Below are 144179 nucleotides of genomic sequence, written 5' to 3'. Positions count from 1 at the left end.
ATATAGGCTAAAAGGTAAAAATTAAACATTATTAAGGTCTGGCAAGTAGTAAGAGCTCCAAATATATTGTAGGTGTAACAAATCATATTGACACTTTACACCACAGCTCTTCCTTTTTTGTTTGTAACAAAGATAAATAGATGGTACATGTTTGGGTAAATGGTGGATACCAGGGCCTGGGTGTTGACTGGGATCAGGGCTTTATGGGGAAAGGAACTGATCCTCTCTGGTGTGAAGGGAAAGGTGAGAAAAGGGGAGAGTGGAGGGGAGGGGAGGGAATGAGGCAGAGGGGAGAGTGAGAGAAGTGAAATGAAGGGAGGGGAGAAGAGGGAAGCAATAGGAGAAAGAAGCTGTTTGGAGGACTGGGGGAAGGGAGTCTGCAGAGGACCTCATAGAGATGTCCCAGTATACAGGCAGTAAGAGATATAACGGGCCCCAGCAATTCTGTGAAGTCTACGTGCTTTGGTTGGTTGAAAATCATCAAAAGCTAGATTTCACATGTATGTTAATCCTGCTTGGACAGAGATGGCAGGTGCAGATGCAGGATTCTTGAGGCATAGGGGATCATGAGACCATACATTTCTAGAAATTCGTAGAAATCTTGGACACCGCAGGCCATGAAACTTGGGCTCAAGGCCATCTAGATCTCAAGGGACAAAGCCAGGAGGGCCCCAGGTAGCAGCCTTCATGAAGGTTACATAAAGATGTGTGTGGTATGTGCATGGGGCTGAGACAGAGAGAGGGAGAGAGAAGAGAGAGATGAAGACAGAGAGGAAGACAGCGAGAGCGGAAGGGGGTAGAGAGAAGGGTCACACATGTAAAGAGGACCGAGGAATGGAGATAGAAATTGGCTGTGCTTATGAAAAATCCAACTGCGTTTATATCTTTAATCCTGTAATAGTCACATTTCATGCAAATTACTCTCTTCTGGTTTCCTCCCTGCTTTCAATTAGTAGTTGAATGTATTGCCCAATATCCCTGACAGGCAGATATCTCCAGTCACAGGAAACTCAGTTCCTTTTGGGGAATTCCTTCCATGTTTAAGCTTCTGTGTTTAGGAAGTTCTTCATCTTGAACTACATTCATTCACCTAACAAATATTTATTAAGTGTCTTCTATGTGCCAGGCATTGTTCTGTGCACTGGGGATGTAAAGTCCTTTCTCTAATCACACCCACTTGCAGCGGGTGCGAAGACTAAATGAATAAAAGATATAGACTACGCCAGGTGATATGGTGGCCTATGCTCAGCATACTATACTGGCAAATACTAGGAAGGAAAATGAATAAGCCTCAGGGGACAGTATGGACTGGAGATGTCAATTAGTGAGCTGTCAGCTCATAAATGCCTTGGGATGATGGGTGTCCATGGTGGAGAGCGGAGCCCTGAGGCACTCCAGTGTTAACATTTCGGGCCTTGTGCAGAGCGTGGCAAAGCAAACCGAAAGTTGCAGATAGAAAGTTGTCGTCACTTTCATTTCTGTCCGCTGGAGTAGAAACATTTCTCTTCCTCAGGAAAAAGACGTTTTTTATGTTTGAAGATCATTTTTCTGCACGGTACGGTGGACACAGTACTTATTAATTCTGGTAGGAGGAGATTTCTTCCCACAACCGGGATGCAGTAAGGTGGCGGTGCCACGGAGGAGCTGCTGGGACTGCCCAAGCAGGGGTGGCAGCAACGGCAGTGACAAGCAGGGGCAGAGGCCACAGGGCAGCGAGGCCAGATCAGGGCCAGCTGCTGAGGGAACCTGTGCCGGCCACTGGAAGACGGGAAAACCCCCCGGGGTGCTCCCCCGGAGAGGGATTTGCATGGGTCCAGAGTTCCAGTAATTAGAGTACCTGGAGACCGTGGTTATCACGATCCACTGTCCTGGAACTGGATGTACTCACACCCCAGCCCTCCCCACCTCACACTGGTATGGCCACACTGGTATGGTACAGCTTACACTGCAAAACACATTCCTGCAGTTCTATTCTTGAGCTATTTCGTGCCCTGTTGAGGTCAATTTAGACCACACATCTCACCCTTTGAGATTGAATTCTAAGACTATTATCTATTTTACCAGCTATCTATCCTAGATTTCCACCGCTTGCAAAAATGATGAGCAGCATCTTCATCTAATCTATTCTTTTTATTACTATTTTTTCAATTACAGTTGACATTTAATAATCCAATCTATTCTTAATTATATTCACTAAAATATTGCAAAGGACAAATTTGACATCAGACCCCTAGGCGTCATCTCTTTAGACACATACCAAACTCTGCAGGGGGAAAAGAATCTGTTTGACAAATATCGAGCTGGATTGAACATCAGATACAAATCAATGCCACTTATGCTATCCTCCAGCCAGTTTCTATCCATTTTGCCACAAAGATATCATGAGGATGGTTGCCAAGGGCTTTGAGGAAATTCAAACACCTGCAGCGGTTCTTTACTCTCAGTCTCTTGAGTTTATCAAAACAGGAAGTGCGTGGCAGACCCAGATTTTTCCTTGTGATTGCAAACTATCTCATAACGATCACTTCTTTGTTTTTTAAAAACTTACATACTACCCTTTGACTAATTCATAATAGAATCTTGGTTACGATGGTTATTAAATTTATTTATTCTAAAGTGTCTGCAGAAATTCCTTTCTTTTCTTTTTCTCATTTCCAGTTCTTCCACTATTTGTGTTATTTTCAAAAATAATTATGTCAGTAGTTAAATAAAATTTTTTGCATGTTTTTTTCTTTAAGTCATTTGTCCAGCCCAACTGGAGTGGCTCAGTTGGTTGAGCATCGTCTTGTGCACTGAAAGGTTGCGGGTTCGATTGCTAGTCAGGGCACATACCTGGGTTGCGGGTTTAATCCCCACTGGGGCACGTAGGGAAGGCAACTGGCAGATGTTTCTTTCTCCCTCAGCCCCTTCCTCTCTCTAAGCATGTCCTCGAGTGAAGATTTAAATAAACAAATAAATAAATATAAAAGTCATTTGTCCAAAATGAGAAATAACAATTATTTCACCTTGACCTCTGTTTCCTTCCTACTAATGTTTGCCCCACCCTTTCCCAGCCCCCTTGCAGGGAATCCAGGCTGGAGTGGGAGAAGCACTAACCAAGTAACTGCTGCCAGAGGATGGGACCGAAAAGCTGAAACTAAAGCAAGGATCGACTGATTTAGTAGAGCCGTGAGGGGCGGCAAGATGAATCTAAGCCAGTGTCCCTCAGGAAGGAGAGAGTCTAATGCACAGCAAACAGAAGGTCAGTGCTGGGGCTGAAAAGCAAGTCCGGGCCGAGCAGGCAGAGGACAAGGCTATCGTGTTAAACTCGGTGGCTGCCAGTCACACGGGCTCCTGGGCACTTGAGACATGGGTGGCACCACTGAGAAACTGGATTTTTAATTTCAGCTTAATTTTAACTACCTTCTATCGAAATTTAAAAAGTGAACCAATGTAAAGTGTTTCTCTGTGAAATACAACCCCATGAAAAAACATACAGATATAATTTTTTACTTATTTTATTGACACTTTAGTTTGAAAAAATTTAGGCTTACATAGGAGTTACTAACATGGTACAAAGATTTTTTTTCTACTCTCATTGAGCTTTCTCTACATGACCATGGCAGAACTATTAAAAATAAGTAATTAACATTTGTACAATACTATTAACTAAGCTACAGACTTTATTTAGATTCCAGCAGTTTTCCCACTAATGTCCCTTTTTGTTGTTATTTCAGCATCTAATCCAGGAAACCACACTATATTTAGTTGTTGGACTTCCTCTGTCTCCTCCTGTCTGTGATAGTTTCTCTGTCATTCCTTGTCTTCTTCAACCTTGACACTTTTGAGAAGTACTGATTAGGTATCTTGTAGAATGCCTCCCAATTTGGTTTTGTCTGATTTTTTTTTTCCTTTTTAAAAAAATATATTAAAAAAATTTTTCAATTATAGTTGACATTCAATATTGGTTTCAGGCTTATAGCATAGTGATTAGACATTTACATAACTTACAAAGTGATCACCTCAATAACTCTAGTACCCCACTGACACCATAGATAGTTATTACAGTATCCCTGACTATATTCCCTATGTCGTACTTTACATCCCTGTGACTGTTTTTAGGACTGGCAATTTGTATTCTTAATGCCTTCTCCTTTTCCACCCATCTCCCCAATGCCCCTCCCATCTGGCAATAATCAAAATTCTCTGTATCTATGAGTTTCTTTCTGTTTTGTTTATTTTGTTTTTTAGGTTCCTCATATAAGTGAAATAATATGGTATCTGTGTTTTTCTGACTTATTTCACTTAGCATAATACCCTCTAGGTCCATCCATTGTCTCAAATGGCAAGATTTCATTCTTTTTTATGGCTGAGTAATATTCTATTATATATATGTACTATATCTTCTTTATCCAATCATTTATTGTTGGATACTTGCATTGCTTCCATATCTTGGCTGTTGTAATAATGTTGCAGTGAACACAGGGATGAACATGTCTTTTTCAATTAGTGTTTTGAGTTTCTTCATGTAAATACCCAAAATAGAATTGCTGGGTCAGACGGGAGATCTATTTTAAATTTTTTGAGGCATCTCCATACTGTTTTCCACAGTGGCTGCATCAATTTACATTTTTGCCAATAGTGCATGAAGGTTCCCTTTTCTTCGCTTTCTCACCAGCACTTGTTCACTGATTTATTGATGATAGCCGTTCTGACAGGTGTGGAGTGATACCTCATTCTGGTTTTACGTTGCATTTCCCTGATGATTGGTAGTGTTGAGCACCTTCCCATAAGTCTATTGGCCATTTGTATGTCCTCTTTGGAGAAATGTCTATTTAGGTCCTCTGCCCATTTTTAAAAAAAGATTTTGTATTGATTTTTAGAGAGAGGAAGGGAGAGGGAGAGAGAGAGAAAAACATTGACATGAGCAAAACATCAATCGGCTGCCTCTTGCACACCCCCTACCAGGGATCGAGCCCGAAACCCCAGCATGTGCCCTGACCCAGAATCGAACCTGCAGCCCTTGGTGAATGGGACAATGCCCAACCAACTGAGCCACACTGGCCAGGGCCCCTTTTTTAATCAGATTTTTTTTTCGGTGTTAAGTCATTTGAGTTCCTTATATATTTTGGATACTAACCCCTTATTGGATGTATCATTGACAAATATCTTCTCCCATTCAGTAGGTACAACCCCATTTTAAAAAATATATATCTTGATTGATTTCAGAGAGAGGAAAGGAGAGGGAGAGAGAGATAGAAACATCAATGATAAGAGAGTCATTGATTGAGCCTGCAACCGGGGCATGTGCCCTGACCGGGAATCGAACCCCGATCGCCTGGATCCTAGGTCGACGCCCACTTGGGCCCATTTTTTGATGAGACTACATTTCACTTTAACTGTTGAATAATGTAAGATGTTATTGGATGTTGTAGTGTGCATTGTGGGCATGCATCATTTCTAGTTTTACACATAAGCACATCACCAACCTGGTTGATGTCAACAAAATGATTTAAAGTATTTTTCCTAAGCACTGATGAAACTTTTTAATGTGATTATTTGGATGTTTATGCAGGTAGCAGAGTGTTACCTATGTAAATTGTAGTTGGTAATTCAATGGAAAAATTTATTATCTTAATTATAACATATTATATAATTGTTCTAATTTAAATATGAAGTGTGGACAAAATTTTCAGTTTAAAACTAGGTCATACTTAATGTAGAATCAAATTGATTCACAGAAGCCAGTCCTATAACCAAAACATTTAAAAAAGAATAAAAAGATTGAAGAAGATATGTCTCAAATTTCACAATGAATGGCAATTGCAAAAGCAAAACAAAAGAGATGGTTGCTTGATGTTAAGATAAATAATAAAGTAGACAATATTAAAAAGTAAAGACATTTTCACCAAATCCATAGTGATTTTGATGTTTTTTCTCAATAGTCAAAAAAGATTTGAAAGGAATAAACTAAGTCACCTGAAATAAAAAATAAATATCCAACAAAATTATTGAAAATTATGTTTAACATTATCTGAGCTTGTAATTTTTGCTAGCTATTAAATGGTTTAGATAATTGCACACAAAAAATCAAATAAGTTTTAGATGGTGACATGATAATAGAAATTATTTCAGTTATGAAAATGTTATAAAATTATTAAGAAAAGAATCATATTTTACAAAAAGTAAAATATCTTTACTGAAATTACAAAGCAATTACCCATAGAAAACGTTCTTAAATAACAACTTGAGTTAAAAATTTTTCAAAAATTGTTTCTATCACAATGGAGGTGTTTCAGCTGTTAGGTCAAAAATCTGGATTTAATAGAACTTTTAAAACAAGAGACTGATGTTTCCCTTATTGACTTTTTTCACCAGATGACACATATTGAAAATATTTGTGCTCAGTTTTCTGAGTCAGGCTCAAGGAAAGTGATGGATACTGTTATTAAAATTATTCCATATATACGAGCCAATACTCTGAATTAGCACGTTTATGGAACTGTTGAAAGAAGTAGATGATGAATTTAACGATCTTGCGTAGTTTACCAACGCTCACTGGCTGAGTTTAAAACAACTTTACAAAGGATTTACTTTGTTGTTAACTGCAGTTCAAGATTTTCTTGAAACAAGCATGTTTGCCAAATTTTCAATAATTGAAGACAAAACCTGGAGGCATGACTTGTGTTTTCTCAGCCATATCACACTGCGTAAGGTCAAGCAAAACCTGAAGCTCCAAGGAACAGAAAAGCTTATTGGTAAGCCTAGCTCGATGGGTATGTGGATTAATGTTGATATTAAAATTTTGCATAAAACAAGTCAATAATAATTTTACACATTTTTCTAATATTAATTAATATGCAGGATATCTTAATTATAATCAATAGTACTATGTAAATGAGCTGGAAAAACTGAAGAACACTTGTTTCTAATGATAAATTTAGAGTTGCTTTGCTTCCCCCGGCTTTATTGAGATATAACTGACATAACATTGTGTAAGTTTAAAGTGTGCAACGTGCTGATTGTGCAGTGATAACCACAATAAGGTTAGTTAACACATTCATCACTTTACATAATTACTTCCTTTTTTTTTTTTTTTGCTGGGGCAAGGGGTGTTGAGAACATTTAAGATCTACTTTCTAAGTAACTTTCAAGTACACAATGCAGTCATTAACTATAGTCACCTCTCTGTAGATTAGATCCTCCGAAACTAATCATGTTATAACTCGAAGTTTGTACTCTGACCAGCATAGAGTTGCTTTTCAATTTATGCAACACCCCTTTGAATTTGAAATTAATGCTGAATTGTCATAAGTTAGTGAATTTATTATACTTTGACAGACATAGTTTTGAAATTGATATATATATTTTAAGACTGCCAAGCAGTGTTTGTTTTGCTGTGTGAAGTTTGCATAAGAAAAAATATTATTAAAAAACTGTAAAACATCATACAGTCATGAATAAGCTAATTATTAACTGTACACTGAAGCTAGGTGGACATATAATCTCAAATTTAAAAACTAGTTCCCAGCCCAGCCGAGTATGGCTCAATGGTTGAGCGTTGACCTAGGATCCAGGTGATTGGGGTTCGATTCCCGGTCAGGGCACATGCCCAGGTTGCGGGCTCGATCAATGACTCTCATCATTGATGTTTCTATCTCTCTCTCTCTTTCTCTCTCCTTTCCTCTCTCTGAAATCAATAAAGATATATTTAAAAAAAAAAAAACAAAAAAAACCCCAAACAAATAAAAAAAAACTGGTTCCCAAAAAGTACACAAAAAAATTAACATGATAAGCTTTGAAATATGGTTTATATTTGCAGTTTCATGTTGTTAAAAAGCACTTCAAATGTACTGCTGGAAACTTACTCTTTATAGTGGTACTGGCTGGAATAACATTATAAACTGAAAAACTAATTATTTTTATGAAATTAGAATGCTAATATTGTGAAATTCAAACTTATTTGACTCAATTTTCAATTCTCACTCAGATTAAGTTGATATAATATTATAATATAAAAAATCTGTTTTATAACCAACAAAAGTCTATTGAATTCGGGTTGTGATGTTGAGTAATCAAATCTCCGAGTAGGCCCGAATGGTGAGGCCCAGAGCCCATTGGGTGTTAATTAACGTCCCGGACTATGCAGGGGAAGCCTTCTCGGTAATGTTGTCTTTTGAGCACAGTGCACATGAAAACTGAAGGGTTGGTATTCAGTTTTTTCAGAGATACTCTGCCTTTTTCTGTTGTCTGACTATATAAACCAAACATCTCTTGTGGCCTCTCCTCACTGATGGCTTCAGGTGTGTGGATCTTACTCCCAAGCACTGGTAGAGGCACATTGGAAATGATTTCGTCTGCCATTAGTGAGTGAAGTTGTTTAGATTCTAACAGCCTTTCATAATCTGCACAATCCACCAGAAATGCAATGCTTTTGAAAGAAGAAAAGTAGTTTTACTACACTCTTCGAGCTTCAGTATGTTCATCCAGATCAAAGTTGTAAAAGGTTAGTTCTTCTGAAGTGGGATGCAATGTTGGGACATGTTCAAGTCTGTCATCTTTTAGCATGTGCAGCAATGTTAAACACGTTTGGAACAACTTGGGTATGTAAATCTCCTTTTTCAACTTTGAATTTTTAAAAATCTACTACAGTTCAGGCATTTTGATGTAAATGTAGCATCTGAATTGAGATGTGCTGTAAGGGTAAAATACACATGAATATTGAAAATGTAGTACAAACCCAGCAAAATGTTTTTATACTGATTACATTTTGAAATGTTAATATTCTGGATATATCGAGTTAAATAAATTCTGTGACAATTTCACTGCTTTTTACTTTTTAAATAATATGATTACTAGAAAATTTCAAGTTACATATATGGCTCACATTATATTTTCATTGTACAGCATGAATCTAAGGCTCTTGACATAAACAGTCCAGAACTCACCTTTTCATACATCCATGGGTATGTGCAGCTACTTCAAAGGACCAGAGCCAGAGTAGGCAACTTTAAACCTTCCCAGTTCTCCTGGATTGTCAGCTCAAAAGTGGGGTGCAGTACTGTGTTGGTACATGTTTAACAATGGCTCTGCGGTAAAAAGCTCTTTTTTTGTAGTATTATCCAATTTCCATGGTGTAAATACTCCTACCATGGACCATTTTAAGTTACCATCACCGGGAGCTGGGAGGAAATACTGATAACTGGCCCTCACCAGCAGGGAGCAGCCGGCTTCAGTGGGACACTAGTCAGGACTATTCTTCAACATTTCTGCAGGATGGTGCACAAAGGTCAACAAGGAATAAGTCCATTTAAGGATTTGTTCAGTGAATGAATGCTTCTGATACCTACAAATCTGTAGTGTCCGTTTTTTCCTGATCCTTTAACCTTTCAGAAATGTACATTCCTAAAGTTGAGGACAGACAGATGACTACAACAAGCGTTCTCTTCCTCAGCCATGGTGATGGATATGCTGTGCTGTCCAAAATCCGCTTTAGCTTTGAGTCGCTCATGACCCCAGCTGTTGGGGTCTTGTCTGCTGATGGCGCTCAGCTGAGAGCTGAGTCTCCCCCTAGGAACTGTACTGAGCTGAAAGGATCTGCCTCCCCCCGTGGTTCCCAAGGCAGCACCCTGCATCTAATGACTGGTTGATGTTGGAGTACAAGGGCTGGTCCCTTCAACTACAGACATTTTTGAAGTGCTGTCCTAGTTTCAGAGTTTCATGTGAAACCTTCCCAGACCTCTGTTGCAACTGCGTTACCATTCAGCTTACCCCTCTGCTCGGTCTGCCTCCTTTTACTCCTTTATGAGTTGGAGTTGTCTCTGAAAGCAGTACCCCATGACCCACCTGCACACAATCTCCATCTCAGGGTCTGTTTGCCAGAAAGTAAAATCTGCAATAGTTATTAAAAAAAAAAAAATCAAAGACCACATTTCTTATTTCTCTCGAGATCCTTGTTATTTTTTACTTCCTTTACCAGTTCTTCCATGTAGGTTACAATGAGGGTCAGATCTTACCACCTCTGTCTTATAAGAGAGAAATTTATCATCACTGTAAGTCAAGAAGTTATCGTTGAGAATATCCTAAGAATTTTCATTGTGGAGGCATTTAACAGCATGAGATGAAACTCTCATAGCTAATATGTCTTACTACTTTTTGGGTTTCCTAGGTGGAATGCTGTGATTTTTATTATGTCATTGTAGTAAGTACCTACTTAGCCACATTCAAAATTTTTTCACACATCAAAACAGGAATAATTGCCTGAAGTTGAAGCACTCCTAACCGTATACCAGATGAGGCGATTTTTAAAACTCCCTTCCTGACACCTCAAGTAATCTCAGTTTCTGAGTCAGTATGCTGTACTTTTAATTTGTAGAAACTAATGCTTTACATTTTAAGAGAAAATGTTTCTCAATCTCTCCAAAAGCATATTTGTTGATTTTTCCCTTTCCAAATTCCTGTATAAAAATGGGACAATATAAAGTCAGGTAGATCTATTCAATTACTGCATAAAATTCTACAGACCATTTTGGAGAAGTCCAGTGTGTGAGTCAGAATCATTATTTTCTTTAGCAATGCACTTTGCCACAGATTAGATCAAATTGTTGTTTTTTCCCTAATTTGATCTGCAGACTAAAATAAAGGGGAATGATATAGAATGAAATAGTAAGAATTTGTTGTCTTTTATATTTTCTGATCTTCATCAATTCAGAAGGTAAATTAATATTGCCTTCTAAACACTTACAAATAATTTTTTTCAATATATTTGCCAGGCATCCAGAAAAATAGCTTCTTATTTATTATAAGGGTTTGGTTTTTTTTCCATAGTACCTGATATGAGAATAAAATTGAGTAAAATATGTAAAAAAGTTCTCCATAAACTCATTTTATCAGCACCAAATCTGACATTTGCCTTCATTTTCATAATATGCTTCTAGAGAAATCAAAGTTCCTATTGGTAGCTGTAAATGACTTTTCAAATGAGTCTAAGAGATAATCTGTCCTTGAGTATTCACAGTCAACTCCTATTCATGTTGATGAAGCAGTTGCCATCTTAAATTACCAAGTCTGAGGCTTAGTAATTTCTGAGAAAGTCTCAGCCTCTTTATATTGGATTTTCCAGTCTATTATCTCTTCTGGATCTTGAATTAGGCAAATATAAGATTTGTCCTCCATGTTCACCAATATTTTCATTTTTTAGTTTCTTCATCTCTTTTTGCTAGTAGTTTCTACAGGTTGTCTATCAAGTTCACTATTTCTTCATTAGTAGTTTAATTATTTCATTAAGGCTTTAATTTCAAGGATTATTTTTTAGCTTTTGAATGTTCCGTTTTGTTTTTTTACAAATCTGCCTGCTCATTTTTAATAATCTCTTGCTCCTTACCCAGGTTTTCAATTCCCTCTTTTATTTCTGTGTAAACATATTAAATATACTTCTTTTCTGTTTGGTGATGCTAATGTGTTTTGTGAGTTTTATAGGTAAGCTCATATCTATTGAGGCTCTGTCAGTAGGTTTTGGAGACCCAGTTTGAGGATTCATTCTTCCAGAGAGAATTTGAATTTGCTTTGTCAGGGAAATGAATATAAATTTTTATAGCTGTATAGTATCATATGGTCTAAACATGTAATATATTCAATTACTTCACCAAGGACAGAGACATTGAGGGGGGCAGAAAAGTATTGTGTATTTCCTATTATTCTATGAATTGCATCTGAGTTTCTTTTTCTCAGCTCCAGTGATGGGTTGGTGCGGAACATTGACACAACTCAACATGTTCCTTGTGACTTATGGTGTAAGCAGGAACTTGGCCTGAGAAGCACCACTGCTAAAACAACTGTAATGATTAGCCATTCGAAAATGTATTATAAAGTACCCCACCAGTATCAACTCATTTAATTCTCACAACACTCTTTAAAGGCGTGTACTGTTATGATCTCCATGTTACAGCTGAAGCACAGATTGACACGCAATGGGTGACTTGCCCAAGGCACCACTGTGCTAGCCTCCCTAGAAGCAGAAGCTAGCACAGGGACTCAGAGACACATGATCTCCGAGGCAAGCCTGCAGCCAGCGAGGCCAGCCATGTGCAGCAGGGGAATGAGCCGGGCCAGGAGGGTGTCTGGCCTTCGCCCGACCCACAGGAGGCCAGGGCACTGCAAGGGCAACAGCCGTGGTCGTGGCCTCAGCCTCACGTCAAGCAAGGGTAATGCTCCAGAGTCGGTCCCGGGTGTAGTCGGTCAGGAGCCTGAACCATCTGAGGTTTGACTGTACAGGGAGTAAAGGGGTCTGGGCTGGGCACCGACAGTGCCCGCTGCAGTCTCCCGGCTAGGAAGGGAAAGGGGGCTCAAGGCCAGGCCACCTGGCTCCACCCGCGGCCTGCTGCGAACCCTTCCGGCTGCCCTCAGACGCCTTAAGCACCCTCCACCGGGAAGCCCCTGATTTGCCAAACCGAGCACTGCGGCTGGTTCCCTAGAGAGATTAGAGTTTTCGTTCTGGAGAAAATTCCACACCCATTTAATTCAGAGGCTGCAAGATCAATTCCACAAGAGCTCTCCTGTTTCCATTGCTCCCAGTTCTGAGAGGCCTGTTCACGGCACCTTTCGCACTTGCCCAGGGCCGGAACGAGGGCACAGAGCACTGAGGGTGAGCGCCTCCTTAAACCCTGTGTCCTCCGTGCCTGGCTTGCCTTGCCCCTGTGCCACCGGGAGGGGGGCTAGGATCCCACACCCTCCTCAGACAGCGGGGAGTCTGCTTGGCCAGAAGTATTCCTGCTATTTCTGTTTCTCTGCCTATGCCTATCAGTGGGGGAAATGGTAGAATGAGCCGGGTCGGCATCTGGAATGAATCACTTCAGCTTTTAAAGCTTCTGGTCTTAGGGATGTACTCAAACCTACACAGGCGTGCCCTGGAAGGCTGGAAAGCTTTGAGCTCGGGGACACACGTCATCAGTAGAGTCCTATATGCCAATGGCTCTGTGGATGTCTCTCTCCTGTAGCCACTTCCAGTTCTTTTTTCCCTTTTGGGGTGATACTGGTTAACAAAATTTTTCAGGTTCCAGGTGCACAATTCTAAACATATCACTTGTACACTGTACTGTGTGTCCACTATCCAAAGTCAAGCCTCCGTCCATCACCATTGATCCCCCCTCTTCCCTCCTCCACCTTCCTCTCCCTCTCCCCCCAGCGATGGCCACACTGGTGTCTGTGTCCATGAGTTTTTTTCACTTTCTTTTCCTTTTTGCTCAATCCCCCCCGCCCCACCCAGTCCCTCCACGCCCCATACCCCCGAGGCTGGCAGTCTGCTCTCTATCTGTGAGCCTGTGACTATTTTGCTTTTTAGTTTATTTTGTTCACTAGGTTCCACACAGGAGTGAGGTCATGGGGTACTTGTCTTTCTCGGACTGGCTTATTTCACTCAGCATAATGCTCTCCAGCTTTCCAGGTCCATTCATGCCTTCACAAAGGTAAGATTTCCTTCCTTTTTTTTTTTTAAAAAAATATGCTTCTATTGATTTTTACAGAGAGAGGAAGGGAGAGGGAGAGAGAGAGAGAGAGAGACATGGATGTGACAGAGAAACATTGATCGGCTGCCTCCCGCACACACACCGACTGGGGATCAAGCCCGAAGCCTGGGCATGTGCCCTGACTGGGAATCGAACCTGAGAACCTGCAGTGCACAAGGACAATGCCCAACCAACTGAGCCACACTGGCCAGGGCAGAATTCCTTCTTTTTTTACAGCCAAGTAGTATTCCGTGGTGTAAATGTACTGCAGTTTTTCATCCACTCGTCTACTGATAGACATTTGGGTTGCTTCTAAATCTTGTCTATTGTACATAATGCTGCAATGAACATAGGGGTGCATATATTTTTTCCAATCAGTGTTTCAGGTTTCTTTGGATAAATTCCCAGAAGTGGAATTGCTGGGTCAAATGGCAGCTCCATTTTTAATTTTTGAGGAAACCCCACACTGCTTTCCACAGTGGCTGTGCCAGTCTGCATTCCCACCAGCAGGGCACTAGGGTTCCCTTTTCTCCACATCGTGCCAGCACTTGTTATTTTTTGATTTATTGATGCTAGTTATTCTGACAGGTGTGAGGTGCTATCTCATTGTGGTTTAAAATTGCACTTCTCTTATGATTAGTGACATGAGTATCTTTTCATATGTTTATTGGCCGTCTGTATGTCCACTTTGGAGAAGTGTCTATTCAGGTCCTTTGCCCATTTTAATTGGATTATTTGTTTTTTTGGTGTTGAGTTTTATAAGTTCTTTATAAATTTTTTATATTAACCCCTTATCAGATGTATTGGCAAATATGTTCTACTCAGTGGGTTGTCTTTTCATTTCATTGAACTAAAGGTCTTGACTTGTACAACAAAACAAGAAATAAAAATCAGAAAGAAAGAAATATATATTTTTATCTGTAGATGACATGACAGTTTGCTAAAGGAAATCCAGAAGAATCTAAGAAATGACTAGCAAGGTAGCAGGATTAAAGATTCTTATACTAAAATAAATTTTATTTCCACATATTAACAACAAATTTCTAAGCATGCAATTGAAAAATACTATTAACAAATGAAAATCTAAATTAAATTAGTATTTACAATAGGATCAAACATAAAACATGAAATAACAAAAGATGAGAAAGATCTTTGTACTGAAAACAAAGAAAGCCAATAAGTAGAGGGATATATCATATTCACAGGTTAGGAGACTAAATAACATTAAGATGTTAATACTTCCCAAGTTGACCTATAGTTTGAACATAAAGTAATCAAATTTCCCACAACTTAAAAAAAAAAGATATTCATTAAACAATTTTAAAAGTTGTATTAAAATTTAAAGGCCTTATATTAGCCAGGAAAATCCTGAAGAACAAAGTTAGAGGGCTTATGCTACCTGATATCAATGCTTACTGTAAAGATAAAGTGATCAATACAATATAGTATTTGGATAAAGGTAGAAAAATAGATTCATAGAACAGAAGAGAGTCCGGAAAGAAACTTCCAGATATAAGTTCAACTGATTTTTGACAAAGACACTAAAGCAATTCAATAGGGAATTGGGTCTTTCCAATAAACTGTGGTGGAATATAATATTTAGAGAAAAAAATGAAGCTTGGTCCTCAATTCACATGCTATGCAAAATTAATTTAGCTAAATCATAGTCTAAAGTGTAAAAGCTAATATCACAAAGCTTCTAAAAGAAAACATAGAAGAAAATCTTTATGATCTTGGAGTAGGTAAAGACTTCTTAAATAGTATATAAAATGCACTATACATAAAAGAAAAAAATTTTAAATTAGACTTCATTGGAATTAAAATATATTCTACTCATTAAAAGAAACTGTTAATAAAGGCAAAATCAAGCTACCCACTTGGAGAAAATATTCACAATTCACCTATCAAAGGTCACATATCTAGAATATATAAAGAGCTCCCATAAATCAATAATAAAAAATCAATCAATTCTGTTTAAAAATGGACAGAAGATTTGAACAGACACTTCACAAAAGAGATATATAAATAATCAAAAAGCATACAAAATATATTTAACATCATTAATCACTAGGGAAATAAAAATTAAAAGCATAATGCTACATCACTACATACTCAAAAGGAAAGCTCAAATTAGAAGAGTTGACACCGCTAAGTCTTAGGAAGACTGTGCAGAAACTAAAATTCTTTTTTTTAAAAAAAAAACGATGGTTAGATGCCACGAAGTAGGTGGCAATGCCTTAACCGTATGCGTGTTGTTAGGCCCGAGAGCCTCTTCCATCCTTGTCAAGGGGAGTGCTAACCTTCTCTCCTTTCATACAACATGAAACTAAAATTCTTATATATTGCTGGTGGGAGTGGGAAATGGCACAAACACTTTGTAAAAGTTTTTGGTAGTTTCTAATAAAAATAAATATACACCTATTCAATGGTAATTACGTGTCCAGGTATTTACATGACAGAAATGAATCAATAGATTCACAAAAGACTTGAACTGAAATGTTTATAGCTTCACTTTTCATAAGGGATCAAACCAGATAACCCAAATGTCCATCGGCAGAAGAGTGGATAAAGAAACTATGGTGTATTCATCCAGTGGAACACTACATGACAATACAAACAACAGGCTACTGCTCCATGCTACAGTGTGGATGAAACTAAAATAAGTGAGTGAAGGACGCCTTTATGAGCACACACCATATGATTCTAGTTATATGAAGTTCAAGAGCAGAAAAATCAAATTTTTGGTGATAGATATCACAATAGTGGTGGAGGTAGGGAGATGGAAGATTTGATAGGTATTGAATGGAAAAAGGCATAAAGGAGTTTTCTGCAGTGGTGGAAAATTTCCTTGATCTTGGTCTGGTTGATGATCACCCAAGTACATACATTTGTTAAAATTCATGAGCTGTACACTTAAGATGTGTGCATTTTTGACTATCTAAATTATGTTATCTAAATGATACGTTATTAAAGTTATATAAATCATATGTTATTAAAGTACTGTCAGGACAAAAATTAAAAGTAAGCCACCATTTATAAGGGCAAACTTCATTAGCTGAAAACAGATCTATTTAAAAATATTTATTTGTAAATTTCTTTTTCTAAAAAAAAATGTTTTTATTGATTTTAGAGAGAGGACGGGAGAGGGATAGAGAGAGAGAAACATTGATGAGAGAGCGACATCAATCAGCTGCCTCCTGCACGCCCTCTACCCCGGCCCACAACCCGGGCATGTGGCCTGACTGGGAATCAAATCATGACCTCCTGGTTCATAGGTCGATGCTCAACCACTGAGCCACACCAGCCAGGCCTTATTTGTAAATTTCTTCATTTGCACTTGTTCAAGGCTGATCTAGCTGTATTTTATTTGCAAGATAGAAAGTTATCAATACACTAGGAAATTCCCACTATTTATTCTCATATTTACTTCTGAATAAGGACAGCATGTTTCCATTGTTAGATTTCACTTTTACTTTCATTTTTAGATTCCTGGGTAGAGAGTCCTTCTGTATTTCTTTATTAAAAATGCTAAAAACTTGTAGTGCAATAGCATTAGGCTGGAATTAAAGTTGTTATTACACTATTACCAAGTGAAAGTCCTTCCATAGAAAGAATTTTTTAGCATGATCACCCTCAAGGGAAAAAAATACTTTAAAGCTGATTATTTAATACTAGGATATTGAGAACATACCACTGGTAATAGTTATCCAAATTCCAAACCAGGGAAGGAGTGAAAGCCCTCTTACACACTTATACCTTGCTTACCACTGACAGTAGAAGAAAACTGGAGAGCTAGAGATAGTAATGGTCTATGTGTCTACCTTTTCACTTTTCTCAAGCAGTTCCTTCCTTATTTCTGTCTCTAAAAGAGTATTTGGTGAAAAAATATATTTAGGTAAATTGGATTCTTGAAGGAAGAAGGGAGATTTTATATAACATGCTGGGGATATTCAAAGGGTTAGAGGGGGAATGTAAACAAGGTATATTACACTATTGAATATATGGGTGCAGTTTTAGAATAAAGTAGGCCCAAGTGGATAGATTGACTCCTTTTTTGTGAGTCAACAATATTTATTGAGCACCTGCGATTTGCAGGTGCCCTGTTCATAATGCTGTGAACAAAATATACACAGTCCTCGCTCATATGCAACTTAGAATTATTACAGGTAAGCAATTACTTTTAAAAAAATCAGCAATTAAAGTTGTGTAAAATATTGCAAAGGAGATATATTGATCCACTCCAGGACCTGACAGGTCTGATCACAACAATCATTATTAATTGGAAGAACTTTAGAAGTCCTAGTCAGTTCAGAATTTCCTGGGCCATGGTCTTTAAATTGGGTTTAAGTGTTTCCTTAGGCAAACTTACCAACTCTTTATAAAGATTTAGCAATGCATTGGTGGGAACTCAAATACATTTAAGGGAATTAACAATCTGATGTTATATTTGCATATGTAGTCTTTTCACATGAGATTTTTTTCCTAAAAAGAGACAGATCAGTTTTACTGTTGCCAAGTCTCTTCTGTCTTCTCACCAACCTTTTCACAAGGGTTCTCTCTTAAAAAATACTGGCTCACCTCTCACCCATGTTGGGTTTTAAAATGGTGTGTTGACCCTGGGGTAAAATTTTCCTGGACAATTAGAAATATTCATTGTTAGTGTTGAGAAAATGAATGACTCTCATATCTGGGTATAGAATTTTCCAGATAAAATATAGGACACCCGGTTACATTTGAATTTCAGATAATCAACGAATAATGTATTCAATGAATAATGTATTACATGATTTGTTGTTTATCTCAAAGTTAAATTTAACTAGGTGTCCTGTATTTTAATTTGCTAACTCTGGCAACCCAACCCAGGGAGCAAAAGTCTTTAGTTTCTACATCACTGATTTAAACAAAATTGCCTTGTCTACTGATAACTAATTACAATTTTTAATTAAAGATCAGTAAATGACTTTGGGCTAAAAAACAAAAGTTCAAAAAATTGTGAGAAGATAGATATAATAACATATCTCCAGGCTTATTGACTTACATATGTGAAAAAGATTTTTCAACACTTACAATCTTTAGGCATGAGAAAAAGGAACAGAATGTATGGTGGACTCTATCATATTCTAGTAATAGGTAATATTCGTGAACACACATCTGAATAAATTGTTAAAATATGACCTGCAATCTCATTAAGATGGCATTTGTAATAGAATTTTTTACCTTATCTTTAGTAATCATCATTTATAATATATTTATATTGTTTTGACCAATTGTGTAACAAGTACCAAAAGTAATATAAGTGATAATGTAATCAAGGAGAAATTTTTCTTTAACACTTGGAGGCTTAGATCACAGGAAAATATATTCAATTAGAACTTACACATACATTGTTTCAGTAATATGTGCCAGAGTGACCATCAAGATGTCCATTATGAATATATATTAATATTCTGTGGGGGAAAGTAGAATGCTCAGGTACAAAATTTCCAGTTGTTAAAGGTGAGCTGATATGTTCATTATTGAAGGGATGATGGCAGGAATCAAGTGGCTATGGTATTTATAGTCCATTGAATACCATTTAAAAGAGCTGGATCAATTTTATTCTAAAGTATCTATGCCTACATTTTGCAGTTCCTTTGCAATTATGACAACTTTTATAGTTTAATGTCAAGTTAAAATTGTGCGAGGGAATGTAGTTCTCCAAAACTACGTTTGGTGGGTACATGATCAAAAGTGCAGAAGGAACCACAAAATGCTTTTGATCATCTCAAAGCCGAACAGAAACGGCTTATAAAACTTTGAGCCAACAGGCCCAAGGTGGATTGGGATCCCTCTGTGACAGATAACTTCATCCTTCTGGTAAAATCCCAGCTGCCACTCGACCCGGAGCTCGGTCCCCGGCGCGCTGAGCGCCGCGGGGTCCTCCTGGCGGGGTTCAGGGAGCAGGTCACCGGCTCTTCTTTTGGCTCCCGGTCACCTCTGACCTGCCGGGCGGCGGGAAAAGCGAGGGAGCTTTCCCAGCGCCCCTGGCACCGGGCACACGCCGTCCCGGGTGCCGGCGCGGACGTTTCCTCCGGGACCGGGACTGTGGGGGAGACGCGGCCGCCATGAGAGTGGCCCCTTAACTTACAGACCTCCCCGGTGAGCAAACGACGAATTCTCTCATAGCCGGTCCCACCCCCGTTGTCAGAACAGCCGGCCAACCAAAAAAAAAAAAAGTTTCAGTGCAGGAAACTAATTAGGTAATTAGGTGACCTCAGTCTTTAAAAGAGTAAAAATAAACTGAAAAGGAGAATCATGTGATTTCTTTTGCACGCCGCTGCATTTCCACTCATGCCTTCCTTTCTCAATTACAACAAGTCGAAACCGACGGTGAGGGTTCGGGCGCTGCGGGGGACGGACGCCGGGCAGCCCGCCGACCTTCGCTCTCCTGCCCGCCGGGGTTATCGGTGTCCCCCCCGACCCGGCCGGGCGCCAGAGGCCTGCCCGTCAGTGAACGCCCGCGGGCGCGCCCCGGCGGAGAAACAACGCGGCCTTCAGGGCCCTGGAAATCCCCCGCGCCGGGGGAAGCGCCTGCGGTTATCGCCGCCGGAGTTCCCCTAGCGCGGGAGGAAAGCACCACGCGCCGCGGGGAGCGCCGGGCCGGGCGCGTCGGGGGCGGGGCGGGCGCGCGAAACGTTAAAAGGCTGCGGGAGACGCCCGCACGCGCGGAGCCGCAGGGACCGGGTCGCCGAGAGGAGCCGGCGGGCGGGTCTCGCGGGCGCGCAGCGGCCGGACCGCAGGTGGGTGACGCGCGGCGAGAGGCGGCGAGTGCGCGTGCGCGCGGCCCCTTCTCCCCCCCCCCGCCCCCCGCCGGGCAGGAGACGCTGGAGCTGCCCGGCTCCGAGGCGCGCGGGGCCTCCGGCGGAGGACGGGGGTACGGCAGGGGGGCGCGGGCACGAAACACAGCTGCGGGCAAAAGAGCGGGTGCCCGCGAGCCTGGGCATCTTTTCCCTTTTCTGTCAACCCGCCCGGAGGCGCTGGGCGCGGCCCGCAGGCTTCCGGGGCGCGAGGCGCCCGCAGCCCCGCTCCGCGCTCGGTTTCCCCTTTTACTTTGGGGGCGAACCGCTGGACAGGGGAGGCGTCGAAATTTGGCTTAATTTGCTCGCCAAGAGGTATCGCCAGGTCTTTGAGTGTGCCAGATAAGCTTCAGAACAGAGCGCGAGCAGAGCTTTGCATTGCAAGGACCCAGTAAAATATTTAATGAGTAAATGCTCCAAAGTGGTGGCAGAAAGCCGATTTTGAATAGTTTTCCTGCTGATCAGTGTGAAAATTCTGTAGTGCTCTTAATTTTGGTAAAGGCGGGAGGCATTTGCCTGATGCTAACGTAACTAACTATATTAACTTAGTTTGCCATTATTTATTACTAACATTAATAATACCTAATACCTAGTACATACTAGCGCTCCCTGCGAAAACTTTATAGGAGTTCTCACAATCTTAAGGAGCAGTTACCATAATTAGCTCTATTGACAAGGAGGAAACCCAGGCCCAGGGAGATTTACTTGTGCAAGGTTACACACCCTGGTGCGGAGACACTGAGTGGTATTGGAAACCCAAGATGTTTGCCTCCAAAGCCTGGTATTGAACCATCACTGTGCAGACTTTGAGGTCATTAATATAAAATTATCGTTAATACTATGCAAATGACTGTAGTGTGGTCATGGTGGCTCAGTCAAGCTTGCTAACATTCACTTCTTCAACAAAAAGTCTTAGCGTCTGCATTACATACCAGGCTGGGTGGGTATTGCGGTTGGGAGGGCTGGCACAGACTTGAAACATAGTATTGACCTGAAGGAGCTCACAGCCTAGGGGGAGGCAGAAAAGAGACGCAAACTTACCTTCCAGTGTCAGAGACAGGGATATGCTAAGTGCCGGAGAGGGTAGCGACCCCCCAACAGCCCTGGGCTCAGGGAGGTTGCCCACTGGAAATGAGAGAGTAAAAGGAGAAGAGGTTAGGGGCTTGCGCCAAACTGAGAAGGAACCACAAGAAAGGAAAGAGGAATTCCAACAGAGTGGTATCAGAAATCCGAGGGAGTAGATCTTTCTAAGAGGAAGCGGGCCCCAGTGTCAGACACAAAATTTCCATTGGTTTTGGCAAAGAAGCTATTGGTTTTTTACTAATTTTGAGATTAGTTTTAAGTGGGGATGGCTAAAGCCAATTGTAGTGGGAGACCTTAACCATAGACACTTGTTCAGTTCACTTGGCTGCGAAGAGGTGAGAGACAGGATAACTGCTAGAGTAGAAAGTGGGGTTCAAAGAGGATTTTTGGTTTGTTTTTATTTGAAAGCTGGGACAGACTTGAGCATGCTTGTTATATTGAAGGAAAAGAGCCAGTAGAGAGTGAGAGCTGAACAAATGAGGGAGATGAGGTTAAGAGCTGATTTCTGAGGCAGTGGGAGAGGATGGGACCTGTGAAGGTAGCAAGTAGGTTGTGAAAAAAAAAGCATGGACTTGAGAATGTCAGAGGACTGCTGTTCAGTGATGGCTCTTTTCTTTGAGAAATAGAAGTCAAAGCCATTTACTGAAAGCAAGATGGGGAGTAGTGGAGGAGAAATTTGAGGATGGTATCGAAGGTTTAGAAGAGCTGCCTAGGGCAGTGGGCTAAGGGGCAGAGCAGGGATAAGTAGAATTGTCAGGGATGGTGAGGGGCAGCTCATGTGGTGCCTGAAGTCTGCAAGGCTGCAGGTCTTCCCCAGCAGCATTTGGAAGTCTAGGTGTTGGGAATGGTTGAGACAGAGTTTGAATTGATCCAGGGTTGGTATCTTGGCATACTTTTGTATATTTATTGTATAATGGTTGCCTAAATTTCCACAAACACATGCCTTGTTTTCACACCGAAACTTCTTTAGGGTAAGGTCTGTGTAAGGGGTGTGCGATCTCAAATGTATAGGGGCCAGGCGGGTGATATAAATGAACAAAACTCTGGGTGTCTGTTTTAAACAAAAGCACACTTTATTCACATATGTAACTTGCAGGAATGTTCTTCCTTTCCATGGAGAAATATGGTACTCTCATTTTTCTCTAAACATGTGTTCCTCTTGTCTACCTTTCATTTTTGTTCCTTTTGATAGATACAGGCATTAGAACAGTTTCACTTCCCCCCACCTCCCGAAACAGTTTATTCTTGTAATATTATTTATTATTGTATGATTTTCCATATGAACAATTGTAAACCTACTTTTGCCCCACTCTGTATGGGGTCCATTCAAGGACGAAATAGATTATGTATGTGACTCCTTTAGCCTGGCACACTAGGATTCCACAATATGGACTTAATACTCAGACACTATGACATATTAAATCCTAGTCACATAAACTACAAATAATTTTACCAAATGAAAGTAGGACCATGTGCCAGGAACGAAGGATTTGTATCTCATTAAAACACATGAGTTATTCAACAGTTTTCTTGAATTTTTAAAAATTCATGTTCACTTAGCACTTGTGTGTTTTTTTATCTGCCAGCTGACAAGTAGGATCCGCTACCAGGTATATTTAAAACCTGTGCGAAGAGAAGCTGAACTTGAGTCCATTCTGTCCGCTGACTCATCCTTTCTTGTGACGCAGGCACAGCCACACTGCTTGGTCACTCCTGCGGGTTGCCCCATCGGTGTGCTGTCGAGTGTGAGAGCCGCTGGATTAGACAGAATATTTACAACCACTTTCCTGCTGCATGGAAAATCAGTTCCAACGGATAGACTTTCGAGTCCATTTGCAAAGGTGAGATGTTGGCACATTTCTTCATCATGGGAATGCCAATCACTGTTGGCCAGCTGCCTTGAATGTGGGGAAAGCATTTCACACCAATCCCCCCAGTTTCACTTTCTTCATAATTCTAGTGTAAGAAACCAGTAGTGCCAGGTGAGTGACAAATAGCAGCTGACAGCCTCCATGTCAGGGAGTGAAAGTACAGTGCCAAGCTGGAGAGCACGTGCCCCCTCTAAAAGGTATAGTCACTGCTCAGAGCTGGCTGGTTGTTGCCATGCAGGATAATAGACCCTATGTGGCCAGATCTTCTAACTTTTTAAGAGAAGCTAGAGTCTAGAATGTTATGGGAAATCTCTTACTTTTTAAAGATGTTGGTAATTAATTAAAACATTTAAAAATACTGTGGTCCCACCCTGGCCAGTGTGGCTCAGTTGGTTGAGGGTCGTCCTGTGAACGGAAAGATCTTAGTTCGATTCCCCATCAGGGCACATGCCCAGGTTGCAGGTTGGATCCCCAGTCAGGGTGAGTGTGGGAGGCAACCGATTGATGTTTCGCTCTCACATCAATGTTTCTCTCTCTCCCTTTCCCTTCCTCTCTCTCTAAAATCAATAAAAACATATACAAAAATAAAAAAATAAAAATACTGTGGTCCAAAAATGTACTTATTTGAAAAACTGGTGAAATTCAAACAAAGCATGCAGATTAACAGCATTGTATCAATGTTAATTTCCTGGTTCCTATAATTGTACTGTGGTTATGCAAGATGGGAACTTTGGGGAAGATGAGTACACAGTATGTGGGAATTGTTATTTTTGTAAGGTTTCTCTAAGTATAAATGAATTTCAAAATAAAAAAGTTTAGAAAATTAGTAAAATACTGTAGTTCAATTCTGTGCAAGCCAAACATAATACTTCTACTGGCTCCCAGTTTGAGCCCTCTGGTTTTTGTCTGGGATTTCTTGGCTTCTGCCATGCCTAGTACCGCACCTTGTACACAGTGGACGATCAGTAATACTAGTGTTCTATTTTGGAGAAAATGTTTTTTAAAAATATCATTGTGTTACTTCTATGAATTATTTGACTTTTAAAATTGTCTCCCTTTTTTTAAAACAGGTTTTACAAAAGAGAACTGTTCTACTTCTAGATTTTTTCCATTTTTTTTCTGTAAATCAAAACAGATCAACATGGAGGCCTAAAATCCTTAAAGGGACTTAGTCTAATCTCCGGGAGGTAGTTTTGTGCATGAATAAACAAATTAAGTAGTTAACTAGAGTTTGTGGCATCCAAAGAATGTTATAATTTTAAAAATATCTAATTATATGAGGTGTAACTATAAAGTAATACTGAGTTTGATTTTGAATTTGTGGAGAAGTGATTTTACTTGGGACATATTGTTGAAGTACCCTTCGAAATTGGCTGAGCAGTCTCCCACTGGCTGCTGTGTAGAACAGAAAAAAGGACCTGTGTTTGTTAAAGATTTTAAAATGAATGACAGTTACCTAGAACAACCCTCTGCTAAATTAGAGAAATATGCAAATGAGACCTTTGACATGTTAAAAAATTTCTACAATGACAAAGCAGTGTCAAGAACAAAACTTTTTGATATATACAACAAATTTAGAGAAAGTAGGAAAGATGAACTTGATTATTGATCAATAAATTATCTAACCATTGATAAGACTATTGGTATTTTAAAAGTCTAAAATTTAGTTTGCTCAAATGGGCTATTATCTGTGAGAATGATAGGAATAAGAATGATGGCTATATGGTCACATTTTGGTAAAGGAACTTATTCAGGAAGAAAATATACACAAAGACAATAATAAACACCAAGAAGGTTTTTCTAACAATGTTAAAATTTTTGACCAGTGAAAGGAAAACTGAAATTAGATACAATAACTCACCTTTGAGATATGCTTTTTTTGCCACCTGGAATAAAGCATTAAAGACTGCAGTAGAAAATCCCAGCATAAAAAAGGAAGGAAGGGAGGGAGGAAGGAAACTCCCAACATCTGTAGGACCAGGAAACAGTGCTTGCAAATCACTGCTAGAAAAACCACAATGACTTGTTTGTCATTGCTGATAGTATTGACGCAGAACCTATTCACTGCTAGTCATAATCAAGATATTCTGAATTTTTAGGTCTCTGCTGTTCAAAAGTAGTGGACTATGACAAAGTAAATTTATTATTAGTTTTTGTCTTGATAAATTCCAGTTCAGGGTATGCTGTTCTTGAAATATTTTCTGACCAAGCCATATTTGTATCATTTGCTTATCCATCGTAGCCTATAGACTCAGCACTCTTTTGACTGTCTTAAAAACAAATTCACTGTCAGAGTAGAAGATTTGATGTTGGCATGAGGCTGAGTTTAAAAGACCAGTTGAGCAAATACATTCATCTCTGATAATTTATTTAAAGTAAACTGTAATTTGCTAAGATCTGATAATTTATCTAAAGTAGACTGTAATTTGCTAAGATCTAATGGTATCAATATTGTGAAGCAACCAGGTTCCTGACTATTTATGGGAAATAATTATTATTTAATAAATTTTAAAGCCAGGCCTTAAGATTTATCAGTTAATTCTGTTACTACTTATGCTCTATCTGGAAGAAAATTTTACATTGCTTTGTTCTCCCTATTAAAATGACTGTCGGAAGAAAAATCACTTAATTTGAGCAGGGTTTGGGATATACTATATTTCACTGAATCTAAGATGTCATCAATTATAAGGTATACCATTATTTTATGTACTGTTAAGAAATAATAATGCTGCTAATTAAAATATGATATGGCATTAACTATACGATACCTCTCGATAACAGATATTAAAACATGCATCTTAGAATCAGTGAAATATAGCAATGCATTCCTTTCCTCATGCTTTTTTTCTCCCTGGCTATCAAATTTTGCAATTTAAATAAGGCAAAATAAACATACTCTGAATATTTTTTTCTGTAGAGTACTTACAGAGCATAACTTTCCACCACGAGAGCAAGCTAGCTGTGTGAGTCAGACATTTTACCTTTAGGCTGGCTGAACGTCACTGAAGCGTTCGAGTGGAGGTTGGCGCACCTGCGGAAATGCCTGACACTCAATGGCATCTTAGTGACCTAAAGCACTCTACACTTTTATGAAGGGTTTGGATTTTCATCACAAGCTACTATGTAGCATCATGTTTACATTGTATGATTGTACAAAGGTGCTGTTATGCAAAATTGTCCCTTAAGACCTATCAGTATAGGATTTTAATCTCGCTGTGCTGAAGGCATAGGAGAAAAAAGAAGAAAAGATTTCCGTTTTAGGTGTTCAGCCTAGTACTAAAACTAACAAAATCAAAAACCATGCACAAAACTACCTCCCTAGAGAAAGGCTAGTCCCTTTTCCTCCCCATCCATTTCTTCATGAACATAGTAGAAAAGAGCGAATTCTTATCAAATTTGATGAAAAGAGCCAACATGTCTGAAATGAAATACGACTTTTCATGTGAACTCTACAGAATATCTACGTATTCAGCTTTCCCCGCCGGTGTTCCTGTGTCAGAAAGGAGTCTTGCACGTGCTGGTTTTTATTACACTGGTGTGAATGACAAGGTCAAGTGCTTCTGCTGTGGCCTGATGCTGGATAACTGGAAACAAGGAGACAACCCTATTGAAAAGCACAAAAAGTTGTATCCTAGCTGTAGCTTTGTACAGAAACTGAATTCATATCACAATGTGCGAGCCCCTTCTCAGCTTAACCTGCCTTCTTCAGGAACACATTCCACACATTCATTACTTCCAAATTCGGAAAACAGTGGTTATTTCAGTGGCTCTTATTCAAGCTTTCCCTCAAATCCTGTAAACTCCCAACCAAATGAAGATATTTCTGCCTGGAGGAGAAGTCCCAACCATTGTATAATGAACACTGAAAACGCCAGGTTGCTTACTTTCCAGATGTGGCCACTGACTTTTCTGTCACCAATAGACCTGGCAAAAGCAGGTTTTTACTACATAGGACCTGGAGACAGGGTAGCTTGCTTTGCCTGTGGTGGAAAATTGAGCAATTGGGAACCAAAGGATGATGCTATGTCAGAACACCTGAGACATTTCCCCAAATGCCCGTTTTTAGAAAGTCGGCCTGAAGACACTTCAAAATACAGTGTTTCTAACCTGAGCATGCAGACGCAGGCAGCCCGTTTTAGAACATTCTGTAACTGGCCCTCTAGTGTCCCAGTTGATCCTCAGCAGCTTGCAAGTGCGGGTTTTTATTATATGGGTAAGAAACTTAATGTGATGATAATAATAATTCAAAACATTTTATACACTTTAGTGGACAAATTATAAGTATTCATGCGTTTTGGTTCAAAATTAATTTTAGGTCACAATGATGATGTGAAATGCTTTTGCTGTGATGGTGGACTGCGGTGTTGGGAATCTGGAGATGACCCGTGGGTAGAACATGCCAAGTGGTTTCCAAGGTAATTGTCTTGAAATTCTCACTGCAAATGTGTGTGATTATCATGAGATGGGTTATATGTGTTTACCTAATAGTCAGCTGTTACTTTATTCCTTGTTTCAAAACTACATTTGTGAATAATTTAGGATGGATTACTTGAAAAAGTAATTACTTAAAAGATTCTGATGGGAATTTAAGACAAAGAAGAAATAGGTATAGAATTTTTGTGTGAAATTAATATATATATATCTTAAAATAACATATGCTTATGTTGTAGACAAGTACAGAGACAAAAAATTTAAAATGCCCAGAACTCACAACCTAAAGGTGACTACAGCTACCATTTTAGTGAACATCCTTCCTGAATCTCTTTGTGCATATGTACATACATAGATAAATGTATTAGATATTGTATATACTATTTTAAAGTTTTTTTTCAATCAACATTTGTCTTGGACATATTTCCATTCATTCAATATTCAATAACATTGCCCTGGCCAGTGGTTAGAGCATCAGCCCTCGCACCAAAGGGTCTCAGGTTTGATTCCTGGCACATACCTGGGTTGCAGGTTCTTTAGCAGGCTCTCTCCCAGGTCTGGTTGGGGTGTGTGTGGGAGGCAACTAATCCATGTGTCTCCCTCACATCAGTGTTTCTGTCTGTCTGTCTGTCTGTCTCTCTTTCTGCACTCCCTCCCTCCCTTCCACTCTAAAAATCAATGGAAAAAATATCCTTGGGTGAGAATTAACAAAAATTTTTTTAAAATTGATAATATTAATTGATCACCTATTGCTAGGCATTGTTTCAGGTGCTTAAAATACTCAGTAGGACAAAACCAAGACATCTGGTTTCATATGCTGATATTACAGTAGGAGAGGGCAGACAATATAAACTTAATAAGCATGTTGGAAGATAATAAGTACTATGGATAAAAAGAAAAAAGAGAGAAGGGTAAGGGAGACCAGAAGCACCAGGCAGGCTGCAATATTAAATAGGGTGATCAAGGTAAATGTAGACCCAGCGCACCTGTTCTGAGCACTACATAGCATTTTACTATCATGTCTTATACTTTTATTCCATACTTGTTTCACTCTCCTTTTTTTTTATTGAAATCTGGTTGCCTATAATTATATTTTTCATGGTGAAAGCTTTTAGTATTTTTAATGTTGATTACTAAACTTGGTATCCTAACTTATTTTCATTACATATGTTTTTAAAGTATAATACTGTGTCTTCATTTACAGCAACTTTGTGCTCCCCAAATATTTCAGATTTCAAAAATTATGAAGGCTATAAAGAATAACTTGCACAGGTGTTTTAAAAAGTGCTGCTAACTTTCCATTGTGGTAATTTTGTGAATATGTAAAAAGAATGACAAATTTGCTTTGGTAGTGTCATGAATTAATTTTGTACTTAAATTTGACAATGGATGCATATTACCTAGGAAATGTCAAACTTGTGAATATCTGACTTATTAGAAAATGTGCTCAGCTTCCTCATTCTTTCTCTCATGCCCCCCTTTGTATATTTTCGTCTTTTGGACATACAAAGCTTATTTATGAACAGCGTTACCAGTTATAGCCTTCCTCTCGCTTATATCATCTTGCCTTTGACTTCAGTATCTCTTAACACTTCCCATATGCTAAATGGATAGTCAAATGGTTATATGATTATTTATGTTAATTTAAAATATTTAGCAGTCTACAAATGGCCAGATTTAAATAACTCCTCAAACTTAATTTTGCTTCCATTTCAGGTGTGAGTACTTGATACGAGTTAAAGGACGAGAGTTCATCAATCGAATTCAAGCCAATTACCCTCATCTACTTGAACAGGTATGGACTTTTTTTTTTTTTAATCGTTGTTTAACAACAGATAAATTATTTTCCGATAATTACAGAGTAGTATTTTACTGCAAAGGCAAGAGTTGCTTTAAAAATGTGTTTTCTTTTTCACAACCCCCAGCATGATCTTAAAGAATACTATTTTTAGGATAAAAACAGATCCAGAATTAGAAACCTATTGAAAAATAATATTTAAGTTATATTTCTAAGTATTTTTCTAAGAAAGTTGCAATAAAATTATTTGAGGAAAATATTGGATGGGATAGCAGAATTATAATGGTTTACTATATTAATTTTTCTTAGAAAGATACTTGTATTGCTCTTTCTAATCTTCCTGGAAAAGCAAATTAGAATTTATATAGAAGTTTGAGGACCAAACACTTTCTAGCCATAGTAAATGGAGCTGAGATAGGTTCCACCTTATCCCAAAGGGTGATCTAGGAAATGTAAGATCTTTGGGATGAAAGGCAAACAGTGACTATGTCATGGGTCACTGAAAAGGTCTAGCCCTCCTCCTGCCTTAATGAAAATAGAATTTATTTGTTAATATACACACACACACACAAAGAAACTCTATTAGTTTATGGCTTAGGGGATTACTGCTAAATGTAAATAAAATAGTGCTTTTGACATAAAAAATTATTTTGCCAATAAGCAAGTCAGTTTGCAATAAGTTGAATAAAATAGGTTTCTTGATTAAAAAAAATTTTTTTTGCAAAGGACAGGATAAGATTTATATTTAAATTTTTATACCTTTCTTTTCCACTGTAGCTGTTATCTACTTCAGAAAATCCAGAAGATGAAAATGCAGAGGCACCAAGTATGTACAATGATAATAATTACTACATTTAAATAGAACCAGTTACTGTTAAGACTAAACTTTGATAATAGTTATAATGTACATTTATGGTATGATTTATCATTTACAGTGAATTTTCAAATACATTAAGTTGGTAAGTTGGTATTTCTCAAACTTTAGGGCATATCATAATTGCCTAAGGAACTTTAAAAAACATTACAGATTTCCAGTCTCCACTTCAAACCTACTAAATTGAATCATAGTATCTAAGGATGGGACTTAAGCAGCTGTTGTTTTAACAAACTACATATATCCAGCCTAACCCTTGTTCTCAGGCCCGTGTGGGAACAGATATACTATAACATTAGATTACTCACATATTCTTTCTATGAAATAGAGAGGGTAGAAAATACTCATTTTTTAATAGGGACCTGAAGCTCAGAGAGGTTAACTGATCTGTCCATCACCTTAAACTGAAAAGGTGATAGAGTCCATATTTGAACAGACTCTTCTACTCTATTATCTAGTATTCACTTCAATTCAATAAACATTTATTGTGTATCTGTTATTCTGAGGAGAGACTAGAGAACAGTATAAATGTAACTCCTGTTCTCATGAGCTGATGGGTGAAGGGACACAGAAAATACACAGGAGAGAAGGATGTGGTGGGAGAGTTGTGTGCTCTGAGAGTGATGAGGGAAGATGAGAGAAGGCTTCAGATTAGAGGAAGTGCTGGTCTCATCACAGAACCAGAGGGAAGAGGAATTAACCAAGTGACAAATGGAGGAGAAGAGTATTCCAGGCAGAAAGAGCAGCACGTGAAAGACTTCAGGAACAAACGAGAGTGGGCAGTCGAAGAACTCTTGAGGGCCAGAAGCAGGATTTGCAGACATAAATGAATCAGGTTAGCAGTGAGAGTAGTCAGCACTGCAGGCAGAATTCGCGACTTTGGGGCTAAAGTGCAGACTACAGATGAATACATGGCGAGAGATCCATGTGCTTGTGACTTCGGGGCTAGAGTGCAGACTACAGATGAATACACGGCGAGAGATCCATGTGCTTGTGACTTTGGGGCTAGAGTGCAGACTACAGATGAATACACGGCGAGAGATCCATGTGCTTGTGACTTCGGGGCTAGAGTGCAGACTACAGATAAATACATGGCGAGAGATCCATGTGCTTGTGACTTCGGGGCTAGAGTGCAGACTACAGATGAATACATGGCGAGAGATCCATGTGCTTGTGACTTCGGGGCTAGAGTGCAGACTACAGATGAATACATGGCGAGAGATCCATGTGCGTGTGACTTTGGGGCTAAAGTACAGACTACAGATGAATACATGGCGAGAGATCCATGTACTCGTGACTTCGGGGCTAGAGTGCAGAGTGCGAATGAACAAGTGGCGGGAGATGGGGGTGAAGAAATTACGTGTCCAGATAAGGTATGAGGTCTTATGAGTCACCACTGAATTAACATCCCTAAGAACAGTGGAATTGTTGATGGAATTTAAGGAGTGTGACACAGTCAGATTTATGCTTTTGAAAAGTCACTTTGGCTCCAGCGTTGAGAATGAACTTGATGGGACCAATACTGAAAGAGGCCATTGCAGCAATAAAGGTGAGCAATGACAATGGCCTCTTTTGAAACTATGTGAAACATACTCGATTTAGAAAGCTCAGTTCATTCAACATAGGAAAAAAGAACTTCTGTTCTGTTGCGGGGGATGCCCGACATTCCATTTCCTTCTCCCACTTACAGTTATGCCAGATAATGCATATTTTGTATCTGACCACAATATTCCATATTCTCATTCTAGTGACTGAACATGTATATCATTATTTTAAGTTTAACAAAGTTAATACAAAATAGTGCCTTTATATTTTTTTGGCTGTACGCTTTTGATATTGAAATAACTTTCAATTTTAAAAATATACAGATGATCCCAGTATGTGTTAAATTCTTTATTCCACATAGTTGTTCATTTTGGACCTGGAGAAAACCATTCAGAAGATGCAATCATGATGAACACACCTGTGGTGAAAGCGGCCTTGGAAATGGGCTTCAGTAGAAGCTTGGTAAAGCAGACAGTTCAGAGTAAAATCCTAACGACTGGAGAGAACTATAAAGTCGTCAGTGATCTTGTATTAGATTTACTCTATGCTGAAGATGAAATAAGGGAAGAGGAGAAGGAGAGAGCAGCTGAGGAAGAAGAATCAGGTACACATACTGTCAGTAGTCTCTCTTTCCATATGAATCTGATGTCCCTGTATATAAGTTACTGAAAATATATTCATAGTCAATTCAGTCAAATTTGTCTAATGATCAGTATTCTGAAAAATTTCTTCACATTAAAATATATTTGAATTGCTTAGTAAATTGAAAATGTATATATTGAATGAAAGCATTTTTTCCTGCTTTTTCTTAATTTATATTTTTACTCTGGGTAGCTGATTGTGTCTGTAATTATTCCTGGTGTATTTTTGACCTCAGGGTAGTTGCTCACTTCCAGTTGCTGTATATGCGGGTGGAGTCAGGGACAATGATTAATTTTAATATTATCATGATAGTATATCTTAGCCTGGGACTATAAATTAATGTAAAAATTATGATTAAGTCTCCTACCTGCCCACACAAGAGCTGAGTTTCCCTTCCTAGTGTCCCTCTAGTATTCAGGGGAGTCCTAGGATACTGTTTCACATTCTCTCAAGACAGCTCACCCATGTCCTTTCATACTAGCTTTGTCTACTTCTCTGCTGCCTTTACTATACTGCCTTTCACAAAAACTCTCTTCCTCAGAGCATTTCCAGTCTCATCTGGTTGCTCTGGTTGCACTAATCACTGTGGCCTTCGCCACTCTTTCCCAGTCATGGACCAATCCTGAGAGTCCTTTCAACATAGCTAAAAACAGACTGCAACTTTTAACAAGCTCTTACTGGAGATTTAGGGATAACAGAAGGGCACACTATAGCAAAAATGGCAACTGACAACTGTAATTATATGTAGCCTCTCTTGGTGCCCCTAAACCTATCCTCAAGAATCTTTCTTCCTAGCTTCTGGTTTATCTCTGCATAGCTTTGGCTAGTTTACACAAATGACCAGGAAAGTCCCAAGCATGTTTTTCCTTATCAAAACTCAGGTCCCCAAATATCCACTAAGCCCAGAAAGAGAAAAGAGGTTGCTCCTTATTCTTGTCCGAGGCCATCTAGGATCTCTTTCTTCCCAGTGAGACTGTCCACTCCATTCCTGAATAAGCCTACCCCTGCCCGCAGAGGTGGCTTTGTACTCTAGCCAACCCAGGCATATCAGACTACAGTAATACAGAATTATTTATTTACCAAAATGTGAATTATTCAGTCCTGCACACCACCAATTCAGCAGCAAAATAGTCCAAGTTCATCTCTGCCCACCCTACTCAGGCTCTCTCTTTCACTGTGAAGATGAGGCTGTAAGTTCTTCCTGTAGTCTCAGTTTTGGCCATTGGTCATCAGTGAACAATTGCTCAAAGAAGAGAACGCCTATCTCCACAATTGTTTATAGACCTCATGAAGTCGAAAGCCATCCAGCTATAAAATACTTATATTTCCTCCAAAGAAAATAAACAGTCTCCAGATATAACCCCAAATCAACAATATACAATAACTTGCATTCTCAAAAGGATTCTTTCTCAGTTTAACATTATATCTGTACTACCTAGAACAGTGTCTGGACTCAAGAAATATTTTTTGAATGAGTTAATGAAAATGCTTCCATTTAGATTACTGATTATTTTAAAGTTTTCCAAGAGCAGTGGGTGAGTAATTTCTTTACAGTTTTAAAAAACAAACAAAACATGCCTCAAAGGTATTTTCACCTCTTATAGGCCAGAATATAGTCTGACTTCGCAGTGAGACTTTTTTCCACAGCTACTAGCAATCCAATTTTATAAACCTTAAGAATCTCAAAGAATTGATTACATTAGGTTAAATAAAATGTAATTAGAAAAATTAATCTTAGATTGAAAAACTAATATACTTCAACATCAAGTGTAAACTATATTTTAGTTTTCTAATGTGTCACTATTTCTCTCACGTAGATAATTTAACAGACTAGATTAAGTTCTAACTCTTCTCCCTCTCTATCTCTTCGTTCCCACTGCTCTTTAAATTGCTAAGGCTTGGTTGTTAATCTGTTCAACACATACTTATGGAATCCCTGACCTTGTCCCAGACACTGTTCTAGGTTGTGGTCCTTTGCTCATTTATTCTCAGAGCTTCAATTATCTTCAAAATGTGTATCTCTAACATTGACTTTTTGACTAAGCCTTATATTTATTCTCTATTAAGTGGTTCTATTTTTGTGTCCTTTTACTTGACAAAGGCCGTGCTCCTAAACTCTTTACAATCATCGCTCCCAAATAATTCTTCTTTAGACAACCCAATTTCTGTCATTCGTTATTTGATAGATACAGCTTTATGGATCATGGGAAAACTACATGACAATTAATAAACCGAGCGTCATAAGTCATTTTCCAAAGAGAGAACAAAATTTCAGAGTTTCAAAATAGGAAACATTTTACCAATAGATTAAAACATCTAGATCTTGAAGGAGAATACAATGATCCTGAATGACAGGAATGTCATTGACAAGTAGGGTTTAGTTTTCAAAATGTTCTTAGGGTCTTTGCCCTTTTACTACAAAATATTTGGGTAATGGCAATATGATGTCTAATTTGGGAAAATAATTAAAATTTCATCTTAAAATGGAATTTTAAAGGAATTTTATGCGTAAATGATAATTTAAGAAAAAATATATTCTATCATTTTAATTTTCTTGATTTTATTTTTCCCAAGTTTGACTAATTGAATAGAAATTTCAGTTTCATTAGGTTCTAAATTTTATTTGGTTAAAGGCTTAGCAGTGTTGCCAAATGGTTGAGAGCACAGATTATGATGCCAAACTACTTTGGTTTGACTTTTGCTAGTTGTGTGTCCTCTAGTAATTGCTCGCCACATTGTGCCTCTCTTTTCTCACTTGTTAAATTAAGGTACTAGTGTCCACCTCAAAGGGCTGTTGTGAAGATGAAATGATTAAATACACATACAGTGCTTACCACAGTGCTTAGTAAGTGTTCGCCCTTATTGTAAGTAGCATTGTTATCAGGCACAGGGGATCAGGTACCCCCAAACCTAGCAATCAACTTAATGCCTGATTATGAATTATGGCCATTTTTCACTCAGTTATGTGTGTAGGTGTGGAAGGAAGTTTGTGAACAGAGATTGAACATGTTTGTGTTTGCTTTTTTCTTTTTTATAAAGATGATCTATCATATATCCGGAAGAACAGAATGGCACTTTCTCAACATTTGACTTGTGTGCGTCCAATCCTGGATAGTCTACTAATTGCCGGAGTGATTCATGAACAAGAACATGATGTTATTAGACTGAAAACACAGATACCTTTGCAAGCAAGAGAACTGATTGATACTATTATAGTAAAAGGAAATTTTGCAGCCACTGTATTCAGAAACTCTCTACAAGAAACAGACCCTACGTTATACAAGCGCTTATTTGGTAAGTGCTGGCAAATTACTTTTGAGAACTTTCTAGGTCAACTGAAAATATGTTATTATTAATGTTTGTGATTAATGAAAAAAATCCAATCTAATTGATAAACTATTAATTGCACGGAAGACCAAAGACTTTTGTTGCCTTGACATTATGACAATTATTTATAGTATTTGGCTAGAGTCTAAACTGTTAGTTTAAAAATATATATTGTGACTAAATAGTAACCTTATTTGCCCTAGTAATGCTTTTTTCTTTCCCTCCCTTAGTACAACAAGACATAAAGTATGTTCCCACAGAAAATGTTTCAGGTAAAATAGTATTAATGATTTAAACCAGTAGAAAACATTTTTATTTTCTTGGCTTTTCATTGGGGGAGAAGCAGCAAATTGCCTTTTACTAAAAATGTGTTTCTCTTTCTTAGATTTACCAATGGAAGAACAATTGAGGAGGCTACAAGAAGAAAGAACATGTAAAGTGTGCATGGACAGAGAAGTGTCCATAGTGTTTATTCCTTGTGGTCATCTTGTAGTATGCAAAGACTGTGCCCCTTCTCTGAGAAAATGTCCTATTTGTAGAGGAACAATTAAGGGTACAGTTCGTACATTTCTTTCATGAAGATGATCTAGAACTTTAGAATTATGGATTAAATGTATTGTAATTTTGACTTTTATACTGATTTGGTTTCCTTAATTTTAAAAATTTATTTACAACTCAGAAAATTTTGTTTTATACAAGTATAAATATATTTATATTAATATATAGCTAAAACACATAAACACATTTCAGATAGCAAGAGAATGATAGGTTTTTGTTCTTGTAAACAAAAAATAGGGATAGCATTACAAGTACAATACTAAGTCACAATATCAGCACTATTGAAATTGTAAGTGGGGTAAAATTTCAGGTTTTTTAATTAACGTTTCAGAATTTTAAATATTTTGGAGTTGTATTAAGAACCAAGGACACGGATCCTCTGCCTTTTTTGATCAGTGTCCTGTACATAGAAGGTCTTGATATTTATTGAATGCCTTTTTATGGACATGGTATTTTTGTAAAGAATTCTGTGAGGAACATTTTAATAAAGCAATCAGAATTACTCTTGTTCTTAATATTTGTATTTCTATGATATCATATAATTTAGTAATTCCTAGGCTCCTTCCTTACCAACTTAAGTCCTCTGCAATACTGAACTACAGTTTAGATCCCTTTCTTTAAGATGTTTCATCATTAACACTTGTAGAGCACAGGGACCTTAATCTGTGAGCTTCAATGGGATGTCTGAGATGAAATCAAACAATCCTCTCAGTGTTTGTTTATCCATTTGTCTAAATCTTATGCCAACCCTATCCATTGGGAAGAGTTCCTACTTTTATTCTCACAACTTTGGTATTCTGGGACTTAGAAAGTACACTGGGTAGCAGCCCTTGGAATCAACAGCTCTTTCTGCTAAAAAAAAAAAAAAAGTTCTGTTCTGTCAGTGCAGCAAAATTTCCTCCTATGCATTACTTTTTGGTACCACATTAAAAAGATAATTCTCTATCTTTTGTTTCCTATAGAGGTATCAGGGTTTAAAACCAGAAGTAACACTATAATTAATGGGGAATACTTTGGGGGGAAAAGCAAAAGCCAATTATCTAAACCAGTTCTAGATGTTTGCTAGGGTTCTGCAGACAAAGATTAGGAACCAAGCAATGGGGAGAGAATTCATCTCCTCATGTTGGCACTGGAAGACCATTTCTTTGGGATGTCACTGATTTTGCCTCTCCTATCAAAAGGCTCAGTTGGTTAGCCACATGCTAAGCACATGGTCCTCCTGGGGTATTAGGCTGAATTGTAATATTGCTTAGGTGATCTGTAACTCAGCAACAGGATAAATATTTAGATAGTACACGCCCTTTTTGCAACATCTATTTTATCTGGTTCTTACTGCATACTATGCATAATACTTGAACTTTCCTATCTCCATTGTAAAACTCCTGCTCATTTCTCATTTTAGTAATCTATAGCTAACATAACCAACTTACTTATTCAAATACTTTGTTATTTCCTTAAGTATTAGAAATTTTGTTTTGGAAAAAATAAATCACCGTAGGTAACACTGGTAGCTCCATTTGCTGGTATGTCAGGCACTGTTTTTGGCTGCTTGATGTGAGGTAATTCATTTGATTCTCTCCAACTTCACTCCCCATCCAACCTGGCCTTCAGTTCCCATAATTGGGTAGATAATTTAAACCTCAATATACAATATATAAGTTATAATTCAGAACTTTGCAGCAGGCTTAATTTTATACTTAGGTCATGCTCATTATAACCTCTACCCACTTTTTTTATTCATTTTCTTATGTTACTTGATAATATTAGCTAAGTTCCTTTGTGGCTATAGTCAATGTCATTCAACCACGCTCATCTCCTGACATCTCGCACATCATAGCAGACAGTGTGGATGTTTATTATGTAAATTCCTGGCAAAACTATCAGATGTGATGTTAAAGTAATTCACTGTTTTAGAAGCGACACTAATATGCTTGAAACAGTACCATAGATCAGTATTGCTCATTCTTTTTTAAAAAAAATATGTTTTTATAGGTTTCAGAGAGAGGAAGGGAGAGGGAGAGAGAGAGAGAAACATCAATGATGAGAATCATCCATTGGCTGCCCCCTGCACGCCCTCTACTGGGGATCGACCCCAGCATGTGCCCTGACTGGAATTGAACTGTGACTTCCTGGTTCATAGGTTGATGCTGAACCACTGAGCCACACCGGCCAGGCTGCTTCAGGGTCTTTGACTAGAATGTTCTTTCAGCCACTCTTTCCCTGGCTAAGTCCTACGCATTCTACAGGTCTCACTTAGCCTGGATGTTACTTCCTCAGAGAGGCTTTTTCTGACCTCCCCCACCGAAATTTTATCCCGGACTGTCTTTCAAATGGCCTTTTTATTCTTTGTGACACTTATCACAATTTGTGTTTATACACTTGTTTAATGTCTATACACTTGTTTAATGTCATATTCTATCATCGAAATTTCCATAAGAAAGAAAATCATCTGTTTTGTTCACCAGTATATGTCTAACACCTGGCACAGAGCCTGGCCTAGAATAGGCCCTTAGTGAATAAACGAATGAATAAATGACTTTCTGTGAGTGGGGGTAGATGTGAGAGAGATTTCTTCTTCCTTAATTACCATTGTTGGTACATTGTTAAGGCATAATCATTGACAGAGAATCATGGGCAAAATTTAGATATCAAACATAATTTTTAGAGAGGAAAGATCAACCCAGTTAAAAAAAAAGATTTATGTAGGTGGTGGGCTTGGAGCTATTTTCTGAATGATGAAGGTATTTCAATTTATGAAAGAATATTTTAAAAAGGCAAAATATGGGCATTAGAATCTTAATAATAAACTGACATTAAACATGCATGTACTAGGTATCTATATACATTATCTTATTTTAGACTCAGTGCAATTTTAAAAAGGCAGTACAGCACAGGGATTAAAAGTGCAGGCTTTGGGTTCAGATGACAGCTGAGTGATCCTGGGCAAATTATTTAACATCTGTGCCTCAGTGTGCTGTGTGCATCTGTGCGAAGTGAGGATAACGTAGCAACATCGCAGAGGATTGCGGTGAGGATTTAAAGAGTTGATATATATTAGGTGCTAGAATGCTCAAATATTAAGTAGGTATTGTTCTTGTTTTTTAAAGATGAAAAAAATGGAGGCTTAGAGAGATTAAGTATGTTGCCTAAGGTCTCAGCTGGTAAATGAAAGCGTTGGGAGGAGAACCCACATTAACTATCACCATAAACTGAAAAAGACTTTAAGGCTAAGTTCTTTAGCTTGCAAGCATCCTGCCACCAGGATATTGGAATGACTTCTTTAAGGAATCTCTCAAAAATTGCTCTGTCAGCTTTATTATCTCAGTAATAGGGGTGAATACAACAGAACTTAAGTCATGCCTAAAAATAGTGATCCATCTATTTTGTCATGCCAAATTCCAATTCCAATTAGCTTAAGCATATTACATCATATCATACCATGATATGATATAATACCATATCCTATCGTGCCACTTTCCAAATATATGTAGACTCTGTTATTCAAAATAAATATACATGGAAAAGCATTGCTAAATTTACTGATAGAGCTTTTTCAATATATCAATCAAGAGGTATTAAGTGTCAATTATAATGTGGGTATCCTCAAAATATTTTTAAAAGTCTTCATACTTGAGCCCAGCCGGGCGTGGCTCAGTGTTTGAGGATCGACCTAGGATCCAGGAGATGGGGGTTCAATTCTCAGTCAGGGCACATGCCTGGATTGCGGGCTCCATCCCCAGTTGAGGCGTGCAGGAGGCAGCCGATCAATGACGACTGTCTCATCATTGATGTTTCTATCTCTCTCTCTCCCTCTCCCTTCCTCTGTCTGAAATCAATAAAGATATATTTTTAAAAAATGTCTTCACACTTGAAAATATTGGAAACCACTGGTCCAAAAGAGATCTGTGTTGTTTTAATATGGTAGTCCACAACCAGGCTATTGAGCATTTAAGATGTGGCTTGGTCTGAATAGAGATGTGTGGTAAGTATAAAATACATAATAAATTTCAAAGACCTAGTACAGAAGAATATAAAATACCTTAGTGCATGTTAAAATGATACTATTTTAGATATGCTGGGTTATAAATATATTATCAAAATTTCACATTTCTTTTTGGTTACTAGAAAATACAAAGTTACGTAGATCACATTACATTCCTATGGGACAGCACTGGTCTAGAAAAATATAATTGCTCTTAATTTATCACTTCAAGACATTAGAGATTCATCAGAATATATACAAAAGTAACATGTACTATAAAATATTATCCTCTCTAGGAAGCTACTCTGTCCCCCAAAGTCTGGGTTAAAAGTCTCCTTCATGGTCCTTTATTGTCCCTGTTTGACTTTATTATAGCATTTATCACATTGTATGAAATTAATTTCTTGGTCTCTTCTCCTAGTCTGTAAGCTTCTGACAGGGACTATTTTTATTCTCCCTGTCCTTAGAATTTACACACATGGTATGTTTCTTGAATGAAAGAGTTAAATAATTTGCTCAAGGGTATATAACTCAAGGAGGAACAGCAGATATTAAAGCACAACCTGTTTCGCTTTAATGCTCTAGCTTTATGTATTGTGAAATGTTGCATATTATTTCAAAGATTAGAATGATTTTGAGCAATCATTTTTTAAAAAGTATGTATTTTCAATATTTAATATAGTTTACATAAGGTGTGAGAACTCAATTTTCTAAGTCATCTAAAGTTTTACTTATTGCACTTATATAGGATTTTGAACAATTCTACTACAGATTCAACTGGTCAGTCTCTCCCACATGATTGCTTTCTGGAAAACCACAGGAAAAGCCTTCCTTGGACCTGCATCAGGTTTTTGGATCCAGAAGTCTTTTATCTTTTCTTCCCTTGACAGGAAACAGTATACAGAAAAAGAACAAGGTCCTCTATGCCTGTTTGCCAGCATTAATTCTTGTGATAATTTTTCTCCAATAAGGTTTTTCCTTTTGTTGAGTTTGAGGACTCGGGGGCCCATTAAAGAGCACAAAGTGGCAGTAGCACACAACCGAGCTTATTTTGATGATACTAGTCAGGTTGCATGCAAGGGTTAGTCCCTCACAGCAGGAAGCCTTCCGGAACAGAAGAGTGGAGTCTCCACCAGAAAGGTGGCTTACTGTCTAGGTGATGTTGCACAACAGTTAGATGGGGAGTCTCTGAGTCAGGGAGCTCCAAAGGGAAAGCACAGTTTCGGGTCTTCTGTAGCCTGAGAGTTTGTCTTAAGCTAGTGCATACTGGCTATGCAAAGCAGGCTGTCTTTAATTGCTTAAAACATGGCTATTTGGGATATATTTAAAGCAATTAGATGTGTAAAAATTTGAGTTTGGAGCAGGCAAGCTTTTGAGCTAATGTTTCCAGTTTGCTGTGAGAAGTAAACAATATGAGGCCAATACAGGGTGGGACAAAAGTAGGTTTACAGTTGTGAGTATGCAAAGTTTATTTTTGTATTATTGTTAATAATTGTATTGTTTTCCTTACAAACAACTGTAAACCTACTTTTGCCCCACTATGTATATAGGGGCCATTTTTAACTCATTTATATAAACCTTTATTATCCTTTTAACTCATTGATTTTTGAAATTAGAGCTGCTGAGGTTCTAATTTACATTAAATAAAGTTCACTAATTAAGCTTTTAAATATTTCTGAAATTTAAAAAATTTGACTTCTGATACAGACTTAAAGCTGTCACGAACATTCAGATTTTCCACTATGTAGCTCTAGAAATCTGTTCTGCACTTATCCTGACATGTCCTCATATGTAAAATAAATTAAACCAAATGAGCTTTCAGATTATTCCTAAGTCCAAAACCCTAATGAAAAGGTTTTATAAAAAAAAAAAAAAAAATTCCAGTCTTAAGACAAATATATGAAGTGACATTTTTTTCAACAGATGGAAAGGTAATGCTTGTAAGTAACTAAAAGTTGGGGAAGGAAATTGTTTCAGGTTTTTGATGTGTTGGGTTCTGTTTAATTTTCTTTCTTTAAAAAAATTTTTAATTTATCTTTATTGTTGAAAGTATTACAGATGTTCCCCTTTTTTTCACCATTCATCCCCTCCACCCCACATCCGCCTCCACCCAGGTCTTCACTACACTACTGTCTGTATCCATGCGTTATGCATATATGCACATAAGTTCTTTGATTAATCTCTCCCCACCCACTCCCCCACCCCACCTTCCCTCTGAGATTCCTCAGTCTGTTCCATGCTTCTATGTCTCTGGATCTATTTTGTTCATCAGTTTGTTTTGTTCATTAGATTCCACATATGAGCGAGATCATGTAAAACTGAATCAGGAAGCACCAGAAACCCCGAATAGGCCAATAACAACTGATGAAATCAAAGCAGCAATAAAAAAAAATCTCAGCAAACAAATGCCCTGGTCCGGACAGCCTCACAGGGGAGCCCCACCAGGCATTCTACTTCTTATTACAGCAGTCCCTTTAACATTTCTTGCAATGCTGGTTTGGTGGTGACAAACTCCTTTAGCCTTTTTTTTTTTTTGGTCTGGGGAACTCTTTATTTCACCATCTATTCTGAATAGTAGCCTTGCTGGATAGAGTAGTCTTGGTTTCAGATTCTTATTTTGCATTACGTTGACTACTTCATGCCATTCCCTTCTGGTCTGTAGAGTTTCTGATGAGAAGTCAGCTGACAGCCTCATGGGAGCTCCTTTGTAGGTAACAGATTGTTTTTCTCTTGCTGCCTTTAAGATTCTTTGTCTTGAAATTTTGGCATTTTAGTTATGATGTGTCTGGGCATGGGCCTCTTTGGGTACTTCTTGCTTGGGACTCTCTGTGGGTCCTGAACTTGTGTGACTTTTCCCTTCACCAGGTTAGAAAAGTGTTCTACCATTATTTCTTCAAACAGGTTCTCTATCCCTTGCTCACTTTCTTCACCTTCTGGCAGTCCTATGATGCAAATAGTTACATTTCATGTCCCACAGCTCCCTTAAACTGTACTGTTTGGATCTCTGATTGACTGCTTTTCTCTACCTTGTCTTCTAATTTGCTGATTCAATCCTCAGCTTCCACTAATCTGCTGTTTACCCCTTCCAATGTATTCTTTATTTCTGCTATGCCATTCTTAATTTCCTTCATAGTTTCCACTTCTTCTCTCATGCTGTATCCTTATGAACTGTATTCTGAACTCTGTATCTGATAGGTTGCTTATCTCCCTTTCATTTAGCTTTTCTTCTGGAGAATTCTCTTGTTCTTTCATTTGGGGCTTACTTTGTTGTCTCCCCATTTTGGCTGCCTGTTTGGGCTTGTTACTATGGATAAGGTAGATATGCTTGGACCCCCGTGCTTTTGGATGGTCTCTGGTGCAGGCCAATGTCAGATGCTGTTTGTGACTGGCCTTGGGTACCCTGTTTGGAACTATCAGCAATCCAGAGCTTGTGGTTCTCTCTGGTGGGACTGGGTGCATTTGGAAAGGACCAAGATGCCCACCAAGGTCTGCTTTTCCAAGACCCATGTCCAGAAGCAGGTCAGGCAAAGACTCAAAGCACCCAGAGATCTGCCCTGGCCTGTAGGCTGATTGTTATTCTCAATCTCTTAATGAGCCTCAGGCTGTAGGCCATAGCAAGGTATAAACTCCACAGGGTGGGGCAAGAGGTTTTCCAACAGGTGGAGCAATTACTGCCCCTCCCCTCAGGCAAAAGCTGCCTGGATGGTAAAGGTCTGCCTGACAAACAGTATGGGGGACTTAACACAGGAATCCAGGTGGCCACCCTCTGACCTCTATCCCCAGAGCAAGCATCCCTGGATTTTCCTCACAAAGCTCTAGTCCACTCTGCCCTCCCTCTGCTGGAGTCCAATATGAGTGGTTGCACAAAAATATTGTGCATTGACCCTTTAAGAGGGTGCTTGCATTTCCAGCCATCTCTACCTGGCAGGCAGGAACCCTGTTGCTTTTCACAGCCAGTTGTTATGTGGGTTCCCCTCTCAGTTCTGGTGCTGTGGGCTAGGGAGCCCAGCTTGTGGTTTAGATCCCAGAGTTCTCAGTAGGACCCATCCCCCAACAGCTGAGATATTCCTCCAGAACTTCAGGTGCTGCCTATGGGATACTGGCCAGCCCTCTCCTGCCTCTGCACTTCCTACCAGTCTCTATGAGGTCTCCACTGTATGACCTTGATTATAACGGTTCTCTCTAGCTGGTCTTCAGTTGATTATTCAGGATGGTTTTTCTATAGTTTAGTTGTTATTCCAGTTTGGTCCTGGGATAGTGTGAGCGTAGCTTTGACAATCTGCCACCACCTTGGAATCTTTTCCTGTTTAATTTTCTTAATGAAACACTTCAAAAGTTCAGGAAAGTATACATTTCTCTGTGTAGTGAGGGATACCAGAATATGCCACCTCAAAATGTGCCTCTTTGAGTTAAAGGCCATTGAGAATCAGCATGAAAAGTTCTTAAAATAGGCCCCAAACATCTTTTTTTTTTTTTTTTGCTGGTATTTAAACCCACATGCTAACCACTTCTTTGGGTTACTCCTCACTGAGGGTTCTGATCTGTACATGTGTGATACACCTATTAATAAACTTCTATTTCTGTTTCTCTTGCTGATCTAGCTTTGGCCAGTTTAATTTTCAGCACCCCAGCTGGAGAACCTAAGATGGGCAGAGGTAGAGGTTTTTCCTTCCCTACAGTAGATACCAATGTAGGGAAGGAAAAAATAATTTTACCCATACCCTTCTGAGTTCTTGCCTGAGACCCCTGTAACATGAGACAGATTAACAAGAGACAGGTTAACAAGAGAGAAAAATAGAAGTTTAACATGCATACCTCACATATACAGGGGAGATACCCAGGAAAAAAATGAGTTAACTCCCTGAGGTGAACTAAACCACAGGCTTAAATACATTCTTCAGCTAAAGCAGGGGTGGGGAACCTTTTTTCTGCCAAGGGCCTTTTGGACATTTATAACATCATTCGTGGGCCATACAAAATTATCAACTTAAAAATTAGCCTGCTTTATTTGGTCAAACATTTGATTAACTCATCCCTAATGTGATGGCTGGAACTGCTTCTCTTTGGTGAGGCCTTGGCAGGGCCAGACCAAATGATTTCCTGGGCTGTATACCGCCCTTGGGCCGGATGTTTCCCACCCCTGAGCTAAAGAAAAAAGAAAAAAGAAAAAAAGAAAGAAGGGTGTAGGGAGGTTACCAGGAAATGTATGGTAAACAAGTGTAAATAGATTAGTGAGAATGCCCCAACCACTGATGTCTCACCAAATTCCTTAAACTCCACCTTGGATATATTAGCCCTTAGCCTATCTTCAGCAAGGACCCCCCTGGGCTTGATGTCTCTACTAAGTAATTTTACATACACTGACCCCCTCATTTTATTGGTTGGCTATAAATACTCAGCTGTCTGCTATATTTTAGAGTTGAGCCTGACCCCATTCCCCTACTGCAATGCTTAGACCAATAGTCCTGAAGAGTCTTTCTTACCTTTTCTTTGTTCACATCTTGTCAGAATCATTTCTTCTTTAACAACACCACATAATCAATCCTAACATTCTTTTATACTTATTTTTTAAAATAAATAAAACATTACATATGCAATTGATGCATATGAAAAAATTTTGATGTTATATATAATAGAGCAAAGAAATTAAAGCTATACTGAAATAGGGGCTTCTGGTCAAGATGGTGGGATAGGCAAACATGGTATTTGCATCCTCCCACAACCACATCAAAATTATAACTAAACTACAGAAAAACCATCATTCAGAACTGCCTGAAATCTAGCTGAACAGAAGTCCTATAACTAAGGATATAAAGAAGCAGCCACAAGAGACTAGTATGAGGGGCAGAGATGCAAAACTGGTAGTTACAGGATAGTCACAGGTATGTACAGTACAGTATAGGGAGCATAGTCAATAATATTGCAATAACCAAATATGGTGTCAGATGGGTATGAGATTTACCAGGATGATCACTTAGTAAGTTATATAATGTCTAATCACTGGGTTGTACACCTGAAACTAATAATAATGTATGTCAAATGTAATTGAAAAATAATTTAAGGTAAAAATATATAAATTCTGAATACATTTACTATGTTATCTAGTTCTTTTCTTTAGTAGGAAGAAAGGAAAAAGAGAAGTAAAGGAAAAAAGAGAAGTAAAGGAAAAACTAATCCCAGTACTACCTTCCACCTACAAAATTTGTCTTAAAACAAGGATTGTTAAACATGGTAAGGGCATTTCCTCCCACCCCCTTTCCAAGTTTTTATTTGAAAGTGCTTTTTCTTTGTTCATGATAAAGGTAAGGACACAAATTTAAAATAAATGTCTATCTATTGATAGGCTAAAGGCAGACAGCATGATGCATTTTGTGGACAGATAATGTATATGTACATCTATTTCACATATGCATACACACCTATATGTGAGAATGAAAAATGTTATGAGGGCATTATTCTGACAGCTTTTTAAAAAATTTTTAAAAATATATCTTTATTGATTTCAGAGAGAGGAAAGGAGAGAGAGAGATAGATAGAAACATCAATGATGAAAGAGTCATTGATTAAGCCCGAAACCCCGGCATGTGCCCTGACCGGGAATCAAACCCTGATCGCCTGGATCCCAGGTTGACGCTCAACTGCTAAGCCATGCCCGGCCGGGCCTGACAGCTTTTAAGCCAACAAAAATTTTGTCCTTAGGTGCATGTTTTCTTTCTCCAGATAAAAATTACCTTTTATTTTTCCATGGGTTTATGTAAGAAATAAAAAAAAGTTATACTGAAATACTATTTACCTAACAGACTGACAAGAATCCAAAAGTTTGATAACATACTCCCCTGGTGAAGTTGTGCAGCAAAATGGAGTTTACATACATTGCTGGGTGGTTTGCAAAATGCTAATACTCCCAATATTTGACCATATCTAGCAAAATTACTTAGGAATTTCTCATTAGATCTAACAATCCAACTTCCAGGAATATATTCTAAAATAAGATTTATGTCCATAACTATTCATTATAGCCCTATTTGTAAGAGCAAAAGATCGAAAACTACTCAGAAGTGTATCAGTTAGGGAATTAATTGAATACATATGGTTCTAGTTGAATACATTATTGGTGCCCAGCCAGGTGTGGCTCGGCCGTTGAGCATCGACCTAGGATCCACGAGATCTTAGTTCAATTCCCAGTCAGGGCACATGCCTGGGTTGCAGGCTCGATTCCCAGTCAGGGGTGTGCAGGAGGCAGCTGATCAATGACGACTCATCACTGATGTTTCTATCTCTCTCTCTCCCTCTCCTTCCTCTCTCTGAAATCAATAAAGATATATTTTTAAAAAAGAATATATTATTGGTACATCTACACAAAACAAGACCATATTACCCAGCTCTGTCCATGGAACAGGTTATAAAAAAAACAAAAACTCAATAACAATTAGCAGCACAAACATTCAAATTATGGTCTTTAAGTACCATTTCCTAGTAAAGGAACCAGGGCACCCTGAATAAATGGGTTATTATAGGAATGGGTGTAAGAAACGTACAAAACCAGCCTGGAAAACAATCAAAGACTATTAGGGCCATGTCAAAGGACTCAGAAACTAATGTGAATACACTCCTAGTGGCTTAAGATAAAAAAACCCTGAGAACCAGTAATGACAATAACTAATGGATTACAGCGCACAAAATACATTTAAATCCCGATTCATAATGATAGCAATGACTGCTATTCACTTTTAGGTTTTTTATCTACCAGGAATGTTTTTAATAGTTTAGGTCAAGATCTAACTTTTCTATTGAAATAACCATTCACTCAGCATTACTTATTGAGAAGTTAATCCTCTTCTCACTAATACCAGTCATATATCAAATTCATATATATATAGTACATAAATGTATATCCTATGTGTATCTTTATATCTACAGATTTATAGGTGTAGATATAGATAGATACCTTTTGGGGGGCTCCTTATCTTGTTCCTTTATTCGTCCATTCTTGTGCTAACACAATACTGCCTTAATTACTGTGGCTTTATTATACAACTTATTATCTGGTGGAAAAATCTCATCAATCTTACTTTCTTCTTTAAAATTGTCTTGAATCCTGTAAATATTTTTTCTACATAAATGTGAAACATATTAGAATGGCAACCTCAGCAGAAATATACACCTTATTTTTAAAAATCACCAGCAACTCTACACTTAAAATATATAAAGATTAACTGAATAAACTTGACACCAAAGAACAAGGTTGTACAAGGTTAAAGTTACAAAGTGGTATTTATTATACCTGAATGCTGTTACGTACTTTTCGAGAAAAAATATCTAAGGCTTTTGAGTTTTTGAAATTCAAAGTTTCCCCTATATTGAAGTATATTCATTATCTTTTTTTGGTCAGGACAAGAACTGAGTAAGAGAAATAACCTTGAATTCGGAACGACCGGTTCTTTTCCCACATATATAAGGAAAGTTCTGTAACTTTCCGAGAAGTAGTGACTAGAACTAAATACTGAACTGCTACCAAAACTCATGAGCATATTTGGAAGTTTTTAGTCATTTGGAGCCATGGCATTTTTCTCTGTTATCACAAATACTTTCTTTTTACTATCAACACTGGAACAGAAAACCTCCTGTTCTGTGACTGGCAGGCAGAAATGACGGGGACAGGGAATGGGAAATGGTTCAGGGTCTCGGAATTCCCGGCTGCTTCATTAAGTGGCTTGTCATTTGGAAGTTTTTGCCCCTGGAGTTCCCCTGAGAGAAGGAGGCATCGGATTTCAGTGACAAAGAGCGTGTTCACAGAACATAAATTAAGAAATGTGCTCGCTGCAATACAACATGTACTGCATGACAATGCATTTGTGGCACTACTGGGGAGGGGGGGCAAACTGTGCATGACTTGCAACCCCGAGATTCCTTATTTGCAATTTTCTATCAGTTAACTATTTAAAAACTTCAATAAGTGAGCTCCTTTGTGGTTCACGTACAATTTTTTTATATATATCCACACACATATATGAATATGTCCATTCCATCTTACCCATATTCAGAAAAAAACTGGCAGTAAAGCCTGGCCTGTAATACTGTTGGCGTCGCTAGAGATGAGCTTTTGAAATAAAGACACGTTTTCGTCAGTGCATCTCTCTCCAAAACAGAAAACCAAAAGTTTAAAAACAAAGAAAAGTTTAAAAATAAAATAACGCCGGTTAATCATAAACTAGATATAACCTAAGTAGAATTCCCAAGATTATAAAATCAAGTCTTCAAAATTAATCTGTTCTACTTCCCAACACTTCCGCTTTTTTCCATTTCCAGGGTTAAGCCGTTGAACGTTGACGCTACGCGGCTGAGATCCGCTGAAAAACGGTTACAGCCGTTTAAAAAGGTTACAACAGTTTACTTAACTGAAGCAAAAGAGCACCAGGGCGACTACTCCCCAGCGCAGTCGCTCCGGACGGGCGCAGGCGTCACACGGAGGCCTTTGGCCCGAGCTGCGCACATAGCTCGGAGCTGACGTGGTGAGAAAGCACAGAAAGCACCGTGCAGGGGCGTTTCCCCAGGATTTTCCAAGGGTCAGCCTCGCCGGCTCACGGGTTTGCCACGTCCCCCTCGGGAGAATGTCAGGCACAGACAGGAAGGCAAGTGGCAAAAGCGCTCGAACCGCGAGCTTGAAAACCTTAACGCCGGATCGATGCGCACGCCCCGCCTCGCCCCGCCGGACGCCCCACTAACCGCACAGGAACGCGCGCCGAGTCCCGCTCTCCGACCGCAGACTCCCCGGCGCCCCCGCGCCCCGGTGACGCATTCCCCGCCCGGCGCGCTGACGTCACCGTGCGTCGATGTGGGCCCCCGCCCGGGCGGGGGGAGCTTCGGCAGCGCCAGGACCCTCGCTGGCTCCGCGGCACGTCGAGTGGGCGCTGCTGCTCCTGGCGTGTGGAGGCCGCGGGGCAGCCGCCCGGTGGCCGTGTGCGCTGCGCCTGCCCTGAGGTGAGTGCGCCCCTTCCGGGCCCGGGCCGCGCGGGGCGAGCTGGGGCGAGGGCCCCCGGGGCCCACTTCCCCGAAGCTGCGCGGGCCGCGGGCGGACGGCCTGGCTGTGGAGCTTCCCGCGAGCTCCCCGCTGCCCGCTCTCGCCTGGGCTGTGCATAAGCTCGGAAGCTCCGACTCCAAGACCTGCAGTGGAAAATAATTTTTTGGGAAAAAAAACAAAAACCTGTTTGGCTGCCTGCTCGGGCCGCCGCCCACTTTCCCGGCCCTTAGACTTGGACCGAGAGGTTTGCTCTCAGAGCGTTTGCAGGGGTTCCAGCTTCAACCTCGGTGTGCTTTTCAGTGTGTGGAAACCGACACAGCCCTGTGGCGACGAGGCGATTGATTTCAGATTGGTTTCGGCGGCGCCCCGCCGCTTTCGCAGTCTTTTGTGTGCCGTGAGAGATTAGCGGGCAGCCCCCCTCCTGCTCCCCTCTCCTCTTCCAGTCCGGCCCCCTCCCAGCCACAGCTTGCGCAAGGAGGGCTGAGTTCACGGCACGGTGCTCGTGGGTAGGAGCGTGTCATTTAAAGGGGTAACAAGCCCGGTGCCACGGCAGCGTCCACGCCAGTGCCGCAGCCCCGCGCCCAGTGCCGCGCAGGCCGTGGTGCTGCGTTTGTTCCGTTGCGAGGTGCTTGCTGTTGCGGTTGCTTTGGAATTGGGGGGGGGGGGGGGGGCTGTGGCGTTGAAGGATTTATATTAATGAGTACCCGATGCGTGTTACTCTGACCGGTCAGTTTGCCTAGTCCCGGGGAGGCTTGGCATTAAAAATAATTACAAAAATAATTACAGTCTAATTACTGTCCTGGTCTATAGTTACGGTCTAATTACTGTTCTCCTGTTGCTGATGGGGTACAGGGAGTCTCTTGGGCCACTGTCTCCTTTTGCCAGCGATATTCTTAATTAAAAGTTGTCACCAGAAAAGGGGACACCGAGGGCAAAATATTTTCATATAAGGAAATGTCCGTTTGCCTTTAAAGTTGTGTTTAAATATATATATATATATATATGTATATATATTTACATATATATACTTATTGTTAAGGGGCTATATTGCATTTATTTTAATTAAAGCTTTTCCAATTATTAAGTTTTTGTCACGAATGTGCTAGAATTAAGATGTATTTTCTAAAGTGTAAATCATTTTTAGAATTTATTGAGTAAATTGAATACTAGTGTATAACTGCTCTTTATTATGAAAATCGTTTTCTAAAATAGGTTTCTTGTGTTTTTTCTCCCCAGATTTACACCTCTGAAGAGACTACTTTTTTACCTCCTCATTTTTTTCGGCTGCAGTAATAAATCCCATTATGGAGACCCAGAAACCTTATAAAGGGATATAGCTTGAATTCTGTGGAGTGTAATTTTGTGTATGAATTATATTTTTAAAATATGAAGGGTTTTCAGAAAGGAGGCTAGTAGGGTTAATTACTGGTACATTATGTATAAGTAGTGATTCTGTTGGTAATACAATATTTTATTAGGCATTTATGATAGTACCACAAAGGACTACAAAGGACAGTTTATCTTGATAAATTGACTTATCTTTAATTACAAAATGAATGATATTATAGATGTATAATCCTTAAATGAAAGACAGGTTAATTTTTAAATGCAGTGTAGAAAGTTTCTGCTGTGGAAATTTTATGGTTAGCTAGTTAAGTTTATGAAGAAAATACCTTCAGTTCATCAGGTATAATAATAAAGTGGTATGCAGAGTTAGGGAGAAAGACAACGTAATGATGCTGCAGGAAATGGAAACATACAGACAATAATTAACACAGGTGGAAAAATTAGCAGTTTGTGAGCTTTAAGCAAAATTCATTTCATTTGACATCACACACAGTATAACAGGCATAGGTTCAACAAAGCTGGTGGGTGTTGATATCTCCAAAGTTATCTGAAACTAATATAACCCACTTAAGTAAATACTATGATAATAAGTTGTGTGAATTAGCCTTTAGATAATGTGACCATATGAAAACTTTAATTCTTGTACTAGACTGAAACAAAATTTTTATTTTTGATAATCATATTAATGTGCTTGTAGAGAAAGAAGTCTGCATAAACTTTTTTCCTCTTACAGCATAAAGAGTAATTGGTTTGATATCCAGTATTTGTAGTCTGTAACCAAAAGCAAATTTACGTATTCTATAGTTGTTTAGAACTTTGGAAATACAAACCTTTAAAAGTCAAGTAGTTTTAAATCTTTTCAGAAGTGTATCAACTTCTTTCAGGTCACTATGTTAGTATTACACTAAATAATGACCTACTAGCACCTGAGTTACCTAAAAGAGTTAATATAATCCCAAAGAGTACTATAGAGTATCTTGGTAATTTAGAAGAAATATTCATCCTACCTGAGTGTAAACTCAGGTGTAAATCCAGTAAAGTAGGTGTAGTGAATTTTAAGTAGGAGTCTATCATTTGATTCTCTTTTATATAGTAAATATCTAATTTAGTATGAAGAGATGAGAAATTTCATGTGAAAGTTTTTACCCATCAAAAAGTGAAATCACTCATGCACAAAACTACCTCCCAACAACTTGTCCTAGGTCCCTCATATCAAAAAAGAGTATAATGGAAGATAGCACGATTTTGTCAAATTGGAAAATTGACAGCAAACACACAATGAAATATGACTTTTCATGTGAACTCTACAGAATGTCTACATATTCAACTTTCCCCACGGGTGTTCCTGTGTCAGAAAGGAGTCTTGCACGTGCTGGTTTTTATTACACTGGTGTGAATGACAAAGTCAAATGCTTCTGTTGTGGCCTGATGCTGGATAACTGGAAACAAGGAGACAACCCTGTTGAAAAGCATAAACAGCTCTATCCTAGCTGTAGCTTTATTCAGAATCTGGTTTCTGTTACTAGTTTGGAATCCACCTTTAAGAATACTTCTCCAATGAGGAACAATTTTACACACTCATTATCTCCCACTTTGGAGCAAAGTGGCTCATTCAGTGGTTCTTATCCCAACCTTTTACCAAACCCTGTTCATTCTAGAGCAGTTGAAGACTTCTCCCCATTGAGGACTAACCCCTACAGTTATGCAATGAGCACAGAACAAGCCAGATTGCTCACTTACAACCTGTGGCCATTAACCTTTTTGTCACCATCAGAATTGGCAAGAGCTGGTTTTTATTACATAGGACCTGGAGATAGGGTAGCCTGCTTTGCTTGCGGTGGGAAACTAAGTAACTGGGAGCCAAAGGACGATGCTATGTCAGAACACCGGAGACATTTCCCAAACTGTCCATTTTTGGAGAATTCTCTAGAAACGCTGAGGTTTAGCATTTCAAATTTGAGCATGCAGACACATGCAGCCCGACTGAGAACATTTATGTACTGGCCATCTAGTGTTCCAGTTCAACCTGAGCAGCTTGCAAGTGCTGGTTTCTATTATGTGGGTAAGAAACTAACATAGCTCTACATTTTATCTAGTTCATTTTGATTGACATGAGAACGTGTGTACTCAATTTTAGTCTTTTGTTTTCTTAAGGTCGCAATGATGATGTCAAATGCTTTTGTTGTGATGGTGGCTTAAGGTGTTGGGAATCTGGAGATGACCCATGGGTAGAACATGCCAAGTGGTTTCCAAGGTAATTGTTTATAAAGATATTACTACATAAAACTGCTTAAAGAAGTGTAGGTATCCTTGCATGGTTAAGTTTACATTTCAGTATAACAAAGCTTCTCTTATACTATTGGGGAACGAGCCTTTTAAAACTTTCAATTTGAACTTTAATTATTTTGATTGAAAATGTTGTAGAATGTTCTGTGCATTTTTCTTTTGTAAGCCATGTATTGAGGGTGTAGTTCAACTTGATGACGCATTTACAATTATGGCCATACATTTCATTTATATATTTCCCATTTTGCTTTAAAGGAGACTTAAGGATTAAAGATATGTAAAATAGAAAAGAAAGAACATAGTTAGAAAAAGGTAAGAAGGGAAAAGGAAAATAAGAAGTGACATAAAATGGATCTATGAATAAGATAATTCATAATAAGAAAATGCATATAATATCCGATTGTTAAGTCTGATTATAATTGTAAATAATTTTTTTCTGCCCAATTTTATCTTGTGGTATGTCACATATCTCCTTTGGTCATTGACTCTGCCAGTAACTCCTATTTTTAGAAAGAATTTAGAGGCAATGTTGTTAAGGAAATGGAATTAGAAATTAATTCTGTTGGTGTTATTGAGTAGCTATTTGAACTTGGACAAATTGTGTGATGCCTTTGAGCCTCTCTTCTCTTTCTGTAAAGTGAGGGAGTTGGACTAGATGATTTTTTTTTAAATTGTGGTAAAATATACATAACATAAAATTTACAGTTTTAACCATTTTTAAGCACACAGTTCTGTGGCATTAAGAACATTCACATTGTTTCTCAATCATTACCACCATCCATTTCCAGAACTTTTTCATCGTATCAAATTGAAACTTGTATTCATTATACTAACTCAGCATTTACCTGGTCCTCTAGCCTCTGGCAACTACCATTCTATTTTCTGTCTCTATGAATTTGACTCTTATAAATGGAATTATATAATACAATGTTTTGACCTGTGAGTACCTTTCACAATATGAGGAATCTCTGGAACCCCTTCGGGAAGTAAAAAATCCTTTTGTCATTTTTGTGTAAGATAAAAACCAAAATTTTGAAGTAATAAGTATTTTATTATGGATCAGTACATTGTTAAAAGTTGTGTTTTAAAATATCTTTAATATTCATAATATGTCTAGATAAATTTTGACTTTCTAACTCTGAAAAGTGATACATATTTTATTTACTTTAAATAAGTTATGTAGGAAAACATGTTTTAGTGTCTGAATTTTAAATGAGTTAATTATGTTTGATTCTATGGGATTGTGTACATATAATTTGAAATATAAGTATACTGTATGAAAAAGTCAAGAACAAACTTTCCAATTCCAGTGTTTGAATTGCTGTATTTTGTCCTTTATAAAACAAAACAAAACAAAATCTTGGTTTATTTCTGTAACTTGTGTTTTGCTTTAAATAGATAAGTAAAGGAAAGAGCTTAGTGGTGCGTTTTTTGTAAATACTTCTGAAAACAGCAAATTTTCATTGTGAGTAATCTTTTTTTTAATATATATATATTTTGTTGATTTCAGAGAGAGAGGAAGGGAGAGGGAGAGAGAAACATGGATGATGAGAGAGAATCATCTATTGGCTGCCTCCTGCACGCCCCCTACTGGGGATTGAGCCCGCAACCCAGGCATGTGCCCTGATCAGGAATTGAACCGTGATCTCCTGGATTATAGGTCGATGCTCAATCACTGAGCCACACTGCCTAGACTGTGGGTAATCTTTAATCTCAGTAAATGAAAAGCCAGAATGGATAATTATTATCACTGTGTTTGAACACAGTTTATTTATTTATCAAATATTCAGATGCTTAATGGATACTCTTTTAGGTGCTGGGAATTTAATAGTGAATAAGACACCCAAAAATTGTCCTCATGGCATTCACTGGAGAAGGGGGATATACGGGGCAGTCAGAGTTTATTATACTTCCTATCTTTAATTGTTATGAATATTAGTTAATCAGTCCCAGAATAAAAATAATTTAAAACTGTATAAAGATCAAATGAGTGACAACTAGTTCTATTACTTGGTTGATAAACTTGAGTCCTGAACATGTGTATGATCTTTACTAATTCTGCCCATTCACCAATTGAAGGATATTTGAGTTGTTTCTAGTTTGGAGCAATAATGAATGAAGCCACTCTAAACATTAATAAACATTTGTGTACACGTGTTTTCATTTTTCTTGGGTAAACATGTCCAACTGTGATTGATGAGTTGTATGGCAAGTTTTGTTTTAACTTTATAAGAAACTGCTAAATTGTTAAATGTTAAATTTCCACTGACACAGTATGAGACCTCCAGGTGTTCCAAATCCTTAACAACATTTGATACTGTCGGTCTTTTTATTTTAGCCATTCTAATAGATATGTACATAGTGATATTTCACTGTGATTTTAATTAACATTTCCTATTGATTAATGTTAGTGAGCTTCTTATTTGCTTATTTGCCATCTGTACATCTTTGGTGAAGTGTCTGTTCAAATCTTTTGCCCATTTTTAAGTTGTTTTTTTTTTAAATTAAGTTTTGTGAGTTCATAATATACTATGGATACGGTGCTTTATCAGATGTGTTTTGCAAATGTTCAGTCTGTGGCTTGTTTTTCATTTTCTTAACAGTGTCTTTTGATGAACAGAAGTTTTTATTTTGATGATGTCAGTTTATCAGTTTTATCTCTTATGGATTATGCTGTTGGTTTCTTATCTAAGAAATCAATACCTAACATAAGATCAAAAAGATTTTCTCCTACCTTTTCTTCTGTTGTACATTTTACATTTATGTGTATGATTTATTTTTAGTTTATTTTTGTATGTAGTGTGGGCATAGGTTCATTGTTCTTTATATATGGGTATCTAGTTTTCTAGCACTATCTGTTGAAAAACAAAAGGAATGAAATGGAAACAGATTTTATGTGAACCTCCTGAAACACCTTTGAGAAACCCTAGTAGTTTGAAAACGGGTATTTGGATAACACTGTCACATTATATATAGATGAAAATATTTGACTCAGTATTATTTGGAGGGAGGGTTTGTGCTTTAAATGTAATGTAAGAGTTTAGCAGTTACTATATTGTGAAAGATCACATTTTAGGAATACTGTGTTAGTTTCTGAAACTGTATTAAGCCCCCAAATTAAATTGTCTAGAACAGCATTTTTCAAGCCTCAGTTTGTGCTCCTTTATAGGTCTAGATCCTTTTATTGTTGTTACTGTGTTAATAGAATGAAATAGAAAATATCAGAATGCATCAACACATAGTAAGAGTCTGTAATATTTGAGAATTTTGTTCCTGTTAAGTATATATGTATGCTACATTGTGATGTAAAGTGTTTATATTATGGGGTACAACAAGTGTGAAAGCCACTTTTCTGGAATGATCAGGTTATATTTTTGATATAAAACAATGAAAAAGAATAAATTTCCTCTTATGTTTTAGGTGTGAGTTCTTGATACGCATGAAAGGACAGGAGTTTGTTGATGAAATTCAAGCCAGATATCCTCATCTTCTTGAACAGGTAAATAAATTTTTATAATTGACAACACTGAATTCTCCTAAATAGTGATTACAAAAAAATATTAGAAGTGATGGTTACATCTGTTTTTTAATTATAGTTACAGGTTTTGTTTTCCTATTAATATCTTTAATTTTTATTTTTTTTAACTACCTTGTTAAGGGGGTTTAAAAAAGAGATTGTCTTTTGTTTTTAGTTTTTTGAAAATCACTCAACATACTACTATACAATTTGTGGTAAGGTTGGAGGAGAATATTTAGTGTCTATTTCATCCTTTCCAGAAAAGAAAATAAAATAAATGGTCAGGCATTTGGAACCTCTGAGAGTGATCCAACTGAAATATGACTAAAAGGAATGAGAAATTGTTAATACTTTTTCGTACTTTCCTGAAACTAGAGAAATACTTGAATTCTAATTTGGAAGTAGGTGAAGTTTAAGGAAATTTTTATGATGATTAAGGTAAAACAAAGCAAAGTGAAGAATATTTTTTAAATGTTTTTATTGATTTTAGAGAGGAAGGGAGAGGGGAGAGAGAGAAACATTAATGTGAGAGTGAAACATCAATCCATTGCCCTACCCTCCACCCCTCATCCCTCCACCCCCTCCAACTCCTCCACCCTGCATGTGCCCCTCCCGAGGTCAAACCCGCAACCTGGCCAGGAATCAAACCTGCAACGTTTCAGGTGCACTGGAAAACGCTCCAACCAAATGAGCCACACCCGCCAGGGCAAGCAAAATGAAGTATTATGTGAATTACCCAGTTTTCAGAGTATGTACATTACTTAAGGGAAACTTATTTTAATGTTACTTTGCAGGTTGTTTGAGATTTCTTATTTTACCTATTAATTTTTCTCTTGTTTCATAGCTGTTGTCAACTTCAGACACTGCTGCAGATGAAAATGCTGATCCACCAAGTATGTATGAAAATACTTCATATATGGAATGGGAATTTTTATAAGAATTTAGGAACCAAAGTGTATAAACAAAGGATTTCTGAGGTCATAGGAAAAAAGGCTGGAAGTTAACTAATAAATAATGTGTCTGCTAAGATTCATGACATTGTTAGAGGATTCTTAGAAGTGTACTAGTCTTTTTTATTTTTTTTATTTTTAGAGAGAGTGGAAGGGAGGGAAGAGAGAGAGAGAGACAGATAGACAGACAGACAGACAGACATCAATTGGTTGCCTCCTGCACGCGCCCCAACTGGGGCTGGGGAACAAACCTGCAACCCAGGTATGTGCCCTTGACTGGGAATCGAACCCAAATACCCTTTGGTTCGCGGGTCAACGTTCTAATCGCTGAGCCACACAAGCCAGGGCTCTTTCTTAAAATACTGACATTTCAAGTGGGGAATCAAGACACATGTTAAAGAAAAACAACCATAACAAATAGCTCAAAGAATACCAAGGAAATATGCAAACAATAAGCCTTCCAAGGAGGAAAAGTTGTTTGCTATAAGCTAGCATATTTGAAAAGACCCAGTTCACATATGATTTAGGAATTGGGCTAGATGTTAGGTATTTGTCAGGGGAGCTTTTTATCATGAAAGGGCAACTCCTCAAATGCTTTTTCTGAATCTATTGAGAGGATCATGTTTTTAATTCTTTAATCTGTTAAAGTGGTTATCATGTTTATTGATTTACATACGTTGAACATCCTTGCATCATAGGATAAATTCCACTTTGTCATAAGTATGATTCTTTTAATGTGCTTTTGAATTGTTTGTTAGTATTTTGTTGAGAATTTTTACATCTGTATTCATCAAGGATACTGGCCTGTAGTTTTCTTTCATTTAGTGTCCTTATCTGGCTTTCGTATCAGGGTAATGCTAGCCTCATAAGTGGATTTGGGGTTTTCCCTCTTCTTTAATTTTTTGGAGGAGTTTGAGAAGGATTGGCATTAATTCTTTTTTAAATCTTTGGTAGAATTCACCAGTGAAACCATCTGGTCTTGGTCTTTCTTTGTTGAGAGGGTTTTTCATTACTGCTTCAATCACCTTAGTTGCTATTAGTCTGTTCACATTTTCTGTTTCTTTATGATTCAGTGTTGGTAAGTTGTATGTTTCTAGGAATTGATCCATCTCATCTACACTGTCCAGTTTGTTAGCTTTGTTAGTGTTAGTTGTTCATAATAGTCTCTTATGATCCTTTGCATTTCTGGTGTTTCTTTTGTAATGTCTTCTCTTTCATTTATAATTTGAGTCTTATTTTCTAGGTTAGTCTAGCTGTGGTTTTTCAATTTTGTTTATCTTTTCAAAAAACCAACTCTTAGTTTCTTTTCTTCTATTTTCTTTATAATTTCTGTATCATTTATTTCTGTTCTAATCTTTATTATTTCCTTCCTTCTACTAACTAGGGCTTTGTTTCTTTTTTAAATTTCATATTGTTTAAAGTTAAGTTGTTTATTTGAGACCTTTTTAAAATGTAGGCATTTATTGCTACATTCCCTCTTACAACTGCTTTTGCTGCATCCTCTAAGTTTTGGTATGTTGTATTTTTGTTTGTTTTAAGATATATTCTGATGTCCCTTTTATTTCTTTGATCCATTGGTTATTCAGGAGTGTGTTGTTTAATTTTCTTGTATTTGTGAGATTTTCAGTTTTCTTCCTGTTGATTACCATTGTGTCTGGAAAAGATACTTGATATGACTTCAGTATTCTTAAATTTGTTAAGGCTTGTTTTTGGCCTGACACATGATCTATCATGAAGAATATTCCATGTGAGATTGGCAAGAACGTTTTCTGGTGCTATTGGATGGAATGGTCTGTGTATGTCTGTTAGGGCCATTTGGTGTATAGTGTTATTCAGGTTTACTGTTTCTTTGTTAATTTTCTTTCTGGGTGACTTATCCAGTGTTGAAAGTGGGGTATTAAAGTCCCCTGCAATTATAATTATTTCTCTCTTTAGTTCTGTTCACATTTGCTTTAAATATTTAGGTGCTCCAATGTTTGGTACATATATATTTACAATTGTTATATTATTGATGAATTGACTCTTCTGTAGTGACCTTCTTTGTCTTGTCACTGATTTTGACTGAAAGTCTATTTTATTTTATGTAAGCATAGCCACTCCTCATCTATTTTTACTACCATTTGCATGAATATCTTTTTCCATACCTTCACATTCAGCCTACCTGTTTCCTTAAAGCTAAAGTGAGTCTCTTGTAAGCAGTATATTGTTGGATTCTGTATCTTTTGATCAGAGAATTGTCTATTTATATTTAAAGTAATTATTAAGGACTTACTATTAAAATTTTACTTTTTACAAGTTCCTTTGTTCATTTCTTCTTCTCTTGCTGTCTTCCTTTCTGATTAATTTTTCTTTGTGTTTACCATGAGGCTTACATGAAACGTCTTATGTCTGTTTTAAGCTGATAACAATTTGCCTTCAGTCGTATACAAAAATTCTACAGTTTTATTTCTTCTCACCCCCATTTTACACTATTGATATTATACTTTTACATCTTTTTATATTAATAATACATTAGCAAATTACTGTAGCTATAATTTTTTTTTAACTTTTATACTAGAAGAAGTGATTATACACTTGCCTTTATCAGTAAGTTTTTTGCTTTTGTATGTTTTCTGCTGTTACTTAGTGTCCCTTCATTTCAAATTGAAGAAATCCCTTCAGCAGTTCTTGTCAGGCAGGTCTAGTGTTGATGAACTACCTCAGCTTTTGTTTGTCTGGGATGTTTTTATCTCTCCTTCATTTCTGAAGGACTGTTTTGTGTGATTGATTGTTTTTATCTTTAAGCATTTTGCTATATCAAGTCACTCTCCTGGCCTGCAAGATTTCTGCAGAAAAGGCCTTAGAGGGTTCCCTTATATGTGAGAAATTGTTTTTTTCTTGCTTCTTTGAAAGCACAACTTTCTATTTCACTTTGACTTTTAACATATTATGTGCCTTGGAATAATCTTTGGGTTGATCTTGCTTAGAGTTTTTTGAGCTTACTGTTCCTGGATATCCATAACTTTCCCAAGATTTGGTAAGTTTTCAGCTATTCATTCTTTTAAAAAAATTTAGTATTTCTTTAAGTAATACTAAATTCTCCCTTTCCCTCTCTCTTCTTCTGAAATATACATTATGTGACTGTTCATGTGTTTGGTAGTGTCCCATAATTCACATAGGCTTTCTTCACTCTTTTGATCTCTTTTCTTTTTGTTTCTATAATTGGCTAATTTCAAATGATCTGTCTTCAAGTTCTCTGATTCTTTCTTTTGCGTGATCAAGTCTGTTGTCGAATCTCTCTGTTGAATTTGTCAGTTCTGTCATATTCTTCAGCTCATGAATTTCTGTTTGGTTCTTTTGTATGTTTTCTATTTCTCTCTTTTTTGTTTTTTGTTAATCCTCACTGAGGATATTTTTTCCATTGCTTTTTAGAGAGAGTGGGGGGGGGCGGGGGAGAGAGAGAAACATCGATGTGAGAGAGACACATCAATTGGTTGCCTTCCGCATGTGCCCCCACTGGGGCTGAGGATCGAACCTGCAACCCAGGTATGTGCCCTTGACAGGGAATCAAACCCTCAACCCTTCGGTGCACGGGCTGACTCTCTAACCCCTGAGTCACACTGGCCAGGGTGGTTTCTATGTCTTTATTAAACTTCTAAGTTTGTTCATATGTTGTTTTCCTCATTTCATTTAGTTGTCTATTTTTGTTCCCTTGAATTTTATTAAATTTCTTTAATTGATTCTTTTAAGTTCATTATCAGGCAAATCATAGTTGTCAGGCGAATCGTAGCTTTCCATTTCTTTAGGGTTGATTAGTGGAACTTTATTAGTTTCCTTTGGTGGTGTGATACTTGCCTGATTTACATGATACATGTAACCTTGCCTTGGTGTCTCTACACTTGAAGGAGCAAACAGCTCTTTACAGACTGGTTTCGGCAGGTAAAGACCTTCTGTAGGTTCCCCTGGCTGATGGGATTTTCTCTGGATTGTAGTCATGCTTGGTTGGAGCTGTTATGAGGCTGTTGCTGGGTCTGTGGTGGTATCTATGGTTGATGGGCTTGTTGCTAGGGACTTGGGCTGGCTTGGATCCTATCTGGTCCCTTGGTGGATGGTACTGACTCCGTACATTGTTCAGTAGGATGTTGTTGGGACAAGGGTCAGTTTCAGTGTACACAGTTGGGCTCCAGATAGTGGGCCTGTTACCAGGTGTGCAGAAGAATGTGGCTCCCTTCAGGTTCTTGGGGGTAGGGGCTCCTGTCTGGTCATTGGGTTTGTCCCTTGATGCGCAGGACTGGCTCTGGAACATAACTGAGAGTGGCTGGAACTGAGCCCCAAACCTGTTTCAAGTTCAGCCGAGATTGAGGTCTGTAGACCTGGCTCTGGAGGCATGGATGGATATGTCTCCTACCAGGTCCCTTGGTGGACTGGACTGCTCCTTAACTTAGAGAGGCTGGAGTTGTTTCAGGATCTCCTGAGGTGCAGACATGAGTGTCTCCCACCAGTTCCTTGTGCAAGCATTACTGCTGTGGACTGTGGTTGAGAGGGACTGGAGCTGAGTAGGACCCTTTCAGTATCTCCAGGTGCTCAGTTGGGAGTATCTTGCTGGGCCCCTGTGGCAGCAGGACTATGTGTGGACTGCAGCTGGGATGGGTTGGAACCCAGCTCTTTCAGAATCTACAGTCTGATAGGTGTATCTCCAGTGGCTCCTGGGCCATGGCTTTATCTGGTTCATAGGCAACTTCAGTGTCCACAGCTGGGATTGAGGTCTTTATGCTTGATACCCAGAGCATAGGTGGGCATGGCTCCTCTCCATTCTCTTGGTATTGGGGACAGGACTAAGATAATTGGATTGTAGCCAAGTCCTGAGGGATACGAAGCTGTTTTGGGGTCAGTTGGTTAGAGCGTTGTACTGTGCACCAAAGGATCATGGGTTCCATTCCCAGTCAGGGCACATCAGCAGGTTTCAGATTTGATCCCCAGTCGGGGCATGTACAGGAGGTAACCAATTGATGTTTTTCTCTCATATTGATATTTTCTCTCTTTCTCTCCTTCTCCTTCTTCACTAGAATCAATGAAAAACATATCCTTGGGTGAGGGTTAAAAAAAAAGTTTGACTCAGGCATCATTCCCGATTCTTCTCTTTACCTTATATATTTAATTAGAAGTCCTTTCATCTCTACCTTAATCTTACCACTTTTTTCTATTTCCACCCCATCAACCTAATCCAAACTGCCATCATCTTCTATTAAGATATCCTAACAGGTCTCCCTGATTCCATTTTACCTCATTAAAGTTTATCACCAAGCTAACAGAATCATCTTTTGAAAAAAGAAATCAGGTTTTATCAGTCCGCTGCTTAAAACCCTCCTGGAATATTCTGGCAAACAAAATAAAATGTAAACCTCTTGCAAGGCTCTACATGAGCTGGGCATCATCTTCCTCTCTGACTGTCACTGCCACTTTTTTTTTTTTAAGTACGTTTTTATTGATTTTTTTTTTTTTTTGAGAGGAAAGGAGAGAGAGAGAAACATGGATGAGAAAAACATCCATTGCACGCCCCCTACAGGGATTGAGCCCAAAACCCAGGCATGTGCCTTCATTGGGGATCAAACCAGTGACCTCTTGGTGCATAGGACAATGCTGAACCAACTGAGCCACACTGACCAGGCATACCACCTTCTTTGTTTCTTGAAAATATCAAGCTTTAGTCTTTTTTTTTTTTTTTTTTTTAAATATATATTGATTTCAGAGAGGAAAGGAGAGGGAGAGAGAGAAATAGAAACATCAGTGATGAGAGAATCATTGATTGGCTGCCTCCTGCACACCCCCCACTGGGGATCGAGCCCGCAACCCCGGGCATGTGCCCTGACTGGGAATCGAACCCTGATCGCCTGTATCCTAGGTCGATGCTCAACCACTGAGCCACGCCTGGCCAGGCTCAAGCTTTACTTTTGACTTAAGGTTTTACACTTGATTTTCCCTTTGCCTGGAAGACTTCTTTCAGATACTCCCATAGCTCACTCCTTTTTATCACTCAAGTATTTGTTCTGGTGTTCTCTCTTCAGACAGGGCTTCCACATATGTTTGAGCAAGGGAGCACAGTACACGTTGTAGCCATTGTATATTTATGTTTATTATAACAGTTTTCCAGCAGATGGCAGTAAAGTGTCTTGAAGAATTATGTCTGTAATTTTCATAGAGCCGTGTTGGCTAGCATTGACCCTGGTATCAGAAAAGCTTTCCTGATTACCTTACCTAAGTGCCCTCCTGCCCCCTAGTTTGTTTTAATCACCTTCCACTGCTTTATTGTCTTGAGAGCATTTCACTGTGTGAAATTATATGACTGTCTGCTGCTTTAACCATATTCGATTATATCTTTAGACATATTTTGTGTGAACTAGCCTCCATTTTACTGTATTTCCTGTCTTTGCTTGTTATCCTCTCTGCTTCATCTTCAAGTCAGAGCTCTAATGCCATTTTTTTCCATGAAGTCTTTGCTGATTTCCCCAACTTTCCTGGCCCAAGTGAGATCATTTCTCACTTCTAAATTTGTGTAGCATATTAGCTTCTAAAAATGACTGTACATCTGAATCATTTGAGGAATTTTTAAAACATACAGATTCCTAAGCCTCATCCCTACTCTCTCATTAAGTAGGTCTGAAATGTAGCCTGGGAAATGGAAGTGGTATTTTTTTAAAAGTACAGCGTATTATTATACTCTCATTTGATCCTGATTAAGTTTAAACTTTTGTTGGAGTTACAGTAATTGATGCATGTAGCTCATCTCTCTTACATGGTATAAGCAACAGGAGAGTAAAGATTGTGTTGTAGACATTTTCCTACATATGTTTATATTTGTGGAATTTAACTTTCGTACATGTCTTTTCAAATAGTCGTTCATTTTGGACCTGGAGAAAGTTCTTCAGAAGATGCAGTCATGATGAACACACCTGTGGTGAAAGCAGCCTTGGAAATGGGCTTCAGTAGAAGCTTGGTAAAGCAGACAGTTCAGAGTAAAATCCTAACAACTGGAGAGAACTACAAAACAGTTAATGATATTGTGTCAGCACTTCTTAATGCTGAAGATGAAAACAGACAAGAGGAAAAAGAAAGACAAACTGAAGAAATGGCATCAGGTATTTGGGAATGTTAGTAAACGGCAGTATTTCTCAGTGGGGCTCATAGAGTTGTGTCACGTCACAGGACAGTTGCATCCTCACCTGTTCACTAATTGCCCATAGAGGCCTCCAGTCATTTCCAAACCGCACACCCCCTTCTCCCCTGTGCAGTGGACTACACTACTTGAGAACTATTGAGTTCAGCTTTTTTCTATATTTATTACCCAGTTAAGATTCCCTGATATACGCTAATCAGAGGATTTTAGCGTAACTCTTCTTGAGTTCTATTTACTTCTTATAACAAGTTTAAGTTGTTCTGAAAAAGCACGATTTTAAAGTTGAACGCAGGTCTTCTTTCTTTCTTTTTTTAAGTTCCTTCAAATCATATTAATATGATATTTGACCCTGTAATCCTTATAAGTGAATCTTATATAAAAATAGAACTGATGATAAAATCCTTGGGCTTGGCGAGAAGCCCCTGTCCAGCCCAAAGATAAGGAACTGATTTTGGTATTCATCCAGATTATGTTAAGTCTCAGACTCCCAAAATAGGTCTTTTGAGTAATCATTTCTTCAACAAATATTTATTGAACATGGACACTTGTGCAAGTCACGGTACTTGTTCTCAAGGAGCTTATAGACTAGCTGTGGAAACTAGTATGCAAAAGATAGGGTTAAAGAGCTAGCAGAGGTGAAGGTTGCATGTATAGTGAAAATTGGGGCATTTGGATTGGAAAATACTTTTTCTCTTTATTTCTAAAAAGAACTAAAGGGTAAGGAAAATAGACTTCACTTTTCACCACTTATTTCTCATTAAACTTATAAATGTAAAGATGTACTTTTTTTTAAGGCTGAGAACAGGCAGTTAAATATGGTAATTGGGACACTAAAAAAGGAAATTCTTGAAAAATACGTCAGGAATTTATGCTTATATTCCGTAAATTTAGGAAATTTGTGGATTTTATTTGATTTGAGGTTAAAGGAGAAAACATTTCCTGGAAACAAAAGAGATTAGACTTGGTTCATATGCAATTTTTAAAAAATTGGTATAAACATAGACATTTCTAAAATAATATTGGTAGTTAACTATGTACCAGATGTTATGCTGAATACTTTATGTATATTATCTCATTTAATTCTCACAACCTGTTGAAGGAGGTGCTGTTACCTATATTTCGCAGATAAGGAAACTGAGGAATCTGGAGGTTAGGATACATAGCTAGTAAGTGGCTATGTACGGGGATCTGTATCTGACCTGACTTTATAGCTCAGACTCTTTAACAATGCAGTACAATAGTCCCCACCTTATCCGCAAGCTATATGTTTTAAGGCCCCTAGTGTGGATACGTGAAACCGCAGATATGCTGAACCCTATATATACTTTTTCCTATGCATATATATATATATATACACCTATGATAAAGTTTAGTTTATAAATTAGGCACGTAAGAGATAAACATTAATAATAAAATAAAACAATTATAACAATGTACTATAATAAAAGTTATATGAATGACTTTGGGGCCATTATCAAGTAAAATAATGGTTACTTGAACACAAGCACTGCGATACCATGACAGTTGACCTGATAACCTCATGACTAATGTGTGGGTAGTGTATACAGTGTGGATACACTGGACAAAGGGATTTTTCACGTCCCAGTTGGGACAGTGAGATTTCATCACACTACTCAGAATGGTGCACAATCTAAAACTTATGAATTGTTTGTTTCTGGAATTTTCCATTCACTATTTTTGGACCATGGTTGACTGTGGATAACTGAAACAGTGGAAAGTGAGACTGTAGATAAAGGAATTCTGTAGTACTGCTTCATAACCATGGAGTTGAAAAGAACACTAGGAGACCTTGGTCTGCAACTGATTGTGCCTGTCACCTTGGACACGTTCTCATTCTTTTCTGAGTCTTTTCTATTTGAAAATGAGAAGCAGTCATCCCTATATTGTTTAATCGACAGGATCTTTGTATCAAGTAAGACAATTTATATGGAAGTGCTTATAAAAGTAAAGTGATATTTATCTTTTTGAATTAGTGTTTTCATTTTCTTTGGATAAACACCCAGAAGTGGAATTGCTGGGTCAAACGCTGTATCTGTTGTTTTTTGTTTCTGTTAGTCCTAATCTGAGGGTAGTTTTCCATTGATTTTTAGAGAGAGTGGAAGGGGAATGGGCAGGGGAGGGAGGGGGAGAGACAGAGAGAAACATCAGTGTGAGAGCGACACTTGGATTGGTTGCCTCCCGCATGAGCCCCAACCAGGGCCAGGGATCCAACCTGCAACCCAGGTATGTGCCCTTGACTGGGAATTGAACCTGAGACCCTTGGTGTGCGGGTCGACACCCCAACCTCTGAGCCACACCGGCCAGGGCTGTATCTGTTTAGTTTTTTTCAGGAACCTCTGAACTGTTTTCCATAGGGCCTACACCAGTCTGCAGTCCCGCCAATAGTACAGAGGGCTCCCTTTTCTCCACATCCTCGCCAACACACGTTCTTTGTCGACCTTTTGATAATGGCCATTCTGACTGGTGTGAGGTGGTATCATTGTGGTTTTGATTTGCATCTCTCTGATGATTAGTGATGTTGAGCATCTTTTCATATGTCTATTGGCTGTCTATGTCTTCTCTGGAGAAATGTCTTTTCATGTTCTCTGCCCATTTTCAGCGGGGTGATCACATTGTAAGGTATAAAAATGTCAAGTCACAATGTTGTACACCTAAAACTAATATAACCACTATAAGATTATACACCAACTATACTTAACATTTAAAAACTTTTTCAAAAGCAAAGTTATATAATGCAAGTGGAAATTAGTATGTATTATTAATTCCATGGGGGAAAGTACAGAGGTGGGAAATTTTTCCTCTAAAATTCTCTGCTTGCTTTCAACAGAATAAAGGAAAAGCAGGCTTCTAAGCATATAAATGTACTGACTTAAGAAAGGGACACAAACAGAGGCTCTGTGTACACTATATAATGTGCTTTAGCTAAACCTTCTGGAAGCTTTTCAAGTGAGAGACATTAACGTGCAAATAAGTAAATTTGTCATTTTTCAAGTTCCTGTTTAGTGCTAAGTTGCTTGTAGGGTTGGTATGAGTGTAGCCGGAGCAGTTTAAAATCTAATGGATTTTTTTCTTTCTTTTCTCTAAAATGAAGATGATTTGTCATTAATTCGGAAGAATAGAATGGCGCTCTTTCAACAATTGACTTGTGTGCTTCCTATCCTGGATAATCTTCTAAAGGCCAATATAATTAATAAACAAGAACATGATATAATTAAACAAAAGACACAGATACCTTTACAAGCAAGAGAACTGATTGATACTGTTTTAGTTAAAGGAAATGCTGCAGCCAACATCTTCAAAAACTGTCTAAAAGAAATTGACTCTACATTATATAAGAACTTGTTTGGTGAGTTTTTTAGTAAAATTATTTTAGAAATCCTTGGGATTATGTTCATCTTTGTATTTGACAAAATCCAGTTAGCAAACTATAGTCTGTAATTTAACATGTTCTAAAAATAATGGTCCTTTATTGCCCAACTAGTATGGCTGAATATTTTCTAATATATACTTAGAATCTATATTCAGTAGATAGTAGGTAAAACAGATAGGTAGTGGGTTAAGCAGTGTTACATTTGATAGTGATGCTTTTTGTGTATTTTTCTTTTCTCAGTGGAAAAGAATATGAAGTATATTCCATCAGAAGATGTTTCAGGTAAAACAAAATTAAGACTTAACACCAACATGAATTATTACTCATATTATTTTTTCAATGAGAACGAAAGTAGAAATTCAGTTTCACTCAAGTTTTTTGTTGTTGTTACTAGGACTGTCACTGGAAGAACAATTGAGGAGGTTGCAAGAAGAAAGAACTTGTAAAGTGTGCATGGACAAAGAAGTTTCTATTGTATTCATTCCTTGTGGTCATCTGGTAGTATGCCAGGAATGCGCCCCTTCTCTAAGAAAATGCCCTATTTGCCGGGGTATAATTAAGGGTACTGTTCGTACATTTCTCTCATAAAAGAAAAATGGGCTATATGTTAGCCTGTATGTGAAAGTCTTTAAAATGTTGCTGAACATTTGAAGCCATCTGAAGTAAAAAAGGAATTACTGGTTCTTTCATTAGTAACATTTGTGTTCTACTAGTAATGTTTCAAAAAAATATATTGTATATCATATTTAATCTTAATCTCTGCTATATCCAAGGGAAGATTTGTGTTTGGTGGGCTATTTTAGTGTACATGTGTGCACATAGGAGAAATTAAAGGAGTAAGTAGACTCAGTGCTATTATGTATCATTTCAGGAGTGACTGAATTTGGTATTTCTTAAAGCTTTGAGCACTACATTAGAGTGTAGCTTAGAACTGGAAACCAGGAACTCTGGAGTTTATCCAAGTTATGGTACCAAATTCTCTTTGATATTTTTCACTTGTGTCATTAAATAAGGATATTTCTTTTACTGGTAAATAAGCTTTTCCCTAATTTGTGAGAACCATCTTAATAAAGTTCTTTAAAAAGACTGCATCATCAAGAAATTTTTTCTCTTGACGTAAAAAATAGTTTTCCTAAGTCTTCAAAGGGTTATAAGGATTAAATGGGATAATATACATAAGCACTGTCCCTGTCACATTGTAAGCACTCATGCTAAATTAGCATTTAGATAAATTAGATAAAAATTGAACTCATGAAATTACTAAGAAATTTTTAAATAAAATTCCTTTAGATAACATTATTTGTCTAAATATAATTTGAATTAAAACCTTATGTAAAAATTCTTAAAATTAGTGTAGTCACTTTGTTGCATAAATGTTGATGCGATGAGGAGGTGGAATGTAGACAATGGTAATTATTTCCTTTTGGAACCCAGTCATATTTGATCTTTTCCCAGATCAGGGTCTGTAGCAGACTTCTGAGGTCAAGTGGAAAGGAGGTCTAGTATTAAAAACTCCATTTTTCTTCTTAACCCCACAACTCCTTTAGATCCCTTTAAATAAAGACTAAACTGGGAAGAGTGAATACTTATCCTTCAATCTCTTCTCTTGCCATTACAGAAGGAATATAAAAGGAAATTAAATCCTTTTAGAAACTGTTTCTTCTTTTTGCTTAATAACTGCTATTTATTAGGATCTGCTGTGTGCCAGGCACAGTGCCAGATTCTTTAAACAATTAAGCTATATTAATATTTTAAAAAATTGCATGGGTTGCCATCTGACATAAGAACTGTAACTTTTTGAATTTGTGCCCACACAAAATCCGTATGTTGAAGCCCTAATCCCTAGTACCCCAGAATGTGACTGTAATTGGAGACTGGGCCTTTAAAGAGGTGATTAAGGTAAAATAAGATTATATGAGGCCCAATCCAATATAAATTGTCCTTATAAGAAGAGATTAGGACACAGGTACTGAAAGGCCCGTAGGAAGATACTGGAAGAAGATGGCCATCAACAGATCAAGGTGAGAAGCTTTAGAAGAACCCAAATCTTCCACATCTTGATCTCAGACTTCTAGCCACCAGAACTGTGAGAAAATAAATTTCTGTTGTTTAAGCTACTTAGCCTGATACTTTATGGCAGCCCTAGCAAACTAATACATGGTGCTAGATACTTCAGAGCATATTAGCTCTACTTTCAACAACTGCAAAGTAAAATTTGAACCAGGGATCTACTTGGCTCCTTAGCTTGTTCTTTTGGAACAGTGGACCTATTAAGCTATATTAATATTTTCAAAAATTGCATGGGTTGCCATCCAACATAAGAACTATAACTTTCTGAATTGTGTTTGAGAGGTTATCTTTAGTTTTATTCAGCTAAGTTTTGTTTTTTGTTTTTTTGTTTTTTTAAATATATCTTTATTGATTTCAGAGAGAGGAAAGGAGAGGGAGAGAGAGTCATTGATCGAGCCCGCAACCGGGGCATGTGCCCTGACCAGGAATCTAATCCCGATTGCCTGGATCCTAGGTTGGCGCTCAACTGCTGAGCCACTCCCGGCCGGGCTATTCAGCTAAGTTTTATAATAATGTACAAGAACTTGTGTGTTTCTTATATTTAGTAAAAATATTGCATAAAATAGAAGTAAATGGTAATGTAATCACACTTCCTGATTTAAAATTATAATACAAGGCTATAGTTATCAAAATACTATCGTGCTGGCATAAAAATACAGAGGCCAGTGGAACAGAGAGCCTAGAAATAAACCCAAACATATGGTCAACTAATTTTTGACAGAGGTGTCAAGAATACATAATCAGAACAGGATAGTGTTGGGAAAACTGGACAGCAACATGCAAAAAAAAAACCAAAAAAAAGAAACCCTTACCATAAACCGTATACGAAAATAACTGAAAATGGATTAAAGACTTAAATATAAGACCTGAAATTGTAAAACTCCTAAAAGAAAAAATAGGGGAAAGGTTCTGTGACATTGGCCTCGGCTATAATTTTTTGGATATGACATCCAAAGCTCAGGCAACAGAAGCAAAAATAAACGTGGGACAACATCAAACTAAAAAGCTCTGCACAGGAAAAGAAAACTAAATGAAAAGACAACTTAGAGAATGGGAATAAATATTTGCAACTAATATATCTGATGTGATCAATGTCCAAAAAATGTAAGGAACTCATACACTTTAATAAAAAAACAAAACCCAATAAAAGAGCAGAGGAACTGAATAGACATTTTTCCAAAGAAGACAAAAATAACCAACAGGAATTATGGAAAGGTGTTCAACGTCACTCTCAAGGAAATTCAAATCAAAATAATGAGAGAGCTGTTATCAAAAAGACGAAGTAAAAGAAGTGCTGGCAAGGATGTGGAGAAAAGAGGTCCCTTATACAATTTTGGTGGGATTGTGTATTGGTACAACCACTATGGAAAACAGTATGAAGATCCCTCAAAAAATTAAAAATAGAACTACCATATGATTCAGCAATCCCGCTTCTGGGTATACACCTAAAGGAAATGACATCAGTACCTTGAAGATACTGTGTTCCCACGTTTATTGCAGTATTATTAATAATAGGTAAGATATGGAAACAATCTATGCATTCGTCAGAATGGGTTAAAAAACAGATATATCTGTATGAATATTTAATTTAGTCTTGAAAAATAAAGAAATCCTGCCATTGTGATAACCATGGATGAACCTAGAGGATATTAAGCTAAGTGAATTAAGCCAGAAATAGGAAAAAAAAGTATGATCTCATGTGTGGAATTTAAAAGAATCAAGTACAGAGAAGTAGAGAGTAGAACAGTAGGTAGGTACTAGGGAAAGGGAAGTGGAAAAATGGGGAGATGGTAGTCAAAGACCACAAAGTTGCAGTTATGTAAAATGAGTTAAGTCCAGATACCTAATGTACAACATGACTAGTTAATATTGTACTGAATCCTGAAAATTTGCTAAGAAAATCAGGTGCTCTGGTCACAAAAATCAAGTGGCAACTATGTTATCTAAAAATACAATTTTAAAAACTTGGGCACTTGTCCTCCAGTGCATAGCAAAAAAATAAAAAAGGGTGTGTGTGCATAGATTATGTTTATATTCCTGGTGGTCAGTTCAATTCCATTGGTCTCTAAATTTATCCTATGCCAGTACCACACTTTTCATTACTATATGTTTTTAAATTGGAAAGTGTGATCTTCCAATTTTGTTCAAGATTGTTTTGGCTATTTGGGGCCCCTTGCCATTAAATATGAATTTGATAAAGCTGTTGGAATTTTGATAGGGATTGCGTTGAATCTGTAAATTGCTTTGGGTAGTATTGGCATGTTTACAATATTGTCTCCCAATCCATGAACACAGGGATTTTATCCATTTAATTAGGTCTTTAACTTCAGCAGTGTTTTGTAGTTTTCAGTGCACAAGTCACTATTGCCTCCTTGGTTAAATTTATTCCTAGGTATTCTTTTGGATGTTGTAAATGAGATTGTTTTCTTTTGGAACACTCATTGCTAGTGTATAGAAACACAACTGATTTTTATGTGATCTTGTACCCTGCAACTGTGTGAATCTATTGGCTCTAGATTTTTTTGTTTTGTTGGGAATTTCTATATTAGGATCATGCCATCTGCAAATAGAGATAGTTTTATGTTCTAGTTTGATGCTTTTTCTCACTTGATTTCTTTAGAACTTTCAGCACAGTGTGGAACAGCAATGGTGAAACTGGGCTTCCTTGTCTTGTGCCTGATCTTTGAGGGAAAGCTTTGTCTCTTTTACTATCAAGTACATTAACTTTTGTGGGTTTTTTCTTCTTTTTTTAAAATAAATGCCATTTGCTGGGTTGGGGAAGTCACTTCTAGTTTTCTCAGTGTTATCATGAAAGGATGTTGGATACTGTCAAATACGTTTTCTGCACCAAGATGGCCACACCCTGCTTTGTTTTATATACTACATTGATTCTTGTTATGATGAACCATCTTTACCTTCCTGGGATAAATCCCATTTGGTCATGGTATAATCCTTTTAATGTTATTGGATCCAGTTTGCTAATATTTTGTTGTGGATTTTTGCATTTTTATCCGTAAGGGATATTGGTTTGTAGTTTTCTTGTGGTGTGTTTGGCTTTGGTATCAGGGTAATGCTAGCCTCACAGAATGATTTAGGAAGTGTTCTTTCTCAGTGGATATTTTTCCCAGAAATCTCCTGCCTGATCCCATAGCAAAAGGACAGGATGACATGTTTGGAGAAGCCTTTTGCTACGTGCCCTTTTCTCAACTTTTTAAAGCAGCAGCAGCAGCAAAAACAGAAGAGAGAACAAGCTTGAAGGCAAAGGAAAAATTCTCCATAAGAGGTAGCATTTTAATTGGTTCTTAAGAAATGGTTAAAAACGATTATGATGTTTTATTAACAATAATAGGCAAGGCCTTTGGGTAGCTGGAAATAAACCTAGACATTTTGGAGCAGAAGCCCAACTCTTCCTCAGACGGGAAGGCAAAGGTTCAGGATGGATGGGTATGTATAGGGTGTGGTGCTGGTGCAGGGAAAGGGCAAGGATGCTGAATACTTTCTATTCACAGAAATCTTCCAGGACTTAACCTCAGCTCTCCAACTAATTTTTTCTTAGTTGTTAGCTATTTATATCCAGAGATGTCTATTAAACTGTGTTCTCCCCTTTACTACCAACCTACCAATGAATTATGTTAAGGACATGTAACAGCAGAGTAGACATGAAAATTTTTGTATTTTTTTTTTTTTTAGATAAAAATGGTTTTGTAGATGATTTTAGTTTCACATACAGGTGTAAGAAATAATATGACAAAGTTTCACTTGATATTAACACATTGAAAACTGTATCACAATAGCATATCCAGGATACTAGCATTAATATGGTCAAGATCCAGAACGTTTCCATGACCACAAAGATCCCTCCCTTTGCCTTCTTGTAGTCACACAACTTTCCTCCTGCCCGCCACCCCCTCCAACTGCTGGCAACCACTAATGTGCTCTCCATTCCTATAATTTTGTTATTTCAAGAATGTTATATAAATGGAATCACACAGTATATAACCTTCTGGGAGTGGATTTTTCATTCAGAGTAATTTTCTGGAGGTTCACCCAAGCTGTTGTATGTAGCAATAATTTGCTCCTTTCTATTGCTAAGTAGTATTCCATGGTGTGTATAAACCACAAATTGTTTACCCACTCACCTACTGAATTATATCTGGATTGAAAATTTTTGTATTTTCATCAAATTTTTTTAATCATGCATATTTCTTAGTTTAATGTAGTCCTACTATTTTTTATTTTGTTGCTTGAGCTTTAGGTATCATATCCAAAAATCCACTGCCAAGACCCATTGTCAAGGGGCTTTTTAAGTCTTTAATCCGTTTAGTGTTAATTTTTGAGAGTGATCTAAGATAGTTTATTTTACATGTGAATATCCAAATTTCCCAGCACCATTTACTGAAGAGGCTGTCTTTTCTCCATTGAGTATTGACTCCCTTGTCAAATATTAGTTGATGGTACATGCACTGATTTCTTTCTAGGCTTTGGATTCTTTTCCATTGGTCAGTGTGTCTGTTTTTACGCTAGTACCATACTGTTGTGATTAATATAGCTTTTATTTAGAGTTAAATTGATTTTCCCCTGCTGAACAGGAGAGAGGAGAGAGGAGAGTGGGCACCCTCGTGAGGGAAAGCAAAGTCAGAAACAACCTATGTTGCCATCTTGGTGATGTCATTCATTCTCAGCATTCTTTTTGTATGCATAACATACTTTAATTTTTAAAAAATAATTAGCTGAAACTTAAAAGGGCCTTTTTTTTTTTTCCTAGACAGATGTGCTATTTATATTTACTCCCATACCATTGGGTCAAAAGCAAGACACATGCCACACATGAAGTTGGTGGGGGTGTAAACTCTGCCCAGAGTGAAGCCAAGCAAGGGTGGGGAGGGAGAAGGAATTGTTTACAAATATTATAACAGGGCATTTTTTATTATATAAAGGATTTCCTGAGGACTGTACCCTTTCCCCTTGATTATAACAAATATTTGCTATCAGATAAATTATATCCAGTTTTAAAGAAAGACTTGAATACTGCACATTAATGCATTTGTGGCTGGTTGATTTATATTGGTAATGGTAGTTTATTTCTACTATGAATATACCTATTTTTAAAAATTTACCTATCAGAATAAGTAACTGGCTTCAAATGAAAATTCTTTGAGCAGTGCTTCTCAAACTTTGGTATTCATCAGAATCATCTGTTAAGACTGTTAAAACATTGACTGCTGGGCTCTACCCGAGTTTCAGTAGGTCTGGGGTGGGGGGGCTCAAGCATCTGTGCTCCTAACAAGTTTCCGGGTGATGCTGCTGCTGGTCCAGATAAGTACACTTACAGTGTCAGTTTAGCCCCAACAATGCCACTTATTGTTTTGGGCTTTTCCTATTCTGTTAGTTTCTCTTGAGTTTGATGAAATGGAGCAAAACCACACACATAAAACTCTTGGTGAACAAAATTTTATTCTAAAAATAGATCTTAGTAAAAATGAAATACCCAAAACTAGTCATTATAATAAAAAGAAAAAAGAGGAATTCACTTAAATTTTTTTTTCCTGAAAAATACAAAATTATCACTAATATATTGCCAACTCTTATTTAATCTGTATGTGAATTATGTATTTTATGGATTATCCAAGGAAAATTTAAAATCATTGATTGGATTCTCCCTATTATATACATCTGGACTGCTTTTATCTTCAAGTAAATACATTCTCCAAGAATGCAAACAAAATTGAACATTTGCTTTAAGTAAACATAATTAGAAAAAAAATAGGAAATGTGCTCCAAAGCAAAATATTGGTTTGTATCCCCATTTCTCTCAAATTTTGCTCACAACCAAAAAAATGACTGTATGGAAGTACTGGTATTTAAAAGTAACAAATTATCCACTTAAATACAGAGAAAAGACGTAACTAAATTATTTTAAACCCAAAGCACAGGAAACTTTAAATGCATATAATGACATTTAGTACTTAAAAAGTGGTTTAATATCTTCAAAGTGCTAAAGAAAGAAGTCAAGAAAATCAGGCCTGTCTACAAAGTTCTGAGTGATCTGAGTACTAAAATATCAAGAAGGCAGGGGACAAAACAACTTAAAATTTAAAAGGCCCCATTACTAAAGATGAGTTAGGGCTAAGTTAGTAGTAACAGCCAGCTTACCTATCAGCCAACATCTTTTTTTCAAACTAATGTAAACACATGGGTTTCATAATGTTCCTTCCACACTGCATGTGTCACATACCCATACTTTGGATAATTTATCATCCACATTCACATCAATTAGCCATCCTGCACAGTGAGTAGAAATGACCCTTTTCTATAAAAATGTGCATATGATATTCTCCATAAAGCAAAAGCTGATCAAAAAGTTATAGTTAATGGCTGTTAAATGTAGATGCATGTTTATTAGGGCATCTTAGCTCATTTTTAGACGGTTAGAAATTGGTTATGATTTACTTTGACTAATCTAAGACAGAAATACGATCTTAGTAAGACTAAATACCTCTTTTGTCAAAACTTGACCCTGAGTTTTGAGTGCTGGAATATAAACTGTAAAACTGAAAACACTCAAAAAAATATGCTGGCTAATATTGGTGTCCCTACAGTACTATGCTTTTCCTCTCCATTACATCTGAAAGTGCCTCCTCTTCAGCAAAAAGGGAGTGGTGGGAAGAATTCCCAAATAAGGAAGTTTTAAAACAGGACTTATGTATGAATTTATTCCAAAATACACTGGTATTTTAGTACAAAAATGCAGTCTCCCCAAACTTTTAACAGTGCAGAAAAATACAGTATTTTCATCTTGTAGGTTTAGTAGCTTGAGGGAGCTCTACAATCCTTGGCTTGATAAACACAGCATTAACCTATAGTTCTGACTAGACAGAGTCCTAAATGTTATTTGGAAATCATATAAGAGACTTTTTTAAAAGTTATGTTTCTATGTATTGAAAGCAGCTCTACATTTCTTAAAAATATTCACTAAATATATAGTAGCTGACTATGAAATAAAGCAATTTCCAGTGGTGACAATATTCTCACAGTAGCAAATACTCTAACTTATTTAATACTAACAACTAAATCTTTAAAATACTATCACGTTAAACACTGCAACTTACTGAAATTACAGGGGGGAAAAAGATAATTATATCAACTGCCACCGAAAGCTTAAAAGAAGTTATTAATAAAAACACAGGCTCTCTAACAGGGTTCAGCCCTGGTACTGTTTCTGCTTTTACTTGATTTTTTTTGGAGGGGTGCATTTTGTTTCTCAACCAAGAAGTAAGCTTTGAAACACATAAAATATTGATGCTTTCTGAAGAGACACTTAAACTAAAATTATGCTTAAGACCTGATTTACTCATAACATTTCTGTGTGGCATTAGCAAGTGGGATATATCCAGTTCTGAGTAGCACTAAGTTCTCTGTGTGAGCAATAAAGACAATCAACATCCTGAGTGCTGTGACAAGCTCATCTGTATCTGTCTTCAATTACTGGCCCTATGTGACCAACGCCACAGGAAAATGTGACAGGACTTGTCTTACTATACATTTTCTAGAAGTGAATATAACCACTGCATTAACCATACACTCCAAGTGTTCACTAAAAACCCAAAACAAACCCTTTTTACCTTTAGTAATCATGATGAACTTTTATATATTTATGTGATACATTGTACATTATATGCATGGTCTGTTTATACTATTTTCAAAAAGAGGACATTGTCTTAAATTAATCCATAGGGTTGCAACAATCTTCTTTCCTTTGGTCCTTAGATTTCCTTAAATGATGGCATCATGTTCATCACTGTAATATACCAAAAGTTAAAATTACTTTGTTTTGTATTTGTATCAAAACGAATTATCTATTCATATTTTTAAGTAAACTAAATAATTTCAAGTTTCAGCATCAAAATTAATTGTGATTTCTCTGTGTAAAGTTTTTTAAGTAAAAGTACCTGGTATGGTGCAGTAGTTGGAGCTGTCAAACCTAAACTTAATCTAGGCTTAAATCTCTGCGCTGCCTCTTAGGGCTGTGGGGCTTTTCACGAGTTGAAAAAGGAAACCACCACCATTTCTTGAGCATGTACTACGTGCCAGGTGTTATACTACAGACTTGCCATCCGTAACTCATTCAATCATCGCAGTAACTCTATGCAGAGGACCCTTTCATTTACTCGACGTTTTCATGATCCCCTTTGTAGAGGAGCAGGAGCTAAGCGAGTATGTGCACCAAGCTGCCTCGTTTACATACGCAGGGGAAGGCGCCCTGCCAGTCGCAGCCAACCAGACTCAAAACTAAGTCTCTCTGCCCCAAATCCCATGTTTCAACTATTTTTCACTCCACTGTCTCTCCATGCAACTCTAAGAAACATAGGAGCTAACATTTTAAACTGTTTTCATCAGTTATTACCCAATCAATGAAAACTAGAAATTCTCATTATTGCTGGACATAGACAGTCTCTGTTTCTTTAATGGGACAAACATTAAGTCCTTACCTATGGAATGCCATTTTTTTTTTGTAACTGCAAAGGAACTACTGGCTTTAAAATGCATTTTTTTTTTTTTTACATAGCACTAAGAAAAATACAGCCAATTAAACTAAAACACAATGCTTTGTCATCCCATAGACTGTAAAATATATCCTAATTTCAGAGGTGATAAAATGTGGAAAAATGCAAAAATTTATACTTAGATTCAACTATGATATTTTCACCATCTACTAATTCCTACATGAAAGTAAGGCCCTTTTTACAGTCAAACTCTGCTTCTGCAAGCACAGTTCCCTTTATGTAGTGGGGACTCTGACTTATTCCACAGGGCATGCAGCATTATGTGGTCATGTATATGTGAGGAAAAAATTAGCCCATAAAGCTAAATTGCATACTTTGCAGTTAAGTCAATTTAAAAAAACTACACATTTAAATTTAATTGCTTCACTATTTTATAGCCTCAACGACATGAATAAAAATTTATACTATAAAAATAAGTGGTATTTAATTTACAATAATCAAATGTGCCTTCCATTTAACTGCTTAAATTTACCCAGAAAATAGACGATAAATAATTCTAGAAACACATAGTGATTTTAAAAATTACTGCAAATTTTTAAGGCTCAATCAGTTTTCCCCAAATGTTTCTAATGTGGAAAGTCTGCGTGGGATGCATGTTTACAACTTGGAAGGAACAAATTTTGGGAAATGATCGTCTAGTCTATGGTATTTATAAACATTAACAGCAAAAGAATGAATTGGTACTTTTACATAAGACTCAGAGAAAAATTCAAAAGGACTTTGTAATGAAAGCTGGGAGACAACACCTCCAAAAATCATAAGACCTGTAAAATTATATGAAGGGTGAATATGGTTTGGTGATCGGGACTTGATAAAGCTCACCTGAAAGATCGTTTTACTACAGATAAAATGATAACATACATTATACTAACAACTCATTTGATATAGTAAGTTATCAGGGAAAATGTGGCTGTCAGAAGGATTTCCTCAGTTGCTCTGCCTCTGTCATAGAAAGCAAAAACCATGTTTGCACCAAGGATGTTATTTTAATGCTACTGGCAAACACAAGACATGCCAGGTCAACAGCCACATGAAGCCTGATATGGTATTTCTTACAATTAGAGCTATAAGCAAGCAAAAAGGGTTGGCTTAATTTGGGTCTCTGGTAAAATATGTATGAAATTAATAAAATACATTTTTATAGGTATATATATCCATTTTTGTTTGTAAATAATTATAACCAGAGGCTGTACATAAACAATTTACTTTGGGCAGAGAGGATTAAAGGGAATATAACTCATAAATCTACCAACTACTCACCTCTGAGATGAACACTCCCCTACTACTATGATATTCTGTCATGATACTTAAATAAATAAAAACAAATAAAAAGTCCTGGGTAATCAAAACTCACATGGTTCTATACTGAATGCCTCTTCTTGAGTAATACACTTTGCATCCAACGTAAAGAATAGATAAGATTCCCAGCGTTAATGCAATACCACCAATAAAGCTGCCAATATCAAATTTTGATCCTTTATTGTCTTTAGAATTCACAGTTGCTGTGACTAGAAGAAAACAAAACAAAATAGGCTTTAGTGCTTTTAAAAAACATTGTAATAAACTAAAACTTCCTGAATCTCTATATAAATGAACACTGAATTGGAGACAAGGGGGACTCTAAGCATAGAAAGTTGCTCTCCAGTGTGTCTGGTGAAAAACCCCTAGTGCCTGCAACCCCAAGATCTTACCGTGTTTGACAGGGCTGGACCCCGATAGTCTACCAAAACCTCAGAGGCATCAAGACTTGGGGAATTTTTTCCTTATGAATGCTCTTAAGAACTCATGCCTTAACAAAATAGGTCTGGGTAACACAGCTATAATCTTGCAACTGGATCCAATCTGAATGTTTCTAACTGAAATTTCTCCTCCTGAATAAACTGGGAATCTAAACTATTTTGGTTTTAATAATGACAAAAACCTGAGACATTAAAGTTGATTCCAATACATACATTGTAGTAATAAAGAAAATAAACTAGATGGAGTAAAATATGTAAAAACACACAAAAGAAACCATAAAGTCTGCTATTTGTTCCAATAAATGTAATCACTAGCTTTTAAATAGAACTTCAACGTTGGGTAACTTAAAAAGAGGATCGTCTTAAGGTTTTCGAATTAGCTGTTTCACAGGCATTATATTTTTAAAAATGCAAAAAGTAAAGAGTGCTGAGACTTTGATACTACATACATGGTTATATCTAGTACCATTTTAAATCTTTATGGCACAAATGAATTAAAACCAAAGTTCACCATGATTTTGGTTTGGAAATCATGTTTATTGAGCCTGCCCTGCCTAATTCCTTCCTACAATGAGGTAGAGAGTAAAAGGTATGACAAGTTTTCAAATCGTAATATAAAATCCTGTTAGGATAAATTACTTATTCACAGATGGATCTTACACAGTCCTTATTTGGTATCATTAAATTGGAAACCCATTTTTTAAAAAAGGGAGAAGTATACTAGGTGAATTGACTCTTTTCCAGATCTCTACAACTAATTTACTTAACAGGAAATCATTGCCTAAATTTATTTATTTTTGCAGAATGAAATAATGATCTAAATGTGGCATTTAAATTAACTATTTTTAGTATAGGAAAAATAGATCATTTTTAATACATACCTGTTACCGATGAAGAAACAGATGTCACAGAATTATTGTGGGTTGTGGCCATCGTGGATGTTGATGTCTGGGATGTCTTTTGTGAAACACTTGTTATTTTGGGTGTAGACTTTAAGGTGGTGGAAGTCGTGTTTACTGAGACCCCTGGTGTTGTCATTTGAGAAGTTGCTTTGGTTTTCAAGGTGGTGGCTGTCACATTTTTTGTGGTTATAGAAACTGGAGTAGGTGATGGTTTTGCTGGGGATTTCGAGGTGGTGTTTGCCACTGAGGAAACTGGAGTTGGAGATGGTTTCACAGTGCTTTTGGAAGATACATTTTTATAGGTGGAAGACACAAGTGGGGTATTCTCTGCAAGAATATAAAAAACAAGCAAACATTAAGCCAACAGAAGTGAAGGGGAGAAAGGCAGAGAAGGAAGGAAGCCAACAACGTCAACTTTCCACTGCAGGCTCCAATCCTGAAGCAGACCCAGGCTGGCAGAAAGAAGAGATTCCAACTTTGAATCACTGTGGCTTCATTATTTGGGTATTATTCTGGAAAGGAGAGGCACGCTACTAAATACAACTCATTCAATAAAGTGGACATACTATGGATAATACCTCGGCTAGTGCAGGTGGAGAGTGGAGATGCCAGGAAAGGCGTATGCAACACACAGCTGCTGGTGCTCAGTGTTATGAGTTGAACTGCCCCCCCTCAAATTCTTATGTGGATATGACCTTATTTGGAGACAGGATCTTTACCAAGTACCAAGTTAAAAAGACGTCATTAGAATGGTCCTTATGAATGGGGAAACGGGGGTTAGAAAACTGGTGTCCTTATAAAATGGGGAAATCTGCAGGTAGACACACACACAGGAAAACCACTATGTGAAGATGAAGGCAGACGTCACGTCACGGTGATGCCCCATAAATCAAGGAACACCAAGGATGGCCAGCAGACCTCTAGAACTAGGCAAGAGGTAGGTATGGAACAGACTCTCTCTCTCATGGCCCTCAGGGGGAAAGCAACCCTGCTGACTATCTGATCTTGGACTTCTAGCCTCCAGGGCTGTGACACAATAAATTTCTGTTGTTTAAGGCACCCAGTTTGTGGTCCTTTATTGTGGCAGCCCTAGGAAACTAATACACTCAGGTTCACAGTTTTTTCATTTCTTACAAAATGTGTCTCCCGGCAGCTGTACTCACTAGCGGCTGTGCTGAGCTGGTTCTTTTACAGATCTTTGAAACTAATCACTGTGAGATGAATTAAGCCAATCAATACTTGCCAAATCACTCCCCAAACTTACTTAATAAAACTGAAATCATCTATAGATTTCAATTAGAGACTTTCTCAATCTTAACCGCTGGTTTCAACTAACAATCACAGGAAAATGAAAGGCCTGTAACAACAGTATCGTGCACCATCCTTCCCCATAGCTGCAGTGTTCAGGAGGAAAAGCGGAGCCAGGTAAAGAATGTATGCATGGATATGAGTGACGCTTTGTCGCTGCTGTAAAAATACTCAAAACAGTCCAACTGGCTCTCCATTTTTGTTTTGTGATAAGGGAACTATTCTCTGTGCACCATTTGTCTGTGACAGAATGTGTGGGAAGTACTTCAGGCAGAGGAATTGATCTGAAAAAGCAACAGAAACATAGAAATGAACTTCATGCCAGGGTCAAGTTGAGTAGTTAGGTCTGTTGGGGCAAATGGAGGTAGCAGAGTATTAAGCAGCAGAGGAGACTTGGCCTTTCTGTCATGATGAAGAGTTTAGACACCTCTTTGGCTTTCCCTCTAGTTCCTTACACAGTCAGGAACATCTGCTAGAAATGACCAAATTCTTCTACAATTGTACCTGGCACTTTTGTAGAGCAAAATGAAAATATAAGACGCAGTTCTTGCAATTAACGAGCTAATTCCATCGCAAAGATAAAGCAAGACATCATAATTTTTAATGGTAATGATATAACTAAGAGTTCAGAAAAATGAAAAATAGGTCTTCGATAAAAAGGGAGATTCCTGGGAAGGGGTGAAAAATGGAACTGGTCTCCGACACAACATATTGTAAAGGTGTTGTTTCCTTGTCTTTCTTACTAGCCCATGAACTGCTTCGGGCAAGGGTTACATCTTTTCTGTCTCCAGAGCCTCCTGGCATAGGGTTGCAATGGAGAAGGTACTAAACAAGCCCTGGGAGGGAGGAAGGAGGAAGGGGGCTGGTTCCTGAGCAGCGAGAGCCAGGCTAACTGGAGTGTGTGGGTTAGATATGTCAACATAAAAAAGGCTACGTTTGACAGGCCCATAGCTAATATACTCAGTGGTAAGAAGCTGAAAGCTTTTCCTCTCAGATGCCCACTATCACCATTTCTATTCAACACAGCACTGTAAGTCCTTGCCATAGCACTCAGACAAGGACACAAAAGAAGATATCTGAGCTGGAAAGGATGAAGTAAAGCTCTATTTGCACAGACATGATACTACTTATAGAAAACCCTAAATGATTTCATTAAAAAAACCCTATTAGAGTAATAAATGAATCCAGTAGAGTTGAAGGATAAAAAAATCAATATACAGAATTATGTTGCTTTTCTATACACCAATAATGAATGATGAAGACAAATTAAGAAAACGATACCAGTTACAATTGCATAAAAAAGCAAAAATACTTAGGTGAAAAGACCTGTATTCTGAAAACTGTAGAACACTGAAGAAAGAAATGGAAGAGTATACAAATAAAGGAAAGGATATACCATGCTCATGGATCGGAAAGATTAATATTTTTTAAATGTTCTTACTACCTAAAGCAATATACAGATTCAATGCAATGCCTATCAAAATACCAATGGCATTCTTCTCAGAACTAGAATTAATCCTAAAGTTTATAGGAACCACAGAAGACTCTGAAGAGCCAAAGAAACCTTGAGAAAGAACAAAGTGTGAGGTATCACACGCCCTGATTTCAAACTACATTACAAAGCTACAAAAATTAAAATGGTATGGTACTGTCATAAAAACAGATATAAAGATCAATAGAATAGAACAGAATAAAAAGCCCAGAAAGAAACCCTCGCCTCTATGGTCAATTAGTCTGTGACAAAGTAGGCGAGGATATACAATGGGGTAAAGACAGTGTCTTCAGTAAGTGGTGCCAGGAAAACTGGACAGACACATGCAAAAAAGTGAAACTGGATTGCTTTCTTACACCACATACAAAAGTAAACTCAAAATGGATTAAAGACTTACATATAAGACCTGAAACCATAGAACTCCTAGAAGAAAACATAAGCAGTAAACTCTTTGACATCAATCGGTCTTAGCAACTTCTTTTTGAATAGGTCTTGGGCAAGGGCAACAAAAGAAAAACTAAACAAATGAGACTACATCAAACTAAAGTTTTTGCACAGTGAAGGAAACCATGAACAAAAGTCTTCCATCAACAAAAGTCTTAGAAACTGTGACGGACACTTTCTGTTTGTCCCTCCAGACCCATCCCTCCCTCGACCCACCTGCTCTCTGATCTGAGAAGGAACCCTTATGAATTGCACCGACAGGCACCCTTGCCATGTAGGCTTCTGATCTGGTTCAGCCAAAGAGAAAGCATCACTTATTAATGCTTTATATTCTTCCTTATTTTTATTAGCTTGTATAACTAATTTGACTGAAAGCACAGTGCCTTTTACTATTTGGGGCTAGATCCAACCAGGAACAAGCTCACAAAGTCCAAGCCCATGTGCACTAAATCTGTCTGTCTATACGTATTTACTCAATGAATACTTAAACTGTATTCATTCTGAGCCAGGCACTGTTCCATTTTTAAAATATTACAATTTTCATAATTAACAGGCAGATGTTATAGTCATTTGCATTTTACAGATGAAACTGAGGCATAGAGAGGTTGAGTAACTTGAGCACAAACTAGGAAGGGGAGGAGCCAAGACTTGAACTTAGGCAGTTTGACTCAGGAGTTGCTGTTCGTAATCACTATGTTAAGTCACAAAAAGTACTGCCACCACGTTGGAAAGCTTTGGTTGGTACAGTGAGAGACTGTGTCACTGCCCTACTGTTGACCTTCAACATTCTGCTAAGAATAAGCTAGTAATGGATTTTAGGTAGAAAAAATAACAACGTAAACATTCTCAGAATTACTCTAACTATTGAATAAGCCTCAGCTGGGTATGTAATAAATAGTCTTGATGTTCCATGTCCTACAAACCTACATACAGAAAACACTACCAGTTTGTCTGACCTGTGAAACACATAAAATGGTAACAACTTCTCATCCCCTGAAATATTTCATTGTTCCCAGCAGGGTTAAAATACTTTGAAATAACATTATTAGAACTATATTTGCAACCTCAAAAGTTGTGCAAGTGGTGCCGTCAGTCAGTTGCAGAAGATTTAAGGCCTAAACACAGAGAATAAGCATGTGTAATGTGCAGCTGCCACATAAGAATTTGGTCATTAACAAGCTCAAAGCACCACCACAACAAAGAGATATTCAGTCAGGAACAAAAAAAAAAAAAGTCTGTTCAAATGTCAGCAAAAACAAATCTCTAGAAATGACAACTGTACAGCTTAGTATCCACTAGTAAATCATTTTAATTCATAGTGTAAAGGCACTAGAAAATAATATTTAATGCTGAATATTTTTTCTTGCACAACAAAAGAAAAATGCAAACCTTGCAATTACTAAAAATACATACTTGCTTAGATGCTAGAAATGGTACCAGAGTCAAGAATGGGTTTGCACCTCACAACTTATGGATAAGAAACACGTGACTCAGAAGGTTAAGCAAATGCCCTACATCACTCACTGTCAGATAAGGTGGTGAGCAGAGCTTAACACAGGTCATCGGACTCCTCTGGGCCGGGGGATCTTTTCACTGGTTTGCTCATTGCTCCAGATGAAAACCCACCTGAATTTTAGAGCCTGTTGTATTTAATTTAGGTACTAATTTTATCATTGACTATCTTCATTGCAACTAAAATCACCTTCAATAAACAAATGTATATACTTAATACCAAAAGCTGAAGCTAAAATAAGAGCTTACTAGATTTTTTAAAAATTTAAATTTAAGAGCCTCATATAATTTTTATTAAGCAACAGTGAAGACTTACAAAAGGTACAATGGATAATACAAGCATCTGTGTTCTCGCCATCACGATTAAGAAAAAAAACTTTCCCAATTAAGAAATCCCCAAAGGTTGTTGTCAGAAGAACCACTATCCTGAAATTATTATAAATTTCTTTATATTTTTACTTCACACTATTTCTAAGCAATATAGTACTGTTTTCACATGTTCAAATTTTATATAACTAGCATCACATTATAGGTCCTTTTCTGTTCTTGCTTTTTGTACTCAACACTTACGAATTTCATTCATGTTAACATCGATTCCTCTGGTTCATTCATTCCTCACAGCATTTATATTTTTTATACTGAGAATTAGGTTTTGAAATGTTTTCTGTTTCTATGAGACTCATTACGTGCAATGACTAACTGAAATACCCTTCTGAATAATACCCTACCCACAACACAGCTGAAAGGCAAAACACGTTTGTATACATTCAGGCTCTTTAGTTATAAGAGATCTATCCCCTTGGGCCCTCACTCAAAACCCTAACAAATACTGACCCAACAATTCCACTTCTAAGAATCTAGTTAAATCCTAGCTCAAGTTGGTAAAGTTATTTATGTATGTTCACTGCAGCACTGTTTAGAAGAGTAACAATATCCATTAATGGCACAGTCAAAGAAATTATGGTTCATCCATATTATGAAACATAACACAAACGTGGAAATGAAACAGAGTTAAACATACTGTGGTGGTTTTAAAATATGCCCACAAATTCTTTGATATTCCTCCCTTCAAAATGTGAAGCCTGATTTCACTTCCCTTGTATATGGACCTAACTTAGAGTCTTGCTTTTAACAGAATTATGGTGGAAGTGATGCTCTGGGACTTCTGAGGCTAGGTCATAAAAGAGACAGTTTCTATCTGGCTCTCTCTAGGATCTAGGCATCTCTAGAACTGCCCACTTGGGGAAGCCTTCCACCACCCCGTGAGGGTACTCAGGCAGCCTTATCCTGCATCAGGAGAGAAACCGAGGCCCGGCAACAGCCAGCCCACAAGTCGGTTCACCTCAGAAGCAAGTCCAGCCCCGCTCAAGCCTTCATTGCTGCACCCTCAGATCTGACCTCAGCTAAGGATCTAGCTAAGCTGCTACTTAACTCCTAGCGCACGGGACCCATGAGATAATAAATAAAATCTTAAACCACTAAGCTCTGGGGTTCTGTTATGTAGCAATAACCAATAATGTGCTAACACAAAAGATCAATATTTCATAGTTCAGTCAAAAAATCAACTTGCAGAACGTTATGTACGTGCCTATTCTGCATATTCATACCAGCAAACGGTGATTATATCTAGGGAGTTACTGGGAAGGGAAAAGAAGGGAGGGACCAGATGCTTTTTTGACTTTATAAGCTTTTGTATTGCTTGAAAGATTAAGTGCATGCATGATTAACTTCTACAGTTTTTTAAAGCCTATAAAGACTGAAATATATGAAAGAATTTTAAACCAATAAAGATAAAATCTCTCACTCATTGTAAAAGAAAAGAAAATTACCTTAATTTTAAACGCATTGCTAACAAGTTCTATTGTGTGGTTTCCTAGCTGACTGCTGATTAAAAGCTGCAAATTGAGGGAGGAGTAGGCTACGAAGACATGACAGTTAAGTCTCTTAGAAAAAGGAGACAGGAGCTAAAATAAGCCGTCTGAAGTCACTCAAGTACAGAAACAAAAACGATTATGTATCTAGAAGCCTCTGAGGATGTAACTATCTCACACGACTGTAATCATAAAAACGATATTTACATAGCAGTAAACAGTGTATAAAGTATTCCACATACAGAACTTTATTTTACGCCATAATAAACCTTGAGGCACATAGAAGTATCTTTACTGCCATTTTATTGATTTGGAAACAAACCCAGGGAGTGAGGGAAGCCAGGGCACAAAACACCCTGAATTCCATTCTAAAAGTTCAAACTTGATTATATAATAACACCAGTCATCTGATACTGAAGAGAGAGAGGGTCAAGCTTAGAGATGTGAGTCCTCACGTCACCACAGCCAGAATGAGCTTTCCCCCCGTGCCACCAACTCTGCACGACTATAGGCTCAGAAGCAGCCTTTTTGGAAACGGTCTCGGTGCACATGGTCTTCTCGGGGATTTCTGGGAAATGCTGGAGGAGGCAGAAAATCTGTGTTGAACATGTAGATGTAGGAATGCAGGAAATTCTAGTTTGCATCAGAATCTTTTCTCCAGGTAGCAGCATGTGTGTCAGTCAAGCGCTTGAGGCTCGGAAGGGGCAGCCGGGTGTATTAGCAAGAAAGGCAGTGTCAGCCCTCCTGGGCTTACTGAATGGCTACAAAGTCCCTTTCTATCTGTACACCTTTACCTCATCTCTAAAATAGGGAGAACAAGAAGTAACTCATTTGATTATTTTGTGGAATTCAACAACAAGGGCAAAACACCTGTATAATGCTTGGCAAACAGCATTACGTTCAGCAAATGGTTACCGTCGTCACCACCACCACCGTCACTTTACAACAGAGTGAGCGTGCAAATGAGGACGGCCTGGGCCTTCTTTCCAGCACAGACTGCTTCCTTCCCTGCACCTTTGCCTTTCTCCACGCGGCGGCCGCCAACGATAGATACGCCTGTTTCTCCTCACTCCACCTCTGAATGTCACATCCACTCAGACCTGGTTCATGCGATTTCCTCTAAGATTTTCCCAAATGAAAGCAATCTCTCCTTCTTGAGTGCTCACCTGTTTTTTGCACTTTTATTACTATACTCAGCATACTGGTCTTTCCGTATAGCTATTTTTGTTTTTTATTACCTTTCCAATTAAATTATAAGTATCCTAAGGGCAGTATCTATGTTCAGTTAATTCTCTGTAGCTCCCACAGTACCTGGCGCATTCCCTGTTGTTGACTACCTCCATCCACTCTGGTCTTCACCTCTCTTTTTTTTACACTCATACTCATTTTACAGAAACACTTTTAATTACCCCTATCTAACAAGTGTAAAAGTCAAGCAGAATTATCTCCCTGTATAGTCCCTGGATTTGCATAGGAACTTACTTTGCTGGAAGTCAACAGCTTTGCAACTAATTAGTAGATTGACAAAACATGTATAACAAGATATTTTAAAAACAAAATATTTTCTAAATAAAACCCTTGTCTGGAGTGAAAAATTGCCTAGGAGAATTTCTTTACAGTAATTTATCTCTACACAATGAGGCTGCTATGTAAATTTTAGCAATCTCAAGGAAATTATAAAAATTGTCTTTGACTTCATAATAGAAAAACCCAGAAAGTTTATAACCAAGTAAAGTATGCAAGGATTTTGGTATGCCTTTTACTGCTGTTGTCTACAACAGTGAAAGCAAATTTATTTACTTGAATATGAAGATGAAGAATGTGGCTTAATGTTTAAAACGTTTATTCCCCACTTACTGTTCAAAATCCATGACTGGCTAATACATTCACAATTAGAAAACTTCTATTTGATTTGGTGACATCCTGACTACTGCAGAATATCAAAATAATTAACTGATATAGGTGTCCAGGCACAAAACCTTTTATGAACTGAACAGCCAGTTATGGATAAAGTTTTGTGTCTGGGCATATACATCAGGTATTGGATATTCTATTGTAGCAGGCACATCGCTTTAAATCAAAGGCTAGATCTGACTAAGCTTAGTGAGGAAGGCATGTCAAAAGTGGAGACAGGCCCAAAACTAGCCTCTTGCACCAAACAGCCAAGTTGTGAATGCAAAGGAAAAGTTCTTGAAGGAAATTAAAGTGCTACTCCAGTGGACACACAAATGATAAGAAATGGAAACAGCCTTACTGCTGCTATGGACAAAGTTTTAGTGGTCTGGATAGGGGTCAAACCAGCCACAACAGTCCCTTAAGCCAAAGCCTAATCCAGAGCAACACCCGAACGCTTTTCAGTTCCGTGGGGGCTGAGAGAGGTGAGGAAGCAGCAGAGGAAAAATGTGAAGCTAGAAGTTGGTTCATGAGGTTTAAGGGAAGGGGCCATCTCCAGAACAAAAGTGCAAGGTGAAGCAGCAGGTCACCCAGAAGATCCAGCTAAGCTCATCAGTGAAGGTGGCTACATTGAACAATAGATACTCAGTGCAGATGAAACAGCCTTATACTGGAAGATGCCACCTAGGACTTCTATAGCTAGAGAGGAGAAGTCAATGCCTGCCGTTAAAGCTTCAAAGGACAGGCTGACTCTCTGCTCTGCCTGTGCTCTATAAATGGAACAACAGAGCCTGGATAACAGCACATCTGTTCACAGCATGGTTTACTGAGTATTTTAAGCCCACTATTGAGACTTATTGCTCAGAAAAAAAGATTCCTTTCCAATTACTGTTCACTGACAAAGCACATGGTCACCCAAGAGCTCCGATGGAGATATACAATGAGATTAGTATTTCATGCCTGCTAACATAACAACCATTCTGCAGCCCATGGGTCAAGGAGTAATTCTGACTTTCAGGTTTTATTATTTAAGAAATATACTTCATGAGACTATAGCTGCCATACACAGTGATTCCTTTGATGGGTCTGGGCAAAGTAAATTGAAATCTTCTGAAATGATTCATCATTCTCTATGCCATGAAGAACTGTGAATGGGGATTGTCACGATAGAGTCACTTATCTCAAGGGAACTAAAATGGAGCCGAGAGGTCATGAAGATGCTGTCTTATGCTAACCCTACCGATGAGACCATATCCTGAACTTTACTTCCTCTTCATGGCAACAAGACCATCTGAATTCTTCATCCTGAAAGGAGCCACTCCAGTCTGTATCTTTCATTTGCATAAAGGACCTAAAGGAGGTTTGAATTCTTGGGTCTTCACACTTACCACAGAGCAGCAATATTCAACTGGCATGCCACAAGAATTTTTAAAACAAGTAATAGCTCACTATTTAGTCAGAGACACTGACCTCCTTTCCCACAGATTGTCAAATAAAAAAATGACAACAGCCATCTGGCATGAATGAATCAAAATTATACCCCCTTTTTTTTTTTTGGCCAGATAGGCACAAAGAATAGATTTTTTGGTGTGCTGCAGAATTTTACTAATTAGTTTGTGTGTGCCCTAAGATGAAAACAGTTGAAAATCGCTGTTATAGAGGCACATCCCAGAACTTGCTTACCTCAGGATCTCACTATGGAACCTAACCAATCCTTTTTATTTTAACTATGTTTTTACTGATTTTTTTTTTTTTTAAAGAGAGAGTAACATTGATGAGAGAGAAACATCAACATCAATTGGCTGCCTCTTGCGCACTCCCACTGGGGATTGAGCCCACAACCCAGGCATGTGCCCTGACCAGGAATCGAACCAGCAACCTCTAGGCGCATAGGTTGACACTCAACCACTGAGCCACACCAGCCAGGCTAACCAATCCTTTTTAACTAGTCACCACGTTAGACAGCCAACAGGAAAGGTTTCCTTTGTTACAAAATGTGTGGGTTTTGCCTTTATAAATCCTGCCTTTTTTTGTTCTTCCTGGAGCGCAAACTGAGTTGCTACCTGAATCTGTGTCTCCCAGATTGGAATTCTATAAGATCCCAAATGAACTTGGCACTGCTACAATCTCAGGATAAAACTTTAATGGATGAGGAGTTGCTTCTGATAATGGAGAAAATAAAATAGAATTAGCATTGCTAAAAGAGTCATGTAAAATGGAGTTGGGAGGCCACTGAGGAAGTGGGCTAGGCAGATCTGGTACCTGTTTTCAGAGCTCCTATTAAGTTGCTAACCTGTTGCTAAACTCTGCTCAAGGCTGAGTCATAAACTGCTGTGTGGACAAATATGGACTTGACTTTCTCCGTTCACCTCCCTCGTTGGCATGCTGCAACTAACCAATCCCTGTTAACCCAGCCAGCATCCTTCACTTGGAGGAAGAACCTAAATGGGAACTGCACTTGTGGTTTTATAAACCCTGCCTTTGTTCTCTTTGGAATTCGATTTGGATTGCTACCCGAATCTGTGACCCCTGGACTGCACCCTTTTTGCTCAAATGCTTTTTGTTGTTCATTATGGCCTAAACCTATTCTTTGGTTAACACTTCTTACAGATGAGCAAAGAAAGTGGTTTCTGGAGAGGGAATCTACTCCTGGTGAAGATGCTGTGAAGACTGTTGAAATGACAATAAAGAATTTAGAATATTACATAAATTTAGCTGATAAAGCAACTGAAATGTCTGTCTGAAGTACTCCCTGCATCACAGAGACCAAGATAGATGACATTAAAAAGGGTAGGAAGCTACATGCTAGCTGCATACCCCTTCCTCCAGAGATCTCCTGTGTGCCTAAGTCCATTCAGGGGGAAAAGAGCGCCCAGGGTGGACATCCAGCTCCCCCAGCACTGTGGATTGCATCTGGGGAGCCCCTACTCCTGTCTCTCCCCATGAGGATTTCATAGGAATATGTGGGGCTCAACCATTAGAAATCTGATTGTGACGGGGAAGGGGACACGGGCTTACAATGACTAGCATTTGGATCTCGGCAGACTGAGTTCCTACCTGCAGCTTTGCTCATCTGCAGAACCAAGTCATGGGTACAGTCTGACTTGGGAACTGAGCAGGGTTCAGGCCTGCCTGATTCAGGTCTTAAAGTGAAGAGATTTACCAGTCCTAGAGCCTGATCTGCCTTTGCCCAGGCAGTGGAGGTGAGTCACAGCCCTTCCCACTGCTGAGTGAAGCTCCCAGCCCTGCCTGACCAGAAAGACTGGCAAGAACACCTAGAAGCTGCACAGCCCAGCAATGCTTGAGCAGAGTCCAAAAGGCAGAGTTGATAGTCTGCAGAACAAAGCCAGTGGCCCTATTTGGCCAGGGAGGTTGGGGCACAGGCTGACTTAAGTCAAGACCAAAAAGAGTCCTACTCCTCGCTTTGGAGTTGGTTCTCTCACTGCAACTCAACAGGGAAACTGATTCATAGCCCTGCCAATGGCTGAATAGAGCCTTCAGCCCACTCAACCAGGGAACCTAAACAGAGCACATGGGAAGCTGAATAACCCATCCAACAGCCATGCTTACAGTGACACTTGAACAGAGAGCATAGCTGGTGGGTTTCACTGTCTGCAGAGCAAAACTGGTGGCGTTTTCTGGTCAGGGAATTCAGTGAAACAGGGAATAAAAACTTTATTCTACTCTGACTAACCATGAAATGGAATTAGAATAAAACGTACTAACAAACTGATAAAAGGAACTCATATACTAACAGTTTCCTTATAAGCATATTACAGGGGTCAGCAGTTCCAGTTCCTGTCTGTATAAAAAAATAGCCTTGACCACAACTTCAGTTGACACAGATCCACAGATTACTCAACTGCAGGAATTTGGCTAGCATTGACCAGTTCCAGTATACTGACATCAACAATCCCTACTGGGATCAGCAAGGACACTGCCCACACATCCATAGCCCTCTTCCTAATCTCCTTGTTCTGCTTTCCTCTCCCTCCTTCTAAAAACCAATGCCTGCACTGAGGTGCTAAGATGGGCTTTGGACAAGAGTCTCCCATCTTTTCGAGATGCTGGCACTCGAATAAACCAAACCTCTTTCCTTTTTCACCAGCATCTGTCTCATGAGTTTGGTTTTCGTGGAGGCAGGCAATCGAAACTTGGTTCCAGTTACAAAGAGTCCTGCCTGATTTGGGTCCCCAAACAATAAGCTGTGCAGGCCCTGGGGCCCACCCTGCTGTCCCATCAGGGCAGAGAAGCTCATTCATAGCCCCACTTACTGCTAAGTAATAGTACCCAGTCCTGACCATCAAGAAACCCTGACCAGTGAACCCAGACAACCATAGAGCACATCCTATAGCCTCACTTAGGCAGGGAACCAAGTCAGCAGTCCTAACCAACTGTTCCAGCCAGCAGAACCCCTCTTCCATTGACCTCAAAGCCCAGACAGTGACCTTACCCAAAACAGACCCTTAGAGCAAGCCCTACCTGCCCAGAAGACATATCCAGAGGCCCAAAGTGAGCTGACTGATGAAGAACTTTCTTCACCAAAGCAAACTTGTAGTCTGGAAGAGGAGACCATTTATTCAAATGTGCATATACCAGTGAAAGGAATCACAGATCACCAAAAAAATGAGTAACAATGACACCACCAAAGGAAACGAATAAAGCTCTAAATGACTCTAAAGTAATGAAGATCTATGAACTGTCAAATAATTCAGAATAATCCTCTGAAACTTTAGTAAACCACAAGAACACACAAGGAGGCAACTAAATGAAATCAGGAAAATAATGAATAAACAAAAAGAAAGGTTCAACAAAGAAACAGAAACAATCAAAACCAAAACAAACACAAACCCTACAGCTGGAAAATACAGTGACTAGAGTGAAGAATTCGATATGTAATTTCAAAAGCATATGACCATGCAGAAGAATCAGTGACCTAGGGGACATAACATCTGAAATTAGCCAGTCAAAGGAGCAAGAACAACAAAATGAAAAAGAGTGAAGAAAGCCTATGGGACTCATGGGACACAATCAAAAGAAACAATATCCACATTACAGAACTTCCAGAAGGAGAAGAGAAAAAAAAAAAATCAAGCATATTTAAAGCAATAATGGTTGAAAGCATCCCAATCCCGGAGGGGAAAAATGGACATCCAGATCCATGAGGCCCAATGGACCCAAAACAGTTTAAACTCAAATAGGGTTACATCAAGACACATTACAGTCAAGCGCTGTTTAATGATGGGAATATATTCTGAGAAATGCATAGTCAGGCAATTTCATTGTGTGAACATTACAGGGTTTACTTACCAACCTAGGTGTTATAGCCTACTACTCACCTAGACTATAAGGTAGCTTATTGCTCCTAGGCTACAAGGCAGTATAGCACATTGCTGTACAAAACATGAGATTAAATCAAGCACAAGAGAAAATGATGTGATCAAGAAACTCAGTAAACATGAGATGTGTGAGGTTTCTGCCAGCTACTGGCACATGTTTCACAACAAATTTTTTTTTATAAGTAGAGAGAGTACACCCTGAAATAGCGATACATATAGTATAGCAAACAAACTAGTAACAGTAGCTGATTATCATTAAGTATTTTGTACTGTACATAATTTTATGAATTATATTCTATACAGTTGGCAGTGCAGTGGGTTTGTTTATAGCAGCATCACCACAAACAAGTTAATAATGTGACGTGTTATGATGTTATGATGGCTATGACATCACTAGGCAATAGGAATTTTTCAGCTCCATTATAATCTTATGGGACCAACATCATAAATGTAACCCGTTGTTGACTAAAATGTTGTTATGTGGTATATGAGTGTATCATTAAATTGTTAAAAGTCTAAGACAAAGAAAGAATTTTGAAAGCAGTAAGAGAGAGAAATTACATATAAGCCTCCTACACAAGCCCCTGCCCTACCCCCACAAGACTATCAAAGGATTTCTCAACAGAAATGTTTCAAGCCAGAAGATAATGGGATGATACACTCAAAATACTGGGGAAAAACAAAACCTACCAACCACAAATTCTATACCTGGCAAAGCTGTCCTTTAGAGAGAGAGGCTTTCTGGAACAAGAGCTGAAGGAGTTCATCACCACTAGACCACCTTCTAGGAAATGCTTAAGGAAGTTATTTGAGTGAAAGTAAAAGAATGCTAATTAACATAAAACATAAGAAGGTAACATAAAACTCACTGGTAAATATATAGTCAAAGTAAGTCTGTAATATGGTACTGGTGGTGCACAATTCACTTAGAACTCTAGTTTAAAAGTTAAAAAAACAAATGTAATAAAAATAACCATAACTACAATAATCTGTTAATTACACAATATAAAAAACATGTTAACTATAACATGAATAGCCTAAAATGTGAGAGGAAATAGAAGTAAAAGTATAAATTTGGAATTCTATTGAAGTTAAGTTGTTATCAGTTTAAAATAGGATGTTATAATGTTAAAATATTTAATGTAAGTCTCATGGTAACCACAAGGGAAAAACCTGTAGTACATGATAAGAATAAAGACTATGATAAAGAAGTTAAAGCGTGTTGGTACCAAAAGACATCACAAAACATGTGCACAAAGAAACACAGCAGGATACAAAACAATGAACAATGGGTCTACAAAACAGCCAGGAAAATATTAACAAAATGGCAATTGTAAGTCCTTGTCAATAACTATTTTAAATGTCAATAGATTAAATTCTCCAATCAAATTCTCCAATTAAATTCTCCATTCAGTAGAATGGCTGAATAGATAGAAAAACAAGATTCAATGACATGCTGCCTATAGGAGAATCACTTTAGCCTCAAAGACACACACAACCTGAGAGTGAAGGAATGGAAAATACATTTCAAGCAAATGGTATCCAAAAAACCCCAGGGGTAGCCAAATTTATATCACACAGAATCGATTTTAAACTAAAAATGGTAAAAAGAGACAAAGAAGGACACCATATAATAAAGTGTTCAATCCATCAAGAAGTTATAACTATACATATTTATGCACTCAAAATTGGAGCACCCAATATATATAAAGCAAAAATTAATCGCTAAAAAAAGATAAACAGCCCGGCCGGGCATGGCTCAGCGGTTGAGCATCGACCTAGGATCCAGGCGATCGGGGTTCAATTCCCGGTCAGGGCACATGCCCGGGTTGTGGGCTCGATCAATGACTCTCTCATCATTGATGTTTCTATCTCTCTCCCCCTCCTTTCCTCTCTCTGAAATCAATAAAGATATATTTTTTTAAAAAAGATAAACAGAAATACAGTAATAGTTGGAGACTTTAATACCCCCTACTCTCATCTATGGATAGATCATCCAGACAGAGAGGAAAAGGAACCGCAGATTTAAACACAATAAACCAAACAGACTCACAGACACATACAGAACATTCTAACATAAAGAATATACCATCAGACAACAGCAGAACACACATACTTCCCAAGTGCACATGGAACACCTTCTAGATTAGACCATATGTTAAGCCACAAAACAAGTCTTAGCAAATTCTGAGAGCCTGAAATCATACCAAATATCTTCTCTGACTGCAATGCTATGAAACCAGAAATCAATAACAGGAGTAAAACTCAAAAAATTTATAGAAATTACATACATAGAATACACAGAAATTAAACATCCACTCTTCTTAACATCCAATGGATCAAAGAATAAATTGAAGGGGATATAAAAAAGTATCTGGGTCAAACAAAAATGGAAACACAAAATACCAAAACTTATGGGATGCAGAATAAGGAAGGAGGTTCATGTAACAAATGCCTTCATTAAGATATAAGAAAGATCTCAAATAAACAACTTAACCCTACACCTTAAGTGACCAGGAAAAGCAGATCCAAATGAGCAGATGACAGAAATAATAATGACTGGAACAAAAACGAATGAAATAGAGGACAGGGAAACAATAGAAAAGATTAACAAATCTAAGAGTTGGTTCTTTGCAAGGATAAATAAATTTGACAAACCTTTAAATAGACTAATAAACAAAAAAGGAGAGAGGACCCAAATTATAAATAAAAAAAATAGAGACATTACAGCTGACACCACAGAAATAAAAAGGATTGTAAGAGACTACTATAAATAGCAATAAATCCAAAAATTCAACAACCTAGAAGAAGTGGAAAACATCTTAGAAACATACAACCTACCAAGACTGAATCAGGAAGAAACAGAAAATTATTAGTAACCAAAAATTTTAAAATGAAGAAAAGCCCAGGGACCAGATGGATTCTTTGGCAAATTTTACCAAACATTTAAAGAAAAATCAACATCAATCCTTCTCAAACTCTTCCAAAAAATCAGAGGAGAAAATACTCCCAAACGAACCCATTTTAGGAGGTGAGAATTATATGGATGCCAAAGTCAGAAAAAGATACTACTGGGGAAAAAACACACTAAACTATAGGCCAGTATCTCTGATGAACAGAGATGCAAAAATTCTCAACAAAAATACAAGCAAACTGAATTAAGCAACATATTAAAAGGATCATTCAACATGAACACCTTGGATTTATCCTTGGGATGCAAGGGTGGTTCAATATCCATAAGTCAATGTGATGCACCACATGTACAAAATGACAGATAAAAATCGTGTGGCGATCTTAATAGATGCAGAAAAAGCATCTGAAAAACGTCAACATCCATTTATAAAACTCTCAACAAAGTGGATGTAGAGGGAATGTACCTCAACATAATAAAGAACATACGTGAAAACCCACAGCATCATACTTAATGATAAAAAGCTGAAAGCTTTTCTTTATGATCAGGAACAAGACAAGGATGCCTACTTTTGCCACTTTTATAAAACATACTCCTCGCCAGAACGATAAAGCAAGAAAAAGAAATAAAGGGCATCAGAACTGCAGAAGTAGTTAGTAGCACTGTCTCGATCTGCAGATGACAAACACAAATGTATATATTTTATACATAGAAAATCCTAAAGATTTCCCCCAAAAATGGTTAGATCTAATCCACCAATTCAGTAAAGTTGCAGGATACAAAATTAACACACGAAAAAATCAGTAGCGTTTCCATACACTAATAATCAATCATCCGAAAAAGAAATAAACAAAATGGTGCCATTTACAATAGCATCAAAAACAATAAAATACTCAGGGATAAATTAAGCAAGGAGGTAAAAACTCTCTACACTGAAAACTACAAGACATTTATAAAAGAAATAAAAGAAACAAATAAATGGAAAGGCACCCCATGTTCATGGGTTACAAGAATTAATATTGTCAAAATATCCATACACCCAGAGCTATTCATTTAATGTAATCCTTATAAAGATTTCAAAGGCATGTTTTACGTAAGTAGGGAAAAAAATCCCAAAATTTATATGGAACCACAAAAGACCCCAAATACCAAACAATCCTAAAAGGAACAAAAAAGGGAGGCATCACACTTCCTAATTTCAAACTATATAACCAAGCCACGGTAACCAAAAGAGTATGATATTGTCATAAAAACAGACACATAGACCAATGGAACAGAATCATGAGCTCATGAAATAAATCTGTTCCTATATAGTCAACTGATATTTGACAAGGGAGTCAAGAATACACAAGGGAGAAAAGACAGTCTCTTCAATAAATAGTCTGGGGAAACTGGATACTCACTTGTGAGAGAGTGAAACTAGACCCCTATCTTACACCATTCATAAAGTTTAACTCAAAATGAATTAAAGACTTAATGTAAGACCAGAAACCATATTACTCCTAAAAAAAAAAAAAACAGGAAAAAAACTTCTTGACATAGGTCTTAGATAGGATTTTTTTGATGACACAAGCAACAAAATAGAAAATAAACAAATGGACTGTCAAACTGAAAAGCCTCTGTACAACAAAAGAAACGATCGACCTATGGAACTAGGAAAAAATATTTGCAAACCATCTATCTGATAAGAGGTATCAGGTTAATATCCAAAATTAAAGAACTCATACAACTCAACAGAAAAACAAAAGAAGACCCAAATAATCCCATTAAAAATGGGCAAAGGACCTGAAAAGAAGACATACAAATGACCAATAAGCACATGAAAAGATGCTCAACATCTTTCTTTAGTCATCAAAGAAATGCAAATCAAAACTACAATGAGATACTGTTTCACACCCACTAAGATGGCTAGAATAAAAAAGTTACATAATAACAAATGTTGGTGAGGAATCAGAATGCTCATACACTGCTTGTAGGAAGGTAAAACCGCAGCCAACAGTCTGCAGCAGTTCATTAAGCACATAGTTACTATATGAGTCAGCAATTCCACTCCTAGGTACATACCCAAGAAAATGAAAACATATGCCCAAATAAATGTCTTACTACAGCATTATTTATAATCAGCCCAGAGGTGGAAACAACCCAAACGTCCTTTAACGATGCATGGAGAGCCAACATGTAGTACATACACACAATGAAATATTGTTCAGTCATAAAAGCGAATGAAGTACTGATGCAAGCTACAACGCGGAGGAACCTTAAAAATATCATGTTAAGTGAAAGAAGCCAGTCACAAAAGACAACATAGTACACGACACCCTTCACATGAACGTCCAGAATAAGGAAATCTATATAGAAAGAAAGTAGGTTAGTGCTGCTTAGGGCTGGGGTGTGTGGGGTAGGGTTAGGGGCGGGGTAGGAAATAAGGGGATGGGAGCTAAAGGGCACTGGTTTTTTTTTAGCTAATGACAATGTCCTAAAATTGACTGTGGTTGCACATATCTGTGAATACACTCAAAACCACTGAATTGTACAGCTGAAAGGAGTGAATTATGTGGTATGTGAATTATATCTCAATAAAGCTGTTTAAAAAAGAAACAAAAACTCCTAACGTCAATATGCTACCAAGGAGACGATGAGGAGCCCTCGGTTCTTGTCGTCTTGAGAGAAAGATTTCAATCAAGGGACAAAGGGTAGAAAAGCAAGGAAGAATTTATTGGCAGCAGCAAAAATATACTTAGGATGGTGAAACAAGGAAGGTGCACAGAAGCAGCAATAGGATCGCCTCGGCTGGGCTGCTTGGGCTCCCTGGGAAGTCAGAGAGAGAAGGGGCCTTGGAGACGGGCTCAGGGCTAACACCGGGACGAGCTGCCGCTGCCCAGTGCTCCCCTGGTTGCAGGTCTCATTGTGTTCTGTTCTGGCCACAATGGCCAGAAGAATATACCTAAGGAACTAACAGTAAAGGTAGAGCAAGATCCCTACTGTACAGGACAAGGCCTGACAAGCCAGCCCAATAATCGCCACTCCCCCGGAGTTCCCATAGAAAGAACAAACCAGTCAAGCTCCGGCCAAGCATAACCCCATTACTCTTTATAAGACATTGTGTTTACATCGTTCCTTTTGTGTTGCTAAAGGTCCCCCCTTGTTTCCTGTACCAAAAGCTGACAGCCTGACAAATTACTGGAAACCCCTTTACTGCAGTGCCTTTGTGGTTACTGAGCTTAAAGAAAGAGAAGAACTGAGGGTCAGGGCTGCAGTTGGGCTCTTACATGGGTGAGACGCCGCAACTGTAGCCGCTGGCCAGCTAATAAAGGCTCCAAAATTCAAACACAAACTCTGGTGGTCGTCTGTCACGGGTCACCCCAGAACAGGTTCCTTATATGGAAGACAAGAAGATGGCACTGGCATGCTCCGCTGGGCAGGAGGGAGGCAGAGATCGCACATTTTCACGGGTTTTAAAGGCTGGGCGTTTGGGGGAGGTCTTAGATGTGGATCAACAGAATATTCATCAGCTTTATGCTGAGGTGCCAAAATGAGGTTTATTCTTAATTTGTCTGTCCTTGGGTGTGGTTGGCAAATGCCACTAACTGGATTTCTGTTATCAGTCTCCATGAATATGAGTGTCCTTGGTTTCGGGAAGACAGGATTTACTAGGTGGCTGCAAACTGCTGTTTAACAATCAGTCTCAGTTTCCCTATCCCACTGGTCCTGGAATTTTCCTAGCTTTTACTACACTATAACAAATATGAAAATATTCTCAAATTAACTCATAGTTAAAGGAATGTAACTCTACATGGTGAGACTTTATTAATCACATCTCGGATTGGCCAATATTAAAATGTTTGGTATTACCCAGCGCTGTCGAGGCTACAGAAAACAGGCACCTTTAGTACTGCCAGTGGGAGTAAACTGGTGTAATCTTCTTGGAAGAAAATTTAGCAACAGATCACTAATTAAAATACATACACCCTTGGCTCAGCAATTCTACCACTAGGAAAGAGCACCACAGGTGCCCTCGCAGAAGCAAACCAAGGTTGACCAGGGAGGATGCTCACTTTAGCACTGCTTGAAACAGCAAGGACTGAAAATAACCCAAATATCCTTCAATAGGGAACTGGGTGAATGGGTTATGCTGCATCTGTACCACGGAGTACCACGGAGCACCACGGAGCACCACGGAGCACCACGGAGTACCACGGAGCACCACGGAGCACCACGGAGCACCACGGAGCACCACGGAGTACCACGCAGCCATTAGGAAGAATGAGGTGTGAGACCAGTGCTTAGCATTATCCATTTATGTTCATTAAAAACATACATACTATATATGGATTACGCTTAAATTATGCTTTGGAAGGAAGCATGTGAAGCTGGTAACCAGTTCCGGCCTGAAACACTGTATGAATGGCTGCTCCACCAAGTGAGATATGAATACAACGGCAGATCTTTGGGTGGAGATAAGGAGCCTGGCCTTTGACGGTTAAAGTACCTTTGGGAAAAGGGCTGGTGGGGCTCAATGGAGAAAGGAAGACTGGTATTACGTATTTTACATTTTCACGTACATACTGTTTAGACTTTTAAAAAAATCATGTACATGCCTTAGTTTTATTTTATAATAAATTTTAAGCAAAAGTACACATTAAGAAAGACACACACAAGCAAAAAGATAAAGAGCCAAAAAGTTAACGTTTGATAGCAATTACTGCTTAACTCTTCACCAGTACATCAGACAGTCTCTTGTTAAGAACTTTATACACATGGGAAAGTTACTCTTCAGAAATCTTTATGAATTACTCAACATGAAGGGGTAAGTCTAAATTTTAGTCTGAAAGACATCATGAGAGCCCGGAGCTAGCCGGCCAGCTTTCTGTGAAAAAGAAGTATTTAATAGAAAAGATACAAAAAGAAGTGCCATGTATTCAATCCCAGTTCAGTCCATTCTCCCATTCAAACCAGAATTCAGATTCAGCAAGGACCTACTGTGCAGCCAGCATGTGCTGGACCCTTCACAGGCTTCATCGAAAGACAAAAGGAACCAAGAGTCAGGTAATTGGCTTTTCTGCCCTACACCCACTTTTGGGGAGGGAAGTGGGGGGCAGCTGTGTTTCATCATCTTTTGTTTTTCCTGCTTTTGAAAAAATACATATTTTAAAATGCCCCAAGCTTTTATTTTTCTCTTATTTCTGTTGTTTGTATTTTTGAGTGTTTCTGGGATTTTGGCATGTTCTTCTCAGTTCATGTACTTCCCCCAATGCTTATCTCTCCTAATCCTGTTTCATCAAGCTTCTCTCTCCACCCGCCCCCACAAACCCAGGCCAACATTCACAACTCCCAGGGTTTTCCCAGAGCTCATTTGACGGGCTGGTTACTCAACCCCGTATCTCCAACCCTTAAAAAGGATTTAAGATGTTAAATGTTCTCTTTTCTAGTTCACACCATGATAAAGTGGAGCAGCAGTTCTTAGTCTGAACTGGAAGCATTTTGTTGGGCCCCTAATCGCAACTTTAGGATAGAGGTGTGCTTCAGGAAAGAAAACACCAGGACAGTTCCATTTTATTATTACGCCCGCTGCCCTGGGGATGCAGAGTATGCAGGTACATAGTGGTCCAGAATCACTATAGCATTTTAATGCTTTCAGAGCCACCCCTCCCCTCCCAATAAAGAAAAAAAAAGACCTAGAGAAGTCAACGAAGTTGCCAGAATCCACATTTCCAGCCTTCTCTTCTGGAGCCTATTGTATTTCTGTTTCCTAATTTCCTAGATGTAATGAAGTGACTGCACTATAGACCCACCACTGTGTGCCAGCCACATTGATCCACCTGCCTGTGCTCCTTGGATACAAGAGGCTCACTCCAGTTTCTGGGCACCTGCATCAATTATTCCTCTGCCTGCAGTGATCTTCCCACCAGTATCTATAGGGCTGGCTCTTTCCTGTCAGTCAGGTCTCAGCTCAGAGGACCCCACCTCAAAAAGGTCCTCCCTGACCACCAATCGGAAAGAGCTCTTCCCATAATTCTCTGCCACATTCTCTACCATATTTATTTTATCCTGCTCATTTTTTAAAAATCATGATCCCAGACCATTTCCTTTAGTTGTTTCTCTCATAGGCTGTATCTCCCCAACTGGATATAAACTTCACGAGAGCAGTGACTTATCTTATTTACCACTAGATCCCTGTGCCTAAAACAGTGTCCAGCAGCGTGGGCAGTCAAAACAAACACCTGTTCACTGAATAAGTAAACACAATATTGCATGATTTTCCTACTCTACTTCCTTGAGACAACATCTGATACAATGTAAAAAAAATCAGCAATTTTCACAGGCAATCTCAAAAACAGAATTGACCACAATAAAGTCTTTGAGGAGTTGAGGCAGTTAAGCACAAACAAGTTCTTCACAGTAGTTAGGGAAATTCTTTCCTGTATCAAATCTCTAGTTAAAAACAAATATCAATATCTATATGCCAGTCTGTTTATCTATCTATATCTATCTATATCTATCTATATCTATCTATATCTATCTATATCTATCTATCTATCTATCTATCTATCTATCTATCTATCATCATCTATCTATCATCTATCATATATCTATCTGTTTGTCTGTCTATCTATCACCATCTGCATCTAAAGCAACTCATCAGGCCAACTAGTTCTTGTGTTAGAGTAGCTTACAACTTAGCTGGAAGTTTCCAATATTTCTTTCATACACAAAACATTTTACCCAAAATAAGTAGAATAAGATAGAATGGAATATGGAATTATGCACCTGATGAATTCTTTCCACTTCAGTAAGACTTTTAGTGTTTCCGCTGGGGGTAAAAACTGGACTACAGAATTATCTGAGTAAGCTGTTCTCAAATATCCACTGCCCTCTTCTGCAGAAATCTAAGCCCAACCCAGTTCATCTGCTCAAATTTGCTATGGTCCTGCCATGTCTATGGAGAAAGCCAGCCCTACTAGAGTGGCCCAAGTGACTGAGCCAAGGATGGGTTCCCAAGTCAAAGGCAATCATGTACAGACGGAACGTTAAGGGAAACCAACTGCTTTGAAACTGGCATGGTACAAATTATGCCCAAGCAAGGAGCTTCAAAGTGGATAGCCGTACCCCGAACCCCTCAGGTTCCTCTTTTTGGGGAAGCATCCATGCTAAGTAATCAAAGAGAAGGCTGTACGCTGAATGATAGTGAGCTGTAGATGAGACCTGCTGTCCATCCTGAACCATGCCACATTCTCTTGTATCCTTGCCCAAACTCTTAAGCAAAAGTCATCTGCGCATGTGTCTTCCTTGCACCATAAAGAATAAATTCACCCATCCACAGACCTTAAAGTATAAACCCTCTAACTATACACGAAACAGGAGAAATGATTTTCTCCATAATCTAAAAACATTAACAAGCCCCTGCAGAAAGGAATGTCGAAGTATGGCTGCCCTCAAATAACTTTTAGAAAGAACCGTTACATATAATTCAGTGGTACAATTGGAAAGTAACCTTAACTTTGTTTCTTTGACCTCAAGAAACAAACTTAACTCTTACTCCATAAACAAGAAAAATCCCCCCAGCTACAATAACGTATAAGATTAGAGCATGGTCCGGTGACATCTGCAAAATGTATTCAGTGGTTCTTTAATAAAGTTGAGTCAGCAATTACAAAATATGTATATTCTGGTTCCATAATTCAATTCAACCAACATGAGTGCATATCTGCTATGTACCGGGCATAGTGTTAGGAGCTAGGATGAATAAATCAGATACCACTTTCCAGGAACTCAGATGGAGACTAAGAAGGAAAACAAAATAGAGAAGAAAGATTTACTGAATCCAATGTGGTAAGTCCTGTAAAAGATAGGCACCTGATGTGATAATATTGCTGGCAGCCTCCACTTTTTCCTGGAATACACATCATACAGGAGTTTGCCAAAGAAAGGTGTTATTTTCCTTTTGGGATTGGTGCCAAATAAACTGGGCTAAATAAATAGCACCAAACAAATTGATAAACAGTATGTTCAAAAAACAATGTTTCAACAATTAGAAGCATCTGTGTTACTATAAAAGAAAATATTAAGCATCATGTCCTATAAAAATTCAACATGTTACATAAGGGTTTTTAAGATTCAAAGAGGATGGGAAGAATATAACAGTTATGGGAAGTGTTACACACTGAACAACACAAACTGTTTATAATACCTATATTATCTAATCTCTTTAGAAAAAAATTTTGAGGCAATGCTTTCCTTTTTTCTCAATAAATTTCCCTGGGCTGGAGGGACATCCAAAATCCTCCCACTGACTCTGGAGCTGTTCTCAAAGTATGTGCTGATCTTTACCAACTGTTGATAGTTGATATCAGTAGTGATGTATCTTGGCTGAAAAGTGTTTTTTTTAAAGTTAAGACCACACCCTAGTTTCAGGATGTTCTCCAGTACAGAATTAGAGTTAATAAAGGTCAATAGGAAAAGACACCTAAGAATTTAATAAACAGCGTTAAGAAAACCCCCCTGAACTGCCCAACAATAATCATTATTACATTTTTGGGTAATCTATCTAGTCTTCCCCTCCAATAAAAAAAATGTTCTGCAGAATTACTAAAACTGAAATAAAAGTATATTCTGAAATAAAAGTATATCAGCCAGCAGCCAGTAGGAAAAAGGCACAGATAATCAAACTCATGGAGGTAAATGAAGAATATTAACTACCTGGAGCACTGGGACACCCATCAGAATAAAACCTCCACAGAGTTGCACAACAATGTGAATGTACCTAACGCCACTGAACTGTACATTTAAAAATGGCTAACATCATAAATGTTATATATACTTTTCCACAGTGAAAATGAAACAAACACCCCTCCCCCTAAAACAAAACACAACAAAAAACTTCGAGAAACTAGGGCTTGATCCATTTTGTATCCATAGCATCTAGAACATGTCAGCACATTAGAGACACTCAATAATATTTGTTGAATAAAACTAGAGAAAATAAGTCTAGTGATAGGATCTGTGTCCCTTTTTCCTAGTTCCTACCTCAGTCAACTCTGAATAAGGACAACAGAAAGATAACCTAGATACTGCTTACAAGAAACGTGCCCTGATGGTTTACTACTGATATTTAAGACATCAACCTGGCTCCTATAACTTTCCATGCTAGTGAACTCAGAATTCCAAGGAGAAATTCATTTGTCTCAAACTAAAAGCACAGTGAAAATGTCTCAACAATTGCTTCATCAGGGAAGCAAAATGGGGGGTAGGGGGGTTGAAGTCTGATGGTTGCAATGTAAGCATGGTCTACTTAAGAGTCTGCCAAGGCAAATTAAGGCTTCCATGGCTGACTGGCTAAAAGTGACCTGTTTCATCAGCAAGACCAGCAGACTTGTGTGTTTATATTTCATATCTACATGCAAAGTGCAAGATCTTCACACCTAAAAATGTGCTTCAAAACGCAGTAATGAAATTCTAATATGCTTTAGTTTTAGAATTTACTCACATCTTTGCTAGACTGAGAAAGACCATTCATCCTATATCATTTACTGATGCCTACTAAGCGCAGCCCTTGAGGTAGGCTTTAGGGATTCATGAATAAATGATGGTTAGAACAGGTCAGTATACCAGCTTTCACATACTTTCCTGGCTGGTATTACTTTATGTATTCTGGACAGATGAAAATCCATTTCTTGAACCTTTCTAAACTCACCTGTTGGCTTAGTAACGGGGCTCTGGACAGGTGTGGTTTTTCCACTTGAAGATCCTATAAAAAAAATTAAAAATATAAGTATAAATATGAATATAAAAATAAATATATAAATACAAATTTAATATTTAACTAAGAACATTGACAATATATTGTGGTGGTGTGTGGGGAGGGTGAATTATTTCACAAAAAGTTCTAAGGTCTACTTTTGCTACTGTTACTATGAAACATACTGTCAGTAAATCTGGAACTGTATTATTGGTTTTTCAAGAAGAAAACATACAGCTTATGTAACAAACACTTACACAGTACTTACTATGTGCCTGCCACTGGCTATTTATATACTAGCTTTGCCAGAATTCATTCACCCACATGAGGACACAAAAGAGAGAGAAACTGATTTCTGCTACCACAACCCTGCTCTTCTGAGTGGAGTGGACATCATGAGAGTGTCCCTTTCTGTTCATGGGTGCCCCTAGGTCTTGTACCACCAACACCTGTAACTTCATACAATGTAGAGATGATAAATTCACTTTTTAAAATGTTTTTATTTTTTTCATATTTTATATTTTTATTTTTTATTAAAGGATAGTTGACATATAATGTTATATTAGTTGCAGGTTTATAAATTGCGATTCTACATTTGTATACCTTATGAAGTGATTATCACAATAAGTCTATTAACCATCTGTCACCGAACAAAATTATTATGACATTACTGACTTTATTGCCTATGCTGTACGTTACATCCCCATGAGTTATTTATGTTAAACCTGGAAGTCTGTACCTGTTATTCCCCCTCACCTTGATAAGTTAACTTTTAATTGAAAGTCTTCTCAGTATGACTCTCAATTTTTTTTTTTATGTGCCCCAGGCATGAAACAGCTCTGGCCACCAGCACAAGCATCAAGCTAGAAAGAACTAAGGACTGCATGTCTGCTTTGCCCTTGACTGACAGAGCAACACCACCAATCAGGTGTCTCCATGACACTGCCAGGGGGTTACGACTCTTAATTTTTAACTAGCACCTTAAAGATTTGGAAAAGGTTTAGAAGAATTCTATGCCTCAGTTAAGCAATTTTTCAGTTGGTTTATTCATCTTGGGTCTTTGTATAATGGAAGATTAAATATATACACCACCTGGGAAGAGAGCAAGTGTGTTACTGTAAACTTTTCACAAAGACAGCCCATCCCCCACAAAAAACCCTCAGAGTACAAAGAAAGGTGAACAATAACAAGTTTGAAGGATCTATCTTTACTGCATGTGCAAATTTCTTCCTCTTAATAGAACTATAATCCACACAAAAACCTGGTGTGAAGATTAAACTTGGAAAAGATCAAGGTCAGTAGACTATACAGATGTATTGAGCAGTAGGTATCAAACAAATACCAATGTTATGAAGAGCTGTGTACATGCCAGGCCTCCTGGGGAACATGTAACTTGCATTAGCTCATCTAACCCTCCCAACAATTCTGAGACAGGATTTTGCAGTGAGAGGAACTGAGGCCCAGAAAAGGCCACCCAGTTACTAAGTGACAGGGTCTGGATTCGGCCCAGGCTGTTTAATTCCAAAGCCCGTACACGTCAGTGCCAAAATGGAACTGCTGATTTTCTACTATAAACTTGCTCTCCCCCAATCTTCCCAGCTGGTGCATGTCCAACCCCAAACCAAGAGGTCCTCCTTTGATTCCTCTCTCTTCCTCACTCCACCATCCAATCCATTAGCAAATGGCTTCAGTACTCCCCTCCCCAGAATCCATTCACTCATCTTCACTATCATGTGCCATCACCTTTTGTCTGATCTACAGCAAGAATCTCCTGTTTTTGTCTCCCAGCTATCGTCACTCTTACGAGGGATGACTTCCTGGCAACTCATTTTTTATTTTTTGCTTGAGAAAGGTGACAGACTCTTTCTAGCTTTACTAACTTTTCTCCTTTTTTCAATAAACACGTATGAAGTACCTGCTGTGGGCAGGCACTGTTTTTGTATTCTAAGAGACTCGTGGACAACTATGAGTGCAAGAAGGCTTTGCTTGAGAGACCAAGTATTCAACTGAATAGTGCACTCAATGAGGGGGAAAAAGTTAAATTCATGAAGTGGCATAGACTCACTACGGATTTATTTCATTTCTGATTGGGTACCCATTATGGTGGCTTTTGAAGCCTGTGACTCACTTTAGAAAGTCCTTGCAGTCCGAGAACAGTTTAACTAGGGCTTGCCTGAGATTTGACAGATGTAATCAAAAGAGCTGGAAATGGCCATCTCCTGGCAACCTATTTGAACTCTTGAACACAGCATTTCTGAAGCCACCTTAATGCTTGGACTTTTTCGTTAAAGAGTCAATGAAGTCCCTTCTTTGCCCTAAGGTTGTTCAAGGTGGGTTTCTGTCACTTGCCACCAAGAGTCCTAACTAACAGCCCCTCCTCCCTCCTCCGTTTTCCCTTATGTCTCTCGCTGCTCGACCACCTTCTATCCTGTTTGCTAACTTGTTCACTGTCTCTCCACCTCCTCCAACTGAGGATATTTATGAAACTATGCAACAGACTGCGAAGGATATTTTAAAAGAAGAATTTCAGTAATGTTTTTATCTTCTCCCACAATATTCTGGGCAACGGCCATATTGTGGATTTAAGCATTATCTACTTGAAAAGCCAACATCACCCAATGTGGCAAAATGGTCAATTGAGAGTTTGGATTCTGGTCTCTGAAATCAAACATGTATTAGCTGTTTTCCTTGGAGTAAGTTAGGTAATTTCTAAGCCTCAGTTTCATCTATATATGGGGATAATACTGTGAGGATTTGCTGGGATGTGGTACAGACCTCAATTAGCATAGGGTGAGGTACACAGGAAAAATGTCTGGCAAAAATGAGCTATATTATTGTACTTCATAAGGACACTTTATACAGGCTACACACTGTATAGTAAGACTGGGGCAACATTTACTTGCTTGCTTGAGAAATCACCTACAGAGCCTTCCTTTACTTTAGTTTCAAGATGATATTATCGTCTGCAGAAATGGATTCCAGGTTATGCTGGTTATACTAGTTCATGAAAAAGGACTTTCCTACAGTAGAGCATTCATCCCAAGTTTTCCAAATAGCACTAGCCTCTGGTGAGACATTAATAAACAGTACAAGTAGTAAATATTAAAATAGGGCAAAAAAAATCTATGAAGGCAAAAGAAAAAAGCAAAGACATCCCGTTTCTCTAATCAGCAAGTCACTAGAGAGACAATAAAAAAGTTTACTCTCAGGATGTAACAAATAAAAATTATTGGTATAAAATTACCACCAAGATATACTGTTTCATTCCCGAGCGTTCACTTTTACAATAAAACATCTTATAATATTGAAAATACAATGAACATGATTTACCCATCCTTTTGTTAAATCATCTCAAAATTAGGTCTGCAAAGCCAATTTGCCACATGCACAATTCAACAAAGCAAACAAAACATTTCAGCAAAACAAACACAAGTTGCTACTGTCTCACTCGGATTATTCTAGCCAAAGCAGGTGTTGTGCCGGAACAGTCTGGTTTTGCAAACTGCGCTCTTTATCTGGAGAAAACGAATCTAGGGCTACATATACAGAAGGTGGATAGAATTTAAACCCAGGAAAAGCTTGAGTCCCTTAAAGCAACTTATCCTAGTTTACTGACCATTACCCTGACTTCCATAACAGTTTACAAATAAAATGTCATTTACACGGCCAATCCCAGTTCCTGGCCTCACCCAAACAGGTCGTTTTAAAGTCCCCAAAGGGCCAAGGGCCTAAAGGGAAACCCCCTTTCCCCAAGAGAAAAGTCAAAATTATCTTTCCTGACCTTACTGACCACATTGTGGGCTCCTGAGATCGTCAACTGTGATCTTCGGGTCGCACCGCTGCTGCGAGCCTGGGCCCTTTTATGGAGCATGAGGGGCAACAGGCGCCCTCAGCACCCATCAGCACCCCTCAGCACGGGGCAGAGGCCTCACCTGAGCACGGGGGGGCGGGGGGCGCTGCCCAAAAGCTCCCAGCCAGCCACATTAGCGCCCAAGTCCTAACGGGGCGCGGGCGGGAACATAAATCGTTTGTTTGCTACGACACAATCAGACGACGAAACGCCGGGGAGACTCCTGAGAGGTCCCCCCACCGAACCCGCAGGCTTGTTTCCGCAGGAACAGGTAGACATATTTTCAGGGCACCTACTCAGCGTGCAGAAGGCAGCGTTAGCCAGAGGGCGAGGCTGGCGCGGCTTCTCGAGCCCTCCGCCCAAGGCCCGTCCTTCGGACATCAACAGGTTACGCGCGCTCCGCCCGGTCTGCGACCGCAGCGCGCGGAAAATCCGAGGGGAAGCACCGGGCAACTTCAGCACGCGCCCCGAGGAAAGCGGGGGGCCGACCCCCTACCCCCCCCCCCCCAGGCACCTCCGTTTGGCCCCGTGGGTTCGGCGTAAGACGCGCAGAACTTTTCGCACAAGCGGATCCCAAGTTGGAAACTCCCGCCCGGCGCCGCGCCCCCCCCCCCCCGCCCCCGGGTCGCCGGGCCCCCCGGGGCAGCCACTCACCCTGCGGGGTGTCGCTGTCCAAGGCGACCTTCAGCAGCGCTAGCATCAGCAGCGTCCCCACGAGGAACACGGCCCAGCCACTTCGCGAGCCGAGTCCCATTGTTCTCAGGACGGGACGCAGCGACCTCGTGGGTCCCCCACCGGGGCGGCGGTGGCGCCGGCGAGAACGGTCCTTCTGCACAGCCGAGCCCGCCCCGCGTCCTCCGCCGCCGCGCACGCCTCGCGCCCACCACCTGCCCCGCAATGTCCAAATAGGGCGCGGGAGCCGGGCCTGGAGCGCGCGTCGCCTTCGGGAGCCCGGGCGCCAGGACGGGGCGGGCCGGCGCGGCGCGGGGCGGGGCGGGGCTGGGCGCGGGGCGGGGTTTGCGGCTCGCGGCGCCGCGACTCTCCTCCCCACCGCCCCCTCCGAGGTGCGCCCGAGAGCCCGGAACGTTCGAGCAGTTTCCTTTCTTTTCGGAAACGGCAGTTTTGTTCTGGGCGATAAGCGCGAGCCCCGTGGCGGGTCCGGATGCGCAGCGCGCCGGGCCCCGCGCGGCCCGGAAGGATGTCTTTGAAGATGCAGCTTTCGGGTGCGGCCGGGGGGGGGGGGGGGGGGGGGGTGAGAGGGAGCAGTTGCGGGCGAGGGCAGCAAAGCGGGGACGTGACCCGGAGAAACTCTGAGTGCTTGGGGTTCCAGCCGAGAGGTCCCGGGCCGTCGGCGCTTTCCTTTCTCGACCCAGCCTAAGTTGGCCGGGGAAGGGGGTGGGTGGTGATCGACAGACTCATTGCCTAAGTTCATATGTGACACATGCATGATTTCTGCACCCCGCGGTGTACCTCATGGCCTTCCACAGGTTGCCTGCGTCTCTGGATAAAGACTCATCGGTGCGTAAAGAGATTAGTGGAGTGGGCAGGGACAGAGGGAAACAGGAGAGTTGGTGGCGTTTCGCAGGCAGGTATGGCCACCGAGGCTGAGGGGGCACAAATCCAACCCAGTCCCCTTCTCTCCATGGTGTCTGCTGTCCCAGCTCAGATGGAATAACGTGTTTTGAGTAGTTTTTGGCTAAGGCCCAATTCTACTCGCCTGTCTTGACTTGCAGTGCTTCTCAAGTCTGCCTGTCGTTTCTGCGAAGAACTGTGAAGTGAGACCTGTAGCAAACCTGTGTGCAGCAGAAGGACAAAGGTTAAGTCCTGGTCTGGGTGGGAATCCCTTGGCTGAAATGGAGGACAGAAGGACCCAGGGCACTTAAAATCACAGCGAACCCCCCACCTGCAAGGCTCTAAATGTTGCTGCTGTTTTCCGCATCTGATCCAGATTTTATTAAATAAAGGCCACGTCGCATTTAAATTCCCAAAAATATGTTACGTGAGATAGTACTTTCTGATCTCAGGTAAGTCTATCAATATGGAGATGAGCTCTCATGGAGGTTCGTTTGGGCAATCTGTCCTAAATTTATAGACTTCCATCTGTTGATTCAACCAAACCTGTAAATTCTCCCTGGCATCCACCCTGGGCAAAAAGCAAACACCGCACATTTAGCTTTTGGTTACTCGATTTAATTGGGGACTCTGGTTTAGGATTAAATTGTTCTGGTGACTGCCGCTGCTTTCCCAGCTTACCCCATTGCCTAAGTATTTCGCAATCCAGGCTCAACCAGTCTTTCCAGCCTTGGTTTGCTGACCCCGGACAGGGATGCTTTCTTGTTCCTGGCATTTGCATACATCGCTCTCTCTTTCTGAAATGCCCTCCTCCGTGTCCATTCTCTTCAACCCACATCTAACGCTTCCTTTAAGGCTCAGCGTACGTCTGTCCGGGAACCTGGGGTGGAGCATGAGATGACCGCAGAAGTGAAATGAGAAAGTATGGAAGGCAGGCTGTCTACTTGACAGTTTCTCCTGGGACTGGTTGTGATGGAGAAACACTCAGACCTTCTCTGCTGTCTGACTTCTGTACCTCGGATGTGAGTGGGTGTGCCCAGCCTCGCTTTGGTAATAATAGCACAGAACCGTGGGTTGGTCATGTTTTCTCTAGTCTGAGGAAGGGTGAAAAGGGCAAGAAACTGTGTCCTTTCTGCCCTCTTAGAAACTCTTGTGAGAGGTCTGGACTCTCTGGGGGAAAATCTAGCCCCAGTTTTGTCTCAGGCTCTGCCCCCATCACTGCATTCAACACTGAACTTTGGTGACATGAAAGGTTAAAAAAGCAACGTGAAAGCCCTTGGCAGTCTAGCTCTCCCCTACTTTTCTAGCCTCGTGTCTGGACCCCTCTCTATAACCTCACCAGGCTACTTAAAGTTCTGCAAATATACCAGGGCCTTCCATGACCCTGTGCCTGCTTCTGCACCTCCCTTTGTCTAAGATCCCTTCTGACCTCTTCTCCTGGGCAATTTTCACTCCTCTCTCAAGATTCCCTTCTTATATCACCTTCTCCCCAACCATCTGGGCAGATTTTAGTGCCCTAATCCCTCTGCTCATACTTTGATCAGTTTGGTCTCCCTGCTTCTACCTGCTTTCCCTCTAATCTGTTCTTCACGCAGCAGCCAGTATGATCCTTCTACAAATGTCAGATCGTGCCATTCCCCTGCCACCTTTCCAAGTCCAAAGCCAGGGTCTGTGTCTCCATGGCCTGCGAGGGCCTACCTGACATGGCCCTTGGCTGCAGATCAGTTGGCATCCCAGAGCCTTTGTGCTTGCTGCCCCCTTGCATCATTTAGGTCTCTGCTCATCTTTCCAGAACAGCTCTTCCCGAATACCCTACCTCGCAGCTTTATTTGTCTTCGTGGCACCAAGGGCTATCCATCATTATGCTCATTTATAGCTTTATTGTTTGTCTCTCCTGCAAGGATATAAGTTCCGTGAGAACCAAAGTCTGTCTGAACGCGTAACTCTAGTTTAGTTCCTATCACATATTGCTATGGGACAGTGGACATCTGTCATTTTTATGGATACTCATCATGTTTTGAAAAACTTTCCTTTATTGAGAACTCGAATCCCCAGCCTCTCTTGTAATTGGGTTCAAAGGTGTGACTCAAGCTCTGACAGTTAGGCTCATTCATGTGACACTTAAGTTCAGGTGTGAGCAACCAGAGGAGGCAGGCTGTGTGTGGCACGTCCAGTTTTGCTGAAATGAATAGCAGCAGAGGGGGCTGGCTTTGTTGGCAGCACCAGCAGCACCAGAGTTTCTCTGTGGTTGCAGGACTGAACTGCTGATGCAGAAGTGGCATTGGTAGGGAGCTGCAATGGAGGCGGTTTCCCCACTGGGCGAGTTCTGCAGTGTGTTGTTTTTGTGCGGGTGTGTGTTTGTTATTTTTGCATTACTTTGGAGGCTTAGCTTTAGTCGTGATTCTCTCACCCTCCAACAACTCTGAGAGCTACCCAGTATCTTCCTCATACTCCTTTCTTACTACATCAGCAAGAGCCAGCTTTTCTTTCTCACAACTAAGGATCCTGACTTTATACAGCTGACTGTGCCTTTTCCCCTCAGGCGGCTATAATCTCCATTAGATGATTCACCAGCTATTTATTGAGTGCTTACTAGGTGGTGGGCAATGTCCTAACAGAGCTCCCAGTCTAGTGGCAAGACGGATACACAGATACCTACAGTAGAGTGTGACAGATGCTAAGATGTGATGGTGGAAAAGCACCCATTGGAGCCAGCGCCTAGGTCTTCATGTTTGTATTCGAGGGTCTAACACATTTCCCATCATATAGAAGGTATTTTCTATAAATTTTGGATGGAGATAAACAGAACAGCAAAATTCTGGTATCCTACTCCCTTAACGATGCTCTTTTCTCATCCATCCTGTATTTCTCATATGTCTGTGTCTTTGACTTAGGTCACCTGAGAGTGGATTAGAGGTTGGAACCATGATTCATCCATTTATTCCATCAGTCAATATCCAAAAATTTATTGAACACTTGACACATACCAGTTATTTTGCTAGGTGCTGGGAAATAGCAGTGAATAACACAGATCTACCTGCCTCCTAAAATGACAGATGCCCAGGGAGTGTTTTAAAAGCGAGCTGGTTTCTAGAGAGGAATGGCAGAAGCTGCTTCTGTTATGACTGTACAAAAGATACAGAGATTTCATCTTTTACCATTGAAACTTACTCATATCCCGCAGTAAATTCTGATTCATTTAAAAAGAAAGAGATGACAGAGGAAGGCCTATCTGGCTTGATGTCCACAGCTGTGTATAAATCAGTCTGTTGATAAATCACTTTGTGCATGAGGAACAAATCATAACCTGGCTGACTTTGAGCCTGTGAGGTAGCTGCCAATAGGGCAAGGCAGTGGACAGATTTAGCAAAAGAATATGAGTTGGCCTGTGGCCATTCCCCTGTTTCTGCCGGTTTCCTGTCACATTTCACTTTAACGGACTGACAACGTGTTGTAAACTGTGATTAAGTCTTCACAATGAAAGATGATTCATTGGGTTTCTTCCCGATCCCTTTTCCAACCTTTACTTCCTTTCCCCCAGGTGCTGGACCCTCTCACTGTTTCTTGGACCTTCTTCCCTCTCCTTCTAGTTTTTACTTCTTCCGTTGGAGTGTGAATCTGTTCAATTAATCCAAAAAAAATTATGGGGCGTCTATTTTGTGTTCAGTGCTATATAGGATGCTAGGATTAACACAAAAGCAAAAGTAAACTTCAAATTGGGAGATGTTCTAACCCCTACTTCCATGTAAGCATTCAATCAGTGCAACTTGCAAAATGCATAAACATCTGACAGTTTGAATTTACAGTGTTGATGGAAGGAGTAATTTTTAATGTGTACTGTAAAACTTGAGATACTCAGGAACTGAGTGAAACGTTCGTTGCTACTTATAATCCTGACCTGCTAGTCCCATTAGTCCCAGTGGTTTGACTTTAACATGGGCTTTTCAACTTTGTTTCCTGTTTACCAGCAATTTCTGTTGTAGACTCACGAGTTTAACTGTTGTCTTATAATAGTGTGGTTATGATCTTTATTTATATAAAAACCAAATATTTCGTAAAAAAGAAAAAGGCAAGAGCAAAAGTAAAAATAAAACAGGTAAAAAACAAGTAATAGTAAAGGAGAAACAAACAAAAATAAACAGAGAACAATGAACTCCTCACAATTGGATTTTTCTCTTGAAACGAGGGCAGAGAAAGGGTTCTGGGTAGACTAAGTTTTTAAGGAATAACTTCTCAAAAAGGGAGTGGAGAGCTGTGTCTGAATCCTAAGGATCTGGTTGGGAGAGAGGTGGGGATGGTGTTTTCAGTAGGAGTTCTAGGCAGGATTACGTTGTGCTATGAAAACTGTAAGGGAATGGAATATGAGTTTGGAGGCTTTGGGGTGGGAACAGGGAAGCCCTATGGGCCTTTCCGTTGTTAAGTCCCAGGTTATTTATCAGCTCCCACTTTGACTTTGTTTTTTCTTTTCTGTAGGAGGCTACAAGGATTCAGCCTACATTCCTTTCCTGTTTAAAGTCCCTGCCACTGACATCCTTTGGTGTTATTTCCTCAGGCCTTCATATATGTTAGTTACAAGTCCCCAGGCCATTCTTCCTAGCTGCCCCAGAACATAAGTACTTTCTATAGAAAGAGTTTCATTGCTAATCGTAAGAGAGAAATTGAAGAGATAAAACAGCTATTGTGAGGAAGTTAAAAAAATCATCTGAAATAAAGTTCTTAGAGTCTTGTTTCCTACTCTGTATTTCTTGTCTTCCATCTAGGAGATAAAGGAGTAGGGCTTAGCATGTATGCACTGAACAAAATTTTGAGCAACTGAGCAATTGGAAATACACACATAAAAAACAATTAGAAATAAGTGTTGTGCAGAGAAAACCACAGCAACATGATAGAGAACAACTGAGCGGTTACTTCAATATAATCAGGGAAGCACTCTCTAAGGTAACAGTTAAACTGAGTCCTTCAAAAGAGCCATGTAAAAACCAGGGGGAAGTACATTTCAACCACGAGGTGTGTTGGGGAACAGAAAGAAGGCCAGTGGGTGAGGCTTAGTGAGTGAGGACAGAGAAATACAAAAAGAAGTTTGGGGTTTTTCAGGTGAGAACTTTGGATTTATTTTAATTTCAATATGATCTAAAACCACTCGAGTTGGTGAGTGACATGTTATGATTTATATATTTTTAAAAGATTACATCAGTAAAGAGGAAGGAGAACAGAAACGGGGGGTCCAGTTAGGAGGCTGTTGTACAGTGGATTGAACTAGGGTAGAAGCAGCGAAAATGGAAGAAGCGAATGGATTTGGGATGCGGATTGAGCGTGGAGTCAATTGGATGTGGTGGTTGAAGGGGTGCGAAATTAAGACTGACTCAGGTTTGTGGCTCGAGTAACTGGGTGAGCGGAAGCTGCACATCCCATATCCTGGAATACTCACACACTCTGAACTCTGTCCCACTGTCCTTCTGTCATTTCTGAAACTCTTCTAGCAGCCTCTGTCAAGAATGCATCCAGAGATAGCCTCGGAAAAACAAAAAGTTTCAATAATCATCTGTTTATATCTACGTGGACCAAGAGGGTAAATGAGCAGTACTGGGTGTCACCTAAGTCTGTCGTCACCCAGGAGTAGTGCATTTTGGGTATTACCTGGACTGAGGGAGGAGAGGAGATAAGAAATATAGTTGAATAGATAAGACAATTTTTTTAGGATTATCCTAGTGTTGGGGAAATATAATAGAAAGAGTCCAACAAAACATCCCTGTGTAACAATATAGAAGAGGGAAAGTACATACTTTTAACATTGGGTAAGCATTATCAGCAATAACATGCATGTCAGGTAACACAAAAGTGACTACAGTCTGAAGAGATTTTCACACAAATTTATACAAAAGGTAGAAGAGATAAATGAAAACTTATTTCCATAAGAGACAAGAGGATGTACCTTGCGTTTGTCTTATTAGACCCGTGAGAGATGTCTGAGCTAAATCTAGTTAAGCGTTTACAGTTCCAAGGGTCAGAAGGCCTATGACTTTGTAACACTGAAAGGTCAGACTGCCCTGGCCGGTGTGGCTCCATTGGTTTGGTTCTGGTCAGGGCACATTCCCAGGTTGTGGCCCTGGGGTGCATACGGGAGGCAACCGATGTTTCTCTCTCTTCTCTCTCTCCCCCTCTCCCTTCCTCTCTAAAGCCCACAATAAAACATTTTTAAAAAATGGTTAGACCATTTATAACAGACCTATTATGTCCTCAAAGTGACACCCTAAAGAGGAGAAGGCGGAGAGGCAGTGATCTCCTTCCTTAAAGGAACTTTCATCAATTTACCTTTACAGCTTGCCACATATTTTTTTCCAAAGACCTTACCATGTAGCCCCAAATAAATAATATATGAGAATTTCATTGTGTAATGAGAATAAAAGAAAGGACTATACATTATAAGCATGTATGATGTCTCCCGCCTTCTCCCCTCAGTCCTAACTCCTGTGTCTCCTTCCAAGAGAGCGGCTAAGTGGGCCAACTCCACCGTTCATCATTCGTCAATGAAAATGGTGCAGAATCAGAGACTGAGGAATAGGGGCAAGCTGAAGACATATGACCGAATCCGAGGTGATGCAAAGGGCTGGAATGCATGGGCTGGAAGGAAGAAAAACTAGAAAAGCAAAACCAAGAACCGTAAAGAACACAGTTTAGGGGGAATTTCTGGTGGTGATTTTGAGACTGGGGCTTTCAGTCAGCTGTGGACTTGAGACACACTAAAGTGAGCTGAATGAGGTGTTTTAAGAAGTGCTATTATGGGTTACAAGTTGAATTTCCTTTCATATTCTTCAAGTAATGGAAATAAAGATTCAAATGACTTTTAAATTACCTTTGATTACGGAACCAATTTCTTAGACTATGAAGCCCTGCCAAGATAACCCTGCAGGGCCTGGGTTGGGTTACCCCTTATGGAGAATCAGAGGAATGTTAGCCTTGAAGATGACATGAAATCAGTAAAAAACACCCAGAAGCTCTTTACGAAGTACCTATTGGGTTTGTAGCACTCTATGAGGCGTGGAGTGAGAAACCAAATAGTATAACGTGGCCAAGCCACTGAAACGCTTATATAAGCAAAACATTCCCATGTGACAGGGAAATAACAACACATCACCAAAGGGGATGGCATAAGACACTGGGCTGTGAGCTGGAAGGAGGGGCCACTAACTGTTCGTTAGGGGCTTCCCTAGAACTTAATATCTATTTTCCTTATACTGTTTTTTAAGCTTTCCTGCCAAATTGTAGTTTTCTTAAGCTTTAAAATTCTATAATTCCAACCATATATACCAAACAAAAACACAATTCTCGGGGGAAAAATGCCTGGAAAAATGTACTGGAAGGCTAACAGTTGGTTTTCTGGTTTATCGTTCTCTCGGTGATCTAATTTCCTTTATCCATGCCACTTTTCTGATGTTCCCAGTTTTTCTAGAATGAATATGGATTGCTTTTCAAAGTTTCTTCTGAAAGCCCTAATTTTAGAATTGTTAGTGTAAGGACATTAAAAAATGTCTACGACTATTCCACAATTAAGTATTAGGCTAAAGACAAGTATGATTTAATATTCTCTTAGAGCTTAGACCCAAGGAAGCAAAAAATAAAGCATATTCCCTCCACGATGGAGAGCAAATTTCAGAACTTACTCAAATTCTCTCTGCAAATGTATCAAGTCATCTATTTCCAATGGCCGCGTCTTTGTGTGGACATAGCTGCCACTTGCCTGCTCATCTGAATTAAACCTTAGTGGAGTTAACCTTGGGAAGAGGCCTGTATTGGGAGTCAAGATACTTGTTCTGATATCGGCTTGGCAGCTGACGAAGTGGGTAGATGGTCAGGCTATATAACCAGTTCTACCATTGATTTCTTCATCTTAAAAATGAGGGATTTACATGCATTACTGGTGGGAAAGTAAAATGATGCAGCAGGGATAGAAAACAGGCTGGCAATTCCTCAAAAAATTCAATATAAAATTATCATATTACCCAGCAATCTACTCCTAGGTACAGAAGAATAAAAATATAAAATCTGGGCTCAAACATATTTTTACACTAATGCTCATACCAGCATTATTCACAATATCCAAAAGGTAGAAACAGCCCAAATGTCTACCAATTACGGGAATGGATAAACACAATATGGTATACAAGTGGAAAAGTTTCTGCACCCATTTCCACCTTGGGGTGGCGGTTTCCAACGCCAACAAGCGATGCTCTGACACCAGCTGGGTGTCCTACAATTTAAGTCAGTTCTGACACTACCTACCTGGAGCATCAGATTCCCCAGGTTAAGGGTTCAGTCCTGCAAGACAGCCACCTCGCCCTTCAGATGCCAGTTGCAAGCGCTTTGTTTTAAGTACTCTTTAGCACGCTATGCTCAGATTATTCACACGTACCCCTGTGGGTTGCGGAAACCTGAAACCCTATGTGGTAGCACAGAACAGCCATTTCCATGTTGTGAATGAGGTAAGAAAGGAACTAAAGGAAAAAGAAACTTCTTTAACACTTCTCTTTAAAGAAACTGACAATCCAGGCATAGGGCTCTCAGAAACCATGCGCCTGATCATTGATGCATGCTGGAGGCCACCAACTAAAATGCCACAGGAGGGACAAGTAACAGAGATGAATGAGGTCAGCTGGAAGTAAGACCAGGAGGGCCAGAGGGCCTGCTGGGTGAACGTGCACTGCCTGAAGGCAGCAGGCCAGCTCATAACTCCAGCCAGAGGACGGGATGGGTCTGGTGTTACTAGATCTTTCAATATTTTAAGAAATCAGAATTTTTCATAGCAATTCCCCAGATTTTACATTTTAGTAACTAATTTTTTAAATTCTTAAATGTTGTGTTGGTAAACACTGCAAAAGCCAAACCAAACCTACCTCCCAACTGAATTTGTCCTGCACCTTCCCATTTGCGATCTTTGGGTTTTACTGTCTTCACAGAGTCCTAGTGGACTGATTCTCACACATCCTCCATGACCTAGATCAGTTTCCTCTTCTTCCATTAGTCCGTATAGGACTTTGGAGTTCAAAGACATTTTTAAAATACCCCATTAAAATCTCCCATTTTTTATTGTAGTAAAATTATATATATATATATCATAAAATTTTCCACTTTAACCAATCAGTGGCATTACATTAACAATGCTGTACGACCATCACCACTAGCTAGTTCCAATTTTTTTCATCACCCCAAACAGAAATTCTGTACCCATTAAATAACTTACCAGTCCTTCCTCCTCTAGTCCCTAGTAACCTCCAATTTGTTTTCTGACTCTATGAATTTGTCTGTTCTATGTACTTCATACAATATTTGTTCTTTGTGTCTGGGTTATTTTACTTAATGTTTTCAAGGCTCATCCATGTCATAGCATGTATCAGAACTTTATTCCTGTTTATGGCTAAATAATATTCCAATGCTTGCCTGTAATATTGTGATTTATAATAAATATACATTTGGTCTTTGACCCTATTTCTAGTGCAAGAGCTTGCTTCTAAAATCTTTAAGTGATGAGAGAGGTAAAAGTGTCTTTTGTTATATTAAGAACCAACCATGTGATTGGAAGATTGGAAATTTCAGTCCCCTCCTCTTGACCGCCAGGGAGGGAAAAGGGGCTAATGGTCGAAGATTTAATCAATTGTGTCTATGTAATGAGGCCACCATTAAAAAAACACCAAATGACAGAGTTCGGAGAACTTCCAGGTTGGTGAAAACTTGGAGTTTTAAGAGAGAGTTGCCTGCCTAGAAAGGGCGTGGAAGCCCCATGCCCTGTCTACTTACCTTGCCCTATGCATCTCTTCTGTCTGGCTGTTTCTGAGTTACATCCTTTCATAATATACCAGTAATCTAGTGAGTAAATGGGTTTCCTGAGTTCTGTGAGTTGCTCTAGCAAATTAATCAAACCCAAAGCGGGCATGGTCAGAAGCACAGGTAACAACCAGGCCCATCCCGTCCTCTGGCTGGAGTTATGAGCTGGCCTGCTGCCTTCAGGCAGTGCAGGTTCACCCAGCAGGCCCTCTGGCCCTCCTGGTCTTACTTCCAGCTGACCTCATTCATCTCCGTTACTTGTCCCTCCTGTGGCATTTTAGTTGGTGGCCTCCAGCATGCATCAATGATCAGGCGAATGGTTTCTGAGAGCCCTATGCCTGGATTGTCAGTTTCTTTAAAGAGAAGTGTTAAAGAAGTTTCTTTTTCCTTTAGTTCCTTTCTTACCTCATTCACAACATGGAAATGGCTGTTCTGTGCTACCACATAGGGTTTCAGGTTTCTGCAACCCACAGGGGTATGTGTGAATAATTCTGTGGGCACAGAGTTCTAAAGAATACTTAGATTATTCATGCATGTAGTTCCTGTAGTTTGATGATTGCCTCCTAGAATAAATATTTTAGAACTACTTTAAAGTTCTCTACTTTTATTGGGTTTATTTATTTTTTTACTTCAAATAAAGTCAAAAGTAGTACATTAATGTTGAGAGAAAATTTAAACAATACACACAGAAGTACATAAAAGTCCTTTCTGTTTTACCTGCCTGGGGAGAATGACACTTAGCACTGGGGTGTTTTTCTTGCCAGACCGTTGTCTTTGTTTGTATGTTTGTTTTTGTACATACAGTTATGTAGAAATTTGTATGTGTATTTACATGAACATAGAAACATGTCTTTTTTCCCACAAAACTGAATTATATATTATTTACTGCTTTGCGACTTGCTTTTTTTCAAAATTTTATTATCTTTTTTCTGATTATCCTGCTATGTTTTTATATATTCCTTTTTTTAGCCCTCACCCAAGGATGTGTTTATTGATTTTTTTTAGAGAGAGAGGAAGGGGGAAGAGAGAGAAAATCAATGTGAGAGATATACAATGATCAGTTGCCTCCCACGCATGCCCCGGCCAGGGATGGAACCTGCAACCAGCTCCAACCAGCTGAGCCAGCCGGCCAGGGCTTATGTTTATATTTTATTTATTTTTCAATTATAGTTGATGTTCAACATTACATTAGTTTCAGGTGTCCAGCATAGCAGTTACGCATTTATATAACTTATGAAGTAATCCCCCGATAAGTCTAGTACCCACCTGGCACCAGAAGTAGCTATTATAATATTATTGACTATATTCCCTATGCTGTACTTTACATCTTCATGATATTTTGTAACTACCAATCTGTATTTCTTAATCCCTTCGATTTTTTTTATCGGGCCCCCAACTCCCTTCCCACCTGGCAACCATCAGTTTGTTCTCTGTATCTAGGAGTTTATTTCTGTATGTTTATTTATGTTTAGATTCCACATATAAGTGAAGTCATATGGTATTTGTCTTTCTCTGTCTGACTTATTTCACTCAGCATAATGCCGTCTAGGTCCATCCATGTTGTCGCAAATGGTATGATTTTATGGCCAAGTAAGCAACTTGGGTTCTTTTTTACACTTTTTCTACAAGTATTTACTATGAGTTAAGCCATGATTCAGGATCCTAGGGTGGGATGTACCCGAGTCCCCTTCACCTCCCTGGGAGAAGGTCACAGGACACAGGACAGGTGGGCGCAGCCAGTTCAGATCTTCCCAGGAAACGTGCCTTCTGCCTGGTGATCTTCTCAGGCCGACACCCTGGACATGGGGCCGAGGGACTTGTACACACGCCGGTACCATTCGCACCTTTAGCGACCATTGACAGTCATGAGGGTGGAAGTCCAGGTAGTTCTGCCAGCAGTTCCCGGTCTGGCTCTGGCTGCCAAAAAGGGCAGTCCGGTGGTTCTTGATTTTGGACTTGATGTCTTCTGCCATGTTGCTGACTCCTAAATATGCCCTGGAAGCACTTATAGCTAATGTGACCCTCAGCAAAGACTGTTTTTTGTTTGTTTGTTTTTGGACAATATCTTTTTTTTTTTTTTTAAATATGTCTTTATTGATTTCAGAGAGAGGAAGGGAGGGGGGAGAGAGAGATAGAAACACCAATGACGAGAGTCATTGATCGGCTGCCTCCTGCACGCCTGCCACTGGGAATCCAGCCCACAACCCCGGCATGTGCCCTGACCGGGAATGGAACCTTGATCTCCTGGATCCTAGGTTGATGCTCAACCACTGGGCCACGCTGGCCGGGCTGGACAAAATCTTATGATCACATTTTTTCTTTATAACTCAAATCCTAATCCTAACTCTAAACCTATACTTAACCCTAATCTTAATTCGTTTCTAATTCTAGGCCTAACACTATACCTAACTTCAAACCTAACCCTAATCCTACCACTAACACTAATCCTAAACCTATACCTAACCTCGAACTTAATTCTAAACCCTAACATTAATTTTAACCTCAACTGTAACTCTAAACCTAACACCCTAATCTAACCTTTAACTCTAAGCCTAACCCTAAAACTAATCTTAATCTCAACCCTAAACCTACCCTAACCCTAAGACTAAACTTGAACCTCAAATCTGACCCTAATCCTAACACAACACTCCACTCCACATTAATCTGACCCTAAAAAATAAACCTACCCTAACCCATACCATAATCCTAAATTCAGTCTTATCCCTAACCCTATCCCTAACCTAACATCAATTTAGTCCTAACCCTAAACCTAACCATACTTTAAGCTTAATCCTAAATTCAATCCTAATGGTAACCCTAAACCTAACCCTAACCTTATACCTAACATCAACCCTAATTGTAACACTAACCTTTACCCTCACTTCAACTCTAACCCCAACCCTAACCCGATACCTAACTTCAAACTTAACTGTAACCCCAACACTAACCCTGTACCTAACTCTACAAAATCCCAACAGTAAACTTAACCCTAAACCTATACCTAACCTTAACCCTAACACTAACACCCTATATTTAATTAACTTCAATGGCAACCCTAACCCTAACCCTAAACCCAAGCCTGTACTTAACCTCAAGTGTAACCCTAAACCAAATGTAACCCTAAAGCTATAACTAAACCCAAACCCAGCACTAACCCTAACCCTAACCTTATACCTAAACTCAATTCTGTGTTGGTTTTTTTTGACATTCAGTATTATTTTATATTAGTTTCAGGTTTACAGCATAAGGTTAGACAATCGTATGCTTTACAAAGTGTTTCCCTCAATATTTCCAGTACCCACCTGGCACCATCCATAGTTATTACAATATTATTGACTGTATTCCCTAGGCTGTGCTTTAATCTCCATGATCATTCTGTAACTACCAATTTGCACTTCCTAATCCCTTCATCTTTTTTGCCCAGTCCTCTAACCCCCTCCCATCTGGTAACCATCAGTCTGTTCTCTGTACCTATGAGCCTGTTTCTGTTTTGTTTGTTTATTTTGTTCTTTAGAGGTTCCACATATAAGTGAAATCGTATGCCGTTTGCCTTTGTCTGACTTATTTCACTCAACATAATGCCCTCTAGATCCATCCATGTTGTTGCAAATGGTAAGATTTCATTCTTTTTTATGGCCACGTGAGCAACTTGCTTCTTTATTTGACAATATCTTGTGATCAGTTTTTATATCTGAACATATAGATATGTTTCATTCTTTGTGTTGGCAACATAGCATCAGAATGTAGATGTCATTTATTTAAACATTTCACTTTTGACAGATATTTAGGTTATCTCTAATTTTTACTAATATAAATTTATGGCACTGTGAACATCCTTTAGCCAAGCTCCTAACAGTAGGAGAAAAGTAATTCTGAAGAGTAGACTCTTAGAAGTGGGATTATTTAGTCAAGGGATATGTGTTTTAAAATTTTTGATTAGTATTGTAAAGTGCCCTTTAAAATTACATTCCCACTATTGTTGACATTGAACAGTATCTCTTTGGCTTTTGCTAATGTGATAGGCAAGTGGAGGTGTCTCATTTTGTTCAGATTGCTTTCCCTTTCTATTAACTGAGATGACATAGCTTTGCCTATTAGTAATCTGTATTTCCTCTTCTGGGAATTTTCTGTTCATATCCTTATTTGCTTAACTCTTACTTGAGCTACATACATGAAACCGTGTTATCAGAAAACATATCTACATGTCTATAATAGTAAGCAATATTTCAAAAGCTAGCTTCTGGCTCGGAGTGGCTGTATGCTCTTGTTCCTTTCAAGTGCATCGGCCTCCTCTTGTTGTAACTTGTAGACAGATAACTGAGTCAACCACCAAACAAGCAACATTTGTTTTTTATTCAGAACATCTAACTAGGTGCAGTATGTAATTTAAAAAGAAATAAAATAAAGTGCAAGGGTCTATTACTGGTCTTTAGAAGGTCCTAATCTATTAGATATGAAATGTACAACAAAAATAATGAAATTCATTTGCCTTTGATTGGTGCTTTGAAGTTTATATTCTTTTGATAAAGAATACATGTACATGAATTACAAAAGGGGTTTGGGGGAAATAGAAATAAGTTGAGAGTGTGAGGACTGATGTGGAACAGGAGAGAATTCCAGGAAGGACAATGGAGAGATGAAGAATGAGAGGGAAAGGGCTTTTATGAGTGGAAGAAAACCACGTGAAAAGATCTATCGTGGAAAGAAAGATCATTTCCCTTTGGATTCAGCACAGCAATCAGAATGCTTGGGAAGTGACCATAGGAGTGAAGATCCCCTATTAATCTTCTTTCTTCTGAGCACCATACTCCTGCTAACTCAACCTCAAGGTCATACCATGATTTTTTTTTTAATAGCCACATTCTCGCTACTGGTTTATATTGAGTTGGGGTGAACTTTAATCTTCTGATATTTTCATGTAGACCTTGTCCGTGACCATAGAAAGGGAGATGCCACATCTGAACCATCCTGTCCCTGACCTTCAGTCACAGTGACATCCATTAGCTCATTGATTCCTTCATTCATCTAATTGTTATAGTATTCCAAAAACAGGTATGCATCAGGACCATGGTAGGGGCTGGGAAGATAAAGAGGAACATGTTGAGTTCCCTTCCTCTTGGAACGTCAAGTTTATCAAAGGCTGGGATAAGGGAAGCACTTAGATACTCAGCTGGCTAAAACACGATTCCCCTTTCTCCACACCCTCGCCAGCACATGTCATTTGTTGACTTGTTGATGGTGGACATTCTGACAGGTGCGAGGTGACACCTCATTGTGGTTTTAATTTGCATCTCTCTGATGATTAGTGACGTTGAGCATTTTCTCATGTGTCTCTTGGCCATCTGTATGTCCTCTTTGGAGAAGTGTCTATTCAGGTCCTTTGTCTATTTTTTAATTGGATTGTTTGTCTTCCTTTTGTTGAGTTGTATGACTTCTTTGTATACTTTGGAAATTAGCCCCTTATCAGATACATCCTTGGCAAATATGTTCTCCCAATGCAGACTGGTTCAACCACTATGGAAAACAGTATGGAGGTTTCTCAAAAAATTAAAAATGGAGCTCCCTTTTGACCCAGTGATCCCACTTCTAGGAATATGTCCTAAGAATCCTGAAACACTAATCAGAAAGAATATATGCACCCCGATGTTCATAGCAGCTTAATTTACAATAGCTAAGATGTGGAAACAGCCTAAGTGCCCATTGGTAGATGAGTGGATAAAAAAGCTGTGGCACATTTACACCATGGAATACTATGCAGCTATAAAGAAGGATCTCGTACCCTTTGGGACAGTATGGATGGGCCTGGAGAATATTATGCAAAGCGAAATAAACCAGGCAGAGAAAGACGAGTGTCACATGATCTCACTTATATGTGGAATCTAAGAACTTAATAAACTGATGGACATGGAAGCATGGACCAGACTGACAAATCTCAGAGGGAAGGAGAGGGGCAGGTGGGTGGAGGGGGAGAGATTAACCAAAGAATTTATATGCATATATGCACAACCCAAGGACACGGACAATGGTGTGGAGAGGGACTGGGGAGGGGGGATGCGGAATGGGTCAATGGGGAGAAAAAGGGCCATCTGTAATATTTTAAACAAAAATAAAAATTAATTAATTCATTTAAAAAAATTAAAACACATGAGTATCCCAGCCTCAGAGACAGCATGTCCAGATCTGATCCCCACTCTTGTTAATGAGAGCTAACCTTGCCAAGAGTGGCTGCCAAGTGGCCTACTGGTGCTTGAGTCTTAGGGACTGGTGAAGTGGTCATTCATCTTCTCATTCAGGGAAGCAGTGGTTGTCATTTAATTGTATTTTGCTATGTCTGTTCACAGAAGATGACTATGTTTTAGCATTAGGAGGAAGTTTACTGAGCCTTAAAATATTTTTTTTCTTTTTCACATGATCTTCTAGCATATTAGAAAGGTAGTGAGGCTCTAACGATGGTGGCATTTTTATCTAATCTAGTAAAACACCTGCTACTTCTTTAAAGTTACTTGCATTCAGATTAGTTGGTGTTCGTATTATCTTGCTTTATCGCTAGCTGTAAATTATACCTGTAACTGTGACAACCTTATCTAGGTGAAAACATTTTAACTTGCTGGATTTCTAAATATCAATAAAAATGATTTGTATTTCCCCCACATCAAATAATTCAGATGGTTTATTTATAAAACACCAAATTTTTAAAAGTCTGACTTAAGCATTAAGGAAGGTCCAGTGAGTGAACACTGTGGTTAAGTGTTAGAAGTTAGGGCGTCTGGCCTCATTTCTACCATTTACAATTGTGGAGCCCTAGTCACAAACTTACAGCCCCAATTTCCTCTTGGGTAAAATGGGGAGCATTTACTTGACAAAGAAGTCTTTAATGTCCCATTCAGCTGCCACAAACCGCAACAGCAACATGAAACCAAACCCATGGATTCAAGCAACACAGATGTGTGCTGACCCCAGAGACGCATGACTGCCCACTTTTCTGGTTAAACGTACTCACTGGGCCACCTGCCAGTCTCACTTTGAATGTGTTCCTTCCCTTTTTAAAAAAAGATGTTTTTACTAATTTTTAGAGAGAGAGAAAAGGAGAGGGAGAGGAAGAAACATCAATGTGAGAACAATACATAGACCAGCTGCCTCCTACGTGTCCCCAACCAGGCATGTGCCCTGACTGGGAATTGAACCGGCAACCTTTCGGTGCAGGATACGACGCCCAACCAACTGAATGTGTTCTTTTCTCCATCTACAAGCATAAGTAGGTCCCTTAGCTTCTGGGAACTTCCACTTCTTCAACTGTAATGTGAGGATAATGACAATACCTATGTCATAGTGATGTTGATAGAAGAAATGAGAATTCATAGAAAAGCCTTACTGTTGTGCCTGTCACAGTAAGTGCTCGGTGTTCATTCTCTTCTTATATAAAATACTTAGGTCTAGTCTCCCTCAGTTTCAAATCATTTCTCCAGCCAGTGAAGCACAAGCCTCTAGGATTGTGTGAATGACGGATTTATAAATGTTGTCATTGACAGGTGCCAGGTAGCAATAATCATTTTAACCACTTAATCATAATTGTAATTTTAGTAGTATAAACACAATATAGCACTTATACGTTCTAAGAGCCTTGTTCTAAGAGCATTACATATGCTAACTAATTCAGTCCCTAACAAGGAGGGAACTATTATTATCGCCCACATTTTGTACCTGAGGAAGTTCAAGGCACAGGGCACACAGCTAAGTGGCAATGAGCGTTTGAACCCAGGGAGTTTGGGTCCAGAACTCACACTCTTCACTACTCTGTTTTACTGATTAGTTTATGAAAATTGCATCCATTCCTTTGCTTTAATCAAAGATTAGAAAGTTTTTAAAAAGTCTGGGAAACCTTAAACATGAATTATGAGAAAAAAGATAAAATAGAGTAAAATATTAAAATATTCTACAATAATATACATAGAGGAAAAAAGCGCTAAACAAAGGAAGCATTTTTGAAATGAAAATATTACAAGTATAGTAAAGAGAACTACCTGCCACAGACTTGTCTCTGGCAATGTGGCAGCTTATGTACCTCGGTTGACCCAAACAGTGAAAACACATAAAAATGCTGAGCAAAGGACGGAAAGATGTTTAGAAAACAAGGCTTCAGTAGATTAGTAAGGAAATTAGGGATTTTCAAAGGCTAAAAAGGAAGTGAAAGCAGAATCACAAAAAGGTCAAAGAGCTGGCTTTGGCCACAGAGACACTTGTCAAGTCAAGCTCTCGTTCAAGTGATGTAGCTTAGGACACACTACCCTAAAATGCAGGGTGTCCCCCCAAAATGTATACACACTTTAACAGCTGATAGCTCAGTCTTGCAAATGAAATGTATTTTAAGAAAACTGCCTTGATGATTATTCAAAGTGTGTGCATACATTTTGGGGGGACGCCCTGCATAACATCTTGGCTCACTGGCTGTTCCAAGCGGAGGGAGTGTGAGAAGATGGCAGGAGCAGGACGGCCTCTCTGACCTCCCCCCGGCTCGCCTCCCCTGAAGCAGGTCACCAGACCCTGAGGGGTGCCCTCTCCACATCCCGACAGAAAGAGGACCCTCATTTTCAAGGCGGAGGGAGAAGAACCCGAGCAAGCAGGCCTCGGCAAGTTCCCCCCAGCTTGCCACACTCACCGCATACCCTTTGTCCCCTCCCGTTTCCCCATGACTGTCCTCTCGTCATCGAACGTGGCGTGAAAGCGCTCGGGCCTAACCATTTCTTCGGGTCGTCATTTCCTTACGAAAGCTCTCATGTCACGCAAAACTTATATTGAATAAAGTTATATGCTTTGCTCCTGCTAATCTGTTTCAGTCAGTTTAATTTCCAAACCCGGCTAGGGACCCTAAGAGGGTTGAGGAAACTTTCTCTCGTGCCCTGGGTGGTCAGGTGCCAGGGCTCACCCGAGATGGGGGGTCCAATGCTAAGAGCAGGCTCCTGACAAACCTGGGAGACCAAAGGGCTGGAAGCCCCGATGTCCTCTTAGACTCCTTCCCCTTCTTTCCTCTGGAAGCCAATCATTCACCAAGCCCTGGCCACTCTATATCCTAGTCACTGCTCCTGGCCTCCAACCCTTCAGCCAGTGACTTTGGCACCAGGAATCGAGTCACCCGAATCTTTTAAGAGCCTCGGGCCTCCCTCCCCAGCCCCCTGTGCTGCGGCCCCTTCTCCTGTCTTTCCCTGCCCCCCGCGTTCCTGAACTCTGGCCGCGTTAGCCAGGCTCCTCCATGTCCCTTTGCCTTTGCTTCTGCTGTGTCTGTCCCCTGCCTGTGATGATCTTGCCACTTCGTTACCTCTTTTGCGATACCTCCCTTGACAGACAAATCCTGGGTAGAGATGGTGAGATGCTTCTCTGTCTTCCCATGAAAGACACGGGTGAGCACCGGCCATGTGCTGTTCATTGTACCAGGAACATTAGAGGGGTTTTATTTAACCTCCCAATTCATTCTTTCATATGTTGTTTTATTCAATACATATTTATTAAGCGCCTCATTTATAATAATGGACATAACAGGGAAGACAGACCTATTTCCTGCTCTTCCAAAGCTTATAGCCTAAGTGTGGGCTGTTTTTATCCCCAGATTGCAAACAAGGCGAATGAAGTTGAGAGAGGCTGAGTAGCACTGGCTGTACAATTGCCCAGTGGAAAAACTATATTCAGCTCAATCTTTAGCCCTTTGCTCTTTCTACCACACCAGGCTACTTACTGAAGATTCGTGTTATTGAAGGCTTTTGGGTTGCAAGTAACAGAAGAGAAACTCAAACTACCTGAAACCAAAAGAGGGAATTTTGTTGCTTTATGAAAGCAAGCCCTAGGCAGGGAAGGGAGGGTGTTGGTTTCAGGGATGACTTTGCCTCAGGGAATCCCACAGAGTTGGAGTTTCTCCCGTGGGCCCTTGTACTCTCTATCCCTCTGCATTTTGGATTGAGTTTTTTCCTATTTCGGATAAATTCCTCTCCATGTACTGGGGAATACAGCTACTGGCAACCTGTACCATGTCCTAAAGACTCACAACAAAGGAAAAAGAGCAACTTCCCTGCTAACTACAGACAGAACGATTTGGGGAAAACGGATTTATTCTGCATGGGTCGTGAGCAAACCTCTGTATTTGTCACTGAGGCCAGAGGGGTGAGGTGTTCTGATTGGCTTTGTCTATGCCACATACCTACTTCTATAGCCAAGAATGACAAAGCCTATTATCAAAAGGAGAGGTGGTGCAAATGTGACCACTGAAAGGACCATGAATGGTGCCAACACTTAACAGTAAGTACAATAAGTTCTCACTGAACATCCATAGGCTCTGCAACTTTAAGTGAAACAACTTATAACAAAACCAGTTTTACCATAGGCTAATTCATATTAATGAATTAAGTTCCTATGGCATCTCATCAACATTACAAGGAAATGATGTTGAACAAAATAACGTTATTTGAGGACCTGCTGTACCTGATAAATGTTAACTGAAGAACAAATTCCAGTGTGTCTAGGACAACACCTTTGCCCCAATATTTACTAATGAGATTGCATTCTAATGTCCAAATGCGATATTGACCAGGTTTGTTCTCCTAGGATGGCCTCTAAAAAAGTTAATTAGGAAGCCTGTCTTGTTTGATTCTTGTCTAAATAATATTTAATTTATATGTTCCTTGGTGCTTAAGAAAATCACCCACAGAAACGCTGGGGCCTTGTACTCTTTGAGGAGTAGGTCTTGGAGTAGGGTGCTAATATTTATTTAAAATTCTTTCCTGGGGATTGGGAGTATTTACATTTGCACAATAAATAGCACCTGGCTAGATGCTCAAAATATGTTAGTTTCCTCCCTCATCAGCTGGAAAACAGGAGATTGTAATGTTGAAGATATTTGAGAAAGCACGTAATATATTGAAAGCAGAATTTCAAGAAGCTTAATGTGAAAGCAGTGTTGAAAAATAAAAATATTAGAGAAGTCCTTTAGGATGGTGTATCTCAAGCAAATTGTAATGAAAGACCAGTTTCTTTTTTTCTCTCTTTAAAATTTATTTGTAAGAAACAATTACAAATTACTAGAAAAATACAATTTAAACCACTGGCATACAAAATACAAGCCTGATGTTGTATTTTTAGATTTGACAGACATAAAATTACTCTCTCGAATTGTTGTAAATGTTTCTAAAGAATAACTCTGAATTTCTGTACTTTCCCTGGGTGGGACTGGGAACAAGGTTTTTATGGAAAGGCGCTGGTCCCCACTGACTGGGAGGTCATGCAATAATTCCTGTGTCAATGACCACAGGGACACCTGTCCCTGAGCAAGCTGGGTTACTACTCATTGAAGCAAGGGGGACTGCACACCCTACATCTTAGTAAGGTCTCATTAGAAAGGACTTATTTTCAGATTTGAGCTTATGTTAGGTAAATATTGAGTCTTAGGGCTTTCTTCTGGGATTGGATGTCATCAGGAAGTGGGGGCAATTCTGTGGTTGGGTATTTTGATAAATCTTATTGGAAACGGGCAGGAATAAACCGAGGGTAAAGCTTTGATTGGCCAAAGAGGCAATGGCCACTCACTCATTAGATAGGTTGGAAAATATTTTGGTTATTTTTGTGGTTTGGACAAGTTCCTGTTTTTGTCTGTGTTCAGACATGATTAGAGTGGTCTCGTTTTTTGTCATGATCACACAATGGCCTGGACTGATGACGTTCCGTGGAATTGTTTATGTTCCACACCAGGCCTCCCTGTGAAGCCAGGACAGCTCCCAGATGTCAGGGGCCACTTTTCTTTCTTACGTCTGTGTGGTGGCGCAGGCCTGTACAATGGTAAAAATATTTGAAAGATAAAGAAACAGGATGTGGTGAGTTGCTACGTCAATTCAGTGTCTATCTTCAAACTTTAACTCGCATTAAAATCGCCTGACAGGCTAATTAAGGCACAGTGCTGGGCCCCTCACCCAGAGTTTCTGATTCAGTAGGTCTGGGGTGGGACTCAAAACTTTGCATTTCTAACCAGCTCCCAGGTGTTGCTGAGGCTGTCAGACCACACTTTGAAAACTACTGACTTAAATGAGGTATCAAAGGAGGTGATTACAGGGAAAGAAAGAAGATCTATTGTAGTATGCTACAATTCCCAAGATAAAAATCTGGTGCATTCTTCTGGTGACGCTGATGCAATTCTAATACTGGATGACACCGTGCATTTTCCTATTTTAAATTACCAGTTCACATAGGGAGATTCTCTCCAAAATAATTTGAGCTAATTGTTGACTATTTAAAGTATGTAATTAGCATGAAAATAATATTTATGTGTTTATTGCCCAATATTCCAGGAAGTTCCCAATTACAAATAGGCAAATCCATTTTTGGGAATTATTAGAAAACCAGCTCTTCAGCTGGATTATTTGCAAACTGGCTTATTTGCAAGTAGATGTACCTATTCAATGCAAAGTAGCCCTTACAATTCTTTTAGTTATTTCACTCTGTCAATTTTAAGACAGAATTCCTTAAAAAGTATGTGACTACCCCAATTTTGAAATATTTAAATGTCTTTACTAAACATTTGACATTTCCTACTTGATTTTGTTTATTTCCTGGGACATTTGGTGAAAAGAGAAAGTGCTAAATGAGGGTAGGAGTGAGTGACCCTTGTTCTGAAAAATTGGTTTTAATTTAATGTCCTCTACTTTTGCCTAAACAGAATGAAAGAGAAGTGTGACATGAATCTCATGTGGTTCAGCTGAATTCCCACTGTCTTATGAGTTACACTGAGATTCAGTTAATTCTTGGCCTAAATTTTTAAAAGTATTAAACAAGGAATCTGTATAAGAACTTATTAACATGGTTTTCTATAGTTGTTTTAACAACTTGTAAACTATTTTATTAAGTCTCTCTTTAAAAGGCAACCAAGAACCTGGTAATTCATGAATGATAGCTCAGATGACTATAAAGAATTGCTGCAGAGGTAGGAAACTTGGCTTTCTTTTAAAAATGATTTCATCATCTCTAGAGAGAATAGTTTTTGGTGGGGAGCTAGATCTTGCAAGTCTAACAGGAACTTTTCAGTTTTGTATTACAGTAAGAACCCAAATAGAATAAAAGAATTAACCTTGGGTTAAGGTGGGTCTACCCCTGACTGACTACTGGACCAGGAGCAGGTCTTGATCCGATGAGTAATTTAATTTCAGTTTCTCCGTTTGTGAAGTGAGGAGCATAAACTAAGTAACCTCTAGAGAGCCTCTGAGCTACTAGATAACCTCAGTCTCTGAACTCTTAAATGTTCAGGTTGTTATATTGGGCCTAAGGCTGTAAGTTTTAATTAGTTATACTCATCTCTTTCACAGCTCTTTCTAAATATTTTTTTTAATATCAAACATATGTTGACAATAAGGGCATGCATGAAGGTTGCAAAGGGTCTGTGGACACATTAGAAAGAGCTGAAGGAAGTGAGGATGTTGAACTTGGAAAAGAGGAAATTCAGGCTGGGAGAGATATCTCTCTGAAAAATATGTGAAACCTATCAGGGGAAGAAGGCATACATGTGTTCCAAGATGAATGGGTGGAAATTACAGGGAGAGATATTTTGGTACAATTTCAGGAAAAAATTTTCAGCTCTTCATTCAAACATTACCAAATATTTGTTGAGAACCTACTATATGCCAGGCACTGACCTAGGCTCTGGGGGATTGTTAGTGAACAAACACAAAAACTCTTGCTGCAATGAGGTAAACATTGTATTAAGATAGCCTTACATGGTAGTCACTGGAGGGGAGTGACAGTCACTTTGTGTTCTAGAAAGATCAGTCTGGCTTTTTGGAAAGTATATTCAAATTGGACAATCTAGGGGGCAGTTGTAATAATCCAGGCAAGAGATGATGAAGCCTTGAATGAAGTCAGAAGTAACGGGACTGGAGAGGGTGAAGAATTAAGAACTTTTTAAAAGACTTGGTGACTTTGTGTTTCTGACTAAGGCAACTGGGTGGTGCTGTGATCACTGAGATAGGGGTGGGTGGCAGGGTAAAGGGCAGGGTGGCGTGAACTAATGGGCTCTATTTTTAGTATCTGGAACTTGAGTTCTATGTAGGGTACTCAAGGGGAAGTTGTGACACATACAAGCTATTATTCTGTAGTGAAGACAGGGATGAAGATACAGATTTGAGAGTCACAGGGGATAGAAGGCCACCCAAAGAAATTTGGAAAGTAAAATTGAAGAAAAGGAACTTTCAGCCTACAAGTGTTTCTGTCATGAGATAAACCACATCAAGTCAAGGAGGGAGAGAAGATACTGAAGCCTCGCCCTGGACACCTGGCCCAGCTTCTGGGGCTGACTACACGTGGTGAGGCTGGTGAGCAGTGTGGTGTTGGAATGTGGCAAAAATATGGAATGGTCAACCAAGTGACCTTTCCTCCAAGGGATAGTCCTTCAGCTATTGGATCTACACCCTGTAACGTAGGAGCTCCTATCCCGGGAATGCCATGCTGTTCTTTGATAGTCTGAAACAAACCACACAGGGGACCAGAGAGGAGGGACATAGCTTTTATTACTTATATCTGGGGACTACTCTATGGTGGCCTCTGGTGAGTTTCTGCAGGGGCTTATCTAGCAGAGGGGAGGGGGAGGGTACCGTGCTGGGAACAGCTTGTGTGCAGGCCTAGGACTAACACAGAGCCTGATAAGGCTTGCTGGCTGCAAGGACATGGGAGGACACCCGGGTATGAGCTGTTCTGCATCTTGTGGTCCCTGGCCAGGCGGACACTGTTCAACTGTCTGGGAGGGAGAATCAGGCTATATCCTTATGTGACCCCACACACCCCAAGTCAGGAATCTACTGCATTGTAACAGGTTTGAATTTAAGACAAGAAGCTCAAGTGTGCAGGAAACATTGCATTTCCGTGAATCAATCTAATCTTGACTCCAAGCTGCCATCCCATTGGGCTGGTAGGAAGGTGAACATGAATCATTCTAGCAGTCTTGTGTCCCCACCCTGACCGCACTCTCTCACTGCACCCATTCCAGAGTTTCTGGAGGCCTTTCTAATCATGATTCATCTCTCCATTCCGATTACCGCTGATCTGCCCATCGCCTGTGTCTGCACAATCCTGTCGGGTCTGGCAGCTTCTAGCGGTTTCCCTGGCACATTGAGGGTGCTGGAATATTTGATGAAGCTCTGAAACCCAGTGCCTCGGGCTCTGCTCCTCGAGATGAACTGAGTACCTCCTGCCTGGGGTCTTGCTGCTTCTCAGGGCACTGACTCGGAGCAAGGCCTGGTTCCCACCTGCTTCCAGACCTGCCGACCTCTTTTCCCTACAACCTCCAAGAAATCTCTGGTCTGGGCGGAAGTTCTTTCCTCTTGTTTATTCACCATACACTTTAATTCTGTTAAATCCATAACTTGAAAAACATGTTTCTCTTTGCTCCAGGGAAGGGAGGGCTTACTTTGCCAAAAATGAGGAAAGATATTTGCATTTAACTTTCCATTGTCTCAAAGGAAAGGAAGAATAATCCAAAGAGGTAGGACTATGCATTTAAATAGTGCAAACAGTTACATCCTGCCATGTATTGGTGGAGAAGAGATTGGCAAGTTCTAGGAAGAACCCAGTCCTCTGAAGAACTGGATGAATGCGAATTGGAGGGCAGGAGATGGGGATGAGTGGCTGAAGGTGACACCTTTGAGATTCAGAAAGGTTGGCAGGGGAGGGGACTAGGCATTGGTGGTATGTAGGTAAAATATTCAATCTTCCTCCTGTGTTCCTGCTTTCCTCTCACACTGATATCACACTCACTACATTTCTGACACCACATGTGTGAGGGGTTTTCCCCACAAGCAAACATCTGCAACACCAGCTGAGTGTCCTACAATTTAATTCAATTTTGATACTATCTACCTGGAAATAGTGTCCGATCTTACAGATCAAGGGCTCAGTCCCAGGAAACTTTAGGTGCCAATCACAAATAATGAGTCCCCAGGTGACCCACACCTTTTGCCAGACTTGACTACAAGTTGGAGGTTCCCATGATCCTCCTTGGGTTAGATCATTTGCTAGAACAACTCACAGAACTCAAGGAAACACATTGACTAGTTCATTAAAGGATCTGATAAATGATACAGGAGAGCAGCCCGATGAAGAGGTGCATAGGGTGAGGTCTGGGAGGATCCCGAGCAGGAGCTTCTATCCCTGTGGAGCTGGGTGCGTTACCACCTGGCACGTGGGTGTGTTCAACCTGAAAGCTCTCCAAACCTCTACTTTTGGGATTCTTACGGAGGCTTTATCAAGTAGGCATGATTGACTGTTAACTCCATTTCTAGCCCTTTCCCTTTTCAAGAGAATGGGGTGGGGCTAAAAATTTCAAGTTAGTAGTCATGACTTGGTCTTTCTGGTAGCCAGCCCTCATCCAGGAGTCCACCCAGAGTCAGTCACCTCTTTAGAACAAAAGACACTCCTGTAGCCCAGGAAATTACAAGGGTGTCAGAAGCTCTGTGTCAGGAAGTGGGGTCAAAGACCAAATTTTAAAACAAAAGATGCTCCTAGTACTCTCATTATTTAGGAAATTTTAAAGGTTTTAGGAGCTCTGTACCTAGAACCAGGGCAATTTTATATATATACATACATATATATATATATTTACATATTTAATTATAAAAATATAATTAAAAAGTAATAAAATATTTTACTTTGCAGTGGCATAACTTCATGTATACTTTCCTGCCTCTAATCAAGATTGCTTTGGAATTCTGTTGGGTTGAATCTGGGTGCAGGGATCCTTGCTCTAATCTGTGGATTGCTGGTGCTGAAATCAACTCACTTTTATTTAGACTTAAGAGTCTATTTGCTTTATTTCATTTGTTCTTCAGACTACCCAGTGAGGTAAATGTTATAATTTTCATTCTGCTGATGGGAAACCTGAAGCTCAGAGAGGCCAGGTGAATTTAGCACAGTAGGTATAGATAATTCAGGGCATCAGCCCATGTCAGCTATTGTAGGTTCACCTGAGTGTGTAATTTATTTCTCAACAGTGACATTTTTGAGAATGAAATGGGATGCTATTAATAATTGTGCCAGGACATTATTTGTAAAATAGAGTGCTCCTGGGAAGACTGGAATGTGTCGGCAACTGGTTATTTCTCTATTCTTATTAACTTACCAAAAAAATTGTAGCTCTTTTTTGTGGCCCCTTGGAGATGGTTGGCTGCTTCAGGGTGGAGCAGAACATCTATCTCTTTGCCAGACACTGGCTGCCAGAAAGTCATTGACATGGACGATGAACACAAACTTCAGACCTTTTATAAGAAGCATACGGCCACAGAAGTTGCTGCTGACGCTCTGGGTGAAGAATGGAAGAGTTATGGGGTTTGAATCAGCGGTGGGAACGGCAAACAAGACCCCATGAAGCAGGGCGTCTTGACCCACGGCCATGTGTGTCTTCCTGCTGCCGAGTAAGGGGCATTCTTGTTATAGACCAAGGAGGACTGGAGAGAGAAAGCACAAATCTGTTCAGGGTTGCGTTGTGGATGCTAATCTCAGTGTTCTCAACTTGGTCATTATAAAAAAGAAAAGGGGGGAGAGAAATATATTCTTGGATTCACTGATACGATTGTGTCTCATTGCTTGGGGCCCAAAAGAACTAGCAGAACCCACAAACTTTTCAATCCCTCTAAAGAAGATGATGCCCACCAATATGTTGTGAGAAAGCCCCTTAACAAAGAAGGTAAGAACCCTAGAACCAACTCTCCCGATAGTCAGCATCTTGTTACTCCATGCACCCTGCAACACAAACAGCAACTATAAGAATGCTAAGAAAAACAAGGAAGAGACCGCACATATGCTAAACTTTTGGCCAAGAGAATGAAGGAGGCCAAAGAAAAATGCCAGGAACAAATTGCCAAGAGAGGTAGGCTGTCTTTTCTCTCCAAGTCTGAGTCCAGTTAAAAAATACAAGAGCAAGTTGCAATTTTGTTAATCATTTTTACTTTTAAAAATTCTCTATTTTATTGACTTATAAACTTAGTTTTATTATTTCGTTTCTTTGAGAAAGATAAGAAAGATTGCCAACTCCTTGTATGAAGCTAATTTAACCCTAATATCAAAACTTGGTAAGAGCTGTACAATGAAAGTAGATTACAGTCCAGTTTCACTTGTGAACACAGATGCAAGGATCCTAGTATGTATTAGCTAACTGAATTCAGTAATGACTAAAAGAATACAATACATTATGATCAATGTGGTTGTCTTAGAAATGCAAGTTGAAATGTTTACGTTAAAAAAATCTATTAATGTAATTTCCCGTACTAACACACTAAAGAAGGAAATACTTAGGAACATTTCAACAGATACGGAAAAAGCATTCATTAAACTTCTGTACTTATTTATGACTTAAGTTAGTAGAAAACTAGAAATAGAAAGGAATTTCCTTAACATGATAGAAAGGTATTTATCTTTTTACCTGGACTAATTTGTAAAGCATTTGCTTTAAGATTAAGAGCAGTGCAAAAATATATGCTATGATAATGTTCTACATAACCTTAGAGGTTCAGACCAGTGTAATAAGATAAGAAAGAACACTAAGAAATACAAGAATTGGATGTGAAAAGATTAAATTGTCCTTTGTAAGTGTTATGATGCAGGGAGAATTCAGAAAGCTTTTCACTGTGGCAGCATTCATGGTAGCATCCTACTAGGGGCTACCTGCAATATAACCTTGCCCTTGGTTCTGCTGTTAGGCCCTCCTTGGTTCTTGCCCATTTCTTGAGCCTGTTTCTCTGGTATCTTCAAGAGAGCTCCTATGAATGCTCTGGTATCTTCTCCAATAAATTCACTTTTGTATTAAATTATAAAGAACCAGTTTCTGTTGCTTGCAATCAAGAACTTGGAACTGGGAACCTTGTCAAAATGACTCTCAAATTTATGTGGAAGAACATGTCTTTGAGGAATGAAAACCAGGAGTCAGCAAACTTTTTCTGTAAAAGGCCAGATACTAAACATTTTAGGCTTTGGTAGCTGGCTGCAACTACTAAACTCTGCTGTTGTATTGCTCAAAAGCAGCCATAGATAGTATATATGCAAATGCGTGTGGTTGTGTTCCAATAAAACTTTATTTACAAAATTAGTTAGAAGGCATAGTTTGGCTCTTGGGCTGTAGTTCCCCGATTCCTGAGTAAGACAATTATGAAGGAAAAAAGTAAAGAGGACAGAGATTCACTCTATTAGATATTCAGACCTATCACTCAGGCATAGTAGGTGAAACAATGTGGTACTGGTATAGGAACATAAATAGACCATGAGACAGAATAGAACCCAGAAAGAGGCATCTGAGCATTTGGGTTATTGAAACACTTTGTAGGAAAAATTGGTTCACTATATGGAAACAAATAAATTAGATCCCTACCTCAGGCAACATATAAAAATAAGCTCCAAAATAGAAAAATAAGTAAAGAGCTAAATATTAAAGTTTAAAATTTCTGGAAGAAAATATGGAATATTCTTAGGACTTTGGGGTAAGGAAGAATTATTATTGTTAGGCCAATATTAAGCTATTTTAATATTGTCAGAGGACACACCAGCAGAGAAAGTGATTGTGTTATAAAAGCAAGTTAGCCTGGAACTGGCATCTGTGTGATTACTTTAGGTGAGCCTAGATAATATCATTCAAAGAACCGAGGACAATCCATGCCCTGGTGGCCAAACAATGGTCAGGGCAGTGAAAAGAAAGGAAGGCCAAGCTGAGTAGGGAATGAGTGGTTTTTGTGTTGACAGTAATGATGGGAAACCCTGAAAGGGCAGAATTTGGAGCCAAAAAGTACTATGAGGTTCTGACAGATGATTCTATAAACAATATCATTCAGGGGCAAGAATGAAGCGAGGAACCAAGTCTAGACACAGGGTTAGCTGTTTAAGCAATTTTGTTTGTTTTTATTTTGTATCTATCCTTGATGTTATCTTATTGGCAAGATAACAAAAAAGACTGGAAATAAGAGCATGTCTTCAAATCCAAGTGCCCGCACATGCGAGCTGTGAGGATTCCCCCTTTGATGAACCAGATGAAGTAATACGCACCTTTCGGGACTGTGCTAATAC

General features: G+C 39.1%; 3 protein-coding genes, 2 non-coding genes and 2 pseudogenes across 6 annotated transcripts; 3 read left to right on the top strand and 4 right to left on the bottom strand.

Annotated features, from left to right (window-relative positions):
• Window positions 1-15677: 15677 nt before the first annotated feature.
• Window positions 15678-15803, bottom strand: LOC148091940 (U6atac minor spliceosomal RNA). The gene has a single exon (XR_015715351.1). It is a non-coding gene; the product is annotated as a U6atac minor spliceosomal RNA (small nuclear RNA).
• An 8666-nt stretch (window positions 15804-24469) lies between these two features.
• Window positions 24470-36947, top strand: LOC107532418 (baculoviral IAP repeat-containing protein 3-like). The gene is made up of 8 exons (XM_016206750.2): window positions 24470-27484; window positions 27587-27686; window positions 29419-29497; window positions 30278-30326; window positions 32281-32523; window positions 35601-35855; window positions 36119-36160; window positions 36274-36947. Exons 1-8 carry the CDS (start codon window positions 26632-26634, stop codon window positions 36465-36467), a joined length of 1815 nt encoding a protein of 604 aa, XP_016062236.1. The 5' UTR covers window positions 24470-26631; the 3' UTR covers window positions 36468-36947.
• Window positions 36948-50289: 13342 nt separating this feature from the next.
• On the top strand, window positions 50290-70179 carry BIRC2 (baculoviral IAP repeat containing 2). 2 transcript variants are annotated; one of them, XM_087821576.1, is made up of 9 exons: window positions 50290-50409; window positions 51686-53858; window positions 53951-54050; window positions 57503-57581; window positions 58444-58492; window positions 65422-65664; window positions 68815-69069; window positions 69334-69375; window positions 69488-70179. In XM_087821576.1, exons 2-9 carry the CDS (start codon window positions 53024-53026, stop codon window positions 69679-69681), a joined length of 1797 nt encoding a protein of 598 aa, XP_087677702.1. In that variant the 5' UTR covers window positions 50290-50409; window positions 51686-53023; the 3' UTR covers window positions 69682-70179. The 2 variants fall into 2 exon arrangements, with proteins under 2 accessions (XP_087677702.1, XP_016062235.1); XM_016206749.2 differs by lacking the exon at window positions 50290-50409 and adding an exon at window positions 50974-51074.
• Window positions 70180-78473: 8294 nt separating this feature from the next.
• TMEM123 (transmembrane protein 123) lies at window positions 78474-113605 on the bottom strand. Its single transcript, XM_087821577.1, has 5 exons — window positions 113379-113605; window positions 108830-108883; window positions 82348-82695; window positions 81082-81235; window positions 78474-78961 (listed from the first exon to the last, which is right to left on the bottom strand). The coding sequence occupies exons 1-5, from the start codon at window positions 113476-113478 to the stop codon at window positions 78937-78939; spliced, it is 681 nt and encodes a 226-aa protein (XP_087677703.1). The 5' UTR covers window positions 113479-113605; the 3' UTR covers window positions 78474-78936.
• LOC148091939 (small nucleolar RNA SNORA48) lies at window positions 109688-109828 on the bottom strand. The gene has a single exon (XR_015715347.1). It is a non-coding gene; the product is annotated as a small nucleolar RNA SNORA48 (small nucleolar RNA).
• A 12251-nt stretch (window positions 113606-125856) lies between the features above and the next one.
• On the bottom strand, window positions 125857-126088 carry LOC107532391 (cytochrome c oxidase subunit 6B1 pseudogene; annotated as a pseudogene).
• A 12383-nt stretch (window positions 126089-138471) lies between these two features.
• LOC107532347 (small ribosomal subunit protein eS6 pseudogene) lies at window positions 138472-142034 on the top strand (annotated as a pseudogene).
• Window positions 142035-144179: the final 2145 nt, after the last annotated feature.

This window comes from Miniopterus natalensis, chromosome 11 (assembly GCF_054644295.1).
Source record: "Miniopterus natalensis isolate mMinNat1 chromosome 11, mMinNat1.hap1, whole genome shotgun sequence".
Classification (NCBI taxonomy): Eukaryota; Metazoa; Chordata; class Mammalia; order Chiroptera; family Miniopteridae; genus Miniopterus; species Miniopterus natalensis.
Note: the sequence above shows the minus strand (reverse complement) of the source record. Positions and strands in the feature narration are given on the sequence as shown.

Bases quoted from the DNA above. Each gene is read 5' to 3' on its own strand.
- BIRC2 (XM_087821576.1), top strand. From the start codon at position 53,024: ATGGAAGATAGCACGATTTTGTCAAATTGGAAAATTGACAGCAAACAC. The intron at 57,582-58,443 runs GTAAATAAATTT...CTTGTTTCATAG, and splicing joins ATCCTCATCTTCTTGAACAG to CTGTTGTCAACTTCAGACAC. The intron at 69,376-69,487 runs GTAAAACAAAAT...TGTTGTTACTAG, and splicing joins TCCATCAGAAGATGTTTCAG to GACTGTCACTGGAAGAACAA.
- TMEM123 (XM_087821577.1), bottom strand. From the start codon at position 113,478: ATGGGACTCGGCTCGCGAAGTGGCTGGGCCGTGTTCCTCGTGGGGACG. The intron at 82,696-108,829 runs GTGAGTTTAGAA...ATATTCTTGCAG, and splicing joins CCCCGTTACTAAGCCAACAG to AGAATACCCCACTTGTGTCT. The intron at 81,236-82,347 runs GTATGTATTAAA...GTTTTCTTCTAG, and splicing joins TGTTTCTTCATCGGTAACAG to TCACAGCAACTGTGAATTCT.
- LOC107532418 (XM_016206750.2), top strand. From the start codon at position 26,632: ATGAACATAGTAGAAAAGAGCGAATTCTTATCAAATTTGATGAAAAGA. The intron at 29,498-30,277 runs GTATGGACTTTT...TTTCCACTGTAG, and splicing joins ACCCTCATCTACTTGAACAG to CTGTTATCTACTTCAGAAAA. The intron at 30,327-32,280 runs GTATGTACAATG...TATTCCACATAG, and splicing joins TGAAAATGCAGAGGCACCAA to TTGTTCATTTTGGACCTGGA.